This window comes from Dendropsophus ebraccatus, chromosome 1, assembly GCF_027789765.1.
Source record: "Dendropsophus ebraccatus isolate aDenEbr1 chromosome 1, aDenEbr1.pat, whole genome shotgun sequence".
NCBI lineage: Eukaryota > Metazoa > Chordata > Amphibia > Anura > Hylidae > Dendropsophus > Dendropsophus ebraccatus.
This window is the reverse complement of record NC_091454.1, coordinates 11,652,115-11,771,429: the sequence shown is the minus strand read 5'-3', so window position 1 is coordinate 11,771,429 and position 119,315 is coordinate 11,652,115. Positions and strand designations below refer to the sequence as shown.

The window sequence follows — 119,315 nt, the reverse complement described above, 5'->3', positions numbered from 1 at the left end:
AAATCTATCATTTGCAGCAGGTTCTGCCATCAGTATAAACTATATGGGGCTATCCCGACTCTCCCCAACAGATGATGTTGATGGACATAAGGACAAGGCGTGATATAAAATCACTGACTCCATTGTTCTTTGGAAGATAAGCTGCCACCAGAGCTGTGGCTTACCCCTCATCTCCCCATAGAGAACAGATGATCCTGTGTATCGGGAGGACAGTAGAGGGTGATTGACTGATTGGCGGGCAGTTATTGAAGGTGTATGGGCACCTAATCTACCAGTAGGGAACTGTGCCTTAGTACAATGTAAATAAATGAAAGCTGCCACTTCCCCGGGCCAAAGTGCGTGCAAATTAGGGGCCTGCCACCCCAGCAACAATGTCCAATGTAAACACACACACGAATGCAATTGCGTTTTTTCTTTCTTTATATGCAAATTTTCACATCTTACATGCAGTAAACATTTCACCCTTGGTGCAAAAATCGCTTGTAAACGGGGAAGAAATAAATAAAGTCCACGGCTCACATGGAGCTCTTACAGTCCTCTCGGAACAAGGTCTTGACGTCCGCGTTCACATGCTGCGACGTATCGAGTGTATTCTGACAATTCCTACATGGAAAGGTCCCCTGCTTCGCCGTCCGCAGGAACATCTGTCTAGATGCCCTGTGTTTTTTCATGTCAGCACGAACTAGATGATTGGCCAATATCTTACCCCTTCTGTACACAAACCTAGGAGGTTTTTCAAAGATCCGGACATATTTGGTATCTCGTTTCATCATTTTCCAATGGCGACGGATCACGTTCTCGACCATCCTGGAATGGGCATCATAAGTAGAGATAAACATAGGACAGTCATCGTTCTTCTTTTTCTTACTACCCTGGAATAACTCTTTTCTCTCTATTCTCCCCTTCACGAAGTGAAGTAAACTCTTTTTGTGCATGGTCACATATAGAAATGTGTTTGCTGAAATTGCAAGACTAACTGAGAATGTTGCCGAAACTTGGGTCCTCTCGGATAATGAGAAAAATCAGATTTTAGGTGAAGCAGAAGCAACTGGTTTAACTCTAGAGAACATATGGTCCACAACTCAGGTGGATTATGCAAAAAAGACTGTTTAAACTAAAGAAAAGAGAAACCAGCTTAACATTACATGCTTCGACACTTACAGAATATATTAAGGCACAACGCATCCCAAGAGGTCTTAGAAGTTCGACCTTACCTGTACTTCTGCCGGATGATCTTGAGTACAAGAAAAAATGGTTTGCGCTATGTAATAAACATTCTATTGATCTGATGGTGTTATCTGTTAAACATCTACAACTTGCGATTAAAGAAATACAAGGTGAAATCCAAAAAACGCAAGAGGAATATGAAGGAAACGCCACAGTGGAAATAGTGACTAAGACCAGTGAAGAGTTAAAGAGTAACGTGAAGAAACTACGTACACAGATCTTGCAGACCAAGCTTGTGAAATTTGAGAGAGATACACGTGCTTACCAGCTGGAGAGAGTTTACACGTGGGCCGAACAACGCAGAGACCAGCAAAGAAGACAACCTGAATCATATGGCGCACTATCGTCTGATAATTGCTCAGTAGAAGGTGATCAAGGCCGCCCAGCCCGTACTAACCAGAAAACCTATGCAAAAAAGAGATCTGGTAAAAAGGTTTTTTTAGGAACAACCAGCCAAAGGGCAACCAGCCAGGAGGACACAGACTCGTCAGGGACGGCACCACCGGCAGGAGCGAAGCCAAAAATAAAGAGACCTCCAAAGAAGGTGAGCCGTTGATTAACATTTCATCTAAATCATTGACTATTGAACAAACTACATTAATCAATAAAGGGTTAGGATTTGTTCCAACCCGGGACATTCAGAACTTTGATTTTTTGGTGGATATCTACAGATTCTGTCGTGGTGTCAGATTAAAAATGCAGTTTTATGATGTAAAACGTGGTAACAAAAGAGAGTCTGAATTACCCTTGGCATTACGCACCAGAAGTAAATATGATCCAGATGTACAGTGCCCACTATTTGAGAGCTTTCAGCAGGTTGTTACCGCTGAGGTTCTCGAAAGATGGGACGAGTGCAATAGCTTTAAAAATAAGGAATTTGACGGCTGGTGAGAACAGGGCCATAAAGGAACTAAAAGATGACGAAGGGTTAATTATAAAAAAAGCGGACAAGGGAGGAGGTATAGTGGTGATGGATAGAGAACAATACATAGAAGAGGCTATGCTTCAACTCAGTGATGGCAAGGTGTATGAGCGTTTAAAGAGCGATCCCACTCTAGTCTATAAGAAAGAACTTGATGCTATCATTGAGGAAGCATATATCGAAGGTATCATCGACGCTGAGATTAAAAGTGCTCTCATTAGTAACTATCCTAGAGTACCACTACTATACCTCCTCCCCAAAGTCCATAAGGATTTGAAAAAGGCCCCCGGTCGCAGGAGTGAATTCAATAGCTTGTACACTAACATTTCCTACCATGATGCTGCTGATGCTATATGTGATGTTCTTTCCATGAATGTCTCATTGGATAATCGTAAAATAGCCTTTCTAATGGAACTTTTAGAGTTCATTTTATTAAAGAACTATTTCCGCTTTGGTGACGATTATTTACAGCTGCAGGGGACTTCGATGGGGTCCCCTGCAGCACCAAGTGTCGCCAATATCTTTATGTCGCAGTTTGAGCAAAAGTACGTATGGACTCACGAACTCAGCTCCCATGTGAGGCTTTGGACAAGGTATGTGGATGATGTTTGCCTGCTTTGGTCAGGTGATAAGGACTCTCTTGTGTTCTTTGTCACATACCTTAACCAATGCCATCCACTTATAGAATTCTCCCTTGAGTGTGATCTTGAATGCATCCACTATTTGGATGTTGAAGTCAGAAAAGGGTCAAGAGGTGATGTAGTGACTACACTTTATTCCAAACCCACTGATATAAACAATGCGCTGATACGTAGTAGCGCACATGCCCCACAGACCTTCAATGGTATCCCCTGTGGGCAGTTTATTAGGGCCCGCCGCATATGTAGCAGTGATGAAGAATATTGTATTCATAAAAAAAAACTCATTGCTAGATATGCGGAAATAGGCTATGACTTTAGGGAACTGTGCCTTTGCATAAAAGGTCCTGAGTCAATGAAAACCCCCAAACAGGCCATATGTCGGAAGAGGAGACCAGAGCTGCTCATTGTCAGCTTACCTGATCCAAAGTCAGTAAGTACCCTTTCCAGTAAGCTACCTACCCTGTTCCCAGGGCCGATTCTGGGGTTTCTGCCGCCTGAGGCAAACCTCAGGCGGCCGCCTCGAGTGATGGCCGGCATCCCCCCCGCAACCCCTCCCCGCCCCCCCCCCCCCCCCCCGCAGCCAGCCGCTCACCTGTCCCACGCCGCAGCCGGCCCGCACTCTCAGCTGTCTCCACATCCCGTCAGGTCCCGCGATGTCACCCTGCAGCTGTCACGGACCTCCAGGCTGTGGTGAGTGAGTGGGGTGATCGGGTCACGCAGGGCAGCCCTGCGCGACCCGATCACCCCAGCGCGTCCCCCACCAACCCCGGGCACTCACCACAGCCTGGAGGTCCGTGACAGCTGCAGGGTGACATCGCGGGACCTGACGGGATGTGGAGAGCGCAGGCGACGGGACAGGTGAGCGGCCGCTGTCATTTTTGTTAAGTGATACTTAACAAAAATGACAGCAGGGGGGACATAATGCTGCCCCCTGCCGGACCGCAAAATCTGCCGCCTGAGGCGGAAGGCTCATTCCGCCTCATGGCAGAAGCGGGCCTGCCTGTTCCACACCCTCCTAGAAACCGAATGCAGCACTAAGGGTCCTACGAGATGTAGTGATTTTTTGTTTTCTTTGATTAACGATTGCTTTTGCGAATGACCTAAAATCATTTACCATAATACACGGAACTATAGTCTTTAGTTATGATCACTATTACGATCGTTCGTATACTCTAGTATATAACAAACAATGTGTACATACACCGAAAAATTATTTTATAGTCACTTTAAAAGATGCGAGCTACGACACAGGAACAAATTTTCTTTAGTGGTTTGATCGTTGCCTGCACACGGATGGAAAGATTATCGCTTAAATTTAAACAATATGACTAATTCCACACTATAATCTTTCTGAGTAATAGGGCCCTTAATGTACTGCGGTCTGGAACAGAGCGATGATGGGCCTCCAAAAGAAGCCAAGATGTAAGATTCACAAAAAGCACTATTGGACATCAGTTCTTCACTAGAGGTGAGCGAACCAGCCGGATTTCTGGTTCGTATGAATCAGAAATCTCGGCGGCTGACTCCCACTGTCTGCCCGCTACGTGCAGCGGGTGGATACATCGTAAGGAACGCCTGGAAAACTGGGATACAGCCACTGGCATTGGCTGTATCCTAGTTTTCTAGGCGTTCCTTACGATGTATTCACCCGCGGCAAGGAGCGAGCAGACAGCGGGAGTCAGCCGCCGATCGGCTGGTTCGCTCATCCCTATTCTTCACATGAGATACATTTTTACTTTCTGATAAGACAATCAGTGCTGACCAGCTCATTGACTTCAGCATAGTACCAGAAAAGAAAGAGGAAAACTAAAGCATCCATAAAAGTCCTATAAAACATATTGAGCCATCTTGTACGAGCACGGTCATTGACCAGCAACCTGGCTTCCTCTTCCTGGATCTTCACTTTCAAAACATCAAGAAATGGGTCTACTTCTGGTGTAAGAAAGCTTATACTCTATCGCAATCCTTCCTCCACAATAAGTGCAAGGTGAAGGACCTTTTGACCCTAGGAACACTCATTTGCCTGATGATCGCCCTATGTAAAATGGCTCTAAGGACCACACAAATATTCCACTGATAGGACATAAAACCATGCCTGCTGCATAAATGCTCCTTAAATAAGCACTGATCTACCATATGGTTTTCAGAGACAGGTTGGCCTATCTAAAAGAACTCTTAGACTGGGACCATAGATATGAATTAGGTGAAATTCTTGTAAATTTATAAGGACATCAAAAACAAGACACTTCCCTATTTGTAAACCAACCCGTGAGCATTCTACCACAACCACCATGCTATATGGCTTGGCTGCAATAGAAGAGCACATGCCTCCGCTCCCTCTTGTTTTTACATATGGCAGCAAATCTTTTAACCTGGTCTACTGCAAAGTTAAAATTTCAGTTTTAACATGACTAAGAAGGTCACAAATCTAGCCATGCAATGAATAGAAAGCATTCCATAGTGCAGAGGGATGTTAGAGCTAAAATAACACGATCTTACCCTCCATCAATATATGGCGTACCATCTTAGGTCGTGCAGGACAGGCACAACACTGCGGTGTACTAGCATCAAGAGAGGAATGTATCCAAATCTAGCCATATCTGACATAATGTTGGAGACGTTAATGAGTCAACTGTGAGGATGCTGCCATCATGTGACTGAGGTGGCTTTCTAATTCCCACCCTGCACATCAGAGAAGCTTATTACCCTCTTTAGGGATACTGAAGAGTCTATAAGGCCTATCAATTTTACTGTCTTTGTCTCCAGACTCTAGACCATACCTACCCCCTGAGGACTTGGCTCTCCCAAGAGAAGAGGACTCCGTACCTCCTGAAGGCCCCAACCCCCACCTTTAGAACCTTGCCCATAGTATCCCCTTTCTAAAAAGAGAAGATGTTATAAAGCACTTGTAACCAATTGGAAAGTAAGACCAAAGGGGAAGTAAGTTTTACTTTGTTTCGACACCTGTACCAGGATAGGAAAATTTCTCAATTGTCACCTTTTTCTTTTTTGTACGCACTGTCTTTGTTCCTCCAATCATCTTCTACCATCTTCATCCCTGCTATCCCAATAAGGGGACTAAGGGTGGTATTACAGGGGCCGATGGGGGCCCGATAATACCTGTAAACGAGCGCCGATCTGCTAGATCGTCGCTCGTTTACTGAGCCTATTACACAGCCCGATAATCGTTTAACAAGATCTGCAAGGACATTGTCACCGATGTCCTTGCAGCCCTTGCTAAACTGGCATACATTACCCATCCACGTTCCAGGGCTGCTCCTGCCATCCGCTTCTCCCCGGGTCCCGCACGCGCTCTAGCTTTACAGCGGCCTGTCAGCTGATAGGCCGCTCAGCCAATCAAAGGCCGGGACCGCCGCTGACAGCTGACAGGCCGCTGTGAAGCTAGAGCGCGCGCGGGACCCGGGGAGAAGCGGACGGCAGGAGCAGCCCTGGAACATGGATTGGTAATGTATATCGTTAGTCGCCGCCCGTGCACCACTATTACACGCAGCGGTGCGCGGTCAGCGCTCGAAAAAAATAGGTTCTAACCTATATCAACGATCAGCCGATGATCGTTGTCACCGGTTGATTGTTGCATTAATTACACGGAGCGATAATCGGCCGAATCGGGCCAATTCGGCCGATTATCGTTCCGTGTAATAGTACCCCAAGACGAGATACCTTTCTCATTCTGGACCCTCCTGACCTCCTCATCCAGTTTGTCATCCCTTAAGGCCCTATTCCACCAACAGATCTGACGACAGATTATCTGCCAAAAATTTGAAGCCAAACCCAGGAGAAATCCAGTCTTTCCTTTATGACCTGTTCTCTGTTTATAGTCTGTTCCTGGGTTTGGCTTCAAATCTTTGGCAGATAATCTGTCGTCAGATCTGTTGGTGGAATAGGGCCATAAAGGGCTCGCCTGCAAGTTTAGCCTTTGGGACAGGATCAGAGATTATCCCAGTAACCCAAGATTGTCTCAATCCCTCAGTCTTTTTGGTACTCATCAAGACCCCTCACTTGGACAATTGTCATTTTCTTGCCTTACCCTCAGAAGTGGAACAGTTCCTCACAATTGCTATTCTTCTCCCCAGTTACCAAACACGCAACAACTGTTCTGTACAAAACATGTAGTGAGATGGGCTTATATCTGCACAGAAGGCAAATTTCTGCACCTTGTAGTTTACACTTAAGTGTGTGAGGTTACCACATCTGCGCTAGAGCTTATTCACTCACCAGTAATCACAACCCAGTTTTTTGTTTATGACCACAATGTAGGCCATGGCTATGACAAGTGTTCATTAAAAGGTTAATAATTGTTCTTGTGCAGTTCAGCCCTACAATCCACCCACTGGCTTCTAAAATTCTTTTCTCTCTTCCTGTTTCAGCCATGGCGTTTGCTGCTGTGAGAGGTGACCTGGACTGTTCCATCTGTCTGATCACTTATACGGATCCTGTAATGCTGAGATGTGGCCACAACTTCTGCCGGCTCTGTATTGGTCGTGTGCTGGATACACAGGACGGGGCTGGAGTTTATTCCTGTCCTGAATGCAGAGAAGAGTATCAGGAGCGGCCTGCACTGATGAGGGACATCGCTCTGCGGAATCTAATGGAGAATATACTGCTGACTCCTCCAACACCGACAGAAACCGGGATCTGCTGCACTTACTGTGTGGACTCTGCTGTACCTGCTGTGAGATCCTGTCTGCACTGTGAGGCTTCTCTGTGTGATAAACACCTGAGAGCTCACAGCAAGTCACCAGAACACGTCTTATCTGAGCCCGGCACTTCCCTGGAGAAGAGGAAATGTTCTGTCCATAAGAAGATGCTGGAATATTACTGCCCTGAGGACGCTGCTTGTATCTGTGTTTATTGTGCTGCAGGAGAACACCGGGGACACCGGGTGGAAATGCTGCATGAGGCCTTTAGGAATAATAAGAAGAAACTGAGAAATGTTCTCCAGAAACTGATGACAAAGAGAGAGAAGACTGAGGAAAGAGTCCAGAGGGTAGAGGAGCGTTGGAGAAAAGCTCAAGAAAAAGCAGCTCGAGAAGCCGAGAGAGTCACTGCCCTGTTTACAGACATCAGGAGACAACTGGACGACCTGGAGAAGAGGGTCCTGAGCGAGATCTCCAGGCAGGAAGAGAGGGAGTCACTGTCACTGTCTGCTCTGATCCATCAGCTTGAATTAAAGAAGGACGAGCTGTCCAGGAAGATGAGACACATTGAGGAGCTGTGTAAGATGGCGGATCCACTGACTGTCTTACAGGAACCAGACACAGGTGACTTGTGTGATCCTGAGGAGGGGGGAGGTGATGAGGACACAGGGGGACATGATAGACAGCTCCATGATGTAGATGATCTGGATGTGGCTGTGATCTCAGACACATTCCGCACATTATGTGACATAATATCAGGTATAAGGAGCGGAATCTATGAGGAGGATCCTACAGCCATATTACTGGATGTAAACACAGCTGCTAATAATCTCCTTATATCAGATGACCTGAAAACTGCAACCTGGATAAACAAGAACCAGAATCGCCCAGAAACATCTGAAAGATTCCAATACTATCAGGTGATGAGCAGCAGGAGATTCTCCTCAGGGCGACATTACTGGGATGTGGAGATCAGTAGTACAAGATATTGGAGGGTGGGGATGTGTTATTCCAGTATAGACAGGAGGGGAGGTCAGTCATATATTGGATATAATAACAAGTCCTGGAGTTTGAGGAGATATAATAGTAAGTATTCAGTGATGCATGACAATAAGGAGGTCCTGTTACCTGACAGCATCTTCAGTGATAGAGTCCGAATATGTCTGGATTATAAGGCCGGGCAGCTGTCCTTTTATGAGCTGTGTGACCCCATCAGACACTTACACACCTTCACCGCCACCTTCACCGAGCCCCTTCATGCTGCAGTAAGTGTAAATGAAGGACACATAAGTATAAAGTGGGAGTGAAAAAACACATGGCCCTCAAGTTCAACCAAAGAAGGAGAGATGTTTAGGTAACATTAGTACAGGAATCCTATACTTTTAAGCGTTAATGTTATTTTGCCTTTTGCTATAAAGATATTGAGAGGGGCCAATTAGGAGAAACCATGGTAACCTAAGAAACTGGTGACGGAAACTTAAGATTTTGATTGGTGTATCATTCAACCAATGGGTGAATGAAAAGGTGGGGCTATGTGGGATGAAATGCAGCCATCTGTAGGACTAGATCACAAGGGTGGATGATCCGCTGTACAGGTACCTGGTGATCACTCTCTGGGTGTAGCTGTATACTACAGATGATATACACTGGGCATGCTGCCAATGTGTAATCTCTGGGGGAGATTTATCAAGCATGGTGTAAAGTGAAATTGGCTCAGTTGCCCCTAGCAACCAATCAGATTCCACCTTTCATTTTCTAAAGAGTCTGTGAGAAATGAAAGATGGAATCTGATTGGTTGCTAGGGGCAACTAAACCAGTTTCACTTTACACCATGTTTGATAAATCTCCCCCTATGTGTCTATTTATAGATAACTCACCAATGTGTCATGGCCATTATTCTCAGTAACATCACAGAACTTTTTTTCCCCTAAAATTAACCTTGTGTAATTAGTAATAGAATAGTGTCTATAGTCATGGACACGGAACACCTGCCTATTCATTATTATTATTATTATTATTATTATTAATAATATTAAACTGTAAATGTATAAAGTTCAAGGGGTATAAAAGCTTGACGTCTTACGATCTAAAGCTACTCTCAAATCTCGGTATTGGAAAACAGGCAATATCGGCTTTTGTCCAGATGGTGTAAGCCTGTTAACTTCTATCTTGTTCTATCCTTTGCATCTTGTTGCTTTATTATATCTTTTTGCTTGTGAGCCTATTTCTTCTTGCAATTTATGAATCTACAATGACATATGGGTGACTATTGGTAAACACTGTATGTGCTTTCTTGTTGCATAAGTACCTGGGGTGGTTAGATTTGTTTGTGACACTCACAAGATATCTTGTCTGGTATACGGCATCTCTGAATTTGACAAAAAAATACAAAAAATCTATTATTTTGGAAAAAAAATATATCTATTTTTTAGCAAAAGCCAATTGTAGATGCATCTAATGAACAAAACATAAGTCCTTTCTGAATATTTCCCATTCCTTTTGAATCCACCTATGGGGTTAATAAAAATGTAAAGGAAGGGCCCCGGCCTGTTCACCAAGCTTGGACCCCCCCCCCCCCAACCGACTGTAACTTTGGCGGCACTAACTTAAAAGAGAAGTCCGGGCAAAATTGTTAGTAAAGTATTGTATTGCCTCCCAAAAGTTATACAAATCACCAATATACACTGGATATGCTTATAAAGAGCTTTTTTTCCCTGCACTTACTATGGCATCAAGGCTTCACTTCCTGGATAACATGGTGATGTCACTTCCTGGATAACATGGAGATGTCACTTCCTGGATAAAATGATGATGTCACGACCCGACTCCCAGAGCTGTGCGGGCTGTGGCTGCTGGGGAGGATGATGGCAGGGGGATGCTCAGTGTCCCTCCAGTGCCCTGTGTCCCTCAGTGTCCCCCTGCCATCATCCTCTCCAGCAGCCACAGCCCGCACAGCTCCGGGAGTCGGGTCGTGACATCACCATGTTATCCAGGAAGTGACATCACCATTTATCCAGGAAGTGATCTCACCATTTTATCCAGTAAGTGACATCACCATGTTATCCAGGAAGTGACATCACCATTTATCCAGGAAGTGACCTCACCATATTATCCAGGAAGTGACATCACCATGTTATCCAGGAAGTGAAGCCTTGATGTAGTAGTAATTGCAGGGAAAAAAATCACTTTATAAGCATCTCCCTTAATAAGTAAATATTGGTGATTTGTATTACTTTGGGGGGGGCAATACAATACGTTAATAAAAATTTTCACCGAACTTCTCATTTAAGTCTTTTTCCTCGATAGTCAGCCTGGAAAGGACCTGTGGTGACATCATTGTCACATGATAAGGCCCTTAATATATTCTCTAATGTTACTGCATTGTCTCCTGGCTGCAGTGTTTCCCTGATTTGTGCAAAATTGCGGTAAAAAGCAACAATTTTTATGCAAATTATGGCTGAACAGTAGTCTGGAGATAATACACCACTGAAAGTATAAGTCTGTTTGGGGCCATGGGCCCCTCAGGAGCTCAGGGCCCCAGGCTACCACCCAAAACGGACCTATTATAATCCGCTACTGTGTAAAGGGTACCTAATATTTGGACAAACTCCTGACTGTCATACCACATCATAATGTTCTATCGATGGGGGTCTGGATATTAAGACCTGTGTCAATAACTAGCATGAAGGAGTGGAAGGAAAAGGATACACATGCTAAGCCCCTTTATTTCTGTTCTAAACAACAACTGCAAGCGGTCTATGGAATTATATGGAAATGTATGGGTCAGAAGTCGGAAGTTTGTCCTGGTGATAGGTACACTTTATAGTAGACGTGTCAGGGTTTTAGGTGATTAAACTAAGAGCATGGTTGCATAGGGCTTCTCAGCCTGATTTCATAATTTGCTTTTAGAGATTGAGCCTTCCAGTGCAGAGATAGTTTTTTTATCAGTAGGGAATTAAGCACCAAAAGCCCGAGTGGAGTTTCCCCTGGATGAAAAAGCCCAGCTATGTACAAAAGTGACAGCACTGGAATCCGGCTTCAGTACAGCATAAATCTGGGGACAAATTTCCTTTAGAAACCCAGCTATATGGATGAGTATATATACACACAGTCATCACACATGGATTAGTACATACACACGCAGGGCTGGCATCAGCACTCTGCAAACCCAGTTCCCCCTGTACCTGGGGCCAATATGAAGACCAGCTGCTGTGCCTGGCCCTTTAACTGTAAGCGCTTCTAACTGCAGTCACTAGACGCTGCTCTTCCCCAGAATTCCGACATCACTTGCAGAATGGGGGGCGAAAAGGAGACACCAATGACAGGAGACAGGTGAGTATGACTGTTGGTATACTCGATTTGCCAATGGCTAACCTGCAAGCTGGTCATCTCCAGTTCAAATATTCTGAAAGCAGGAAAAATGGATTGATAAAAAGGCGCTGCATATGGACCAAATCAGACCACAGACCAACATGTTTTGAGATCGGACTGATCTATTCCTCAGGTAAGTGCACTTACCTTGAATGCTCATCATAGGATATCCGCACAGACAACAGAGGGGTAGAGCACTGGTAGAAAATAAAGCAGGCACAGATGTAAAAAAAAAAAAAAAAAAATGCAACTCCTACCTAGCTATAGGAAAACGGTAAATGGTGCAATAACGCCACCAAGTGATCAAAAAGTATATTGCAATGCACAGTGTATATAACCAAATAAATAGTACATTGACTGCAAGAGCACGGGTGTAGTAACTCTGTGTTCAATCAAGTGTGAAGGGCATACAAAAGTTATAAATGTCACAGTATCACATGAGCAAATGTTACATTGAGGAATGAGATGTCAGATTTACCACATGGCAAACGACATAAACACAAAACCCACCTATATTTTTTTTCCCTCAATTTAACCTCTTAACGACGCATGACGGGTATACCCGTCATGCGGCCGTTAAGGGTAAACAGAGAGGGCTCCCGGCGTGAGCCCTCTCTGCAGCGCGTGGTCCCCGGTTGCTATGTGCAGCCAGGGACCGCGTGTATTAGTCGCCGTGGCCGATCGCCGCAGCGGGCTAATTAACTATTCAAATGCAGCTGTCAAAGCTGACAGCTGCATTTGTATAGTGTATGTGCCCCCTGTCCCTGGTGTCTAGTGGGGGATCTCCGTTGTACTGAGCCTGCCGGTGCTCAGCGTCGCTCCTACGCTGTTCCTGCCTCGGCAATCTATGTATGTGGTCTGCAGCAGACCATTATAATAGAGCACCGATCTGATGGATCATTGCTCTATTATATACACAGGATTGATCTAAATGGGAGATCAGTTCTGTGTATATAGAAGTCCCCCAGGGGGCTTCATATTACTGTGAGTGAAAGTAGAAAAAAGTGTTATTAATAAAAATCCCCTCCCCTAATAAAAGTCCGAATCACCCCCCTTTTCCCATTTTACAAATAAAAATAAATACATAAATAAACAAACAAACATGTTTGCTATCGCCGCGTGCGTAATCGCCCGAACTATTAATTAATCACATTCCTGATCTTGCACGGTAAACGACGTAAGCGCAAAAAAATCCCAAAGTGCAAAATTGCGCATTTTTGGTCGCATCAAATCCAGAAAAATTGTAATAAAAAGCGATCAAAAAGTCGTATATGCGCTATCAAGGTACCAATAGAAAGAACACATCATGGCGCAAAAAATGACACTTGACACAGCCCCATAGGCCAAAGGATAAAAGCGCTATAAGCCTGGGAATGGAGCGATTTTAAGGAACGTATATTTGTTAACAATGGTTTTAATTTTTTACAGGCCATCAGATACAATATAAGTTATACATGTTGTATATTGTTTTAATGGTACCGACTTTAGGAACATATATAACAAGTAAGATTTTCCATAGGACACACAGCGTAAAAATGAAGCCCCCCCAAAGAAAAATAATTGCGTTTTTTTTGCAATTTCACTGCGCATATAATTTTTTTCTGGTTTCACAGCATATTTTATGGAAAAATTCAGCCTGTCATTGCGAAGTACAATTAGTGACGCAAAAAATAAGGGCTCAGGTGGGTCTGTAGGTGTAAAAATGCAAGTGCTATGGCCTTTTAAGCACAAGGAGGAAAAAACGAAAACGCAAAAACGAAAGCCCGGTCCTTAACCCCTTGCCGCAAAATGACGTTCCTGGAACGTCATGTAAAGCAGGTAGTTAATGCAACATGACGTTCCAGGAACGTCATGGCTTCCCTGCCTCCCCCCTCTGTCCCTAATTGCGATCGGGCAGCAGGAGGAGGCTGTGTCACACAACCTCCTCCTGCTACCACTGCCCGGAGGGAAGCCGCGCTCCCCCCGGGCAGTTAACCCCATAGACGCCGCGGTCGATGTGACCGCAGCGTCTATGGGGAGATTTGTGGCTTAATATAAAGATCGGGCGGCAGGAGGAGGCTGCGGCATGCTGCCTCCTCCTGCCGACACTGCCTGATTCTCCCCCCCGGCCAGTTTCACCCCCCCGGATCACTCCCCCCCCCCCCGGATGTGCATTACCCAGCCCCCCTCCCCCGCGCTCCTTGTCCTCCCCTTCCCTGTGTTCCTCCGTCCCCTCCTCCGATCTGGACCCTGATCCTCTCCCCGGCCTGTTCCCCCCCACCCCCGATCCGTCCCCCCAGCACTGATCGCCCTCCTGTGGGCTTCAGACTCCTCCGCAACCCCCCCTCCCCCGGAGCCGCACGAGCAATCGCACGGCTTCGGAGGGGTTACCATAGTAACCCAGACGCTTCCCGGTGCGTCTGGGTTACTATGATATATAACGATCAGGCCCTTGCACTGTAGCAGGAGTCTGATCGTTTGAATGAGTAGTCAGTGTGTAACACTGACTGCTCATTCATTCATTCATTCATTCATTCAATATACAGTATAGTGAATTACAGCACTCATCACGTGCTGTAGTGCATTATACTGTATATATGTACCTGAAAAGTAAAAAACACAAAACACACACACAAACATAAATACATTAATAAATAAATTAATTAAACCAATAAATAAATAATTAACTACATGAATTAAATAAATAAATAATTAAAATAAACAAATAAATATACATATTCCCCATCCCCCTTTATAAATGATCCCCTATAAATAAAGTACACATATTTGGTATCGCCGCGGCCGTAATCACCCCGTCTATTAACCCGTTACGTTAATTATACCGCCAGATTATTGCCATTAACAAAATAAATAAAAAACTAACCAAAATGACATTTTTTTGTTAATCCCGCCCCCTAAAAAATATAGAAAAAAGCTATCAATAGCACACATTTACCCAAAAGGTTTACCACTAAAAGTGTCAGCTTGTGCCGCAAAAAAGAAGCCCTTACATAACTCCATTGGTGAAAAAAGTTTAATAATACAGGTCTTACAATATGCAAGACACAAACAGTATATATAGTATAAATGCCATAAACTATAACAAAAGCTATATACAATGGATATCAATGTAATCGTACCGACCTGACGGACAACTATAACATGTCATATGTGATGTATAGTAAACGTCATGCAAAAAAATGGAGAAAAACTGCTGCTAAATTGTGTTTTTTTATTCGTACCACCTCATAAAAAATTTAATAAAAAATGATGAGGGTGTCACATGTCCCCCAGAATGGTATCGATGGAAACATCAACCTGTCTTACACAAATATTTTGGCACCGCAAGGCCTCTGTGACATGATATAATGGCTATAAAAAACCTGAAATAAGAAAAGACCCCAAAAATACACAGGGCTTCTGTCATGTCTGCGGCCTGTGGTTGAGTCAGGTGACGCACAGCAGCCACATATGGGGGATTTATAGAAACATTGGAATAAGGGGAATAAATAGTGAGTGGTATTTCTCAGTTAGTATTTGCTGTGTTAGAGGGAAAAAATTGATTAAAATGGAATATCTGCCAAAAAAAATGAAAATTTTAAATTTCCCCACCAACTTGCTTAAATTTCTGTGAAACACCTAAAGGGTTAATACACTTATGAAATGTTACTTTGAATACTTTGAGGGGTGCAGTTTTTATAGTAGAGGGATTTATGGGGGTAACTAACATACAGGCCCCACAAATCCACTTCAGAACTGAACTGGTCCCTAATAAAATCTGAATTTGAAATTTTCCTGAAAATTTGAAAAATCGCTGCAAAATTTCGAAGCCCTCTAACATCCTAACAAGTAAAAGGACGTTCACCAAATGACGTCACCATAAAGTAGACATGTTGTAGATGTTGCATTAATTATTAGTTCATGTGGCATGGCTATTTTTCTCAGAAAAAGAGAATTTTGAATATAAAGGATAGTAAATTTTTCAAATTTTTGCGCAAATGTTGTGTTATTTACAAAAAACTACTGAGTGTATCAACCAAAGTATACCACAAACATGAAGAAGAATATGTCACGAAAAAACAATCTCAGAATAACCGCGATAGTTAAAAGCATCGCAGAGATATCACTACATAAAGAGAGACAGGTCAGATTTGAAAAATAGGCCCTGGGCATTAAGGCCAAAACAGGCTGAAGAGGCAAGGGGTTAAGGGGTTAATCTCCCAAATAATTTCTTTTTGGTTTCACAGCATATTTTATTTATTCCCCATTTATATTTGATTTTATTCATTCCCCATTCATAATCTAAACTTGTTTGTAAAAGGTTTCTATTTGATGAATTGGGCATTTGTCTGTATTACATCCTGACTTACCTTACTTCCTGGTCCACTCTGTCTCCACTCCTCTGTCCTGCCCCTCCCTTCTGAGACAAAGGACATGTGATCTCCATCTCTTCTGTGGGCCAGGCAAGCTGTAACATGTCTTCTGTAACATGACTTTACACCTATCAGTGTTAACTTAGCCAAAGCAAAATCAGAATGAGCATGTGATGGGCAGGTACCAGACAGCTGGCTCTGTGGGGCAATGCATGCTGGGAGATGTAGTTTGATGGCCGGGTGCCATGAGATATAACTGGGATCTATTTTAAAAGTTTGAATCTGGGGCTAGGAGCAGTGTAGACAACTAGAAAAAGTGTCAAATGATCGGTGGGGGATCGGCAAGTGCACCAATAAGGATTTTTATTTTTTCTTCTGGGATTGCTGGAATAACCCATTAATGAAAGGTAAGCCTTAAAGGGAAACTAGCTAAGAAGAATTCACTGCACAGAGCTTTCTAAGTTAGGGTGCATTCACACTACAGAATCCGCGCGGAGAAGTCCCTGTAGATTCCAACCCCCCCACCCCCACACACACCCCTGGTTGAAGATCTGCCCGTCCAATAGGCTCCATTCTATTCAGGCAGATACCGCTGTCTGCCCAAAAAGAATTGACATGTCTAAGCATAGAAGGAAGCCTATGGGTCAGCTGGATCTTCAAGCGGGAGTGGGCACAGAATCTGCAGGAAGTTCTCCACATAGATTCCGTAGTGTGAACGCACCCTAACATATTAATAAAACCCAGGATTACACAAAAAGGTAGTAGGGATGTTGGTAACAAAACTAACTTTTTCCTCACAGTCCCCTGCTCTATGGGAACATAACAGCAGGTTGGGTTCTTCTTACCTGCTGTTTCTGTTTAGGTTCCTTCTAGTCCCCTCCCGGCCGCAACAAATTTTAGGGCCACAATGCTGGAATCTATATCAGAATTCGGCTCTTTTGGGCCTATGTTAATGCTGGCATCTCCTACTTCAAGATGGAGGCCAAGAAATTGCAATGCCTGCTACCCCACAATACTTACTGGCAGGGCCGGCTCCAGGTTTTTCCGTCCCCTTGGGTGACAGAGCCTCAGCGGGCCCCTCATCCATCCTCTATGCACCCATCATCCATACACTATGCACAATCACTTGAGACACCACTAACATACACAAACACACATTATTTACACAGATACCGACTGCCTGATACTGACTGCCTGACACTCACCTCTTCATCATGGCAAAGATTAGCAAGTATACAAAGGTATATATACACTATGCAGGATGTGACGTCCCATGTGGGGAACCATGGGTAACACCTGACATTCGTGAAGCCACATGACCTGCTTACACAACCCATAACAAAACATCAAATAAATTGAAAGGAATAAACATCAGTAAATAGAAAGTAAATCACTTCTATAGTTTAATCCTTTAGAGCAGGGGTACTCAACAACTTTTAGTGAAGGCCACTTACCGGGGGCTATTGTCAGGTGAAGGTCCGAGCTGAACATCAGTAGGAAACGTGTTTTGTTACTTTGTCACAAACGTTCAACTATTTATATACAGAATTGCTGCTTATTAGCGGTAAAACTGGCATTTTTTTTCTCTCTCACCAGGCCTTTGATATTAAGTACAAAGGGGGTGACTGCCCTGGTAGTATATAGCCCCCCTGTTGCTCCCCCAGTAGTGTATAGCCCCCCTGTGCGCTCTCCCCCAGTAGTATATAGCCCCCTGTGCGCTGTCCCCCAGTAGTACATAGCCCCCTGTGAGCTCCCCCCGTAGTATATAGCCCTCTGTGCACTCTCCCCCAGTAGTATATAGCCCCCCTGTGTGCTCCCCCCAGTAGTATATAGCCCCCCTGTGCTCTCCCCCTGTAGTATATAGCCCCCTTGTGCGCTCTCCCCCTGTAGTATATAGCCCCCCTTTGAGCTCCCCCCTGTAGTATATAGCCCCCTGTGAGCTCCCCCCTGTAGTATATAGCCCCCCCGTGCGCTGTCCCCCTGTAGTATATAGCCCCCTGTGAGCTCCCCCCAGTAGTATATAGCACCCCTGTGCTCTCCCCCCAGTAGTATATAGCCCCCTGTGAGGTCCCCCCTGTAGTATATAGCCCCCTGTGCGCTCCCCCCCAGTAGTATATAGCCCCCTCATTAGTATATAGCCCCCTGTGAGGTCCCCCCTGTAGAATATAGCCCACCTGTGCGCTCTCCCCTTGTAGATGGCCCCCAGACAAAAAAAAAAAAAAATAACAAAAACAACTCACCTAGCACCTCGTTCCCCGCTGCGGCTGTCTTCTTCTCTTCCCGTCGGTCCGGCCCCCGGCTGATACACGCTCTCTGGGGATGTCCCGGGGATTCCCCAACAGAGCGCGCATCAGTGACCTCAGCGTATGCTGCCGGCCTGTACTTCCGGGAAGGACAGGCCGGCGGCGTACACTGAGGTCTGTGGTGCGCACTCTGCTGGGGAATCCCCGGGACATCCCCAGAGAGCGCGTATCAGCCGGGGGCCGGACCGACACTGCCCCCAGCCCCACAGGCGTACTGACATCTAAGGACGGTACGCCTATGGGGCGGGAGGCAGTGCGGTGGGGAGCGGGACCTCCTAATCGCCCCGGGACGGACCGGATCCGGGGCGGTTAGGAGGTCTGACCAGGGGTCCGGACAGCTGGCCTCCGCGGTCCGGGTTCGGACCGCGGTCCGCCAGTTGAGGACCCCTGCTTTAGGGTATCGTGTATCAAATTTGAGAATCCAAAATGCTTCTCGTTTTCTTAGCAGGCTCCCCCAATCCCCTCCTCTAGGGGGTCTGTTCACATGTTCCAAGGCGATATCCGCAAAGTAGCTACACTCCCATTGTGCTTGGAAAAACCCGAAACGGTTGGGTACTACTGCCTCCTAGGTTCCTAATGTCTCCCAGGTGTTCACCTCCCCGTATCTTTAGTTTTCTAATGCTTGACCCAATGTATTGTACATTGTATTCCATACATAAACCGTGTGGGTAGTTGCACAATTAATGAATGTTTTTATAGTATGGTTAAGCCCTGTACTCAGTATCGGACTGGGCTACTTGGGGCCCACCAGGGGAAATGATCCTGGGGGCCCACCAATGAAGAACATGCTGACCCAATTCTATGCTGGATTGATCCGTGTCCACAACTAGTCAAACTACAACTCTTAGGGCCCTATTCCACCGGACGATTATCGTTCAGATTATCGTTAAATCGTTCGCATCTAAACGATAATTGTTCGTTTGAAATGCAGTTAACGATTAACGACCGAACGAGAAATCGTTGATAGCTTTATAAGACCTGGACCTATTTTTATCGTTGCTCGTTCGCAAAACGTTCGCATTGAATAAGACATCGTTCGGTCGTTCGGAATAGATACGAACGCAATAGCGAATAAATAGTGAAGAAAAAACGATCGCAATTACGATCATAAGTAACGATTATCGTTCCATGGAAATGAGTGAACGTTTTCAGGTCTTTCGCAATAGCGGTCGTTTGAGATTGTTACTCGTTAACAATTATGCAAACGATAATCGTCTGGTGGAATAGGGCCCTTAGAATGCCCTACACTTATGAAGCTCTCAGTGTATACTGGGAGTTGTAGTTCCAGAGAGGAGTGATGGTTGTGTAGAGGCTTCTGGTGGCTGCAGTCTGATACAAATAAAAAAAAAATAATATAAATGCTTATGTATAGAACCTATCACCCCTCCCCCTTCCCTGTATCCATCCCCTCCTTGGTTGAACTTGATGGACATGTGTCTTTTTTCAATCGTATTAACTATGTAACCATCAGCCGTGAAGATCCATCAATAAATCTATTTACAGCATCCGCTATTATCAGGGGATTTTCCATTCAGATATTCTACAACTCCCAGCATATTCTGAGAACTGTGTGCTGTCAATAAATGCTGGGAGTTGTAGTGTTTGCAACTGAGTACTCAAAATAGTTCTGTGGGGGCTCAGTGTATGGAAGTGACCCCAGAACAGCACTAATAGGGGATGGTACATATATGCTTATATAGGCCAGGACTACATTGCTGTATATACCTATATATATAGGCCAGGACTACATTGCTGTATATACCTATATATATATATATATATATATATATAGGCCAGGACTACATTGCTGTATTGGTTACACACATATTGGAGTAGTACATTAGAATTCTGTTTCTCCTGTTCATACTGGGGTTGGTTGGTCTGAGGGGCCGGTTGTTACATCACGGCCTCCTGGTTTTTATCATATTTTTATCTTTTAGTGTTTTTGCATGTTGTATACTATTTACAATGAAGATGTTTTTAGCTACTACATTTATTGGTGGAGCGCTGGTGTCTCTATATGACAGGTCTTTCTCTTTTGATGGGACATATATACACGCTGCACCCACACACATTATACCTATATACACACTGCAGATTCAGTCACACATACACATATATACACTGCACCCCCACACATTATACCTATATACACACACTGCAGAGTCAGTCACACATACACATATATACACTGCACCCCCACACATTATACCTATATACACACTGCAGATTCAGTCACACATACACATATATACACTCTGCACCCCCACATTATACCTATATACACACTGCAGTCAGTCACACATATATACCCACTGCACCCCCACACCTTATACCTATATACACACTGCAGTCAGTCACACATACACATATATACCCACTGCACCCCCACACCTTATACCTATATACACACTGCAGTCAGTCACACATACACATATATACACTCTGCACCCCACACCTTATACCTATATACACACTGCAGATTCAGTCACACATACACATATATACCCTCTGCACCCCACACCTTATACCTATATACACACTGCAGATTCAGTCACACATACACATATATACCCTCTGCACCCCCACACATTATATCTATATACACACCCTGCAGACTCAGTCACACATACACATATATACACTCTGCACCCACACACATTATATCTATATACACACTGCAGAGTCAGTCACACATATATACACTGCACCCCCACACATTATACCTATATACACACACTGCAGAGTCAGTCACACATACACATATATACACTGCACCCCCACACATTATACCTATATACACACTGCAGATTCAGTCACACATACACATATATACACTCTGCACCCACACACATTATATCTATATACACACACTGCAGATTCAGTCACACATACACATATATACCCTCTGCACCCCCACATTATACCTATATACACACTGCAGTCAGTCACACATATATACCCACTGCACCCCCACACCTTATACCTATATACACACTGCAGTCAGTCACACATACACATATATACCCACTGCACCCCCACACATTATACCTATATACACACTGCAGTCAGTCACACATACACATATATACCCACTGCACCCCACACCTTATACCTATATACACACTGCAGTCAGTCACACATACACATATATACCCACTGCACCCCCACACATTATATCTATATACACACTGCAGATTCAGTCACACATATATACACTCTGCACCCCCACACATTATATCTATATACACACTGCAGATTCAGTCACACATACACATATATACCCTCTGCACCCCCACACATTATATCTATATACACACCCTGCAGACTCAGTCACACATACATACCCTCTGCACCCCCACACATTATACCTATATACACACACTGCAGATTCAGTCACACATACACATATATACACTCTGCACCCCCACACATTATACCTATATACACACACACTGCAGATTCAGTCACACATACACATATATACACTCTGCACCCCCACATTATACCTATATACACACACTGCAGATTCAGTCACACATACACATATATACACTCTGCACCCCCACATTAAACCTATATACACACTGCAGATTCAGTCACACATACACATATATACACTCTGCACCCACACACATTATATCTATATACACACACTGCAGATTCAGTCACACATACACATATATACACTCTGCACCCCCACACATTATACCTATATACACACACTGCAGATTCAGTCACACATACACATATATACACTCTGCACCCCCACACATTATACCTATATACACACACACTGCAGATTCAGTCACACATACACATATAGGGGGAGATTTATCAAACATGGTGTAAAGTGAAACTGGCTCAGTTGCCCCTAGCAACCAATCAGATTCCACCTTTCATTCCTCACAGACTCTTTGGAAAATGAAAGGTGGAATCTGATTGGTTGCTAGGGGCAACTGAGCCAGAGTCACTTTACACCATGTTTGACAAATCTCCCCCATAGTATACACCGTGCACCTACAGTCACATGTCTGGCCTCCCATTACCCACCATATCTGTCTGTATTCCCTGGAGCTTTCCCTCTTCAGACCCCAGGACAGCAGAGGAGGGTGGGGGGAGCTGACACTGTTCAGCCACAGCTCTACGTCTGACCTCCTGGGTGCTGATAACTTCTTTCCCTTCTGTCAGAGCAGCACACTGGTGAGGAGAAGAGCAGCCAGAGCTCCTGTCATACAGTGTCCTGCTGCTCCTGCACATCCAGACACCAGCATCTATGGCAGGGAGAGGAGGACCAGTGTGCTGGGGCCCAAGGAGAGCCGTCCATGTATTTGCCTGTATCAGGGGGCCCTGGAACTTGCTGTCATGAAGAGGTTAATAGTGACTGATCTTGTGCTGCTCAGCCCTGCCCTGTGTACACAAGTATAACCCGCCCTCTGGTTTCTGCAGTTTCCTCTTTCTCCAGCCCTCCTACTTCCTGAGCACTATTGAATTTGTAGTTTTGCCATGGCGTCTGCTGCTCTGAGAGGCGAGCTGGACTGTTCCATCTGTCTGATCACTTATACAGATCCTGTAATGCTGAGATGTGGCCACAACTTCTGCCGGCTCTGTATTGATCGTTTGCTGGATACACAGGACGGGGCTGGAGTTTATGCCTGTCCTGAATGCAGAGAAGAGTATCAGGAGCGGCCTGCACTGATGAGGGACATCGCTCTATGTAAACTAATGGAGAATATACTGCTGACTCCTCCAACACCGACAGAAACCGGGATCTGCTGCACTTACTGTGTGGACTCTGCTGTACCTGCTGTGAGATCCTGTCTGCACTGTGAGGCTTCTCTGTGTGATAAACACCTGAGAGCTCACAGCAAGTCACCAGAACACGTCTTATCTGAGCCCAGCACTTCCCTGGAGAAGAGGAAATGTTCTGTCCATAGGAAGATGCTGGAATATTACTGCACTGAGGATGCTGCTTGTATCTGTGTGTACTGTTATATGATTGGAGAACACAGTAAACATAAAGTGGAGTCACTAGATGAGGCCTCTAAAAACAACAAGCTGAAGCTGAAAGATGTTCTCCAGAAACTGATGATAAAAAAAAAGGAGACTGAGGAAAGAGTCCAGAGTGTGGAGGAGGGCAGGAGAAAAGCTCAGGAAAAAGCAGCTGGAGAAGCCGAGAGAGTCACTGCCCTGTTTACAGACATCAGGAGGCGGCTTGACGACCTGGAGAAGAGGGTCCTGAGGGAAATCTCCAGGCAGGAAAAGGAAGAGTCAATGTCACTGTCTGCTCTGATCCAGCAGCTAGAAATAAAGAAGGATGAGCTGTCCAGGAAGATGAGACACATTGAGGAGCTGTGTAACATGGCGGATCCACTAACTGTCTTACAGGAACCAGACACAGGTGACTTGTGTGATCCTGAGGAGGGGGGAGGTGATGAGGACACAGGCGGACATGATAGACAGCCCCATGATGTAGATGATCTGGATGTGGCTATGATCTCAGACACATTCCGCACATTATGTGACATGATATCAACTATAAAGGTCTATGTGGAGGATCCTTCAGACATATTACTGGATGTAAACACAGCTAATAATGATCTCCTTATATCAGACGACCTGAAAACTGCAACCTGGACAAAAGAGGACCAGAATCGTCCAGACAGATTCCAGAGTTATTGTCCTCAGGTGATAAGCAGCAGGATATTCTCCTCAGGGCGACATTACTGGGATGTGGAGGGGTGTAGATCAGGATATTGGAGTGTGGGGATGTGTTATCCCAGTATAGACAGGAGGGGGGGGGATCACTCATTCATTGGAAATAATAAGAGGTCCTGGTGTATGGGGAGATGGAATAATAAGTATGTAGTGGCACATCACAGGAAAGACATGCAGTTACCTCACCAGATCTCCAGTGATAGAGTCAGGATCTGTCTGGATTATGAGGCCGGGCAGCTGTCCTTTTATGAGCTGTGTGACCCCATCAGACACTTACACACCTTCACCGCCACCTTCACCGAGCCCCTACATGCTGTATTATGTGTATGGGAAGGTTCTATAAGAATATTGGGGAGAGGCAGCAACTGGGAGAAATGTGAAAGTGTGGCTACAGGTGATGATTCCCACATGGCAGCTGTTCCTATGATTTGATCACATTGGTGGATGATCCACTCTACAGGTACCTGGTGATTACTCTCTGGGTGCAGCTGTATACTGGACATGATATACTCTGGGAATGCTGCCAATGTGTATTCTCTGTGTCTCCTTGTGGATAATTCCCCAGTGTGTCATGTCCTTTATTCCCAGTATCAACCAAGTTTCTGATCCTTTCTGGAATTATCCTTGTGTTATTAGGTCACACATAACATTGTAAATACATAGAGGCATAACGTATATAAGGCATAACGTATAGAAACTTTTCATTTACATTGTGGATTTACCGTATTGAACACATGGATAGTATTGTGGAGCCTGATCCTTACTGAATTACATCCCATATGTCTGCAAGGCCTGAATATGTGACCAGCATCACAAAACCAATCCATGTAATATCCTACTGGTCCTAATATTAAAATTAACCGTTAGTTTTCTACAATGTTTTTCCATATAAAGCTGGTGTCACACACTATATAGAGACTTTTTTTTTTGTTATTACTGCTTGAGGGTTTTTTTGAAAAATTTTTTAACCTTGCTCTTTTGGAAGCTACAAAAGTGTCAAAAACTTATTATTACTCTGTTATTATTCTGATGTTTTTTATTTCTTACTGCAGTTTGTATTCATATAGGCATTTTTTGATCTGGCGTTTTAGTGCCTCCCATTTGTATCATTACAAGTCAAGTAATTTTTTAACAACATGACTCAAGAATTTCAATTTAACCATTTAAGGGGGGGGGGGGGGGGGGAGAGAAAAAAATCGCAACAGACATGACCTTTTTTTTTTTTTTTTTTTTGCTCCTTTTTTCCTATAGAGGTCTACAGGAGGAATAATGCAAGTATTTATTGGGGAAAAAATGCCAGAGATTGATCCTCCTGCAATTTAAAAATAATGCCATTAGGCCAAAAAAAATAAACTAAAAGACAACACACTAAAGTACATGAAAAACGACTAAAATCTAAAACGCTGAATTAAAAAAAAAAAAAAATTGGGTTATGAAAAATCGATTGCAACATCCAGTAATCCCTTAAGGCTATGTTCACACTACGTATATTTCAGGCAGTATTTGGTCCTCATGTCAGGTCCTCATAGCAACCAAAACCAGGAGTGGATTGAAAACACAGAAAGGCTCTGTTCACATAATGTTGTAATTGAGTGGATGGCCGTCATTTAATGGCAAATATTTGCTGTTATTTTAGAACAACGGCTGTTATTTTGAAATAATGGAAGTTATTTACCGTTATTTATGGCGGCCATCCACTCAATTACAACATTATGTGAACAGATCCTTTCTGTGTTTTCAATCCACTCCTGGTTTTGGTTGCTATGAGGACCTGACATGAGGACCAAATACTGCCTGAACCCAGCCCGAAACTGTTATTACAGACTAAAAAAGTGTAAGTGGATCCAGCAGGAATAAGAAGTATAAGGCCTTCCTGTATAGTTTCCATTCCTTTTGAATCCAGTTTTAGGGCCCTATTACATTATTATTGCCCAATCCGGCAGATATTGCCACATGTCATGAAGACAATAATCAGCCGATGAGGAGATAATCAGCTGATCATTTCCTCTTAGCAGGTTTAAAAAGCATCGCCCGCCGACCATGCATTGCTCCGTGTAATAGGAGGTGCATGGTCGGGCGCTGATGAAACTGTATATAGAAAATAATAAAGTAATACTTACCTGTCCGTGTTCCCTGGTGTCTTTTGGATCCTCCCAGCTATAGTATTTTTGCTCAATATTTTTCAACCAAAATCTGGAGTGGACTGAAAACACAGGAACTGCAAATGTTTCCATTGTAGTTTTTCCTCCATCAGCTCCACTCCTCATTTTTGGCTCCAAATACTGTCCAAAATCCTATCTGTGAACATAGCCTTATAAAGATTACAGCAACGTTACACATATATAGTAATGTTGTAAATATAAATATATCTCTTTTATATGTTTTGATCTTCAGCATTTGGAGAAAATAGGATGATTTTCATTTGTCTTTTCCTCCTCATAATTTTAGGGAGAACTGTGTATGTAACTGCTGGACCTTCTAGGGGTTAATAAAATATATGTATAGAAGTGGTGTCTGAGCCTTTATTTGTTGTTTCAGCTACAGTTTTTATTTTTTTCATAACTCTTGCGATCATACTGCATTCTCAGGGGTATATATATATAATATAGTGGTGCCTTGGATTACAAGCATAATTTGTTCAGGGACCATACTTGTAATCCAGATCACACAAACCAAAGCAAATCTCATAAGAAATCATTGAAATGCACCCCAAAAATAATTATTATGTCAGATTATAAGTTACTGTAAAGTATAGCAATCAGCATGTGGAGTATAATGTATAGTAACAGCATAAACCAGGAAAAGCAGCAGGAGTTTGTAGATACAAGATGGAACTGCAGATCCCCATAATGCAGTAGTGTAGTACAATAGGCTAGACTAGAGAAGCAGAGCTGCGGTCTGTGTGGTAACATGACAGCAATGGGGAAGGGGTGTGTGTTCAGCATGGACCAATCAGGAAGTGGGAATCACAGAGGAGGACAGTGACAGAAATTTCTCTATACAGCAGTGTAAATGGCTGAGTGTAAGTGCAGGCACATTATAGCAGCAGTGTGTATAGCTGAGTGTAAGTGCAGGCACATTATAGCAGCAGTGTGTATAGCTGGGTGTGAGTGCAAGCACATTATAGCAGGAATGGAGAGGATGGAAAACACAAGGGCTGGCAGAGACTGCAGGGAGCATGAAGGAATGAGCAGGGCAGGTGTGGGTACAGTATAGCAGCACTCTCTGTCTGGGGAGAGAGGGGTTACAACTATGAAGAGATTACCTCCACAGTCCTGTCCCCTGATGCAAGCCCCAGTCTGAATGAATCTGGAATGATTTAGGGTCAGTTCAGACGTACAGACTCGCAGCGTAAATGTGGCTGCGAGTCTGTCAGGTCCTGGCAGTTCGCTGTCAAAACATACTCGCAGCGGTCGGAACGACCGCTGCGTGTATGTGAGTCTGCCGGCCTGTTAACCCCTCCGGCCCCCGCTGCTGCTGCCGCTCGCTGTGTCTGTATACATTACCTGTCCGCGCTGCACGGAGTCCCGACATACTGCTCTCCCGCCCGGCCAATCAGTAGCTGCGGCAGGGCAACACACTGATTGGCCGGGCGGGAGAGCAGTACGTCGGGACTCCGTGCAGCGCGGACAGGTAATGTATACAGACACAGCGAGCGGCGGCGGTAGCAGCAGCGGGGGCCGGAGGGGTTAACGGGCCGGCAGACTCACATACACGCAGCGGTCGTTCCGACCGCTGCGAGTATGTTTTGACAGCGAACTGCCAGGATCTGACAGACTCGCAGCCACATTTACGCTGCGAGTCTGTACGTCTGAACTGACCCTTAGAAGGTGATGGAGACTTCCTGGGTCAGAGTACAGGGCTGTAGACCCCACTATGCAGACCCTGCCCCTCCCCCACTCACCCTCCCACCCAGTGCAGGGAGCTCTTAATCCAAGTTACTCTTAAACCAAGGTACCACTGTATATATATTTTAGCCTATGTTCACACAACGTATCAGACCGGGTGTTCCGTGACCCCGGCCAGGTCACGGAACGGCCGGTCTGTGCCCGGATCATAAGTACCGGCCGGATTATATGTCCGTCCGCAGAGCTCTAATGCGGGCGCAGCAGCGGGCGCCCGCATCAGAACTTCCCCCTGCACACTATGGAGTGCGCGGCTGGAGCCGCTCGCTTCATAGTGTGAACTGACAGGGTTTCCTACGGCCTCAATTCATTGAATTGCGGCCGCAGAAAACTGACATATCACTTATTTGCGGCCCCGTACAGGATCCCGGCCGGAGCGCATACAATGTGATTACCGGCTGGGATCCCATTGAAAGTAAGGCATTGTTCCACCGCGCCAAAAGTACGGCTGTACGGCAACAACGGCAGTACTTTTACGTAGTGTTAACATAGCCTTACACTGTGTGTATATATATATATATATATATATATATATATATATATATATATATATATATATAATGTGCCATCAAATGGTTTCCAGAGGTCGGCGTGGAGAGACGCAGCTCATACTGGGGGATTGGTTTCCAAGGCATCTATTCCATACCAGGCGAGTTTCATATAAGACTCTTACTCTAGTTTATATTATGCCTGGAACTCATTATCTGAGGGATGGATGACTAGACAACCTAATTCCCTGGCATGAGCTGACCCATAGAGACCATGTGGTAGGGCATAATGGCAATCTTGAGAGAATAAAAATCCCCATTAAAGGGGTACTCCGGTATAAGAAAATTGTATTACCACCCCAAGATATATAACTTTCTAATATAGTGTTACTGGCTTCTGCAAAGTTTTGTGGGATTCACCCAACAGGAAATAGAAAATAGAAGAACTACACAATGTGCATTGGCCAAAGCTCCTCCACTCCTCCCTTGTTCTGTAAATAACGCATCATCCTCTAATGTCACAGGAGGCTCGGCTAGATCTCGCCTTTAAGCTCTACCTCACCCCCCGTGTGATGTCATCATCTCTGAAGGTCCAATAGATATACATTATGCTTCTATCCAGGTCACATAAAACAGAACCGGGAAAGAACGCATTGAGCATTGAGTCTCCCAGATCGTTTGGTCTAAACACTCAGACCCCGACCAATCAAATCTTGTTACATATCTCTCTGACATCTGAATTTTTTTCTAATGACAGGTACACTTCCCTCTTTTTATTTCCCGTGGTGAGCACCAGGGTGCCGCGGTCACTTACACGCACCTGTCAGTTGTCCTGCCGCTGTGTTCTTTGCCCTGTAGGACGCCGTTTCAGGCTGGTGGAAAGGTCCATGTGATCCGCTCTCTGACTACCTGCATTTTCTGCTCCTTTAGAGAAAACAGAAGTTACTGATCAGTATGTTTCTCTGTGGTAAGCTTTAGGCTATGTTCACACTACGTAAGCTTCCGGCCGCAGTGCGCTCCGTGAATATGCGGCCAGAAACTTACGTAGTTAGCGTACAATGCAAAGTATACGATCCCGGCCGCACAGTTCACACTTCGTACGAATGTACACCGGGATCGTATACGGCGCCGTAAGAAATGAACCAGACCATTGTTTCCAGCCGGAAGGCTTGTAACTTACGCCGTAGCGTATCCCGCGAATCCGTACGAAGTGGTGATTTCTTCATTTTCCCACTCTTCTATGCCGATCCAAAAGGTTCTGTGGGGTGTCCGGGGCTAGGCGAAGATTTCCAAGTAAAAGACCGCTGTCAGATCGCTTCGTAGGGGGCTCGGGAAGCGTAAGTAGACTATGGGCGTACGTTCGCATTGCGTACACATTGCGTACGCATCCGCCGGCACATCGAATATTCGCACGCCCGTTGTTTCAGCCGCACATGTACGGCGCCGTACGAAATGCGCACGGATTCCTACGTAGTGTGAACATAGCCTTATCCTGCCTTCATGTGCAGTTCTCACATAACGGATGGTGCATCACTTAGCATATTATTGGTATGCACACATAAAAGCTACCACCAGGGGGCGGTGTAAACAGACCAACCAACTCTCCTGTTCAGCAGGCCATTCCATTCAGCAGTATGCGCCTTAGGGCCCGTTCACACTATGGATTTGGCGTGGAAATTCAGCCTTGAATATATATCCCGTGACATAAGTGCATGGATGATCATCATTATGCTATCCTAAATAGAGGTAACTACATTGGGTAAAAGTGTCCAGCAAGACTAGATGTTTGTCTGTGCTTTTCAGTTTATAAAGACAAGTGGGAGAGGTGACTGTATCTGATATTACAATAATAGATAAGAAAAGCAGCGGCAAGTATACTAGGCAATAGAGAGGAGTGCACACCTCACTAGACAGGACCCAACCATCCAGGTTCCATCCAACATTTCAGCTGTTCCTCATCCTGTCTTAAGCGTGAGAAAGTATAAGGAACAGCCGAAACGTCGCGGAGTAAGATGTGGATAAAGTATCACGATTTTCTTCACTTGAAGTGCTGTCTCTGGGAATATTTAGTTGTATCTCTTAAAAGTGTTTTGGGCTGGGACTGGATGCACTCTCATCCTCATCATAACCATCACCGCTGCACAGAAAGATGTTTTGGACATTCCCTCCCGGACCCCTATAGACAGGCACTGGATCGTCCTGGCAGCGCCCCCCAGTGAGACCTCCCACCCGACTACACATTACCGCATCTCATCTTACAAAGCCAGGTGATATGAAGAAGACTCCGGTGCCGTCCGACAAGAAGACGAAGGATAAACTGGCGCTGGACAATAACACTGGACTGAGGAAGAGCTCAGCTGGTGGGTATGGGGGCTCCAGCAAGGTCCTCCAGGACAGGAACCGGCCCGACTCCTCTGGCGTCCCCTCATAGTCACCGCACAGTGTCCTATCAGATCCCAGACCATGAGAGCAACCGGCCTGGGGGCCCGAAACTCATTAAGGCGACTCACAACTCTAGCAAAGCCGCCTGGATCACTAACCGCCATCCTGCAAGTCTGCTCCACCAGATCAGTATCTTCAGGAAAGAAGCTGATGGTAAAGAGCGGACGTGTTTGACAGCATGTCCAAAAGAGAGGGACGAGCGGGAGGCCTATTGTCAAAGTGACTTCGCTGTGAACGGGATCATACATGATGTAGATGGACAACCCCCTATGCCACACCCGCTGCCTGCACCTCACGCTGGGTGGTCGCTACATTATAATGGGGCAGATCTACCACAGGCAGATGGAGTGACCACCAGCCGTCCAGCGTGTGATCAGCGGCCAGTTACGTGCCGGGGACGGGCTGGTGACAAGCGGCAGGAGCTTCATCAGGAGGTTCAACTGCAAGAACGATCACAGGGTTCTGGCAGCCGTACTCTCCAAATGAATCATGTTAAAACACAGGACAAGGTAACGTGTGGGGTCCGATCCGCACCCTGCCGCAGCCGCGTTTTTTTTTTTTTCGTTTTAGAAACTTTTTTTTTCTTGTTTTCATAAGAAAAAATAATTAATTAGTCGACAAATAAGCAGGAATAAAAAAAATGTCTCTGAACAATAAATAAATATGTAAAAAAAAAAAAGTGTTTCGGCTGCGGGATCGGGCTACCAGCAGTGCAGAGCTTGCTCAGGAATGGCATCTGCACGCACTGTGAGACGGAGACTCTTGGAGCAAGGCGGTCCTGAAGAAGAAAGGTCAACACTGCTAATATTGACTTGCTGCATTAAAGGGAACCTGTCACCCCCCGTGCCGGGGTGACAGGCTCCCGACCCCCCGTTAGAACCCCCTATACTTACCTCATCCCGCCGGGTCCCGCTTCTGGATTCGGTCGGGTCCCGGAGATCTCAGCCGCTGCAGCCCGGCGCGCGCGCTGACAGATGAGTCCAACGCTCATAGAGAATGACGGAGCGCTGGACTCTCCTGTCATTCTCTATGGGTGTTGGACTCATCTCTCAGCGCGCGCGCCGGGCTGCAGCGGCTGAGATCTCCGGGACCCGACCGAATCCAGAAGCGGGACCCGGCGGGATGAGGTAAGTATAGGGGTCTCTAACGGGGGGTCGGGAGCCTGTCACCCCGGTACGGGGGGTGACAGGTTCCCTTTAACTCATTCTGTCAGTATAAGCTTTTGTTACTCATAATATGATTGCAATTATATTTCTGTATGTGATAAAAACATCTGACAAACACACATAAAAGCCAGAGGGCAGCAGATCATGTGAAAATATAATATTTGTGTCATTCTCAAAACTTTTGGGCATGACTGTAGATCAGCTCACTCCCCAGGATTTAAAAGGCTTCAGAAACACCAAACATCATCATATATAAAGTGCCGCCACATCAGGCATCACATACCGTCACCATGATGGTAAAATGCTGACTGGTGATTTTCATTCACATTTCGCCAACAAGATTTTTTTTTAAAAACCATTAACATATGAGAAATATAATAATAAGGATTATGTAAGGTGGTAATGCCGTTTTATTCTCAGTGTTTCTCTTTCTTATTACTAAACAATTCTGCCTGTTACATTAATAATATCACCCATAAGGAACAGCTTAGATCACAATGTAGACCATAAATATACAGAAAATAGAATGTATGACTCTAACAAGTGTTCATGAAGAGGTTAATAGTGACTGATCTTGTGCTGCTCAGCCCTGCCCTGTGTACACAAGTATAACCCGCCCTCTGGTTTCTGTAGTTTCGTTTCCCTCTTCCTCCTCCGTCAGCCATGGCGTCTGCTGCTCTGAGAGACGAGCTGGACTGTTCCATCTGTCTGATCACTTATACAGATCCTGTAATGCTGAGATGTGGCCACAACTTCTGCCGGGTCTGTATTGGTCGTGTGCTGGATACACAGGACGGGGCTGGAGTTTATTCCTGTCCTGAATGCAGAGAAGAGTATCAGGAGCGGCCTGCACTGATGAGGAACATCGCTCTGTGTAATCTAATGGAGAATATACTGCTGACTCCTCCAACACCGACAGAAAGCGGGATCTGCTGCACTTACTGTGTGGACTCTGCTGTACCTGCTGTGATATCCTGTCTGCACTGTGAGGCTTCTCTGTGTGATAAACACCTGAGAGCTCACAGCAAGTCACCAGAACACGCCTTATCTGAGCCCAGCACTTCCCTGGAGAAGAGGAAATGTTCTGTCCATAAGAAGATGCTGGAATATTACTGCACTGAGGACGCTGCTTGTATCTGTGTGTCCTGTTATCTGATTGGAGAACACAATAGACATAAAGTGGAGTCACTAGATGAGGCCTTTAAAAACAAGAAGGTGAAGCTGAGAAATGTTCTCCAGAAACTGATCATAAAAAAAAAGGAGACTGAGGAAAGAGTCCAGAGTGTGGAGGAGCGCAGGAGAAAAGCTCAAGAAAAAGCAGCTGGAGAAGCCGAGAGAGTCACTGCCCTGTTTACAGACATCAGGAGACGGCTGGACGACCTGGAGAAGAGGGTCCTGAGCGAGATCTCCAGGCAGGAAAAGGAAGAGTCACTGTCACTGTCTGCTCTGATCCAGCAGCTGGAAATAAAGAAGGACGAGCTGTCCAGGAAGATGAGACACATTGAGGAGCTGTGTAACATGGCGGATCCACTGACTGTCTTACAGGAACCAGACACAGGTGACTTGTGTGATCCTGAGGAGGAGGGAGGTGATGAGGACACTGGGGGACATGATAGACAGCTCCATGGTGTAGATGATCTGGATGTGGCTGTGATCTCAGACACATTCCGCACATTATGTGACATAATATCAAGTATAAGGATCTATGGGGAGGGTCCTGCAGACATATTACTGGATGTAAACACAGCTAATAATAAGCTCCTTATATCAGATGACCTGAAAACTGCAACCTGGACATGGAAGGAGCAGAATCGTCCAGAAACAGCAAAGAGATTCGAGTATTATCGTCAGGTGATGAGCAGCAGGAGATTCTCCTCAGGGCGACATTACTGGGATGTGGAGATCAGGTCAGGGAGCTGGAGGGTGGGGATGTGTTATCCCAGTACAGGCAGGAGGGGAGGTCATTCACGTATTGGAAATAATTACAAGTCCTGGTGTATGCAGAGGCATAATAATCAGTATTCAGTGAGACATGACAGTGAAGAGATCCAATTACCTGACAATATCTCCAGTAAAAGAATCAGGATCTGTCTGGATTATGAGGCCGGGCAGCTGTCCTTTTCTGAGCTGTGTGACCCCATCAGACACTTATACACCTTCACCGACACCTTCACCGAGCCCCTTCATGCTGCATTATTGGTATGGGATGGTTCTATAAGAATCATAACCTACAGTGAGAAACTGATGAGATTCTGATTGGTGTATTGTTCGACCTGTGGAATAAATGTGAAAGTGCGGCTACAGGTGATGATTCCCACATGGCAGCTGTTCCTATGATTTGATCACATTGGTGGATGATCCACTCTACAGGTACCTGGTGACTACTCTCTGGGTGCAGCTGTATACTGGAGATGATATACTCTGGGAATGCTGCCAATGTGTATTCTCTGTGTCTCCTTGTGGATAATTCCCCAGTGTGTCATGTCCTTTATTCCCAGTATCAACCAAGTTTCTGATCCTTTCTGGAATACATAGAGGATTGAAATACATAGAGGATTGTTTAACGTATAGAAACTTTTAATTTACATTGTGGATTTACCGTATTGAACACCAGGGCCGGGACAAGAAGTTTTGGTGCCCTAGGCAGAGAAGGCAAATGGCGCCTCCCCCCCCGATCCCAGTGTTATCAGAATTGGTGCGCCACAGACAGTATAATGCCCTGAAAGTGCCCCCACACTGTATTATGAGCCCCAATACATACAGTAGTATTTGCAGTGGGTATCCAGAACCTGTAACCTTGGTGTCTGAACACCTTAATACAACCTGACAGTTCTCCCCCCGATTTTCTGAAAGCAATGTTCCAGTACCGAACAAAACTTCAGAGGGAAATGCGTTTTGAATACCAAGGTGTTACTCTATATACAAGAGCATAGTCACCTATATTACTGTATATATACTGTATATACAATAGCATAGTCATCTATATTACTGTATATACAATAGCAGTCACCTATATTACTGTATATACAATAGCATAGTCACTTATTACTGTATATACAATAGTAGCACAGACACCTATATTAGGTGACTATGCTATTGTATATACAGTAATATAGGTGACTATGCTATTGTATATACAGTAATAAGTGACTATGCTATTGTATATACAGTAATATAGGTGACTGCTATTGTATATACAGTAATATAGGTAACTGTGCTACTATTGTATCTACAGTAATAAGTGACTATGCTATTGTATATACAGTAATATAGGTGACTGCTAGGGCTGGGCGATAATGGCCTAAATCAATATCGCGGTTTATCGTACATGAAGCCGCGGTAACGATAAATTGAACGATAATTATGACACGCCCCTTTTAAAAGCCACACCACTTTTTAAAACCCTATTTTCCGATGGTAATACAAACGTGGATTTATTCCATATAACAATGTGCAGCAAACTTCACAAGTAATACACAACGTTTTGGCATCTCCTACGCCATTTTCAAGTGGCACTTGAAAATGGTGTAGGAGACGACGAAACATTGTATATTACTTGTGAAGTTTGATGCATATTGTTATATGGAATAAATCCACGTTTGTATTACCATCAGAGTGCTGCAGAGTATTTTTTACTAGCTGACTTGGTATTCGACTGCTGGCCTCCACAGTTCGTTTAGTGTGCTGCCTATATTGTTTGCTTTATCTATCTATGTATCTATCTATATATACAGTGTGTGTATATATATATATATATATATATATATATATATATAGTGTGTGTGTGTATGTATAGACAGATAGGAGACAGATAGATAGTATAGGAAAATCCACAGCACTCCTAATGCAATTCAAGGTGCGATTTATTGAAAAAGCAAATGCAGCATACAGACGCAACGTTTCTGCAGCTATTAAACGTTGCGTCTGTATGCTGCACTTGCTTTTTCAATAAATCGCACCTTGAATTGCATTAGGAGTGCTGTGGATTTTCCTATACTATTTAAATACGGTCCCAGGTCTCGACTTCTACCTCTCTTGAAGTGCTGCTACTATTTTCCTGTGATTTAGATAGATAGATAGATAGATAGATAGGAGGGAGAGAGAGAGAGGGGTAGATAGGAGAGAGAGAGAGATAGAGAGATAGATAGATAGATAATAGATAGATTAATAGATAGATAGATAGATAGATAGATAGATAGATAGATAGATAGATAGGAGATAGATAGGAGATAGATAGGAGAGAGATAGAGAGATAGAGATCTTCTCAGTGGCTGCAGGGGGTCAGGTATAGGTCGGCACCTCCATGTTCCCCCGGGCACGGCTCTCTCTCTCCCGCACAGGAATCCTCGGCCCCTGTCACGCAGTGCTGTAGCACATATATCTGTGTCCCGGGCAGAGCCTCACACACAGCTGCTTCCAGCACTGACAAAACATAACGGGGCTCCGAGGATTCCTGTGCGGGACAGAGTGCGGTGGCCAGTGAAGCATGGAGGTGCCGACCCATACCTGACCCCAACTGTATATGCGGGAGAGGGGGGGGGCAGGGCTCACCGTGCAGCTTCCAGAGAAGCTAGGAGAAGTGAGCCGCCCGGCAGCAGCAGCGCTGAGCTCACACTGGAGAGGACGCTGCCGTCTGTGTGCAGCCTGTCACATCTTCAGCCTTCCTCTTCAGCCCACACAGCAGGATCTTCCATCCCCTGCCCTGCAGCAGTATATGTGCGTCCTGGCTCAGGAGGTGAACCGGAGCATCAGCTGTCCAGCCTCCACCTCTCCACCCGGGACCCCTCTCTCTCCCTGCACCAGAGCATGCGGCCGCCGGGTGGGGGAATACCGCAGATACCGTCCTGGCAGAGTTGAGGTCGGTTAACTGACGCCAGTGACGGTATCGGTATTTTTGCGGTATACCGCCCAGCCCTAGTGACTGCTATTGTATATACAGTAATATAGGTGACTGCTATTGTATATACAGTAATATAGGTGACTATGCTATTGTATATACAGTTACATAGGTGACTATGCTATTGTATATACAGTAATATAGGTAACTGTGCTACTATTGTATATACAGTAATAAGTGACTATGCTATTGTATATACAGTAATATAGGTGACTGTGCTACTATTGTATATACAGTAATAAGTGACTATGCTATTGTATATACAGTTACATAGGTGACTATGCTATTGTATATACAGTAATATAGGTGACTGTGCTACTATTGTATATACAGTAATAAGTGACTATGCTATTGTATATACAGTAATATAGGTGACTATGCTATTGTATATACAGTTACATAGGTGACTATGCTATTGTATATACAGTAATATAGGTGACTATGCTAGTGTATATACAGTAATATAGGTTACTATGCTATTGTATATACAGTAATATAGGTGACTATGCTAGTGTATATACAGTAATATAGGTGACTGCTATTGTATATACAGTAATATAGGTGACTGCTAGTGTATATGCAGTAATATAGGTGACTATGCTATTGTATATACAGTAATATAGGTGACTATGCTAGTGTATATACAGTAATATAGGTGACTATGCTATTGTATATACAGTAATATAGGTGACTATGCTACTGTATATAAGGTAACATAGGTGACTATGCTATTGTATATAAAGTGTATATACAATAGCATAGTCACCTATGCTACTGTATATACACTAGCATAGTCACCTATATTACTGTATATACACTAGCAGTCACCTATGTTACTCTATATACACTAGCATAGTCACCTATATTACTGTATCCTACTGGTCCCAACATTAAAATTAACCTTTGTTTTTTGTACAATGTTTTTTCTATATAAAGCTGGTATCACACACTATATAGAGACTTTCAATTTTTTTTTTTTACTGCTTGAGGGTTTCTTGAATTTTTTTTAACCTTGCTCTTTTTGAAGCTACAAAAAAGTATCAAAAACTTATTACTGCTGTTATTATTCTGGTGTCTTTTTTTTTTTTTTTTTTTTACTTTAGTGTGTATTTATATAGGCATTTTAGTGCCTCCCATTTGTATCTGTCACGGCCGCGGCGGCTTCCCGCGTTCCGGGTCGCCGCCGCGACCGCCTCCTGTCCCATGCAGCCGCCGGGATCCTTGTATAGGGACCCGGCGCTGCTGCTAGTTCGGCCCCTGGGGCGCCTCACCTCTCCTCCGTTCCTGTCTCGGTCTGTGCCGGCCGGCGCGCGCCGGCTGTCTCAGATTTAAAGGGCCAGTCCGCCCTTAATTGGTTAGTTGCACCAATCACTCCCCTATAAATCCCAGCATGCCCTGTCCCTTGGGTTGGAGCCTCTACATGCTTCCCATAGCGTTTGGCCCAGCTCCCTGTTGTTCCTGATTCCTGTCTGCTACCTGGTCCCTAGTCCTTGTTCCTGATTCCTGTCCACTACCTGGTCCCTAGTCCTTGTTCCTGGTTCCTGCTTCATTGTTACTCTATTGCTCCTGTCTTCAGCCTGTCTCCTGCGGTCACGACTACAGACCTCTGCCACTACCATCTCCTGCCTACTGCTCCTGCCACGCCTCGCCTGCCATCACCAGCAACCAAGCCAGGGGTAGCGACCTGGGGGTCGCCTGCCGCAGCAAGTCCATCCTGCCTTGCGGCGGGCTCTGGTGAAAACCAGCGGCCCCTTAGACTCCGCTCCCTGGTGAGGTTAGTGCCATCGCTGGTGACGGTCCAGTGGATCCACTACTCCAGGCGTTACAGTATCATTACAAGTCAACTAATTTATTTATTTTTTAACAACATGACTCAAGAATTTCAATTTAACCATTTAAGGGGGGGCGGGGAGAAAAGAATCGCAACAGACATGACCTTTTTTTTGTTTCTTTTTTCCTATAGAAGTCTACAGGAGGAATAATGCAAGTATTAATTGGGGAAAAAAAATGCCAGAGATTGATCATCCTGCATTTTAAAAATAATGCCATTAGCCCCCCCCCATGAAAAACGACTAAAAATTAAAATGCCATGTGGGTATGTCATTTCATATTTCCCTACTGACTCCCAGCTAACATCTGGCTGCTGCGTTTTTGTTTTTTTTTTGTCAAAAAGTCACATGGCAATTATAGCTTTTTTTTTTTAATGGTGTGATTCTATCCTTTATAATAATAATAATGCTTTTATTTGTATAGCGCATACAGCACTTCACATAGTTTTTTAGAGGGGTATTTCAGACTCTGTTGTCAGGGCAGAGGTTTAGAGCAATTATACTGACCCCCTTGCTCCTTGCACAACTAGATAAACAATATTTCTTCGGAATACCCCTTTAAACAAAAGCAGGTGTAAACATGTTTCTTTTCATTGCTTCTTGCTTTGTATCATTTTCTGCATGAAAAATTAAATAATAAAAGAATTACATAGTTGATAAGGTTGAAGCATCCATTAAGACATTAAAGAAATAAAATTCCAGCAGCACGCTGGAATTGCGTTATGTAAAATTGAGTGCAACATCCAAAAAAACAGTAATCCCTTAAAACTGATATTACAGAGTAAAAAAGTGTAAGTGGATCCAGCAGGAATAAAAAGTATAAGGCCTTCCTGTATAGTTTCCATTCCTTTTTAATCCAGTTTTAGGGCCCTATTACACGGGGTGATTATTTGTCCAATCAGGCAAAATCCGGCAGATATTCCCATGTGTAATAAAGACAATAATCAGCCGATGAGGAGATAATCAGCTGATCATTTCCTCTTAGCAGGTTTAAAAAGCATCGCCCGCCGACCATGCATCGCTCCGTGTAATAGGAGGTGCATGGTCGGGCACAGATGAAACTGTATATAGAAAATGATAAAGTAATACTTACCTGTCCGTGCTCCCCAGTGTCCTTTTGGATCCTCCCAGCTATAGTATTTTTGGTCAGTATTTTTCTACCAAAATCTGGAGTGGACTGAAAACACAGAAACTGCAAATGTTTCCATTGTAGTTTTTCCTCCATCAGCTCCACTCCTGATTTTTGGCTCCAAATACTGTCCAAAATACTATGTGTGAACATAGCCTTATAAAGATTACAGCAACGTTACACATATATAGTAATGTTGTAAATATAAATATATCTATCTTTTATATGTTTTGATCTTCAGCATTTGGAGAAAATAGGATGATTTTCATTTGTCTTTTCCTCCTCATAATTTTAGGGAGAACTGTGTATGTAACTGCTGGACCTTCTAGGGGTTAATAAAATATATGTATAGAAGTGGTGTCTGAGCCTTTATTTGTTGTTTCAGCTACAGTTTTTATCTATTTCATCATTTATGTTATCATACTGCATTCTCAGGGGGATATATATATATATATATATATATATTTATTATCTTTTATACATCCTAAAATTTGCTGTAGCCTCTAGCTGGTGTGTGTGCCCCATGCTAGGCCCATCAGCTATCGTAAATAATCTATAGTAAATACAGTCCTGCGTATAAGACTAATTTTTAACCCAGGAAAATATTCTCACAAGTCAGTGGTTGTCTTATACGGCGGTAGTTGTGTTATAGGGCAAAGAAATTTGGAAACGGACTGGAGAATCTGCAGTCACCACATTCAGTGGGGGAGCTAAAAAATGGTGGAATCCTTGCCGTATACGGCAACCGTATGAAGGGCAGAGCAAGAGCAAGATACGGTAGAGTGGCGCTGTGCCCAAAAAAAACATACCTCTTTCCCCCTTCTGGCCCGCCCGTATATCCTATCAGTATTACTATACCTGCTTCTTCGATCTCGCTGCTGTCTGATGTCTTTTATAAATTTTTATTTGGTGTGGGTTGGAAGAGGGGTGGTCTTATACGGCGAGTATATCCCAAACTCTATATTTCAGCTGGAAAAGTTGGGGGTCGTCTTATAAAGTGATTATTCCATTTAGTTATGTTGCAGTAGTCTGGCTTTTTGTATATAGGTTATTAAGTATAGTTGTCTTGAACTTTATTGTTATTACCCAGCATTTGTACTATACAGTTACTCTATTGGTACTGCGGGTATACATTTCGGGTGTTCAGCTATGGTGTAGTCCTCATGCTGCCCAATAGATATTAGACAGATAGATATGAGACAAAGAGATAGAAGAATGGATGGCTAGTTACAAAACAGAAACAGCGCCACAGCTTCCTCTATGATGTTTGTGGTATTACAACTTGGTTCCATTCTCTTTTAGTGGAACTGAGCTGCACTACCACATCCAAGCTTTGGAGGAGAGTGGCGCTGTTTCTGGAAAAAGGCAGCTATGTTTTTGTAATGCTGAATAACCCCTTTAATTTTAACATGGTTATATATGTGAAATATAGAAAGTCTATTCCACTATTTTCAGTCACTATGAATAATGTAGTAGAAAATACCCTTTATTATTCAGAAAGCATTGTCCTCTACTGAGGTTCCCTATGGGTAAAATAATCAGTTGGGGGCCCACTGAGACTCACTCGCCCCCCCCCCCCATGTTGAACCCCTTGCTAAGCCCCTGCAGGCCACGCTTTGCAATGGGTGGCCCGGGCCCCCCTGCGGCTGCTTGCCCTGCCTTTATGGTAGCTTCAATCCATAACCCTACCATGTTAATCCAGAGAAAGGCAAAAATCCTCAAGAGGCAGATGCCAATTTTCACAGGGAGAAAATGTTCTTTCCTGACTCCAAAATCAGAATAAATCCCCGGGTCAATGTCCTATCTCATGTGATGTTACAAATTCCTTCCTTGAACTTATTTAATGAGCCAGCCATGACAACATCATGTGGCAGAGAGTTCCATAGTCTCACTGCTCTTACAGTAAAGAATCCCCTTCTGTGATGATGGTGAAACCTTCTTTCCTCTATATGTAGAAGATGCCCCCTTGTCATGGTTACAGGCCTAGGTGTAAAAAGATCACTAGAGCGATATATTCATATATTTGTACATTGTGATCACCCCTAAGACATATTTTTAGTAAATAACCCAAAGCTTGATAATATTGGTCCTATAACCCACCCATTCCCCTAATGACCGCCCTCCTCTACACCTCTTCTTATATACACAGTATTCCATGTCTGGCTTGACTAGTGATTTCTAGAGGTCAAACTATGTTTTTTTTCCTTTAGCATCTATGTCTTTTTTGATCCCATGGGTTTCGTATGTTCCATCAAAAAACCACCCCCAGTTTCATATCACTCAGCCAGTTACTTACCCCAGTTACTTTCACATATATTTTCCCCTATTCCCAGCATCCTCATTTTATAGACCAACCCTTCATGTGGCATAGTATCAAATGTCTCTGAAAAGTTCAGCCAAACAATGTTCACAGCCATGTAGAAAATATATTTTCTACATATCATGTACAACAAAATCTCGACACGTACCCTGATGTTGCAAACTTACCGAAAGTTTGGGTTTGCACTAACCCGAACAGCATTTGAATCCCGTTGCCAGAAGAATGTGGATACAGCCCCAAGGACTGCCTGGAAATCATGGACAGAGCCATAGGCAATCTGTTTCTGCTGTGGAAAAGAGGTGATATAGAATAATATTTGACCATTATTGAGTGACATTGTCAGCTCGTGACTGTCAACCCAGCTGCCAGCGACAATGGCTGGTTCAGTTTTACATGTCATTGAAAAGGCTCTATTTAGGAAGTGAATAGCATCAAGGAGGTGGGGCCTACACAAACCTGGCGATTGGATCCTATGGAGATGCCTTATTTTGCTGTTGCTCATCTATACCACTCACTTCCATGGGCTGGGAACATTGACAAAAGTCCTTAGGTCACTACACTGCAAACAAAGACAATACAAAAATATTTTTTATGATTATGATACACACTGAATCAGTTTCCCATTGACTAACATAAAAAAAAGATATATTCTCTTTAGTTGTGGTTAACCACTTTTTTTGTATGTTAAAAGTAAATGTACTGAAAAGTGAAAAAGATGGAAAAACACAATGGGAACAGAGCCTTACTGTACTCGCTAATTCTTCATCTACATAGGAGTTTGTTGACCTGCTGCTTTTTTCGGCCTCCACCTGCAGCAAAAAAAAAAAAAACAACAAATATCAGTTGTCCTTTAATTATAGCAATACAAAAGGTTTTGGCTACAGTACTCACTATGCAATAAAAATGCTCACCTTTTTGCGAGGAGGAAAAATTTTTTTACATACACACAAAAAGGACCTTGTCTATAATAATTCATAATGTTACAATTCAAAAAGTAAATGCTCCTGCATAGCCATACATGTGCCCCTGATGCAGTCAGGGACCAGCCATGTGAACTAAGTAGCCAGACATATGCCTAAAATGCAGCCAGTATCCAGTTATTTGTCCCAGGTAGCCAGCCATCTGCATCCAATGCAGCTAGTAGCCAGCCATGTGCCTCCAGTAGCCAGCTATGTGACCCTTGTAGCCAGCCATGTGCCTCCAGTAGCAAGCTATGTGTCCCTTGTAGCCAGCCATGTGCCTCCGAGGCAGCCAGTAGATAGCCATGTGCCTCCAGTAGCCAGCTATGTGTCCCTTGTAGTCAGCCATGTGCCTCAGAGGCAGCCAGTAGATAGCCATGTGCCTCCAGTAGCCAGCTATGTGACCCTTGTAGCCAGCCATGTGCCTCCAGTAGCCAGCTATGTGTTCCTTGAAGCCAACCATGTACCTCCAGTAGCAAACTATGTGTCCCTTGTAGCCAGCCATGAGCCTCCGAGGCAGCCAGTAGATAGCCATGTGCCTCCAGTAGCCAGCTATGTGTCCCTTGTAGCCAGCCATGTGCCTCAGAGGCAGCCAGTAGATAGCCATGTGCCTCCAGTAGCCAGCTATGTGTCCCTTGTAGCGAGCCATGTGCCTCCGAGGCAGCCAGTAGCCAGCCATGTGCCACTGGAGCAGCCAATAGTCAACCACGAGTCAACACCTGCAGTAGCCAACAAAAAACATATGCAGAATATTGCCTCCTTGCAAAAACTTGTGCCAATTGGAATAGTCCGTGAAATACAGCCTGTCTTGCAAAATAAGAATAGGCGCATATGAAAATGCACCCATCTGCGCCTCCAGCTTCCCGATACCCCCCACCACTACTCCTATGAAACAAAAATGCTCACATGTGGACCTCTCCTTTTTTACTACACAATGAGGCCATCTGCTTGGCCTCCTAGAACTCCAACAATTCCATATGGTGTGCTTGTGGTGACATGTGCCTCCAATGCAGTCAGTAGCCAGCCATGTTCCCCCAGTAGCCATCAAAAATATATGCAGAATCTTGCCACCTCATAAAAAGATGTGCAAATCAAAATAGGCCAAGCAACACCCCATTACGACCTGACTTGCAGAATAAACAAAGGTACATATGAAAATTTACCCATCTATGTAACCAGATTCCCGATACCTTCTACCCCTATAAACCCAATATACTCACATGTGGACCTCTAGTTTTTCCCCATTCACTAAGAGGCACACGTTTCCAGCAGGTGTAGATTTGCGTCATGATTTAAGCCTGCAAGCGTAAATCATGATAAATGAGGCGCGGGAGGAGGTCACGCCTCCTCCCCGCCTTGTCACCCCCCCCCCAGCTTTGCCAGCCCGCCTTCTCCCTGGCGTACACCTCAGGCCTAACCTTCCTAAATCCCCCCTTGGTGTCCTGGAACTCACCCCCTTGTGTCTGGTGTGCTTGCAGTGTTATTTTATCATGTGTATTGAGTGTTGATGTGTTTCTGTAATGTATAAAAATTATTCAAAAAATCAATTATTAAAGAAAAAAAAACATACAGCAAAATTCATGCTATATGTTTTGGAAAATAACTAATTTTAGTCTATGGAAATTATATTGTATATGTGGCAGATATGTTTAATCTGGAGGATGGAATAGTGGGTTGCAGTAAACTTGAACATCCTCCATAAAAAATGGATTTAAACTATAGACTTTTTTCCATTTCACACATTACAGCCTATGGCTATGTTCACACTGTTGTCTTTTTTAGTAAAATAACGTCCGTTACTTGATACTCAAAATAACAGCTGTTATTTTCAGTCCTCAATGATTTCCATTTAAGTCTATGGAAACAACGGCCGTTAGTTCACACAATGAATAGAATAATGCTGTTTACAGCAGCCGTCAAATTAATGCTCAGGATGTTTTTTGTCAGCTGTTATTTAAAGCTGTTATTTTAGTTTGTTCACACAGATTTTTTTTTTTTGGCTGTCTTCTCAACGATTTTCAATGGGCCTTTAAAAATAGCCACACCCAAAAGGGTGTTCAATGCGGTCGTCATTTAACCCTAACTTAAATAATGTACCAACAGCCAGCTACCAAAGTATGTAAAACAACGTCCGTTATTTTGAGAATGAAGTAACAGCCTTGTTTTAAAAATTGTTGTGTGAACATGCCTATGGTTGCGCTACAGGATATGGTTTTCACCTTCCAAATATGCACATTAAATGGAATTTTAAAATGCACTGTGAAGCTGGCCTAATCTATGCTTGCACCATGATCTTCAGTCTTTCCTTTTATTGTGGGGGATGTTTTTGTTGCTGCCAATGTATTAATATTTGAAAGTGTCCATGAACAGGTTAAAAGTGACTGATCTTGTGTGGTTCAGCCCTGCCCTAGGAAAACAGGTATAAAACCCGCCCTCCGGTTTCTGCAGTTTGGTTTCCCTTTCCTCTGTCAGCCATGGTGTCTGCTTCTCTTAGAGATGAGCTGGACTGTTCCATCTGTCTGAGCACTTATACAGATCCTGTAATGCTGAAATGTGGACACAATTTCTGCCGGCTCTGTATTGGTCGTGTGCTGGATACACAGGACGGGGCTGGAGTTTATTCCTGTCCTGAATGCAGAGAAGAGTATCAGGAGCGGCCTGCACTGATGAAATGCTTAGCTCTATGTAAACTAATGGAGAATATACTGCTGACTCCTCCAACAATGACAGAAACTGGGATCTGCTGCACTTACTGTGTGGACTCTGCTGTACCTGCTGTGAGATCCTGTCTGCACTGTGAGGCTTCTCTGTGTGATAAACACCTGAGAGCTCACAGCAAGTCACCAGAACACGTCTTATCTGAGCCCAGCACTTCCCTGGAGAAGAGGAAATGTTCTGTCCATAAGAAGATGCTGGAATATTACTGCACTGAGGATGCTGCTTGTATCTGTGTGTCCTGCTATCTCATTGATAAACACAATGGACACAAGTTGGAGTCTCTAGATGAGGCTTCTGAGAAGAAGAAAAAGAAACTGAGAAATGTTCTCCAGAAACTGATGACAAATAAAGAGGAGACTGAGGAAAGAATCCAGAGTGTGGAGGACCGCAGGAGAAAAGCTCAAGAAAAAGCAGCTGGAGAAGCCGAGAGAGTCACTGCCCTGTTTACAGACATCAGGAGACGGCTGGACCACCTGGAGAAGAGGGTCCTGAGCGAAATCTCCAGGCAGGAAAAGAAAGAGTCACTGTCACTGTCTGCTCTGATCCAGCAGCTGGAAATAAAGAAGGACGAGCTGTCCAGGAAGATGAGACACATTGAGGAGCTGTGTAACATGGCGGATCCACTGACTGTTTTACAGGAACCAGACACAGGTGACTTGTGTGATCCTGAGGAAGGGGGAGGTGATGAGGACACAGGGGGACATGATAGACAGCCCCATGATGTAGATGATCTGGATGTGACTGTGATCTCAGACACATTCTGTACATTATGTGACATAATATCTGGTATAAAGATCTATAGGGAGGGTCCTGCATATATATTACTGGATGTAAACACAGCTGATATTAATCTCCTTATATCCGACGACCTGAAAACTGCAACCGGGACAGAAGAGGAGCAGAATCGTCCAGAAACAGCAGAGAGATTCCAGGATTATTCTCAAGTGATGAGCAGCAGGAGATTCTCCTCAGGGCGACATTACTGGGATGTGGAGATCAGTAGATCAGAAGAGTGGAGTGTGGGGATGTGTTATCCCAGTATAGAAAGGAGGGGAGATCAGTCATACATTGGAGATAACAACAAGTCCTGGTGTATGGGGAGGGGTAATAATCAGTATTCAGTGATACATGACAGCGAAGAGATCCAGTTACCTTACAGTTTCTATAGTAATAAAGTCAGGATCTGTCTGGATTATGAGGCCGGGCAGTTGTCCTTTTATGAGTTGTGTTACACCATCAGACACTTACACACCTTCACCACCACCTTCACCGAGCCCCTCCATGCTGTATTATATGTATGGGAAGGTTCTGTAAAGATATTGGGTGGAGGCAGCAACTGGAAGAAACCATCATAACTTTCCATGACTGCGCGAACGATACAATTGTTTATACAGCTGGGGCCATGCGACTTATCATGTAGCGTAAGAAACTGCTGAGGAGGGGAATGTTCACACATAGTATTTCCTTCAGTTGTTTTTTTTTTTTCAACTGAAACCAATATTTTTTCAAAGTCTGAAAATGTGAACAGTGCCACAAAACCAATCCATATACAATCCAAATTGTCTGAACGTGAAAAGTATCCTTTACTATTCTGTAAAGTTTTTCTATATAAGGGTATGTGCACACTATGGAATCCCGACAGAACACCCGTTACGGATTCTGCAACTCGGGGGCACGCGCATCTCCGCTGCTCCCATAGGCTTCATTCTGTGGTTTGCCAGAGTCCGCTGGAAGAATTAACCCGCATTCTTCGGGCGGACAGAGTAATCTTGCAAACCATAGAATATAGCCTATGGGAGCAGCGGAGGTGCGCGCGGCCTTAAGCTGCAGAATCCGTAACGGGTGTTCCATCGGGATTCCGTAGTGTGCACATACCCTAAGGCTGGTGTCACATATAGAGACTTTTACAAGGTTGTTTTTTTGGAACTGAAAACCACCATGGCTGGATGTTAGCCGGAAGTGATTAGGGAATACATGCATTTGTTTAGTCAGTGGTGGTTTTTCTAAATAAAAGTAGGTTGGTTTCTATTGAATCATTTAAGGATTTTTTTTTTTTTTTGCAGTTTCTGTTCCCAGCTATAGAAGTCTAGGGGTGATATAAAACTAGTATTTCTAGAATAAAATGCCATATCTTGATCATGCTGCCATTTTGCCAGAAAACATAGAAACACCACTACAGTGTGAAAAATTCTTAAGAATAAAAATGTGTGGCATTTCATATTTCCCTTTTATCTCCCAGCTAACATCTGGCTGCTGTTTTGTTTTTTTTGCCCCCCCCCCCCCCCCCCCCCCCCCAACAAAAAAAAAAAAAAATTTGAATCATCTGGGAATTACTGTATGGCCAAAAAAGAAGCTAAGTTTGATTCTAGCCTTAAGAGGGGTATTTTCCTATTTTTTTTTTTTAAACTGTGGTCAGGGCACATATAAATGGAAATAGACCCACTTGCTCATTGCAGAGGTAGAAAAAAAAACTCTGGAAAACCCCCTTCCTTACACAAGTCCCTCATTGACCCTCACTAGAGGAAATATTCCCTCCAGGTTCCAAATATAGTGGTCAGACTTGTAATTAGAGAACTGCATCAAATTTTTATGTTTAACTTATAAAGCAACCCCAAAGACTGATTTTACGCATTGCTTTTGTTTGGACAATTACCACTGCAGTTTTTTTTTTTTTTTGAGACAAAGCTAATGGGCTACATTCACACGTTCCGTGTTTCACATGGACGTGGAATGCCTGTAACCGACTCTCCCCCGCCAGGGCAGCATCTATAATTAGATGCTGAGAGTGGGGGAACTGTACAGATATGTAAGTACAGCGCGGTGCATATCTGTACAGTTCCCCCCCCCTCCCAGCATCTTATCACAGATGCTGCCCGGGCGGGAGGACAGTCTGTTACAGGCAGTCCATGTGGAAATGCAGCCTTAGTCTTTTCTGCAGGAAGGAAAAATCCTTCCTTTACATTCCTTCTTATCGAATCCACTCCTCACATTGGCTCAGCGAACCAAGGTCCAGATAACAAATGACATCTGTGATCTCTGCTTGTCTGCCGAGTGTTCACAAGCTTGTTCAATCACTGTATGTGGTGTTATTCACTTTAGCATGCTGCAGGTTGGCATTTTTCCAAGCAATTTGTGACCTTTGTATCTAATGGACATCTCTTGTTTTTTTTTTTTTTGTAAATATATGTTGCTTTTTTAATGTTTTAACACTACAAATAATGTGATTTAAAGCAGCAGAGTCATTAGTTTTTATCTTTTGGGGGCTTCTCCATCAGTAAGTTTTCTATGTTGGTCTAATAATTCAGAACATCTGATAATTCAACACTAATTACATTTAGGAATAAAGCAATTTATATATTTTTAAAAGATTGTAGCAATGTTAATATGTGTGTGTGTGTGTGTGTGTGTGTGTGTGTGTATAGACTGTTTAGATCCTCAGCACTTGGAAGGATTTTTATTTGTCTTTTGATCTGTATGTGTAACTCCTGGACCTTATGGAATTAATAAAATGTAGGTATAGAAGTGATGTCTACTGTTTATTGTTGTATTTTAGCTACGGTTTGTAACACATAAAAATATACCAAATGCTAAGGGGGGAAAAATGCACACTGAGGCCATGTTCACACATAGTATTTCCGTCAGTCACTTTTTAACCAAAAAGGAGTGGAAGTGAGAGGGCAAAATTATAATGGAGAGATTTGCTCATCTTTTGGGTTTTCAACCCACTTCTGGTTTTGGTTGACTGACAGAAATACTGTGTGTGAACATAGCCTCTGAGTATTTTGATTCTCTCAAGATTGTAGAGTCACTGCCACTATGCGCTACCATTTGTTCTTTATGGTTTAGAGCTGAACTTAAAGTGATTGTACCATCTGGCTCTGGGTGAAGCACAGGAGGCGGGCCGACCCTCCACCTGTGGGAGGAAACCCCCTCCCCTCTATGAAGCGGCTCCATTAGAATCAATGGATCCATATCATAGAGGGGTGGGGGTTTCCTCCCACGGGGGTAGGTCGGCCCGCCTCCTGTGCTTCAGCCAGAGCCTGAGGGTACAAACACACACCGTATACGCAGCAGATTTGATTGTGCAGATTTGATGCTGTGTTCAGTTATTTACATCTAATCTGCTGCGTATCGCAGCAGTAAATAAGCTGCGTATATGGTGTGTGTGTTTGTACCCTGATGGTACAGTCACTTTAATGCTTCGTTAGATCAGCACTCCGCTCATCATGCCGCCGGCCTTTCAGCACTGTTCTGCTCCCTGCTGCTCCTCCCAGGATGCTGAGAAAAGCTGAATCCAATCCTGGGAAACTTCTCCCAGTTTTCCAGGATTGGATCAAGCTTTTCCCCAGCACCCAGGAAGGAGCGCATGGAGCAGAGCAGCACTGAAAGGCCGATGGCATTATGAGCGAAGCGCTGATTAAACAAAGATTTGCTTTGTTTAGATGAGTGATTCGCTTATCTATAGTTTAGATCATGCCGGGAAATCGGGTTGCTGATTTTTTTTTTTACCGTCCAGAATTCAATTAACCCTCTCCCGCCGCTGCACAGTAAATTAACTTCGCTGCAGGTTATGTCTGATGCTGCAGTGACGTTAATTTACGATACCGGATGACACAGGTGCAGAAGCTGTGCCTGTCATCCGTGGCTGGTCCCCCGCCGCAACTCCCAGCACCGAAGCCGCACACTGGTACTGAGAGTTAACCCTATAGATACTGCGGTCAGCACGACCACCGCATCTATAAGGCTCCAGACAGAAAATTCTCCCTCTACAGAGGGAGAATTCTCTGTCTGGTAAACATCGGGGCTCTGCGGCTTCCTTGCTACGAAGCCCGTCGGGGAAGGGAAGGCTGGGTTCGTGGCCGTGAGCCTGCCCCCTCTCTCACCTGCCGCAGTCAGAAGATTCTAACACTGGCAGGGGACAGAGCTATGGACATCAGCTTATGGGATCATTATGATTCCATAAGCCGATGTCCAAAAACGACCTGGGTATCAATGACCTATGGTTGTGAAAGGGTTAACCTGAAGTCTATGGTTAATTGAATTGCAGGCACATCCAAAGGTGCCTGCAATTCAAATAACCATTTAGTAATGTTCCTGCGGCCGATATGGAAGTATAGGCTGCTGGAACATGTTAAAATGTGGCCGATGCTGCACAGATCACAGTTTCATTAGTTTGGAACACAAATTTCATCTGACAGAATTACGTTAAAGTGTACCTAACATTTTCTGACACAGAGAGCAGGGAACAGACGTGCTGCAGCACAATCCTCTCTCCGCTCATTCTGATGATCGGTACAGGTCAGAACACTCACACCTGGACTGATCAAAACTTTTGACTCTATTGTCAATTTTTTTTTTATGATGACAGGTACACTTTAAATTATGTACTTACCAGATTTTCTGTACCTTTTCATAATATTAGTAAATTCCATCCTGCATCAATAAGAGACACAAGCTAAGCTGTTGTTGCTTGGACTGTAGCCAAAGTTTTTTACAGCCTTGTTTGCCAACCAGCCCAGTTGCTTTATTTGTATTATGGCAGATATAAAATACAGCCAGCAGGGGGCAGCATCACCCAAAAAATTATCTTTGCTAGTAATGCTTCCTCCAGCTCAGACATGCTTCAATGCGCAGGACAATGAGTTATACTCAGGGACAGCCTTTGGGTATACAAGCTATACACATGGCACATCACTTCTGGTAAGTTAGGGGTCTCTCTGACATTTTACACTAGCTGAGTGAACAGCACGGTGGTCACTCAGCCACTGCTGATAATGAGCACTCACGGTTAAATGGATGCAGCGCCTCACTGCCCTGTGAGGGTACGTTTACACTTAGGAAAAAAGTTGGAAATTCCAAGTAGAATCTTTGCCATGGACTCCGCTCTGAATTCTGCCTGCCTCGGTGTCTTAATTTTATAGAGCTCTGCGGCTCTTCACTAAAAGAATTGGCATGTTAACCTCACACATGGATAGTATAGATACAGTCACCTCACACATGGACAGTATACATACAGCCACCTCACACATGGACAGTATACATACAGCCACCTCACACATGGACAGTATACATACAGCCATCTCACACATGGACAGTATACATACAGCCACCTCACACATGGACAGTGTACATACGGCCACCTCACACATGGACAGTGTACATACGGTCACCTCACACATGGAGAGTATACATACAGCCACCACACACATGCACAGTATACATATAGCCATCTCACACATGGACAGTATACATACAGCCACCACACACATGGACAGTATACATACAGCCATCTCACACATGGACAGTATACATACAGTCACCTTACACATGGACAGTATACATACAGCCACCTCACACATACAGTATACATACAGCCACCACACATGGACAGTATACATAGTCACCTCACACATACAGTATACATACAGTCACCTCACCCCACACATGGACAGCATACATACAGCCACTTCACACACTGACAGTATACATACAGTCACCTCACCCCACACATGGATAGTATACATACAGCCACCTCACACATACAATATACATACAGTCACCTCACACATACAGTATACATACAGTCACCTCACACATGGACAGTATACATACAGCCACCTCACACATGGACAGTATACATACAGCCACCTCACACATGGACAGTATACATACAGCCACCTCACACATGGACAGTATACATACAGCCACCTCACACACTGACAGTATACATAGTCATCTCACACATGGACAGTATACATATAGTCACCTCACACATGGACAGTATACATAGTCATCTCACACATGGACATTATACATACAGTCACCTCACACATGGACATTATACATACAGTCACCTCACACATACAGTATACATAGTCAACTCACACATGGACATTATACATTCAGTCACCTCACACACTGACAGTATACATACAGCCACCACACATGGACAGTATACATACAGCCACCTCACACATGCACAGTATACATACAGTCACCTCACCCCACACATGGACATTATACATACAGTCACCTCACACATGGACATTATACATTCAGTCACCTCACACACTAACAGTATACATACAGCCACCACACATGGACAGTATACATACAGCCACCTCACACATGCACAGTATACATACAGTCACCTCACCCCACACATGGACATTATACATACAGTCACCTCACACACTAACAGTATACATACAGCCACCACACATGGACATTATACATACAGTCACCTCACACATGGACATTATACATACAGTCACCTCACACATGGACAGTATACATACAGTCACCTCACACATGGACAGTACACATACAGCCACTTCACATGGCTGTAAAAGATATGATTTCACCTTGTAATTATATGGGCTGAGGGACGGTGTAGTGCTGTGCTGGCCAATCAGTATAAAGATACTAGTCCCGCCCCTCACCACTAGGTAGAGGCGTTATCGTATTAGAAAAGCTAGCAGTCAATCACAGCTTCCTCAGCCAATCAGAATCCGGCTGTCCTGCTCATGAGGGAAGGGGCGGCTCCTCCATCCTGTGAAACAGAAAGACAAGTCAGTGAAGCGAAACCTAAGTTGACTACTGGTGACCTGTGAGTATCCATCTCTCCATGGTCTCCTGTCTTTTCCTCTTCTCTAAAATGTCTCTGTCTCTAAGCACAAAGTGAGTCCTGGAGGTATCTAGCAGCTCTTCTGTGCTGGTCCTTGCTCTTTGCACCATGTATGCTGTTATGTTATAAGCTGGAGATGCATTTCTCTATGGCACTATAGCTTTATATTTATGTTTATGCAGTGTGTGAAAGTCCATTACAGGAGGACCCAAACGTCACACATATATATGGATTGTTCTACTTTATACTAAGAAACTCATTATCTGCAACTCCATGTTCTTCTATAGACAGGTGGGTGGATATATTGTTGTACTGCTGCACACATAGCCATGTGCTACAGATCCTTACTTGTTACTTGCACTTTAACCACTGATATGGCCTGCAGAACCTTCAGAGATTTTTTTAGTAACAATATGGTGGTATTATCATGGTGTGGTAGTAGGTTTTTGTCTCTTTCATGCTGATAATATTGGTTTTGTGTTCTAGGATTTCTTCAGTAAGGGCCAGTTCACACTGAGCAAATTCGGTGGAAATCCTACTTGCCTCAGTGTTAGACAGCTTGTCTGTGGGAGAGCTCGTGCGCCTCAGCTCTCCACAGCCCTCAGATAGACACGCGGAGGAGAGCGAGCCCTCCCATCGACACGCTGTCTGACACTGAGGCAGGCGGAATTCCGCTGAATTTGCTCAGTGTGAACTGGCCCTAACAGTATTATGGTAGTCTGTCACTATGTAGTGGTAATATAAGGTCATAGTGTGGCAGTATTGTTTATCTCTTGTACACTGGTATTATTGGTAATATTGATCTTTGTATATTGGATTTGGTTAGAAATAGTGTTGAGCTGGGTCTGCCAAGTGCTGATACATGTGATGTGCTGGGGCCCCCTGTTCTTCTTCTTCTTCTTCTTTTCTTTTCTTTTTTTTTTTGGGGGGGGGGGGGGGTTGCCAGGTGCTGTGCCTATCCCTTTAACTGTAAGCGCCTAAGTACAAGGCAAGAGGTAATAGGGTCCAGCATTACCCAGACTTAGGGCCCTATTCCGCCGGACGATTATCGTTTGCATAATCGTTAACGATTAACAATCTCAAATGACCGCTATTGCGAAAGACCTGAAAACGTTCACTCATTTCCATGGAACGATAATCGTTTCTTATGATCGTAATTGCGATCGTTTTCCTTCGCTATTTATTCGTTATTGCGTTCGTATCTATTGCGAACGACGAACAATGTCTTATTCAATGCGAACATTTTGCTAACGAGCAACGATAAAAATAGGTCCAGGTCTTATAAAGCGATCAACGATTTCTCGTTCGGCCGTTAGTCGTTAACTGCATTTCAACCGAACGATTATCGTTTAGATTTTAACGATTTAACGATAATCTGAACGATAATCGTTCGGTGGAATGGGGCCCTTAGCAATGAAGTCCAAATATTTATAGAGATTTATGTCAGCGGATGCAAGCTAAAATGCCAGCAATACCAAGTGCTGGCTATTAAACATCAGAGAAAAACTCTTAACAACATCCAAAATATTGCAATAATCTTCAAGTACTTATTGCACATCCTGGTGTATGATGTTTCAACCCTTATTTGTCTATGGGGACACTGAATGGAGATGAGTGACTATGAAAAAGTTAAGGACACTACCGCACACTGCTCCCCACTCTTTCGCCTGATCAGTGAGATCCTATGCTTTTTTTTTTACTGACAGGTTAGCAGGGAATCTAAGCTACTGTTACCTTCCCACAGAGCAGGGCACGCTGAAGAAGTTAGTTTTCTTAACTTCATTTTCAGCCTTATTTTTATGCAATCCATATTTATTAATATGTTAATTAGGGTAGTTGGTGCACTGGGGGCGGGGCTGTAATCCTCAGCACATCATTCCGCCTATACCTCTTAATAAATATTTAAGCGGTGCTCTGCAGTGATATTCCTCGGGCAAGCTCATCACCGCAGAGCGGCAAAATAATATTCATAAAGAGGGAGGATGGACAGGCAGGCAGATCGGTAAACAAGAGCTGTAGTCAAACGTTGCCTACGTTGCCTACTTTACATTTTAATAGAATGCAGGATTGCCCGAAAAATTGGGCTGAGGATGAAGGTAACAAAACTAACTTGTACAACAAAACAACATCTACATATTTGCATGGCATACATAAACACACAGCGTACTGAGGGTGTTTTTTTTTTTTTTTTTTTACAAACTTTTTCTCCCATAGATTTTAATAGGAAAAAAAAAAACAAAAAACATTTCTCTGTGTGTTTTTGGTCCAGCAACAAAAAAAAAAATCCAAAAAATCCACAGACTATCGCACTCCTCTTAGATGGACCAGCAGGTCCTTACTTCGCTGTAAATAAATGACACAATAGCGGGATGACATAGTTACCAGTCCCAGTGTCCTAAGTGAGACCATAAGAGTAGCAAAAAGTAGGCAACAGCATCCAACCGCCGGTATTATAATAATAATAATAATAATAATAAAAAAATTCTGTTTAATCAAGCAAGGCAACTTTACAGCGCTGTAAAGTTGCCATGATGCAATAAATAGAAGTTTTTTCATTATAATATGGTAGTAGAAATGAAATCCCGCACTCACCATTCCAGTGAAATCAGGCAGTCCTTTATTGTGTATCCATACACATAGCGGGGCGGGGAGGGGATGGGATAGGGTGCTCAACGTGCCTCTGGCGGCGAAGGCCGTTTCAGGCTATTCCAGCCTATCTTCTGTCCTAAGAGTATAATACTGCTTGTTAGATGCTGTTGCCTAATTTTATCAACTATGTCACGAGATGGTAGAAGATAAGGAATTTCAGCCACCTTGGTGCACACAAAAACGCCTAGTCCACAAAAAAGATTATCCAAACATAAAGTCAAAAACACCAGAAAAAATGCAAACACATGAACAAAAACGCCATGCCCCACATTTTGGAGGCCAGAGAAATACCACAGATAAAAACTTATGTTTGAGGGCACCCTAAAGAGGACATACTATCATTAGCTGTTTAACGTTTCAATAATTTTTTTATTAAGGATTTTCAAATAATTTTTTAACAACATAAAATTACAAAAATGTCACAGAAAATGATTATGAACATGTGCACTGGGCATATACAAGTCATTACAGTAATGAAAAGCAGTTATCAGGCAGTCAAAAGGCTCGGGCACAATGAAAGAGTTAACAAAATCCAAGGGAACAGTCATGTTGGTGTATGTTAGAGCAAGAAAGCACAGATAGCACAGACGCACGTAACGGACAAGACAGGACACCACACATTGGAGTAGTAGGCACGGGTAGAGTAAGCTTAGCAGTAGCTGAGTAGAGAAGAGAGTTAGTGCTAAGGCTGGAGATCATATGTAGCGTGAAGTAGTCAAAAATCCAAAAGTGATTAAGTAGGTAATGTGGCAACACATAGACTAGACAACACAGTATTTCACAAATAGACAAAGCGCAAACTGCGCAGACAGGAACTGCAAATAAGATAAGCAGTAGACAGAGTGGGGGTACAAAAGTCCAGCTGATGCCGTAGCCAGGTTCAAACTGAAAAGGTAGCGGAGAAGTCAGCTCATCACTGTAGAAGCACCCGGGTCTAGATAGTTTAAAGATTATCATCTCGCTGGAATGCAGTGTGAGTCAAGAAACGTCTAGTGCTCGAGGGCAAGGGTCAGTGGAGGTTTAAGTTCCAGGAGCGAAGTAGAGACAAGCCTTCATCTAAGGATTGAATTGTCCTTGTCGCGTTGTCTTTATAAATCGCCAGTCGCATAGAGGGTTTCCAATTGTGGGAGACATGTCGTTCTTTCAAGATAGCAATAATCGGGGATAACGATTTGCGTCACCGCATCGTGGTGGCAGAGAGGTCCAAATATACCGATAGCATGGTGTAGCGAGCAGGCGGGGGTACCTTCTCCCTAAGAGCTGCTAGCAACGTAGATTTAACATGCAGATGGTGAATGTGTACAATAGTGTCCCTAGGTTTGTCATTTGGTACGCTGCTGTTTCTAGGGAGCCTGCACACCCAGTCGATCAGCAAGTCTCTCCTGGTGTAGTCCGGCAGTACCGTTTTTAAGAATCCTTGCATATATCCTGGCATATCAGGAATAGAGATGTCTTCCGGGATACCTCTCACCTTAATGTTATGCATCCGAGATCGTTCTTCTAGGGCTGTCAAGTGGCTAAAATCCCTAAAGTCCCTAAAATCTTCTAAGATGAAGTCCCTAAAAACCATAAGCATCTGTTTCAAATTGTTAAAAGTGAAAGGGGCTTCCTCGGATTGCAGAATGTTTAGACAGTTCATGCTCCGTAGGGTAGCATCTTCGGTGGCCGCGCTCGTAGGATGGAGAACCATCCATGGAGGCAGATGGTGGTGGTCGCTGAGTGTCCCTCACCTCCTCTGATAGTTGGTGCAGGGGAGAGACAGACAAGGGAGCCGCGGGAGATGTCGTGCAGCTCGTCGGCGCAGGTCCCCGTGTCGACTGTGGAACCGGTTGGGTAATATTAGTGCTTTTGTCCGGTCATCTCATAAGGCTGTAAGAGGGTAACAGAGGCGGCACCTGAAGCCGTGGAGTAGAGGGGGTTAGAGTTCGCAATTTCGGGGTATTTGTAAGCAGAGAGGAGGCCTGACTAGTAGTGCCTGTAGTCACGATACAGGGGTTACTCACAGTCTTTACTGCTGTGTAGGTTCCGCCATTTTTGCTCAAGGCCGATGCGGAAACAACATGGTCAAACGCTGTAGTTGAGAGGTTTTCTTATGCATATTGTTGAAGGAGAAGGTCCAGGCTATGATTCCAGCTGAGTAAGTCCAAAACGGGAGAGATTCAGGTGCTGGAAGTGGCGGGAATCAGTCGCTGAGGCAGGAGCAGACAGAGAACATGTCCGAACACAACGGCTGCCAGCCACGCCCCCCCAATCATTAGCTGTTTAAATGGGGCGGTTAACACATGGCCACAGTCTGTCTGTACCCACCAACCGTATTGATCTTCTATGGTTTTATTCTAATCCTGATACCTGTCCATTTTATCACTGCAGCATCAAGCCGCTCTATGGCTTAGCCCAATGTTGATGGCGTAAGGCATAAGGCTCACCCAATGTGTCAAGCTCTACAACGCACTGATAATAAAGGCCTTTCTGGGATTTGTAGTTTCACTGAAGCTGGGGAGTTGTAAACTGTTTAATATTCCCTAAATCCCATGATTTTTTTCCATTTTAGGGCCCCTGCACAGAGAACAAAAGAGGCAGAAATTTCAAGCAGAGACTGCACCACGAACTCTGCTTGAAATTCTACTTGTCCCATTGATTCAATGGGATTTCTTGTGTGCCTCCACTCAAAGAACTGACGTGTCAATTCTTTGAGTGGAGAGAGAGGGTGCAAAAGAAATCTGCCTCTTTTGCTCGGTTTGCACGGGCCCTTACACTCTATCAGTCAGTTCCTTATATACTTACATTACATTCAGAAACCTTTCCCTGTAACCAGGGCTGTGGAGTCGGAGTCGGAGCTAGTTTTGGCTGGAGTCTGAGTCCGAGTTGGAGTCGGAAAAAAAATGTAACATTCTAACAGGACTCTGGCCCTATTACTAGGGGGGTCATGGAAAAGTTGTCAGTCACTATTTGGCAGTTTGTTTCTGAGCTGGAAGAGTCCATTGTGTGTGGGGAGATCTGTGCTGTTCTCTTCCTGGATGATGGATGACTGTATATGAGCAGCAGTGTAATATGAAGATATCCTGTGTAATATAGAGGAGGAGGAGAAGACATAAGTAGTGTAGCTGTAACCTCTGTCCTCAGTGTGGTGTTTTCTCTCTGGGAGAAGATTGTGTGTTTTTCTTCAGTGTTCTATGGCTGCAGCTGTGTGTGTGCTATGACTACAGCAGGCTGTGTGTGTGCGCGTGCTATGGCTGCAGCAGGCTGTGTGTGTGTGTGTGTGTGTGTGTGTGTGTGTATGTATGCTATGGCTGCAGCAGGTGGTGTGTGTGCGTACAATTGCGTGCCCCCACAGTGACCTTCTATATCACTGTGTGACCTCTATATCACTATGTGTGACCCCTCTCTATATTACTATGTGTGACACCCTGTATATCACTGACTGACATCTATATCACAGGGATCTGGCATTGTTAGCAGTGTTTCTTTAACTATGGTCAATATTTAGTTAGAAACATAGAAGACTGTCAGCAGGAAAAGACCAGGACATGGAGGCTTGAGACTGACTGCATCCACTGCACACAGGAGAAGCTGCTTTTATATCTTTCCTTATTCCCTCAGAAGTCGCCCCAGGATCATATAGGACATTAGGGAGAAGCTGCTGAGCCAGTGTGATAAATAACTCCCCTGGTATATGACCGGCCATTTATGAAGGAGCAGGAGTCTGAGTCAGTCCTGATAAAATTCAGGAGTCGGAGTTGGAGCTGCGGCTTACCGACTCCACAGCCCTGCCTGTAACACCCGTCATTGCCCTCTCCATTGTCTTGCATATAGTGTTACTTCACACAGGATTGCATCCGTTTATCTCCTATTTAAGTGTGTTGCTTTATAATTCACCCAAACAGTTCTATGGTCAGTGATCAGGCATCACAAACCCCTCACCGTGATCATGACATGCTGACTGGTGATTTTCAATTACATTTAGCGGCAAAATCATGTTAGCTCTTCAACGAACCTCCTAAACCTTTATATTTTCTTATAATCTTCAACCTTGATGCATTTATTCTCCAATCTCCACTAAAAATGTTTTAACAGATTTTTATAGATTTTTATACCCAAGAAATATAATAGTAATGATTTGTTTAAGGTGGTAATTAGAGATGAGCAAATAAACCATAATACCGAATCGCTTTGCGATCTCTAAAATTTGCTCATCAGCCTGCTTCCATTTAACGGACTGCTGCTCTGTGGCGATTCTCCCTGTGTGCTGGAAAAAGTTGGATCCAGCCTAGGAAACTTCTCCCAGTTTCCCAGGAGTGGATCCAACTTTTCCCAGCACCCTATGAAGACTGGCATGGAGCGGCATTCAAGTTAAAAGGCAGCAGGCAGATGAGCAGATCTCAGAGATAACTAAAGCCCCTATTCCCAACTTTCCCCACTTGCTGCCGCCGCACCTATTGGTATTCCACGCGTCGGCAGTGAGCAGGTGAGTCTGGGGGGGGGGGGCGCGGGGATCTGCGGGGGGGGGGGGGGGGCAGGGGCTGCCCGGGTGATGGCTAGATTGTCCGTGCAGCCCATAGCATACAGCAGCGGTCTGCTGCAGCTGCTCCTATTCCACGGAGCGACAGCAGCAGATTGTTGCTGTATCAGTCGTTTGTTTTTCAACTTGTTTGAAAGACAAACGAAGCAATGATCAGCTGACATGAACGATGTCGGCTGATCGTTGCCTTCTATTCCACGGGACGATTACTCCTTTAGCGATTCGATTTGGTATTACTGTAAATTCGCTCAACTCTAGAGGAATTTTTATTCTCAGTGTTACTTTACGAATATCATCCATAAGTAACAACCTGGATCTTTATATACCCTAAATATCAGAAAATAGAATATATGATTATAACAAGTGTTCATGAACAGGTTAATAGTGACTGATTTTGTGCTGCTCAGCCCTGCCCTGTGTACACAAGTATAACCCACCTCTGGATTCTGAGAATCATAGTTTAATGTCTTTCTCTCTCTCTCTCTCTCCACTCTCTACTACTTCCTAAGCATCATTGAATTGTAGTTTCTCTCTTCCTCAGTCAGCCATGGCGTCTGCTGCTCTGAGAGACGAGCTGGACTGTTCCATCTGTCTGATCACTTATACAGATCCTGTAATGCTGAGATGTGGCCACAACTTCTGCCGGCTCTGTATTGGTCGTGTGCTGGATACACAGGACGGGGCTGGAGTTTATTCCTGTCCTGAATGCAGAGAAGAGTATCAGGAGCGGCCTGCACTGATGAGATGCTTAGCTCTATGTAAACTAATAGAGAATATACTGCTGACTCCTCCAACACAGACAGAAACCGGGATCTGCTGCACTTACTGTGTGGACTCTGCTGTACCTGCTGTGAGATCCTGTCTGCACTGTGAGGCTTCTCTGTGTGATAAACACCTGAGAGCTCACAGCAAGTCACCAGAACACGTCTTATCTGAGCCCAGCACTTCCCTGGAGAAGAGGAAATGTTCTGTCCATAAGAAGATGCTGGAATATTACTGCACTGAGGACGCTGCTTGTATCTGTGTCTATTGCTCAGCAGGAGAACATCGGAGACACCGGGTGGTGACAATGGATAAGGCCTCTGAGAAGAAGAAGAATAAACTGAGAAATGTTCTCCAGAAACTGATGAAAAAGAGAGAGGAGACTGAGGAAAGAGTCCGGATTGTGGAGGAGCGCAGGAGAAAATCTCAAGAAAAAGCAGCTGGAGAAGCCGAGAGAGTCACTGCCCTGTTTACAGACATCAGGAGACGGCTGGACGACCTGGAGAAGAGGGTCCTGAACGAGATCTCCAGGCAGGAAAAGGAAGAGTCACTGTCACTGTCTGCTCTGATCCAGCAGCTGGAAATAAAGAAGGACGAGCTGTCCAGGAAGATGAGACACATTGAGGAGCTGTGTAACATGGCGGATCCACTGACTGTCTTACAGGAACCAGACACAGGTGACTTGTGTGATCCTGAGGAGGAGGGAGGTGATGAGGACACTGGGGGACATGATAGACAGCTCCATGATGTAGATGATCTGGATGTGGCTGTGATCTCAGACACATTCCGCACATTATGTGACATAATATCAAGTATAAGGATCTATGGGGAGGGTCCTGCAGACATATTACTGGATGTAAACACAGCTGATAATAATCTCCTTATATCAGACGACCTGAAAACTGCAACCAGGACAGAAGAGGAGCAGAATCGTCCAGAAACAGCAGAGAGATTCCAGGATTATTATCAAGTGATGAGCAGCAGGAATTTCTCCTCAGGGCGACATTACTGGGATGTGGAGATCAGTAGATCAGGGGAGTGGAGTGTTGGGATGTGTTATCCCAGTATAGACAGGAGGGGAGATGAGTCAGGCATTGGATATAATAACAAGTCCTGGTGTATGGATAGTAATAATAATCAGTATTCAGTGACACATGACAGTGAAGAGATACCGTTACCTGACAATATCTCCAGTGATAGATTCAGGATCTGTCTGGATTATGAGGCCGGGCAGCTGTCCTTTTATGAGCTGTGTGACCCCATCAGACACTTACACACCTTCACCGCCACCTTCACCGAGCCCCTTCATGCTGCATTATATGTAGAGGAAGGTTCTATAAAGATATTAGGGGGAGGCAGCAACTGGGAGAAACCATCATAAACTACAGTAAGAAACTGCGGAAGAAAACAGATTCTGATTGGTGCATTTTCCAGCTTATAAAATAGGGAACGTGGCGCTACGGGTGATGAAACCTACATGGCAGCCTTAATCACCAGATCACGAGTCGATGATACACTGTGCAGTTACCTGGTGATCACTTTCTGGGTGCAGAGAGATGATATACTCTGGGAATGCTTCTGTATAGAATTATTCTTGTGTTATTAGGGTTAAATAAAAATAATAATAGGTTTACAAAGACTACAACAATTTTATACATACATATAGTATAGTTTCTGTTTTTTAACTTTTGCATTTTGAGGGGGAAAAAAACAAGTTCCATTTGTTAATTGATGATGATTGATTACTATTATTATGATAATGACCCAATCACATAAACTCTATATGACATGTTTCCAGTTTATATCATTTTAAGGAGACCAGATCATGTATCATGTATGTTTCGCTGGACCTTATACACATTAATAAAATGTATGTATAGAAGTGGTATCTGTGCCTTATGTGTTATTTCTGTTTCAGTTACGGTTTGTATTTTTTTAATCACATATATGATTAGGCCATGTTCACACAACATATGTTTTGTATAAAAATCAGTGATTTATACAAAGCATATATTGTATGTGCATGAATGGAATCCCGGCCGGAGCGTATGCATATAGTATACGCTTTCGCTGGGATTCTAACCGGCCGCATGAAAAACTGACATGTCAGTTTTGTGTGGCCACTATTAATTGAATAACGGCCACACAGAACATGTCAGTTCACACAATGTAGTGTGCAGCGGTGAATTGGTATGCGGGCGCATCACTGTGTGTCAGGGACACTTGTCATTGGGTGGAAGCCTGGACAGGTCCGTTTTATTTTACCAAAACTTCCTTCCCTCATCCACCATACACACGTACAGTATATATGTAAAGTACCATGTATATTTTCCCATGTCTCTGAATACATCTAATGGTTTCAATATTAGTTGCCACCCAGCTTTCCTAGAAGCCGATGCAACTTAGACCAGTCTACCATCAATTTATATTTACAAGGAAGTGAGAATTATTTGTAGGAAAGATAAGCGACAACTACTAATATGTCTAATGTTACAGATACCCAGCTTTTCAACACTCCAGAACAGCCAATCTGGACTAGACAGACTGGCTGTTGTGGAGTCTGAGAAAACTGAAACCTCTATGGGGAAGACTTTTCCAGCAGTCTTAGGCTGTATTCACACGTTCTGTGTTCCTTAGGGAACACGGACGTGGAATGCCTGTAACGGACTCTCCCCTGCCCCGGCAGCATCAGTGATAAGATGCTGGGAGCGGGGGAACAGTACAGATGTGCGCCACGCTGTAATGAATCAGCCACGCGGCAGTGTCATTACAGCGCGGTACAGATCTGTACAGTTCCCCCGCTCCCAGCATCTTATCACTGATGCTGCCCAAGCGGGGGAGAGTCCGTTACAGGCATTTCACGTCCATGTTCCGCGCGGAACATGGAACGTGTGAATGTAGCCTTACAGTAGGAACACTCTTTGTTGCCCATAGAAACCAATCACAGCTCAGCTTTCATATTTTCATGAGCCCTAGTAAAGTGAAAGCTAAGCTGTGATTGGTTGCATCGCTCTGGTATAGTGAAAGCTGAGCTGTGATTGGTTGCATCGCTCTGGTATAGTGAAAGCTGAGCTGTGATTGGTTGCTATGGGCAACAGAGAACATTCCTACTGTAAGACTGCTGGATAAACCTCCTCCATAGAGGATGTCACTCTGGTGTCTTCACCATGTTCATCCTCTGTTGTTCTTGGCTCACGTTTCATATATTTACAGAGAGTTTGCGCCATTTTCACATATGAAAACAGGTCAGGCAGGATGTCGCCTGTATTCACTGGACTTATGTATCCTGCATGTGACTGTGCCTGACCAGCATTGTACGAATGTGTTCAGTCTGCACAAGGGTACAACCACACAGGGTGGATCCGCAGCGGATTTCTCGCTGCAAATTCGCAGTGAAATCCACTGCGGATCCACTGATTGGCTGACTAGGATGTCCAGATGCTGGGAGCCCAAGAAGGAAGCCGGAGCGTGGAGCAGGTACATTATGCTCCAGTCCTCCCTCATGCTGGTCCCCCTTCAGCACATCATCAGCTGCTCAGCCGCCTTTGGCTGAGCATAACAGAAGCCCCAGACATCTTTATGTTATGCTCGGCCAATGGCGGCTGAGCAGATGATGACGCGCTGGAGGAGGGCAGGCATGAGGGAGGTATGGAGCAGTCAGTCTGGCATCCTGAAGATGACGTGATCGTCTCAAGATGGCAGGGTCGACAGTGGTTCCGGAAGTATACTGTATCACACTTCCGGGTCCGCGTTCGGGGAGGGGACATGGGGAAGGGGGCCATTCACTTAAATAACACACATTACAATGTTGTATAACTTTGTAATGTGTGTTGTTTAGTGAAAAATGTTTTAGACTGCACTACCCCTTTAAGTTCATCGGTGGAGAGTGTCACCTAGGCGAGGCTTATCATCCATTAAGCCCCTGCTCCTTGCCTTTGTCCAGTGCTGTTAACCACACTCACCATGTGATGAGGTGGTTAAATAGATGCTAAGCCCCGCCTATTGACACTGTCCAATAATGATTAAAGCACACAGGAAAACTGAGGTGAAAGTATCACTTTTAAAAAGTATATAAAATTGTGGTTGGCCATGTTTTTCTGTATGATAAAATAAATGTACAGAAACTGTAAAACAGATAGAAAAATGCAGTGTGAACCCAGCCGTACTATACTTGGCCTCCACCTGCAACAAAAAAATAATTCAGTTGTTCTTTAACCCCTTGCCGCAAAATGACGTTTGGGAAACGTCATGTAAAGCAGGTAGTTCCCGCAACATGACGTTTCCCAAACGTCATGTGTTCCCTGCCTCCCCCCGCTGTCCCGAGGCGAGATCGGGCAGCGGGAGGAGGCTATGTCACATAGCCTCCTCCCGCTGCCTCTGCTGGGAGGGGAGCCGCGCTCCCCCCGGGCAGTTAACCCCATAGACGCCGCGGTCAATGCGACCGCAGCGTCTAAGGGGATATGTTTGCATTAGGAGGCGATCGGGCGGCGGGAGGGGGCTGTTGCATGTTGCCTCCTCCCGCCGCCACTACAGATCCTCCCCCGGCAGTTCCCTTTCCCCCTCTGGTACTGGCGGATCGCCGCTATTACCGTTATAGCGGCGATCCGCCAGTACCGGCGCCGCCGCTGCATTTCATCTCCCCCCACCGTGAATCCACGGTGGGGGGAGATGAAATAAGTATTAATCAGACCTCAGATCAGCCCCCTTGTGGCCGATCTCTACCCCCCCCCCCCCCTCCCCGGGCGGCCATCAAATCCAAGATGGCCGCCCCCATCGCTGCGAATAAACGATGTTTGTTCGCAGCGATGGAAATAAAAAATGAATGAAAACCCCATGCTCTCCGCCACCGGAGGTAGCGGAGAGCATGGACCAGTGATCGGGGACCCCCCCTGCGGGGTCCCGGAACAGGCGATCGGCGGTATATACTATATACCGCCGATCGCCTGTTCCCAGTGCTGCCCGGCACTTTTTATCCCCTGTCACCATAAATCATTGGTGACAGGGGATAAAAAGTGTCACCGTGCCCCCCCCCCCAAGTCGCCCCCCACCCCCCCAGTCACCCCCGTCCCCCAGTCACCCCCCCCTTCCCCACATACGTTACCTGATCCTGGAGCTCCGTCCTCCTCGACGTCCTGACTGCTTCTGATGTGCGCATGCGCGTCAGAAGCAGTTAGCTCTGAAAATTTAAAGTGACAGAGACCAATTTGGTCTCTGTCACTAAACTATGATTACTGTGATAGAAAATATCACAGTAATCATAGTAATACAGTGAAAATGAAAGTGAAAAAAGTACAAGTGAAAAAGTGTAAATGTGAAAAACATACAAACAAAATAAAACACACTTTTTATTATAGTAATAATTGCGTTTTACTCCCAGATTACCCGTAACCACCGCAGGTTGCCCATATCCGCCCCAGTTTGCCCGTAACCACCGCAGGTTGCCCGTATCCGCCCCAGTTTGCCCGTAACCGCCGCAGGTTGCCCGTAAACACGCCAGATTACATGTAACCACCGCACGTTGCCCATAACCACCACATCTTGACCGTAACCACCCCAAATTGCCAGTGACCCCCTCCAGATTGCCCGTAACTACCGCACGCTGCCGCTGACCACCGCACGTTGCCTCTTACCACGGCACGTTGCCCCTGACCACCGCACGCTGCCTCTGACCACCGCACGTTGCCATTGACCACCGCACGCTGCCTCTGACCACCACACGCTGCCTCTGACCACCACACGCTGCCTCTGACCACCGCACGTTGCCTCTGACCACCACACGCTGCCTCAGACCACCGCACGTTGCCTCTAACCACCGCACGTTGCCTCTAACCACCGTACGTTGCCTCTAACCACCGCACGTTGCCTCTAACCACCGCTCGTTGCCTCTAACCACCGCTCGTTGCCTCTAACCACGGCACGTTGCCTCTAACCACGGCACGTTGCCTCTAACCACGGCACGTTGCCTCTGACCACCGCACGTTGCCTCTGACCACCGCAGGTTGCCCCTGACCACCGCAGGTTGCCTCTAACCACCGCAGGTTGCCTCTAACCACCGCAGGTTGACTCTGACCACCGCAGGTTGCCTCTGACCACCGCACATTGTCTCTGACCACCGCACGTTGCCTCTGACCACCGCAGGTTGCCCCTGACCACCGCAGGTTGCCTCTAACCACCGCACGTTGCCTCTAACCACCGCACGTTGCCCCTGACCACCGCACGTTGCCCCTGACCACCGCAGGTTGCCTCTGACCACCGCAGGTTGCCTCTAACCACCGCACGTTGCCCCTGACCACCGCAGGTTGCCTCTAATCACCGCACGTTGCCTCTAATCACCGCACGTTGCCCCTGACCACCGCAGGTTGCCCCTGACCACCGCAGGTTGCCCCTGACCACCGCAGGTTGCCCCTGACCACCGCAGGTTGCCCCTGACCACCGCACGTTGCCTATAACCACCCCAAATTGCCAGTGACTCTCTCCAGATTGCCCGTAACCACGCCAGATTACAGGTATCCATCCCAGATTACCTATAAGCACTTCAGTTTATCCGTAACCACCCCACGTTGCCCGTAACCACCCCGCGTTGCCCGTAACCACCCCATGTTGCCTGTAACCACCCCAGATTCTCTGTAACCACCCCAGGTTGCCCATAACCACCCCAGGTTGCCCGTGACCACCCCAGGTTGCCCGTGACCACCCCAGGTTGCCTGTGACCACCCCAGGTTGCCCGTAACCACCCCACATTACCTGTAATCTCATTTTTTATTGTATTTTAGTAACTGCGCTGTTCTAATAACTATTACTAGCTGCGGTTTTGCTCCAGCAAATTGGCGCTCCCTTCCTTCTGAGCCCTGCTGTGTGCCCATACTGTGGTTTATGCCCACATATGGGGTACCGTTTTACTCAGAAGAAGCTGCGTTACAGATTTTGGGGTACGTTTTCTCTCCTGTTCCTCGTGAAATTAAGAAATTTTAAACTAAACGAACATATTATTGGAAAAATTCGAGTTTTCCATTTTTACTGTCTTATTTTGAATACTTTCCTCTAATACCTGTGGGGTCAAACCGCTCACTGCACCCCAAGATAAATTCTTTCAGGGGTGTACTTTCCTAAATGGGGTGACTTTTGCTGGGGTTCTATTCTTCTGACACTACAGGGGCTCTGCAAACGCACCTGGTGCTCAGAAACTTCTTCGGAAAAATCTGCACTGAAAATGCTAATTGGCGCTCCTTCCCTTCTGAGCCCGGCTGTGTGCCCATACAGTGGTTTATGCCCACATATGGGGTACCGTTCTACTCAGGGGAACCTGCGTTACAGATTTGGGCATGCAGCCTCTTCCCTGTTCCTAGTGAAATTGAGAAATTTCAAACTAAACGAACATATTATTGGAAAAATTCTAGTTTTTCAATTTTACTGTCTTATTTTGAATACTTTCCTCTAATACCTTTGGGGTCAAGATGGTCACCACACCCCAAGATGAATTCTTTGAGGGGTGTACTTTCCAAAATGGGGGGACTTTTGGGGGGGTTCTCTTCTGCGGACACTACAGGGGCGCTGCAAACGCACCTGGCGCTCAGAAATTTCTTCAGCAAAATCTGAACTGAAAATGCTAATTGGCGCTCCCTTCTTTCTGAGCCCTCCTGTGTGGCCATGCAGTGGTTTATGCCCACATATGGGGTACCGTTGTATTCAGGAGAACCTTCTTTACAAATTTGGGGGTACTTTTTTTCTCTTGTTCCTCGTAAAATTGAGAAATTTCAAACTAAACAAACATATTATAGGAAAAATTCAAGTTTTTCATTTTTACTATCTAATTTTAAATACTTTCCTCTAATACCTGTGGGGTCAAAATGGTCACCACACCCCAAGATGAATTCTTTGAGGGGTGTACTTTCCAAAATGGGGTGACTTTTGGGGGGTTTCTCTTCTGCGGACACTACAGGGGCGCTGCAAATGCACCTGGCGCTCAGAAACTTCTTCAGCAAAATCTGCATTGAAAAAGCTAATTGGCGCTCCTTTTCTTCTGAGCCCGGCTGTGTGCCCATAGAGTGGTTTACACCCACATATGGGGTACCGTTGTATTCAGGAGAACCTTCTTTACAAATTTTGGGGTACTTTTTTTCTCTTGTTCCTCGTGAAATTGAGAAATTTCAAACTAAACAAACATATTATTGGAAAAATTCGTGTTTTTCATTTTTACTGTCTAATTTTGAATACTTTCCTCTAATACCTGTGGGGTCAAAATGCTCATCCTACCCCAAGATGATTTCTTTGAGGGGTGTACTTTCGAAAATGGGGTGACTTTTGGGGGGGTTCTATTCTGCGGGCACTACAGGGGCTCTGCAAATGCACCTGGCGCTCAGAAACTTCTTCAGCAAAATCTGCATTAAAAAAGCTAATTGGCGCTCCTTTACTTCTGAGCCCGGCTGTGTGCCCATACAGTGGTTTACGCCCACATCTGGGGTACCGTTGTATTCAGGAGAACCTGCGTTACAAATTTTGGCATGCTTTTTTTCTCATGTTCCTTTTGAAAATGAGAAACTTTAATCTAAACGTATATATTATTTGAAAATTTAAATTTTCGATTTTTTTACGGCCTAATTGTAAATACTTTCCTCCAGCCCCTGTAGGGTTAAAATGCTCATTATACCCCTAGATTAATTCTTTAAGGTGTCTAGTTTCAAAAATGGGGTCACTTATGGGGGTTTTCAGTATACAAGCCTTCTAAATCCATTTAAAAAAAGAACTGGTCCCTAAAAAAAATCAGTTTTGGAAATTTTCACAAAATGTGATAATTTGCTCATAAATTTCTAAGCCCCGTAACACCCTAAAAAAGTAAAATATGTTTCCCAAATTATGCCAGAATAAAGAGGACATATTGGTAATGTGATTTAGTAACTAATTTTTGTGCTATGACTTCCTTTTTTAGAAGCAGAGAATTTCAGAAGTTCATAAAATGCTAAATTTTCAAATTTTTCTTGATATTTTCATGTTTTTCACAAAAAATACACAAAGTAGTGACCAAATTTTGCTACTAATATAAAGTGCCATATGTGACGAAAAAACTATCTCAGAATCGCTAGCATACGTTAAAGCATCACTGAGCTATAAGCGCATAAAGTGAGACAGGTCAGATTTTGAAAAATGAGCCTGGTCATTAAGGCCAAAACAGGCTTTAGAGGCAAGGGGTTAAAGGAGAAGTCCAGCGAAAATTTTTATTAAAGTATTGTATTGCCCCCAAAAGTTATACATATATACACTCATTACGGGAAGTGCACATAAAGTGCTTTTTTCCCCTGCACTTACTACTGCATCGAGACTTCACGTCCTTGATGCAGTAGTAATAGTGACGTCACGACCTGCTGAAACTCCCAAAGCTGTGTGGTGGCTGCTGGAGAGGATGATAGCAGGGAGATGCTCAGTGTCCCCCGGCGTTCTATGTGCCATCTGTGTCCACTCTGCTGCCGCTCTCCCAGGTGTACCTGCTCCCTACCCCGCCCAACGGGACCTGCTTGGATGTCCCCTTGGTGGCAGCAAATTCAAACAAGCCGGCACCCAGTGTGCATGCCGGAGGTGGTGTCCCCTACGTGGGGGCGAGCGGCAGTGGAGCCCCCTGCGGCAGGAAGAGGCAGCATCAGCGGTGGAGAGTACAGGAGGGGACAGAGCCGGCACACAGGGCATCAGGGGGACACTGAGCATTCCCCTGCCATCATCCTCTCCAGCAGCCACGGCACAACCAGCTCTAGGAGTTCCAGCGGGTCGTGACATCACCATTTTATCAAGGAAGTAAAGATTTGTTGCAGTAGTAAGTGCAGGGAAGTAAGTGTATATTGGTAATTTGTATAACTTTGGGGGCTCTGATGCAGCCAGTAGCCAGCCTTGTGAACTGTGTAGGCAAACATATGTCTACAATGCAGACAGTAGCCAGTTCTGTGCCCCCATTAGCCAGCCATGTGTGCGCAAGAGACATCAAAAACATATGCAGAGTGCAGAATACCCTTTTACTGCTTATCTTGCAAAATAAGCAAAGGTGCACATGAAATTGTACCCATCTGTGTCTCCAGATTCTCCAAATCCCCCCCACAACTACCCCTATGAACCCCAAATACTCACATCTGGAGCCCTAATTTTTTTACTACACAATGAGGTCAACTACTTGGTATCCTAGAAATCTACCACTTCCGTCTGATGTTCTTGCAGCGCTATAGTGCTGGTGGGAGGAAGAACAAACTGTGCTTCTCTTGCGAAAACAATGGGAGAAGGGGCAACGTATACTTCCTACGCGAAACGCTAGGGGGAGGAGTAGCCAACTATGTGCAAACAGAAGCCAGCCATGTGCCTCCAATACAGCCAGTAGCCAGCCGTGTACACCCAGTAGCCTTAAAAAAAAGTCACCACCACACAAAGAAATGTGCGAGTCGGAATAGGCCTTGCAATACCCCTTTACTGCCTGTCTTGAAAAATAAGCAAAGATGCATACTAAAATGCACCCATCTTTGTCTCCAGATTCCCAATACCTCCCCACCACTACCCCCGTGAACCTCAAAATGAGCTCAACCTCTTGGTGTCCTTTTCCACCTCTTCCGTCTGGTCTGCTTGCAATGCAATGCACTGGTGGAAGGAGTAGCCATTTGTGCTTCTCACATGAAAATTATGGGAGGAAGAGGTAAAGAGGGCTCAAAGAGTACAGGCGTATCCTTCAACCGTATGGCAAAATAAATGCTATAGGTATTTTTAAAAGAATACATTTTTGTCTTTGGAAATTATAACGCATACATGGCAGATACACTTTGTTCCGGAAAATAGAATAGTGTGCTTAAATGGGCACTGTCGTTTTTTTTTTTGTGCCCTTGTGCTCCCACATACGCTAATATACTCCTGGGTTGGTGGGAGGCTTCCATAGTGTTTTGTAATGAGAAAGAGATCTTCTGCAATAGGGTTCTTTCGTGGTCACGCTTTATAGATGATATTTTTATCTTGTGGGATGGGACGCGAGCAGAATTCTCCCAGTTTTTGGAGCTGCTCAACATAAATGACATTGGACTTACGTTTACCTATGAGATGGACGAGGTGACACTGACATTTCTCGACGTGAGGATAACGAAAAAGCCCCCAGGGCTATTTGGAGACAACCATCTTTAGAAAGCCCATGGCTACCAACAGCCTTTTAAGATGGGAGAGCTGTCACCCGTTACCTTTGAAGAGGGGTATACCCAAAGGACAGTACCTCCGGGTCAGGAGGAACTGTTCTAATGATGAGGACTTCATGAGACAGGCCAGAGACCTCAGGAATAGATTCAAGGATAGAGGCTACCCTGATTACACGTTGAGGGCAGCATACAAATCAGCTAAAGATAGGCAGAGGGAGGATCTACTAAACCCTAGACAGAGAGAAGAAACAGAGGGCCTCATGCGCATAATTGGGACCTATGATAATGGAGCTGGGCAAATCAGGGAGATCCTGAATAGACACTGGAGTATTCTTAAATTAGATCCGGATCTGAGGGAGGTGATAGGGGAGTATCCCCTGATCACCTACCGCAAAGGTCGTAGTCTGAGGGATAGGGTGACACAGAGTCATTTACCACCCACCCTGATACATAGAACCTGGCTCCATACACAACCGATGACGGGTTCATATTGTTGTGGACACTGTAGGGCATGTTCGAGTGTCAATAGGACCAAGACTTTCAGGAGCACACATACAGGTAGGACCTTTGACATTAGATCTTTCATTAACTGCAGTACGAAGGTTATCGTGTACCTAGCCACCTGTGAGTGTGGCAAACAATATGTTGGTAAGACCATTAGAGAATGGCGCATACTTGAACACCTAGGGGACATCAGAAATAAAAGAAATACTCCCTTAGCAACACATGTACATGAAAAGCATGGAGGGAACCCTAACACCATCAAGTTTACTGGTATAGAGGGCCTGAAACCATCCCCACGAGGTGGTGATCTGGATAGACTAAGCCTCCAAAAGGAAACTAGGTGGATTTATACTCTGCAGACCATCGCACCGGGAGGTTTAAATGAAACATTGAATTTCGCATGTTACATCTGAGGCCCCTTGTCCAACTTAGTCGCTGGCGTTACGGGTGGGACAGTGATCCGTTGGTGAGATCGTGGAGAATGGTACAGTGAGTACAGGACGGCAGCGCATACTATACCACACTGACATCATTTGCCGGCGTTAAAGTGCCAGATATATTCTGATGTTTTTGTTGTGGTGTTTTACACTATTCATATGCTGTATAATGGAGTGAAAATTTGCCATTTATCATATGTTTTTGTGTAGTAATGCTTAACATACATGGACACCTTCCTTCTGACCTAATGACCAGTTTGGCCCCTGATGATGCATACCGACACTGGTGCTGAAACGCGTTGGGCTATGGCCTAGGTGGTTTGTCTATTCTCTTTGACCGCCTTGAGCTGGATTAGCACGGCTTAGCGGGAGTAAGGAGTGTTTTGTACAATAACTGGCATATTATTGTCTGATTTATTGGCATATTTGCAGTGACTTGGAGGTGCTAGTGAGTCCCGACTACCGATCCTCACGGTGTGGACCTATGACAGCTAATTTTGACAGCTGACTTGACGTGTACTGAGGCCACCCATTTCTTGTGGGGTTAGTCTGGCAGCATATCCTCATACCTGTATACTGCTTTTTTCTGGAGATATTTTGTATATACATTATTTGTTTGAATTTGGCATTTTTTAGCTTTTGATATAATAAAATTTTGTATTTTAAACGCATCCTTTTCAGTTTTTCTATTTATCTGCGTAAGGATTAGTTGGCCTGGGTTGGTGCACCCATAACTAGACCATTTATTAGTTGTATTGTGATTCCCTGAAAATAAGACAGTGCCTTATATTAATTATGACTCAAAAACAGGTTATGGGGGAGATTTATCAAACTGGTGTAAAGTAGAGTGGCCCCTGGCAACCAATAAGATTCCACTTTCCATTCCTCACAGATTCTTTGAAAAATGAAAGGTGGAATCTGGTTGCTAGGGGCAACTAAGACAATTCTACTTTTCACCAATTTAATAAATCTCCCCCAATGTCTTATTTTCTGACTATGTCTTATTTCTCTCCCCCCAGCCAGGGGAAGAGAAATAAGACATCCTCCCTGGAATACATAGTGCAGTGTTGTGGGTCAGGACGTGCGGAGGATGTGGGGGCCATGGACCAAGCTGCCTGCGGCACTGGTGGTGAAGCTCCACGGGGGGATTAGGTGAGTCGCGGGTGGCCTTATTTTCGGCGGATGCCTTGCTTTAGGCTAGAGGGTATGGTAGTTGGGGTGTCTTATTTTTGGGAAAACATGGTTGTGTCTGCATATAGATTAGTTATACTAGTTCTTCTAGGTTAAGAGTCACTGCAACTAGGGATGAGCAAATTATTTCCCTCTAGTGTAGCCTCCTCCCTTACCTGATCTCACCCCATGTGACTTCCAGATATGGGGTTTCTTTTAGGACTAGGTTGACCATGAGATGCGGGCATCACTGTCGGATCTGAAGAACATCATTCAGCGGCATGTTGTAGTAGTTAAAGGAAATGTATTACCTAGTTGTTGTTGTTGTTGTTGTTGTTGTTGTGTGTGTTTTTTTATTTTTTATTTTACAGATTAGAGCAGGGATGGGGAACCTTCGGCCCTCCAGCTGCTTCAAAACTACAATTCCTTTCATTGCATGAAGGAAATTGTTGTTTTGCAACTGCTGGAGGGCCAAAGGTTCCCCATTCCTGGATTAGAGCCAGGTACTAAAATATTTATTTTTCTACGGTTTCTATTTTCTGAATGTAATTTTTTTTTTTAGGTCTGCTCCATGGCCCATAGGCTACAGTAGACAGGATCAGTCTTTTTATGATAAATCTGTTTGCTCATTGACCCTTAGAGAAGTCATTTTACAGAGAGGGGGGTGCTGAGTTGTGAGCAGCAGCTATTGTCTATACCTCTGTTATCTATATACTGCTGTCACCGGTCGCTGTAATCCTGGAGGGCACCTGTCTGGATATGGAGGGTGCACAATGACTGCACATGCATGCTCCTCTTTTTCCTCCTGATTGTTAGCAGCTGCCAGAAAAGGGTTAAAAGTTATTTGGACAATTTAACTCCTCCCCCACACCCCTCCACCCCTCCACCCCTTTGCAGGCACACCTCCTAGGTGTTTGCTATGAGCTATTTGACCAATAGGCTGGTTTCCCTCTTTGCTCTAACCCCTCCCTATCCCTTTAGTCACCTGAGCTGCTTCTTCCTGCTCTCAGTCTCCACTGGACTGATCTGCAGCCGATTTTGCCCACCCACCCTCCTATTTAGTCTTAATTTTCATGGTGTTTTGTTCCTTTGTGTGCTTTCAATTTTTTTTTAAATATACTACATAAGTCACAGTTGGTGTAAATTACCTGCTGACCAGGTGTGTGAGGTTAGTAAGACGATCTTGCGTGGCAGTAGTCTGTCGTCTGGTATATCGCTTGCACACCTCGGTCTAAGAGTTTGTCACTATGTGCCCAGTTATTTGTATGGTTAATAAAATGATTATTAAAAGCTGTGGACAATCATCACCTAGCATCACATTCCAATTAGACTAGACTTTACCAACGGGAATCTTTACAGATTGTTCCCACAGAACTCAGCCGATCTGTCACACCATACTCGTAGGGATGTATGCAGGAGCACGATCACTCACGTGGGTACGGTCTTCCACTGGCCTAACAGAAGATGGCAATACCAAGCAGCAGTGGATTATAACAGGTCCTTTTCGGGCGGTAGCCCGGGGCCCTGAACTCCCCCCAGCCCATGGCCACCCAAACAGACTTATACTTTCAGTAGTGTATTGTCTCCTGGCTACAGTTCTGCCATGATTTGCAAAAAAATGATGCTTTTTTACTGCAATTTTGTCCAAATCAGGGCATCATGGCATTATTTATCCTGTAATATGAACACCACACTGGTGCTGCCATAGTTACAGTGGGATGGGTGGGCCAAACTTGATGAACAGCGCAGGGCCTATGGTAAAGTTAATCCTCCCCTGAAACCAGGGGGTGCTTAAAGGGGAACTATCTTATCCTTTTTTTTTTTTTTTTTTTTTTTTTTATAGAAAAAACTCCTGCGGCCAGATGTTAGCTAGAAGTCAATGGAAGTTTATGATTTGCCTTGCACGCAGTGTTTTTTTGTTTTTTTTCCCGTTTTTTTTCCCCTCTCCTTTCTGGTGTTTCTGAGGCTCTGTGGCAGTTTTTCCAAAATGCAGCATGCTGAGGGTTTGGCGTTTCTTCAGCAAACGGTGGCTTTTTTTTTCCCCATAGACTTTAATAGGATTGATCTGGTTGTCTCAAAAACGCCAATGCTGTGCGTATAGTGTTTTCGTTTTTTTCCCCTGTCGTTTTTGTCACGTTTTGTGGTCCAGCAGCTTAGTCATGTGATGGCAGAGGGAAAAAAAAGTTAAACACACAAAAAGGCCTAAACCACAAAGAAGATCATTTGCACAAAGTCAAAAACACCAGAAAAAAATGCAACCACATAAAAAAGTCATGCCCTGCATTGGCGTTTTTTGGGCCACAAAACACCACAAAAAACGTATGTGTGAGGGTGCCTTAAGGCCATTTGGAGGACTGAGTGTGGGGCTACCTTCCCCAGAGCTCCGATCCGGCCTGCCCCTTCATATAATAATCAGTGAGCAGGCCGGAGCCGTGCTTTCAGGGGGCCTTACCAGACACAGGATTACACTACAAACTGTTCTAGATTAGTCTAACCTGATAGTTCCACTTAAAGCAATTTCCAACCTTAGACTAGTTGAAGGGGAAAAAACCTAGATTAATCCTCGCAGCGTGGACTGGTATTGACTTATAGAAGGAGGGAAGAATCTTCTCACTGGACTTGCCTCAGTAGACTTAGGAAAGCTTTGGAAAAAACTACAGCCACATAGCTGACTGGATGGTTTAACTCACGGGGAGAACATTCACACGATCCCCATGCATGATGTGCTCTCCTGTCATCTCATCTCCTACTCATCTACTCTCTGCGCTGACCGGCTACACACTCTCACCGGAAGTGGCCTGGACTATGCTGCCAGAAGAAGGCAACGTAGTCCAGGCCACTTCTGGTGAGCATGAAGACGGTCAGTGCGGGGAGTAGGTGAGTAGTAGATGAGATAACAGGAGAGCACGTCAGTCTCTCCTGTCATCGCTGCGGCGGCGTTATGATCTGTACCTCGATTCGCACTACGACATGTCCTATTTTTCCGCGGTGGCGGTTGCGGCTTATCAGACAGCTGCCTTTAAGATACATGCTGCTTTGATTGCCTGGCACCTAACCATACTGTACCATACAGATTAAACTCCGCTGCCATTATGTAAATCCCACTCTCCTCAACCCACTGCTGACCAGTGCATACATTACTCGTCTGCGCTCCGGTCTGCTTTTGTGGCTCCCTGGTATCCGCTCAGGAATCAGTGCACTGCCCTGTCACAGTCATGAATTGACTGAGCGAGACGTCAGGGAGCCGGTAGCCTGAGAATGTTTATCTCCAAACATAAATTTTCACCTGTGCCATTAATCTAAGGGCCCTATTCCACTGGACGATTATCGTTCAGATTATCGTTAAATCGTTCGAATCTAAACGATAATCGTTCGCTTGAAATGCAGTTAACGATTAACGACCGAACGAGAAACCGTTGATTGCTTTATAAGATCTGAACCTATTTTTATCGTTGCTCGTTCGCAAAACGTTCGCAAATCGTTCGCATTGAATAAGACATCGTTCGGTCGTTCGCAATAGATACGAACGCAATTGCGAAGAAATAGCAAAAACGAAAAGAAAAACGATCGCAATTACGATCATAAGTAACGACTATCGTTCCATGGAAATGAGTAAACGTTTTCAGGTCTTTCGCAAAAGCGGTCGTTTGAGATCGTTAATCGTTAACGATTATGCAAACGATAATCGTCCAGTGGAATAGGGCCCTTAGAGATAACTCAAGTGATTGCTTGACCCACGGTTATTGGCACCTTAAGAATCTTACTGTAAGTAACAACCAGGCTCTTTATATAGTATGTGACCACAATGTTGGCCAAAAATATATAGCAGATTGAACATATATATATATATTTATATTTCTTACAGACGTCCATTAAGAGGTTAATAGTGACTGATCTTGTGCTGCTCAGCCCTGCCCTGTGAACACAAGTATAACCCGCCCTCTGGTTTCTGTACTTTCATCTCTCTCTTCCTCCTCCGTCAGCCATGGCGTCTGCTGCTCTGAGAGACGAGCTGGACTGTTCCATCTGTCTGATCACTTATACAGATCCTGTAATGCTGAGATGTGGCCATAACTTCTGCCGGCTCTGTATTGGTCGTGTGCTGGATACACAGGACGGGGCTGGAGTTTATTCCTGTCCTGAATGCAGAGAAGAGTATCAGGAGCGGCCTGCACTGATGAGGGACATCGCTCTGCGTAATCTAATGGAGAATATACTGCTAACTCCTCCAACACCGACAGAAACCGGGATCTGCTGCACTTACTGTGTGGACTCTGCTGTACCTGCTGTGATATCCTGTCTGCACTGTGAGGCTTCTCTGTGTGATAAACACCTGAGAGCTCACAGCAAGTCACCAGAACACGTCTTATCTGAGCCCAGCACTTCCCTGGAGAAGAGGAAATGTTCTGTCCATAAGAAGATGCTGGAATATTACTGCACTGAGGACGCTGCTTGTATCTGTGTGTCCTGCAGATTGGATGGAGAACATCGGGGACATCAGGTGGAGATGCTAGATGAGGGCTCTGAAAAGAAGAAGAAGAAACTGAGAAATGTTCTCCAGAAACTGATGACAAAGAGAGAGGAGACTGAGGAAAGAGTCCGGAGTGTGGAGGAGCGCAGGAGAAAAGCTCAAGAAAAAGCAGCTGGAGAAGCCGAGAGAGTCACTGCCCTGTTTACAGACATCAGGAGACGGCTGGACGACCTGGAGAAGAGGGTCCTGAGCGAGATCTCCAGGCAGGAAAAGGAAGAGTCACTGTCACTGTCTACTCTGATCCAGCAGCTGGAAATAAAGAAGGACGAGCTGTCCAGGAAGATGAGACACATTGGGGAGCTGTGTAACATGGCGGATCCACTGACTGTCTTACAGGAACCAGACACAGGGGACTTGTGTGATCCTGAGGAGGGGGGAGGTGATGAGGACACAGGGGGACATGATAGTCAGCCCCATAGTGTAGATGATCTGGATGTGGCTGTGATCTCAGACACATTCCGCACATTATGTGACATAATATCCGGTACAATAAACGGGATCTATGATGATCCTGCAGACATATTACTGGATGTAACCACAGCTGATAATAATCTCCTTATATCAGACGACCTGAAAACTGCAACCTACAAAAGAGAGGAGCAAAATCGTCTAGAAACAGCAGAGAGATTCCAGATTTATCAGGTGATGAGCAGCAGGAGATTCTCCTCAGGGCGACATTACTGGGATGTGAAGATCAGTAGATCATGGAGTTTGAGGGTGGGGGTGTGTTATCCCAGTATAGACAGGAGGGGATATCGGTCATACATTGGAGACAACAACAAGTCCTGGTGTTTAAAGATGTATAATAATAGGTATTCAGTGAGGCATAACTGTATTGAGACCCAGATACCTGACAATATCTTTAATAATAAAGTCAGGATCTGTCTGGATTATGAGGCCGGGCAGCTGTCCTTTTATGAGCTATGTGACCCCATCAGACACTTACACACCTTCACCACCACCTTCACCGAGCCCCTTTATGCTGCACTATCTCTATGGGCAGGTTCTGTAGAGATACGAGGGAAAGGCAACAACTGGAAAAAACCATAGGAGGAAATCACCCAGTGCCTAGCTGCCGCACATGTTGGTGGTGGCTACATCTTTGTCCTTATTACGCACCAAAAAATTATAATTAGGGATGAGCGAACCGAACCGTAACAAACCAGATTTGTTACGAACTTTGCAGAAAGTTAGGTTCGGCACCGAACCGAACTTTGACAAAGTTCGTTATGAATCTGGTAAAAATAACAACGGCGAGGCAAAATTGTACTTTTTTCACAGAATAGACCAGGATACAAGGGATTATTACTCCTATAATCCCTTGTATCCTGTTTTTCTGTGAATATCAAGATGTGTGACGTCACCCCTGTAAGGGTGAGACCTTAAAGCGACTCTGTAGCCACTGTGGAACCCCCCCAAACTACTTATACCTTGCTGTAGATTAGGCTAAGTCCTTTCTGGTGGTATGTTTTATAAAGCAGGTCAGGCTTTAATGAGGCAGAAAATCCAACTTTAGTAGCGGGGCTGCCGTGTCTAAGAGGTGGGGCTGAAGCGTTCCTGCCCTAGTGCAGCGGCACCTTTGTGGTGTTGCTGGTCATCTCCCCCTGCCTCCCATGCCACCCCCTGCCCGCCTTCACAGGGTTCCATGTAAATGCGCATGCGGCTTTGGCCGTCTTCAACTCCCTGTTTAGTGATGCTCTTGGCCCAGCCCCGGCTCGCATGCCTGTCAGCGGCCACCCTGCCTTATCTCCTAACGCGCACACTGCCTACGTCATCCTGTAGAGTTCTTGGGATCGGATCCCGCGCAGGCGCACTGACACGATTGGCTAGACTAGATTGATAAAGCCGGTCGCGTCAGTGCGCCTACGCACGATTCGATCCCAAGAACTCTCCAAGATGATGTAGGCAGTGTACGCGTTATGCGATGGGGCGGGGTGGCCGCTGACAGGCATGCGAGCCGGGGCTGGGCCAAAAGCATCACTAAACAGGGCGTGGAAGATGGCCAAAGGAGGCGGTGCGGACCCGGCCATGTCACTACAGCGGTGCCGGAGCTCAAAGAAACTCCGCATGCGCATTTACATGAAACCCTGTGAAGGCGGGCAGGGGGAGATGACCAGCAACACCACAAAGGCGGCGCTGCACTAGGGCACAAATGCTTCGGTCCCGCCTCTTAGACACGGCAGCCCCGCTACTAAAGTTGGATTTTCTGCCTCATCAAAGCCTAACCTGCTTTATAAAACATACCACCAGAAAGGACTTCGCCTAAGCTACAACAAGGTATAAGAAGTTTGGGGGGGTTCCACAGTGGCTACAGAGTTGCTTTAAATTAGTCTCCTTAGATATACCTGGGTGCTGCCTAATCAAAAATGTAATGTCAGTCCCCAAAAATGTCCCATCACTGTCTAAGAAAAAACAAATTCCCATCAGCTGTCCCATCGGCACTCTCGTCACTGCACAGTTGTGTATAAAAATGTTGGCAACTCATTGGAATTCTTGGTGTCCAAGACTGAGCACCCCAGTGCTGATGTCTGGTCCTTTAATTATGGGCAAGGGCAGTACATGTCTGTTTTTGCCCATTGGGTCAACATTCCCACCGAAGACCACCAGAAAGTTAGCCCATTCTTGCCACTGTCACCTCCCCGGTGCTTTAGAGGGCCAGTTCTGCCTCCACCAGCTTGCAACCATCCACCGCTTTCAACCTGCCCCAGTGTTTTACCAACAATGTCAGGCCCGGCGCTCTCAAGCTGTCCTCCATTTGAGCCTGGGTGAACGGAGCCACAGTGGGCAGGAGCTCCTCCAGACCATCAGGGAGGAGATATATGAATGGCTGACCTAAGGTTAACTAACAGTGGGAAGTGTTGTAGCCCACAAAGGGAGGAACCTTTTCTCTGCAGTGCAGCAGGGAGGACTGGTCATACACCTTGTATGGCACATGTGATAAACCTCATAGTGCACAGGTTTCTTCGAACATGTCCTGCCAATTATTGATCCCTTTCGAGGATGCGATTCTGTGAGCAGGCATCAACGACATCATCCCACTCGTCCGTGTTCTGGAAAGTGTGCTGAACAACATAATTGGCGAGGATTCCCAGGCCACCACTCCAAGGCTGAACATCCTCCTCCTCCATGAATAGTCTGTTCTCAATCATAGTGGCCTGGGTGCAATCAAGTGCTACTGCCTCCTCCTCCTCCGTCAATTGTCTGTTCTCCACCACACTGGGTCCAATACAGTACTATTACTGCTGCTGGTTCCACTGTCAAATGTCTGTTTTCCACCCTATTGGGTCCAAGGAACTTTGTGTCCTATGTCCTGTGTAATCACTTACACCTTGGCTAATTTTTTTTTCACTATTTTTGCACTTTGATTTTTTCCACTTTTTTAATTGTAATAGCAACTGCAACTAAACAAAACTATACCTTATCCCACTCCCACTATTGTAGCTGCAATTATTCAGCCATCATAGCAAGGTTTGTTTTAGGTTCAGTTCGTATGAATCCGAACTTCACGAAAAGTTCGCCGGATCGAACCGAACCGAACTTTTCAAAAGTTTGCTCATCCCTGATTATAATATTTCAAATGTTTATAACCAATTGAACATGATTGTGGATGTAATGAAGTCAGAACACACGTACAATATCACAGAACCATCCCATACAGAGTCCTCTAGTCCTGTTTTTGTCTCTTCATGATTATTTTTATGATGATGATGGTGATGGATCAAATAAAGTGTGCCTTACTTTTTTTTCCTGTTTGTATCATCATTGGGGACACCAGATCTGTGTAACTGCTGGGTAATTTGTTGGTTAATAAAACTTTATATATCATCGATGGGCGCCTGCATTATTATTGTCATTTTTTGTTTTCAAGCTGGTATTTCCTCCTCCTCATCAGAGATGAGTGAACTGAACTTGTAGAACATGAATACGGTTTGCACTTTGCTCAGTTTGGTTCATTGCTAGCCTTTATTCTGCCGAGCCTCCTAAGATAAAGTCAGCGGCATAATAGAAAGAAGGTGAAAGGATCACATGACCTGAGAGTGCTTTGATACATAATAGGTAATGAAGAAATGAAAACTCTGCACTCACCGGCACTGGTGATAACTTCTATTTAATTCTTACGTGCAGACATCATGGAGCAGACGCCAGCTAGGTGCGGGTAACAGGCTTGTTTCGCGCGTAGCGCTTCAACGGACCCTCCCCCTTCGCTACGTCACCCCATCTAAATATGCTAAACACAGTGACGTATAAGAACATGTGACTACATATAAACAACATATAAAAAATCATTTAAAAACAAATGGACACACATTTCATAATAGGAAACTACGGTCTATTCTGTCATTGAGGCCACCCGGACCCTCGGCTTCGGTATATACAATCAGGGTGGATAAAAATCAATGATTTTTTTAAAAAAATCAAAAAAATCGGATTTTTTTGATTTAAATCGGATTTTTTTGATTTAAATCGGATTTTTTTCAATAAACTGCTTTTTGAGGAAAATATTTTACCATCCAAAGGTTCTTCCATCATGAGATAAAGCTGAGTTGTTTAACTCAGTAGAATAAAGGCTGTATATGTTCTCAAATGTTACAACATGAACAGAGTTGAGAAAAAGACCTTAATCCTATTGTTCTACAAACCTATGAATACAGAATCATCCCCTTCAGTACCAAGTCCAAGAAGTTAGACAATATGTTTCTAATTGTTTGGACTATTTTTTTTTTTTTTTGTTTAGCCAAATTAGTTAACATGGATGTTTGTTTAAGCAAATAACGTATGCTGTAATGTTGTTATTGTTTCAGTTGAATAAATCCATTTAAATTGTTATTAAGTTCAGGATTATTTTTCTCCTTCCTAAGTACAACAGAACAGTGGTGTCCAAATATGAATGATTAACCCATTAAACTGGGGAGAAAAAAGTAATATAAAAAGTGATTCTAAAAATCTTCATCTACTTGCATGTTAAAGTAGCAAGAACTAGTTTAGGTAGAAACTTTGATTTAAATCACTGATTTAAATCAAGCCTTCCGGACTAGTGATTTAAATCGTGATTTAAATCGTGATTTAAATCAGTTTGATTTAAAACAAATCCACCCTGTATACAATCCATTTTGTTTCGGCCTTCATTAAAAGACGATGGCCGTCTTCCCCTGCTCGGGGTTTAACTCTTTCAATCCCTGTAAATTTTATGGCTGCCGGATTGCCTCCATGTATCTCATTCATGTGACTAATAAATCTAGGGGCACCGGAGCCAGTTCTCAGTGAATAAAAATGTTCTCTGACGCGAGTATGGAGTGGTCTTTTAGTTTTGCCTATGTAAAATCTTCCGCAATCACAGAAGATTACATAGACAACTGACTTAGTCCTACAGCAAATGAAATCATTGACATGTATATTTCGACCATTAATATTCAGACTTGTACTTTTATGCATATGGGTACACCAGTTACAAGAGCCACATTTATAATTGCCTTTTAAGTCGTGTTGTAACCATGCTGTACCGTTTTCTTTAGTTGTTTTCATTTTACTGTGTACTAGTATATCCTTTATGCTTTTGCTCCGTCTGAAAGTCACAAAAGGTCTTTTTATGGCTTGCTCCTTTAATACTGTATCATTCTCTATCAAATACCAATATTTATTAATCGCTCTACGGATCTGAGAGGCCATAGGTGAGAGTTTGAAAGAAAATGCTAACCGCTCAGTATTGTCATTTTTAGACCTTCTTGATCTAGTCGCATTGTGGGGTAAGATGTTGCGATTTTTTTGAGCTGCCTTATGCAGCGATTCATCGATCAATTTTACGGGGTAGCCCCTATCGATGAAACGCTGCCTAAGCGCGGCTGCTTGTGTTCTGAAGGATTCTTCCGTGCTATTGATTCGACGCAACCGAAGAAATTGCCCATAGGGCACCGCTTTCTTCGTAGCGTCTGTGTGGTAGCTATTGAAGTGGAGCAAGGTGTTAGATGCTGTGGGTTTCCTATATCCTTTTGTTTCCACTTTGCCATCTTTCACAGACACCATGACATCCAGGAACTCCATCTCATGAGAGCTGATCTTACTGGTAAAAAACATATTCATTGTATTTTCTTGATTTAGGTAACCTACAAACTCCTCAAAGTCCACTTCTGACCCTGTCCAAATTAAAAAAATATCATCCACAAAGCGTGAATACCTGTGGATGAACCTTGAAAAGGGATTTTTTGTACTGAAAATGAAGTGCATTTCAAACACTGCCAAAAATAAATTAGCCACTATACATGCTACCGGGGTGCCCATGGCAACTCCGGATGTTTGGAGATACCATCTGCTTTCAAACATAAAGGTGTTATTAGACAAAATAAGATCTAATGCCTCACAAACAAAATCTATATACTCCTTGCTTCTGTCTGTTTTTTCCAAAAGTTCACGAATGCTCTCTATCCCCAACCGATGCGGAATACGCGTGTAAAGCGACTCCACATCGATTGTGGCAAGGAGCACATTATCCTCGCATGCACAATCCCCCTGGTCAAAGACACTAATGAATTCTTAAACAGCCTGGGGGATTGTGCATGCGAGGATAATGTGCTCCTTGCCACAATCGATGTGGAGTCGCTTTACACGCGTATTCCGCATCGGTTGGGGATAGAGAGCATTCGTGAACTTTTGGAAAAAACAGACAGAAGCAAGGAGTATATAGATTTTGTTTGTGAGGCATTAGATCTTATTTTGTCTAATAACACCTTTATGTTTGAAAGCAGATGGTATCTCCAAACATCCGGAGTTGCCATGGGCCCCCCGGTAGCATGTATAGTGGCTAATTTATTTTTGGCAGTGTTTGAAATGCACTTCATTTTCAGTACAAAAAATCCCTTTTCAAGGTTCATCCACAGGTATTCACGCTTTGTGGATGATATTTTTTTAATTTGGACAGGGTCAGAAGTGGACTTTGAGGAGTTTGTAGGTTACCTAAATCAAGAAAATACAATGAATATGTTTTTTACCAGTAAGATCAGCTCTCATGAGATGGAGTTCCTGGATGTCATGGTGTCTGTGAAAGATGGCAAAGTGGAAACAAAAGGATATAGGAAACCCACAGCATCTAACACCTTGCTCCACTTCAATAGCTACCACACAGACGCTACGAAGAAAGCGGTGCCCTATGGGCAATTTCTTCGGTTGCGTCGAATCAATAGCACGGAAGAATCCTTCAGAACACAAGCAGCCGCGCTTAGGCAGCGTTTCATCGATAGGGGCAACCCCGTAAAATTGATCGATGAATCGCTGCATAAGGCAGCTCAAAAAAATCGCAACATCTTACCCCACAATGCGACTAGATCAAGAAGGTCTAAAAATGACAATACTGAGCGGTTAGCATTTTCTTTCAAACTCTCACCTATGGCCTCTCAGATCCGTAGAGCGATTAATAAATATTGGTATTTGATAGAGAATGATACAGTATTAAAGGAGCAAGCCATAAAAAGACCTTTTGTGACTTTCAGACGGAGCAAAAGCATAAAGGATATACTAGTACACAGTAAAATGAAAACAACTAAAGAAAACGGTACAGCATGGTTACAACACGACTTAAAAGGCAATTATAAATGTGGCTCTTGTAACTGGTGTACCCATATGCATAAAAGTACAAGTCTGAATATTAATGGTCGAAATATACATGTCAATGATTTCATTTGCTGTAGGACTAAGTCAGTTGTCTATGTAATCTTCTGTGATTGCGGAAGATTTTACATAGGCAAAACTAAAAGACCACTCCATACTCCAGAGAACATTTTTATTCACTGAGAACTGGCTCCGGTGCCCCTAGATTTATTAGTCACATGAATGAGATACATGGAGGCAATCCGGCAGCCATAAAATTCACAGGGATTGAAAGAGTTAAACCCCGAGCAGGGGAAGACGGCCATCGTCTTTTAATGAAGGCCGAAACAAAATGGATTCTGTATACCGAAGCCGAGGGTCCGGGTGGCCTCAATGACAGAATAGACCGTAGTTTCCTATTATGAAATGTGTGTCCATTTGTTTTTAAATGATTTTTTATATGTTGTTTATATGTAGTCACATGTTCTTATACGTCACTGTGTTTAGCATATTTAGATGGGGTGACGTAGCGAAGGGGGAGGGTCCGTTGAAGCGATACGCGCGAAACAAGCCTGTTACCCGCACCTAGCTGGCGTCTGCTCCATGATGTCTGCACGTAAGAATTAAATAGAAGTTATCACCAGTGCCGGTGAGTGCAGTGTTTTCATTTCTTCATTACCTGTTGTGTGCCACAGAGACTGTGTTTATAACTAGCACCACCGAATACGTCCCCGATCACCATCTGGTTGCCGTTCAGAGGTTCAGCTCCAGGCTGTAGTGCCGCCCACCCTTTGCAGTGCTTTGATACATTCCTAGGTGACCAGTTTTGTACATGGATTTTAGAATCTGTAAAAAGTGTTCTTCAATAATACCTCGGTATTTGAACATAATTTCCCCCTGAAGTTTTGTTCAGTACTTGAATATTTTAGGTAAAAAGTGGAAGTCCACAGCTCCAAGTAAAATGTAAAGTCTTTATTTAGAAATCCTCTTAAAATCCAAACATAACAATAAAAAACACGCCGACGCGTTTCAGGACACTGGTCCCTTAATCATGGCAAATTTATACTGAATATTACAAGCTTTTATAAGAGGATATGACCAGTATGTTACAAGGGATACGCCCCCCAAAAGGGAGGAGAAAAACATCACATGATGCTAACAGGTGTGTGCTAATAGTTGAATTAAACATATTTATACAACTTATATACAATATAAATATATACAAGAGTAAATTACAAATGCCCAAAAAAAAAAAAAAAAAAAAAATTCAAAAAAAAAAAATTTCAAAAAAAAAAAAAAAAAAAAAGTGGTCTAATAAATGAAGGAGAGATCATTTCTGTAATTAAGACCCTGGGGAATGCGTGTACATAACCGCAAAATCCAAAACGCCTCTCGCTTTCTCAGTGTGTGAACAAGGTCACCACCTCTCAAGGGTGGACGGACTTGCTCGATAGCACACATGGACAGACTACTGCACACGCCCCCATGCACTTCAGCAAAATGCTTGGACAAACCAGACATAGACTTGCTGGATGTGCGAGTACGTACAGAAACCGCAAGAGAAAGATGTTCAGCAAATCTGGTTTTTAGCTTACGTTTTGTGGAACCCACATATTGCAAACGACATTGTCTACATTCCGCCAGATAGATCACAAAGGTAGAATTGCAATTGAGAAAGGATTTAATAGGGTAAGAAATGCCGGTTGCAATAGAACAAAAAACAGACTGATTAGTAATAAAACGACATAAGGGACAACGAGATAAAGCACACTTATGGCAGCCTAGAATATGTAACCATGTTTGGCTGACTGGCTTGTTCTCTGGAAGTACACTCGGCGAAAGTACATTGCCCAAAGTAACCCCTCTACGAGCTACACATTTAATCCCTGTAGATAGAATGGTTTCGCATGTAGCATCCTGATATAACAAAGGTATATATTTACGAACAATGTTACAAATTGTTTTATATTGTGGGCTAAATGGTGTAGAAAATACCAAAGAGGGCATGTTATGGGAAGGGCTAGAAAGATGTTTACTGCGTGTAGCTCTATCCTGTAAGTGAAACGATCTGGTGTTTTTCTCAGCTATGGCTTTAGCTCTATTAATAGTAAACATGGTGTAACCCCTGGACTTGAGGCGATACGTAAGATCCCTACAGGCTGAATCATATAAGGAACGATCGGAACAACTCCGAATGGTCCTTATAAATTCTCCAATGGGTAAATTTTCAACAACATGGGGTGGATGGTGGCTAGATGCATGCAGAAGGCCATTGCCCGCACTGGGTTTGCGATATAGGCTACTGTGTATCTTTCCTCCCTGAAAAAACAACAGAACATCCAAAAAAGACATTTTTTCTGAATCAAACTGAAAAGTGAACTTTAAATTCAAACTGTTGGTATTGAGGAATGTAACAAAATCATGAGCATCACCAGCCGTACCTGTCCACACTAGGAGGAGGTCGTCTATATACCTCCCGTACCAGGAGATATACTGTAGAAAGGGATTGTTGGTATTGTATATGACGACCTCCTCCCAGTAGGACATGTACAGATTGGCTAAAGAAGGGGAGAATTTAGCTCCCATAGGGCAGCCAACAATCTGAACATAAAACTGATCACCAAAACGAAAATAATTGTGAGAAAGCAAAAATTCCACCACATAAATAATATACTCTTGGAGGCCCTGACTGTAATTACTGTATTTTTGCATATGATAGCGTAAAGCTAGAAGGGCCTTATCGTGGGGAATACTTGGGTAAAGGGCAGCAACGTCACAGGAAAGAAAACTACATCCCTCAGGGCACGGAAGAGACTCCACTATCGCTAGTAGGCTTTTACTGTCTCTAATGTAACCATTTGTCCTTTTCACGAGGGGCTGGAGTAAGTCGTCAACCCAAGCACATAGATGTTCCAATACAGAGCCCACTCCTGAAACAATGGGTCGCAGGGGTGGTGGAAACGTCTGTTTGTGGGTCTTGGGTAGGGCATGGAAAATGGGGACCAAAGGATTTTTAACAAAAAGAAAATCTACCTGCTGCTGGGGAGGATGATGGCAGAGGGATGCTCAGTGTCCCTCTAGTGCCCTGTGTCCCCTGCCATCATCCTCTCCAGCAGCCACAGCCCGCACAGCTCTGGGAGTCGGTTCGTGACATCACCATGTTATCCAGGAAGTGACATCACCATGTTATCCAGGAAGTGACATCACCGTGTTATCCAGGAAGTGACATCACCATGTTATCCAGAAAGTGACATCACCATGTTATCCAGGAAGTGACATCACCATGTTATCCAGGAAGTGACATCACCATGTTATCCAGGAAGTGAAGCCTTGATGCAGTAGTAAGTGCAGGGAAAAAAGCACTTTATAAGCATTTCCCAAAATAAGTGTATATTGGTGATTTGTATAACTTTTGGGGGGCAATACATTACTTTAGTAAAAGTTTTCACCGGACTTCTCGTTTAATGCCAGTATTTCTTGAAAAAAAAACTGCCACATAGCCTAACAATCTCACTAATGTGTAAACCCCACCGCCACCCCACATACAAAAACACCATTTGGATATGTCCTTTCATATTTCACTACTGACTCCCAGCCAACATCTTGCAGCTGTTTTTTTTTTTTTTTTTGCCAAAAAAAGTCATGTTACAATTATGTCCAAAAATGTATTTTAAACATTTTTGCTAACCGTGGTCAGGCCATAAATAGAAATATACAACACAGACCACCCCTCTTCTTGCCCAGTTGAATAGAAAATTATTTATACGAAATACCCCTTCCTCCCCTACGGTTTTCCTCTATAGTTCCCATTCGTTTTGGATCCACTCTTAGTTTTGGCTCAAAAACAGAAGTGGCAGTCTTCCAAAAAACTTCAGTGTGTGATGGCAGCTTCAGGCTAAGCTCAACTTTTTATCATCCATCATTGCCGATAGCAGTTAAAAGACATCTGATATTTGCTGATGGCGGCCTCCCATCGTCTTTTTGATGGCTGAAAAATCCCATAGTGTAGACTTGGCCTATCTCAGATGCCAATGGCCCAATAATTGGTGAAAATTTCTTGCCTCCAAATATGGTGATCAGACATGATTTGTAATTCTCGGTGGGGGTGTAATTTTGGGACCCACAAACTGCATCAAAATTTTCTGTGTGACCCAACCCCAAAGCTAATTTCACACACTGCAGATTTTTGGAAAACTTGCAATGCAGTTTTTGAGCCAAGGCCTGCAGAGGTATAACGTTTTTATTTTACTTTATTATTATTTATTAGTTTTTATCATTATTTTTAATCCACATGGTTTGTTGAGCGATCACGAGATTCACCAGTTGTGCAGTCAGGTCACAGTAACAATCACCGGATGAGTGTGTGATGTTACTTAAGGTGTGTGTGTTGTTTTTTTTTTTTTTTTTTTTTTGCTTTTGTTTAGTAGTCCGTGATTGTCACATTTTTCTCAACTGGGCATCCTTTTTTCCTTTTTTTTTTTTTTTTTATAGGTTAGTGTTGTGTTTTATAGTTTTCTATGTTGGTCTAATAATTCAGAACACTTGGTAATCCGCCATCAAATTCATAATTTATTTTGGAATAAAGCAAGATTATAGCAATTTTATATAGAGTATATATTTTCATCACCCAATTACATGAACTGTATATAGCTTTTTCTAGTATGTATAATTTTTAGGGAGACTAGATGTGTGTATGTATCGCTGGACCTTTTATAGAGGTTAATAAAATGTATGTATAGAAGTGGTATCTGTGCCTTTTTGTGTTATTTCTGTTTGTAACTGTTCAAATTTTACTCATCACACATATGATTTATACCACATACTCATACTTACCACATTGCTCCTATTCTACTATGTATATTTATTTACCTGGTATTCAGTGGTGTGGTAATGCAATTGGCTTGGTGTCACGTGACTTCTCCGGCTGCCATAGTAACCTCAATAGCCGTCGAACTTTGGCTGGGGTTAGTTAGTCACTTCCTGTCTACCTCAAGGGATCTTCTCTCCACCTTCAGGGGAGAAGGACGTGTGCTTTGCTGCTCCTTAGGGAGAAGGCTGCAATCCTGGTCCAGTGGGGAGCCTCCTGATCCTTAAGATTCTCATATTCAGTTAAGATCTGGGTGCCGTTATTCAGTCACGATCTCTCCATCCTCATCAACAGCAAGTATTCAGTTCAGTCTATTCCGCCCAGTATCACTACTACTCCCATCATCCAGTTTCCTCTCGCTCAAAGTAACGCTATCACCACAGCCTATTGCAGCATCACCCATTCCTCTCAGTTATACTCAAGTTTGCCTCAATCCTGGTTGCATCCAGAGAGACTGTTGCTATTGTCTATCACCGTGTCAATAAACGCACAACTACCGTTGTTTCTGAACCCTGTCATTGGTCTAGTTATTGGTGCCTTGACTAAGGGCAACTAGTATTGCTCGGGCCCCGCATGGTCAGGATCCCGTGGGTTAGCTACCTCCCCTTTTGCCATAACCGTGACCTAACATCTGGCAAGTGGCTACCCGGGTCCTATCCACTACTACCAACTACTACTACCCTCAGCAGGTCGCCCCAGCGCAAGAGCATCATGAGTGTGCATTATTCATTTACACTTCATGGATAGTGCAACACTAATCCTGTTGTTTGCCAGCACATAGATGCCCCACCACTAGGGGGTGCTATGAGAAGATCTCCAGTTCAGTTAGGGTATGTTCACACTATGGAATCGGCAAGGAATTTTCAAGCGCAGTTTGTTGGTCCCACTGATTTCTCACATGCACGCCACCATCCACCCAAAGAATTGATATGCACATGATAAATCCAATTAAGTCAATGGGACAGGCAGGAATCCTTGCTAATTCCATAGTGTGAACATTCCCTAATCTGGTAACTTTGTATTGTGTTTCCCCAAAAATAAGACAGTGCCTTATATTATTTACTAGAAAATGTACCCGGTGCTGCCCGGGTATAAAGTTTCAGTGTGTTAATTAGATTTATTCTAAGGTGCCCAGGAGGCCAATCTATGTACCTGTAGTGTATAGTTGGGGGGCTGTATATCTGTAGTGTATAGTTGAGGGGGTCCCGTATACCTGTAGTGTATAATTGGGGGGGGGGGGGGTTGTATACCTGAAGTGTATAGTTGAGGGAGGTCCTGTCTACCAGTAGTGTATAATTGGGGGGGGGGGGCTGTGTACCTGTACTGTATAGTTTGGGAAGTACTGTATACCTGCAGTGTATAGCTGGTAGAGGTCCTGTATACCTGTACTGTATAGTTGGAGGTCCTGTATACCTGTAATATATAGTTGGTGAAGGTGCTGTATACCTGTAATGTATAGTTGGTGGAGGTCTTTTATACCTGTAGTTTATAGTTTGAGGGTCCTGAATACCTGTAGTGTATAGTTGGTGGAGGTCTTGTATACCTGTAGTATATAGTTGGTGGAGTTCCTGTACACCTGTAGTGTATAGTTTTGGGGTCCTGTATATACCTGTAGTGTATAGTTTGGGATCCTGTATACCTGTAGTATAGAGTTGGTGGGGGTGCTGTATACCTGTAGTGTATAGTTTGGGGTCCTGTATACCTGTAGTATATAGTTGATAGAGGTCCTGTATACCTGTAGTGTACACTTTTGGGGTCCTGTATACCTGTAGTGTATAGTTGGTGGAGGTCCTGTATACCTCTAGTGTATAGTTTTGGGGTCCTGTATACCTGTAGTGTTCTGTAGTATATAGTTCGGGGGTCCTGTATACCTGTACTGTATAGTTTGAGGGTCCTGTATACCTGTAGTATAGAGTTGGTGGAGGTGATGTATACCTGTAGTGTATAGTTTGGGGTCCTGTATACCTGTCGTATATAGTTGAAGTTCCTGTATACCTGTAGTGTATAGTTTTGGGTCCTGTATAACTGTAGTATAGAGTTGGTGGGGGTGCTGTATACCTGTAGTATATAGTTTGTGGAGGTTCTGTATACCTGAAGTGTATAGTTTGGGGTCCTGTATACCTGTAGTATAAAGTCGGTGGAGGTCCTGTATACCTGTAGTGTATAGTTTGGCGTCCTGTATACCTGTCGTGTATAGTTGGTGGCGGTCCCGTGCACCTGTAGTGTCCTGTATACCTGCAAGGTCGTATTTACCATTAGGCACTCGTGGTCTGCCTAGGGCAGCACATTGCATGGGCGCAGCACCAGAGAGCAGAGGGAAGGAAACAACTTAAATTTTTTTTTTTTTTTCTAGTCTTCCACCTCCTGTTCAGACTTGTCAGAAAATCTAGTCTTTTCGAAGGGAGGTATGGTAGTATTGGTCAGGTCTGGTGTGGCAGTGTTATCCAGTCATGGTATGGGGGTATTGGTCAGGTGTGGTATGGCGGTATTGGTCAGGTCTGGTATAGCAGTGTTATCCAGTCACAGTATGGTGGTATTGGTCAGGTGTAGTATGGCAGTGTTATCCAGTCACAGTATGGCAGTATTGGTCAAGACTGGTATGGCGGGGTTATCCAGTCACAGTGTGGCAGTATTGGTCAGGTCTGGTATGGCAGTGTTATCCAGTCACAGTATGGCGGTATTGGTCAGGTCTGGTATGGCGGTGTTATCCAGTCACAGTATGGCAGTATTGGTCAGGTCTGGTATGGCAGTGTTATCCAGTCACAGTATGGTGGTATTGGTCAGGTCTGGTATGGCAGTGTTATCCAGTCACAGTATGGCGGTATTGTTCAGGTCTGGTATGGCAGTGTTATCCAGTCACAGTATGGTGGTATTGGTCAGGTCTGGTATGGTAGTGTTTTCCAGTCACAGTATGGTGGTATTGGTAAGGTCTGAAATGTTGGTGTTAAATGTGACCTCCGGAGCTATTACCTACCAATCTATCATGATGCTAATTGGTTAGTGAGGATGGGGCGTCCTCAGGTTTAGTGCTTAGGGCAGCAGCAGCTGGTAATACTGCCCGTAGGGGGCCCTGTATACATGTACTGTATAGATGGAGTAGGGGGCCCTATATACATGTACTGTATAGATGGAGTAAGGGGTCCTGTATACATGTACTGTATAAAAGGAGTAGGGGGTCTACCAGTTATTACTGTGGATGTTGTGAGGCAGCTGCCCTAGCAACCATTGCTCCCTGTGAAAATGAAAGCAGTAATCCTATTGGTTGCTAAGGCTCCCAACTGCCATTTACTGCTGGGCAAAGCTGCAGCTAATTATGTCACCTGTGTGTGCAGTGTGGAGATTTTCCCATTCATCTCTATGGGGCGCTCTTCTGCATCCCCCTCCTCTCCTGTACATCTGGCGGGGACGGGACCTTCACTATAACCTTCCCGGGCACCCAATGTATCTGCCTGCCAAATTTGGGGTCAAACAGTTCTGGCATTTGGAAGTCTATATGGGACAGACAGACAGACAGACTTTCATTTTTATGATATAGATTACTCAAAAACAGGCTATGGGGGAGATTTATCGAACTGGTGTAAAGTAGAGTGGCCCCTAGGAACCAATAAGATTCCACTTTCCATTCCTCACAGATTCTTTGAAAAATGAAAGGTGGAATCTGATTGGTTGCTAGAGGTAACTAAGACAATTCTAGTTTACACCAGTTTGATAAATCTCCCCCCAATGTCTTATTTTCTGACTATATCTTATTTCTCTCCCCCCAGCCAGGGGAAGAGAAATAAGACATTCCCCCTTGTGGGACGTGCAGTGTTGTGAGTCATGACGTGCAGAGGACGTGGGAGCCATGGACCAAGCTGCCTGCGGCAGTACCAGGAATTGCAGCGGATTTTGCTGTGTAACTCACTGCTATCCCTGTACGTGTGAAACTTCCCATATATATGTTTATCTCCAAACGTAATCTTCACCTGTGCCAAACATCCAAGTGTATTGGGAAGCTGGGAAAGATAACTCAAATGATTGCTTGACCCACGGTTATTGGCACCTTAAGAATCTTACTGTAAGTAACAACCAGGCTCTTTATATAGTATGTGACCACAATGTTGGCCAAAAATATATAGCAGATTGAACATACATATATTTTTATATTTCTTACAGACGTTCATTAAGAGGTTAATAGTGACTGATGTTGTGCTGCTCAGCCCTGCCCTGTGTACACAAGTATAACCCGCCCTCTGGTTTCTGTAGTTTCGTTTCCCTCTTCCTCCTCCGTCAGCCATGGCGTCTGCTGCTCTGAGAGACGAGCTGGACTGTTCCATCTGTCTGATCACTTATACAGATCCTGTAATGCTGAGATGTGGCCACAACTTCTGCCGGCTCTGTATTGGTCGTGTGCTGGATACACAGGACGGGGCTGGAGTTTATTCCTGTCCTGAATGTAGAGAAGAGTATCAGGAGCGGCCTGCACTGATGAGGGACATCGCTCTGCGTAATCTAATGGAGAATATACTGCTGACTCCTCCAACACAGACAGAAAGCGGGATCTGCTGCACTTACTGTGTGGACTCTGCTGTACCTGCTGTGATATCCTGTCTGCACTGTGAGGCTTCTCTGTGTGATAAACACCTGAGAGCTCACAGCAAGTCACCAGAACACGTCTTATCTGAGCCCAGCACTTCCCTGGAGAAGAGGAAATGTTCTGTCCATAAGAAGGTCCTGGAATATTACTGTACTGAGGACTCTGCTTGTCTTTGTGTTTATTGTTCAGCAGGAGAACACCGGGGACACCAGGTGGAGTCACTAGATGAGGGCTCTGAAAAGAAGAAGAAGAAACTGAGAAATGTTCTTCAGAAACTTATGACAATGAGAGAGGAAACTGAAGAAAGAGTTCAGAATGTGGAAGAGTGCAGGAGAAAAGCTCAAGAAAAAGCAGCTGGAGAAGCCGAGAGAGTCACTACCCTGTTTACAGACATCAGGAGACGGCTGGACGACCTGGAGAATAAGGTCCTGAGCGAGATCTCCAGGCAGGAAAAGGAAGAGTCACTGTCACTGTCTGCTCTGATCCAGCAGCTGGAAATAAAGAAGGACGAGCTGTCCAGGAAGATGAGACACATTGAGGAGCTGTGTAACATGGCGGATCCACTGACTGTCTTACAGGAACCAGACTCAGGTGACTTGTGTGATCCTGAGGAGGGGGGAGGTGATGAGGACACAGGGGGACATGATAGACAGCCCCATGGTGTAGATGATCTGGATGTGGCTGTGATCTCAGACACATTCTGCACATTATGTAACATAATATCAGGTATAATGAGCGGTATCTTTGAGGATCCTGCAGATATATTACTGGATGTAAACACTGCTAATAATAATCTTCTTATATCAGATGACCTAAAAACTGCAACCTACAAAAGAGAGGAGCAAAATCGTCCAGAAACAGCAGAGAGATTCCAGATTTATCAGGTGATGAGCAGCAGGAGATTCTCCTCAGGGCGACATTACTGGGATGTGGAGATCAGTAGATCTGGGAGTTTGAGGGTGGGTATGTGTTATCCCAGTATAGGCAGGAGGGGATATCGGTCATACATTGGAGACAACAAGAAGTCCTGGTGTTTAAAGATGTATAATAATAGGTATTCAGTGAGGCATAACTGTGTTGAGACCCAGATACCTGACAATATCTCCAGTAATAGATTCAGGATCTGTCTGGATTATGAGGCCGGGCAGCTGTCCTTTTATGAGCTGTGTGACCCCATCAGACACTTACACACCTTCACCACCACCTTCACCGAGCCCCTTCATGTTGCACTATCTCTATGGGCAGGTTCTTTAAAGATAAGAGGGAAAGGCAACAACTGGAAAAAACCATAGGAGAAAATCCACGCAGTGTCTAGCTGCCACGCTTATGTTGGTGGTGGCTACATATTTGTCCTTATTACGCACAAAGAATTATAATATTTCAAATGTTTACAACCACCTGAACATGACTGTGGATGTATAGAAGTCAGAACACAAGTACAATATTATAGAACCATCGCATCCCATACCGTCCTTCCGGTTCTGACATAACATGAAACATATCCGTGGCTATTATCTAGTCCTGTTTTTATTTGTCTCTTCATGATTATTTTTATGATGATAATGGATCACAGAAAGTGTGCCTTATTTTTTTCTGCTTGTATCATCATTGGGGACACCAGATCTGTGTAACTGCTGGGTAATTTGGGGGTTAATAAAACTCTGTGTATATCATTAATGGGCATGTGCATTATTATTGTCATTTTTTGTTTTCAAGCTATATCGTAGTAAATACTTGTGATCAAAGTATTTTAGGAGTGAAACCTTTATTGGCCCACAAAAAGTTGTTAGAGCTTTCAGGATTCAAAAAAAATCTTCGTCAGACAAGTTCACAAATTAATAACTTACAGAAACAGCACAACATTTTAGGGATGTTATAGGAAAAGTGAGACATCTGTGAATGGGGGGGGGGGGGTATATACATCACATAGATAAGATAGGGCAATAGAAAGGACTTGTTGTAAATTAAAGCTTATTTAGAAGTCCAAGATTCTTGGTCAGTTCAGTCTAATCTGTGGAGTGCGTCCATGTAGTGGGTCATAAATCCAGGTGCCAGGTTTAGTCCATGTAGTGGGTCATAAATCCAGGTGCCAGGTTTAGTCCATGTAGTGGGTCATAAATCCAGGTGCCAGGTTTAATCCATGTGTTAATGACTGGAATGTTTTTATCAATTTGGTTTTCATAAGATTTTATTACATTTTTCCAATGTTTTTAAAAGATACAGACAATATGCCCAACATAGGCAATAACATTAAGGCCCAACATAGGCTAGCCATAACAAAGGTAGAAAAGTGGAAATATTCTTCCTACAGACCCCGATGCATATGTAATAAGATACCCAATCACTGTTATCCAACAGTACTTCATACCAGGGTGTCCCAATATACATTACCAGTTCCCACCCGTCATTCAAGCAGAACAAAATGAAAAAAAAAAATAAAATAAAAAACCTTATCTCATAACATCACACATAACAGACATAGACAGGACAATCACAAAAGACAAAGGGAACCCACTTACATCCCGCGCTCCTCCCAACAGGCATTCCACCTAAACTCTCCCGGAACTTGGGTCAAGATATGTTATCCAGGGTTGACACACCTTCAAGAACCATTCCTCTCTATCGTTCAAAATCGAGGAGAGGCGATCATTAACAATGATCTAATTAGGTTTGGACTTGGGCTCAGTTGGGCTCAGCCAACAGTATAAGGTGTTTGGAGGTCTCACAATTCTCCACTGAGATGGTGTTGGTAAAGAGAAGGGTCATTGCATCGTGATGGCTTTTCAACACCTGACCCTTTTGTTCTGGAGTCATAAGCTGAGGCTAGAACTGTCTGGCTATACTTACTCATCCCCATAAGGAACACATGCATTTTAAGCAGTGCCAAACATTCAGATGTATTGGGAAGCTGGAAGAAATTAATGTTGAATGATTATTTGGCCCATGGTTATTTAAAATATATAGACCCCTCAAGAATCTTTACGGTAAGTAACAACCAGGTTCTTAATATTTAATTGCAATGTAGCCCATAAATATGCAGCGGATTGAATATATATATATATATATATATATATATAAAATTCTTACAGATGTCCATTAAGAGGTTAATAGTTACTGATCTTGTGTTGTTTAGCCCTGCCCTGTTTACACAAGTATAACCCGCCCTCTGGATTCCCCAAATCGGAGACTTGAACTGGTATTGTTTCCTGTCTCTGTCAGCCATGGCGTCTGCTGCTCTGAGAGACGAGCTGGACTGTTCCATCTGTCTGATCACTTATACAGATCCTGTAATGCTGAGATGTGGCCACAACTTCTGCCGGGTCTGTATTGGTCGTGTGCTGGATACACAGGACGGGGCTGGAGTTTATTCCTGTCCTGAATGCAGAGAAGAGTATCAGCAGAGTGTCCATAAGAAGATCCTGGAATATTACTGCACTGAGGATTCTGCTTGTATTTGTGTGTCCTGCTATCTGATTGGAGAACACAATGGACATAGATATCCCAGTATAGACAGGAGGGGGGATCACTCATACCTTGGATATAATAACAAGTCCTGGTGTATGAGGAGGAGTAATAATGAGTATTCAGTAATACATAACAGGAAAGGGATCTGGTTACCTGATAATATCTCCAGTAATAGATTCAGGATCTGCCTGGATTATGAGGCCGGGCAGCTGTCCTTTTATGAGCTGTGTGACCCCATCAGACACTTACACACCTTCACCGAGCCCCTTCATGCTGTACTAGGTGTTTGGGAAGGTTCTTTAAATATATTAAGGGTAGGCAGCAACTGGGAGAAACCATCATAACCTTACAAACTGGTAAGGAAAATCGGGATTGCAATTGGTGGATTTTTAATGTCAAAAACATAATTATAACAGGGCTACGGGGGATGATTCCTATGACTAGATCACATGGGTGTATGATCTGCTGTGTATATACCTGTCTGGGTGCTACTGGATATGATGTACTCCTGGAATGCCGATATTTCTGTATAAGTCTATGGCCATTTTTTCCAGTGACATTAAACATTATGATTATAATTGACCCTTTTAGGATAGTTATAAAATTTGTGTACTTGACCCATTTTTACAGTGGGATTGTTGGCTAAAAAAGTAATAACATGGCTTCTTAGTTATTGGGTAAGGGGTTAAAGGCTTTTCCAGAAGAGGGGTCCGTGCCTTAAAGGTAATTTTAAAAATTTAACGTCTAGGAGTGTTGGTGGGAAACATAATACATAACCACTACTTACCTCTCCCCGTGCCCGCAAAGCGCCCTGTCAAAGGCTCCAGGACCCCCGCCAGTAGGGATTTTAGTTCTGATGTTGTCACAACTCGGGGGGGGGAAATACCTGACCTGGTTCCTGGATTCTTCATAAGCCAATTAATGACTAAGAAAGGCATCCATCAACCGGATTGTGATGTTGAAGTGCTGGAGAATCCAACAGGTACGCGCATGTGTACAGGCATTAAGGTGGGCACCAAACCACATTAGCACACTCATTGTAGGCCTCATTCCTTATTTCTTTGTTTATCTATTGGGGCATACTCTTAGATAGAGGAGCAGGAAAAAAATGTGTGGATCCAGCACTTCCAAAAAGTGATGTTAAAATATATAAACTTTATTACAGATTCAAAAAAGTATATAAAAGGACCTGTAAGGGTTACACATTGCTCATATGGCGCGTTTTGCGCATGTACGCCTAATCATGAGTAAGCCAGAATGCGCGAAACGCATCATCTAAGCTGAGTGTAATCCTTACGGGTTTCTTTTATATTCTTTTTTGGATGCTCTTAGATACTTGCCCAGGTTTACTACAGTACCGGGCAATAAAACTCACCAGACTGGATTAGAGCTTTAACACATGTGTGCAGTATAAGATTTATCTTTATGGTCTATTCAAGAAGACCCAGGGAATGTGTAAAGTGGAGAGACACCATCATACTTTGGGAACATTGTGATGGACTGTCACGTTAAGTGGGGTACAATGAGCCCAAACTATAACCCAGTGCTCTGTCCTAACCTACTCTGCCTGCTGTCATAAATGGCAAACCCCAACTGGGTGACAGTCCCTACTCTGCATGCTGTCATAAATGGCAGACCCCAACTGGGTGACAGTCCCTACTCTGCTAAGTGCTGGGGCTCTTAGAATGGTCAGGCAGTCATGTCAGGCCAAAAAACAGTACACGAGAAAACCAGGAACATGCCAGGTGTCAATTCCGAGAGAACTGTGCAATACAAAATGAGATACTAGAAGGAATACCGTAAGCCGCGCTGGAGTCAGAAGCACAGTCAGAAATGGAGTACCAAATTGCAAGACAAAAAGCCAAGGTCAGAGAACAAGCTGGAGGTAAGGGGTCACAGAAATACACTTACAGCACAACATAGGAAGCTAGTGTAGAAGGGCAGAACCCAAGACTATCACAGGTGTCTCTTAGGAGTTAGATGCCTATTTAAATCTCCCACCCAATTTGCTGCAAAATCGCCCAGTGATTGGCCCGGCATCTTTGCTGGACACTCATCCTCCTTATTCCGAGAGGCTGCCAACTCAGGACCACCCATCTGGCTGCTGATTCGCTGAGGTGTGGCAGTGTAATCAGAGTGGATGGGCTTCTCATCATTTCCCTTGTTCCTTACATCGCGAGGGAGCCGCAGACATCACAGGTACGCAAACAGGTAAGTCTCTCATCATGACAGTTGACCACTGGACCCTTACTTGGCCAAGGTTTTCCTGGATGGGAATTGTGACAATTAACCAACCAACTCCCCAAGAGAGACCACCCCTCTCGGAGAGCCCAAAATGTGCCAGACACCAAAACTTTCCACATCATTTAAGGCTGAGGGGAACTGTATGGGACCCCTCATTTTCTAAATATTTTACACTAACTCCAAGGACCTCCACCCACCTGGCCGCCACGACATTAACAAGCAACTCCAACGCACCTTCCTTTATAATCTGCTTCCTCTCTTTCAAGCGGACTCCGTACACATCTAGAAACTGACCTAGTACTATCAAACTAAAACCTCAGCCCCAGGGGCAGACATATCACTTGTGCAGCATGTTCAGTTGCACAGGGGCCCAGGCCAATAGAGGGGCCCCCCAGGCGACATCAGCACCCAGGAAGTGTGGGCCTTGCTACTTAGTGGGCCCACTAAGTCACTGGATGCTGTGCCCGGCTGGGGCTGGCTCTTCTTTTCTCTCTCCTCCTACTCGCTGCTGCTGCTGACAGCCCCTCCCGCTCCTGTACTCCACTGTCCGGCATACCTTGTGTGAGGAGGAGAGGAGAGAGCATGTGATGACAGGGGCTGGAGGGATCCTGCAGGGTTATGGCTGCCAGGGACGGGATGTGGTGACAGGGGCTGGAGGGAACCTGCCTGCAGGGTTATGGCTGCCAGGGACGGGATGTGGTGACAGGGGCTGGAGGAAACCTGTCTGCAGGGTTATGGCTGCAAGGGACGGGACTGTGAAGAGGAGCAACAGCAGCAGCTCTGAAAGTGAGTGATTATTGTCAGTGTGTCTGTCTGGCTGCTGGAAGTTTAAGAGAAAGTGCAGAGCCCCCCCAGATGCTGTAAGTTTTATTGTAAGTTTATGCCCTTTTGCCAATAAATGTGTCCCCCTCTCCCTGCAACATAGATGTATTTCTCTTTCAATCCCCCCCTCGCTTAAGCAGCCAAGTACAGTACATGTATCCCACCTGTGCAGCCACATACAGTACATGTATCCCACCTGTGCAGCCACATACAGTACATGTATCCCACCTGTGCAGCCACATACAGTACATGTATCCCACCTGTGCAGCCACATACAGTACATGTATCCCCCCTGTGCTCCAGTAGTAAATAAGGGCCCCTTTGTTTTATCCCCTATTAGTGCTGTTCTGGGGTCACTTCCACACACTAACCTATATATTCTAATCTCCCACACAGCATCCAGTGTACAATGCACCCAGGACCCTCCAAGTACAATAAATGTGTCCCCCTCTCCCTGCAACATAGATGTATTTCTCTTTCAATCCCCCCCTCCCTTAAGCAGCTACGTACAGTACATGTATCCCACCTGTGCAGCCACATACAGTACATGTATCCCACCTGTGCAGCCACATACAGTGCATGTATCCCACCTGTGCAGCCACATACAGTACATGTATCCCACCTGTGCAGCCACATACAGTACATGTATCCCCCCTGTGCCCCAGTAGTAAATAAGGGCCCCTTTGTTTTATCCCCTATTAGTGCTGTTCTGGGGTCACTTCCACACACTAACCTATATATTCTAATCTCCCACACAGCATCCAGTGTACAATGCACCCAGGACCCTCCAAGTACAACAGCTGCAATTACTACAACTCCCAGCATTTACTGCAGTCCTCAGGATGTGCTGGAATTTGAAGTACAAATGAGTAGACAACTCAAGGGGTTGCCCCTCAGAAAACTACAACTCCCAGCATTCTTTGAGAGCTTCATAAGTGCTCTCAGGTGTTATCACAGGTGATATAATTATACCTAGTGCATCAGGTATTATCACAGGTGATATAATTATACCTAGTGCATCAGGTATTATCAAGGGTGATAAAATTGTACTCAGTGCATCAGGTATGGTCACAGGTGATAGAATTATACTTGTCAGGTACTATCACAGGTGATATAATTATACTTGTTGCATCAAGTATTATCACAGGTGTCCTTTTGTATGGGAAATCCCCAAATCATGACCTATTGGTGGGACATAAGAACTGGAATTGAGAAGCACTGGTCTAGGTACTGTAAGGGTTAAGTCTCAGTACATAAGACACCTGGAAAACATAAGACATCGCGTTCCCCTGCTGACGTCAGGCATTCTTTCCATCTTGGATGACTGACAGGTGGCTCAGCGAGAAATGTCAGTATTTCACAATATTGTCCATTGTTCACAGACCAGGATGTAAAATCTCTATATATAGCACTATATACACCCCATGCTCTGTGTAGTTACATATATGCTTCTCCCTATACTTAGATCTCATGATGCAAAGGGGGTTGTCACTTCTTCTGATCTATCTGATTTATCATGTATACTTGTAATTTCCTTAAAATAAAAATGTAATGTTATCTTAGAATTTGTCAAGGTGCTGTCCCTTAGGGCCGTATTACACAGAAAGATTATTGTACGAAAAATCGTTGTATCATTCCAATTTAAGCCATAATCTTTCCATGTGTGTGTGTTCAGGCAATGAGCAATCGACTAACAAAAATTTGTTCATATGTCGTTGACCATCAAACCATTGTGAGAGTATGTGCACACTACGGATCCCGGGCGGAACACCCACTGAGGATTCCGCAGCTGGCCCCCCGCTCGCGGGCATCTCCGTCTGTGTCATAGACTTCATTCTATGAAGAGGCAGATTCCACCGTCTGCCCAAAGAATAAACCTTTTGTGATATCCGCCTGGGATCCGTAGTGTGCATATACTCTCACGATGGTTTAATGGTCAATGACACATGAACAAATTTTTGTTAGTTGTTTGCTCATTGCCTGCACACACACAGAAAAATTATTGCTTAAATTGGAACGATATAACAATTTTTTGTACGATAATTTTTCTGTAAGTCCCAAGGCCTATAAAATACACACATTTGGTATTGTCACAACCATTACAACATGTACAATAAACTTATAACATTATCATTTATGATATTCTGTGTATGAAATAAAAAAAGAAATATTGCAAAACTGTTTGTTTCTTTCTTCATTTTTTGTCAAAAAGCATCTTATATATATCATGTGTCAGGATATGGAACAGGACGACAAAGGACAGGTGTAGCCCCTGACACCCCTGTCCCTGCCTATTTGCCTCAACGGCCCTAAGCAGCAGTGGACAACTTGTCGGCGGTCCCTAATCCTTTATAAGTGTGAACACAGAACAAAGACAAAACAGACACAAAACAATAAATCCGGGTCAGGGGTCCGAGTCAGTAACAAGCGAGCGGCGCAGTACAAGAACATGCTCCTTAAGAGAAGTCAAAAGTCCAAAAGCCAAAAAGTCAGAATACCGATACATAATGCAGGGAAACGTTAGGTCAAGACACCCTAGTAAAATAGGCTCTATTGCAGGCAAGGAGGGAGTGGAATAGGCAGGCTTATATGGGAGGTGAAGTCCCAGGCCCCAATTATTCCTGGGGCTTGGACTTCACCTCCCATATAAGCCTGCCCATTCCCCTCCCTCCTTGCCTGTAATAGAGCCTAGTTTACTATTGTGTCTTAAAATCTCCAGCAGAAAACCAAAGTTGACTGGCAGCTGCACCTGCCAGTCAGTATCACAGTAAGCAGTAAAGGGAGCAGCGCGCGGCTGAGCCCTGACATCATGTGCCCGTCCCTTTGAATGCAAAGTGCTCATAATTCTATTTGTATTTTTGTATTGTATTTTGTATTTTTAGAATGTTAAATCCTTTAAGACTGACTCATCTAGAGCTGCTCAGCCCTGCCCTGAGTACACAAGTATAACCCGCCCTCTGGTTAAGTGCATTGGAGAACTGTAGTTTGTTTCTCTCTTCCTCCGTCAGCCATGGCGTCTGCTGCTCTGAGAGACGAGCTGGACTGTTCCGTCTGTCTGATCACTTATACAGATCCTGTAATGCTGAGATGTGGCCACAACTTCTGCCGGCTCTGTATTGGTCGTGTGCTGGATACACAGGACGGGGCTGGAGTTTATTCCTGTCCTGAATGCAGAGAAGAGTATCAGGAGCGGCCTGCACTGATGAGGAACATCGCTCTGCGTAATCTAATGGAGAATATACTGCTGACTCCTCCAACACCGACAGAAAGCGGGATCTGCTGCACTTACTGTGTGGACTCTGCTGTACCTGCTGTGATATCCTGTCTGCTGTGTGAGGCTTCTCTGTGTGATAAACACCTGAGAGCTCACAGCAAGTCACCAGAACACGTCTTATCTGAGCCCAGCACTTCCCTGGAGAAGAGGAAATGTTCTGTCCATAAGAAGATGCTGGAATATTACTGCACCGAGGACGCCATCTGTATCTGTGTGTCCTGCAGATTGGATGGAGAACATCGGGGACACAGGGTGGAGATGCTGGATGAGGCCTCTGGGAAGAAGAAGAAGAAACTGAGAAATGTTCTACAGAAACTGATGGCAAAGAGGAAGGAGACTGAGGAAAGAGTCCGGAGTGTGGAGGAGCGCAGGAGAAAAGCTCAAGAAAAAGCAGCTGGAGAAGCCGAGAGAGTCACTGCCCTGTTTACAGACATCAGGAGACGGCTGGACGACCTGGAGAAGAGGGTCCTGAGTGAGATCTCCAGGCAGCAAAAGAAAGAGTCACTGTCACTGTCTGCTCTGATCCAGCAGCTGGAAATAAAGAAGGACGAGCTGTCCAGGAAGATGAGACACATTGAGGAGCTGTGTAACATGGCGGATCCACTGACTGTCTTACAGGATCCAGAAACAGGTGACTTGTGTGATCCTGAGGAGGGAGGAGGTGATGAGGACACAGGGGGACATGATAGACAGCTCCATGATGTAGATGATCTGGATGTGGCTGTGATCTCAGACACATTCAGCACATTATGTGACATAATATCAGGTATAAGGAGCGGGATCTATGTGAAGAGTTTTTCAGACATATTACTGGATGTAAACACCGCTAATAAGTATCTCCATATATCGTGGGACCTGAAAACTGCAACCTGGACACTAGAGAAGCAGAATCGTCCAGAAACAGCAGAGAGATTCCAGTATGATTCTCAGGTGATGAGCAGCAGGAGATTCTCCTCAGGGCAACATTACTGGGATGTACAGAGCTCTGGGTCAGGGCAGTGGATGGTGGGGATGTGTTATCCCAGTATAGACAGGGAGGTAGGTCTGTCATATATTGGAGATGATATCAAGTCCTGGAGTTTGCGTGGAGAATGCAGGAATAAGAAATATTCAGTAATACATAACTGTAAAGTTGTGGAGTTACCTCACCAGATCTCCAGTAATAGAGTCAGGATCTGTCTGGATTATGAGGCCGGGCAGCTGTCCTTTTATGAGCTGTGTTACCCCATCAAACACTTACACACCTTCACCACCACTTTCACCGAGCCCCTTCATGCTGCAGTTTGGGTATTGGAAGGTTCTATAAAAATAGGGAGGATGAGCAAATGGGAGCAGCTGGTGAGGGTAACCAGGGGTTTGATCAGTGAATTATTAATCCAAGATGAATGAGAAGATGGGTCTACAGGTCACTCCTATATAGCAGCTGTCCCTATAACTAGATCACATGGATATATGATTGGCCTTGCAGGGATCACATTCAGGTCTTATGTTCGGGGGACATCTGCAAGAACACATGTGTGATGCAGTGTTTGGTTTGTCCAACTGCCCCTATGGTCGGTAACCTCCGGGGGTGTTTAAGGTCACTTAGGCACTTGTCACAGTAGCCTGGAGTGGTAACAGACCCACCCCAGGTTGTTGATATCGGCACTCACAGAAAGGGCAAATAACCCAAGTGTACGATGGTGTGTAGGTGTAGGTGCTAACAGAGTAGACCAGAGTCCCGTGTGTTTTGTAAAAAATATAATACTTTACTGTATAATAGCTCAGGGTAAACGTGATGAATACAGTGCAATTCTTAACACAGAACGTTGGTGCTGACAGTTAGGTAGAACCAGTGCTTGAAGTAGTAGGCGCTTTGTAGAGAAAGAGAAGAGGAGTTGCCAGAGGAGCCCTGCCCAAAGTAGTAAATGTTCTCTGCCAGAACAAGTGTAGATACAGATGAGATAAGAAGATACTCGTACTCACAGATGCCAATAGTGACTCTGAACCAATAGTTGCGAGATACCTGTCCTAAGTGGGTAATACGAGCCCCAGTCGTCAGTTATCTGGGTGTAGCAGACTTCCGAGGTTTCATAGTTGTCCTGCGCTGCACAGTAGGATACTTAATGCTTGCACGGTAGCTTTGTCCTACTGGGGTTAGTTTCTCTTGCTTCAGGTAACTGCCCTGCACTTTTTAGAGAGGTATCTGGATTGGGCAAGGGTTTTCCTAGGTGGCTTCTCTCCTCTAAGTAGAGTTTAGCACTGCATACTTGCTTTAGTTACTTGCATAAAGAATAAAGTCTTTAGTTGCTATCTTTGGTCTGTGTAAGGGGTCCTGGTCAAAGCCAGGCCCTGGCTTAACTTTTGCAGAGACTGGTTTGTGTTTGCTTTCTACACTAAATACTGGATCTAGACAGAACACTTCCTTCCACCAAGACTAACTCCTCCTACATGCATGGATACAAAATTTTATCTTTTACCTCGCCCATATGATCCATTTTTTTCCTTGTGGATAATTCCCATGTCATGTCATGGCTGTTATTCTCAGTGATCCCTTAGTTTCCCTTGTTCTCTTAAGGCCGGTTCACACTATGGAATTGGTGCCGAAATTCCTTGCGTAATCTAGCCTTCTGTCTGTTTGAATGGGAGGGCTTGCATGCCTCCACTCTTCGCATCTCTCCGCTCAAAGAATTGACATGTCAATTCTTTGAGCAGAGAGTGGTGGGAGTGGAGGCGTGCAAGTCATCCTATAGAGATACTGTGGGACACTGAAGCCAGCAGGATTCTCCACTGCGGAATTCCAGCGATTTTCCTCAGTGGGAACTGGCCCTTAGGCTCCTTTCACACGTTGAGTTTTTCCTGGTCCGTGAACCTTTGGAGGTTAATAAAAAACCTATATATACACAATGGGCATCAGGTCTTTATTTTGTTAAGATTTCTATTCATTCCACCACTAGGAGGCGTTGTCAAGTGTAGTACCCACGGGGAGAGAGGATTGGTGGCATAATCAGGGCAGCTGGGGGTACTAGTCTCTTGGGCAAAGTCAGTTGGAATGTCATGTGTAGCTTTGTGAATGACTAACCTTGTATGTTCCCCCCGGACAGGACTTTTTTTTTCTCCCCTTAGTATGAAGTGCAGGAATGAGACCTCTGGGCACTAGGATTACCTTGAACAACTTGCAGTCTCTGACCTACTGACTTCTCATACAGCACGGGGTTGGGGTTGTGAAGTTACAGTATTTGAAGTGGATGATAGGAATTTGGTCACAGATACCCTTAGCAGTTACACTCTGAGGCTATGTTTCCCGCTACAGGAGTCCGTCTCGTAATATAGATGGCTGCAAAAAAATGAACATGGTAATTATTTGTGGCTGTCTATATAACAAGATGGCTGCCTTTCCCTACTATGTTCCCGTTGTGGGAACATAGCCATAGGGTAGCTTCACACACAACGTATCCAGAGCAGATTTCTCGCTGCGAATTCGCTGCGAAAACTGCTGCAGATACTTGCCCATTCACTTCAATGGGCTGACATACTGGCAGTGGGATTGTTAGACCTTTGTGAGTATGTCAAACACAGCGCCATTAACCCCTGCGTGCTGGGAAGATACTGTACCGGGTCCCTGCTCCTGCTTGCTTCGGGGTCTCCCGGCGGTCAGCCAATCAGTGCGCTGCCCCGCCGCAGCTTCAGGCTATGTTCACACACAGTAAGAGACCGGCTGTTCCGTGAACCGGCCAGATCACGGAACGGCCGGTCTCTGAAAAGATCATCCTGGCCTGTACTGCAGTACCCGTCCGTACAGCATCCGTGCGTACCCGCATCAGAACTCCCCACTGCACACTATGGAGCGTGGGGCCAGAGCTGCTCGCTCCATAGTGTGCACTGACATGTTTTTTTGCGGCCGCTATTCAATGAATAGCAGGTGCAGAAAACTGACATGTCAGTTGTTTGCGGCGCCGCTAGGGATCCCAGCCGGAGCGTATACTATGTGTATACACTCCGACCGGGATCCCATAGACGGCAAGGTAACGTATTTTTTCGTAATAATCACAGCTGTTGTACAACGGCCGTGGTTTTACGAAAATATACGTTGTGTGAACATAGCCTCAGGGGTATTCCCATCTGGAGTAGCTATGCCCTATGCCACATATCAACAATTGGATAGGTTACATGCTTAGGTACCTAATCCATGAGGTACAAGTATACCCCTGGTTTACAGACATTTCAGACTCTTTAAGTTTGTCCCTCCTGGTTTCCTGTACTCTTCTATGATGTTGTAGCTCCTCCCCTCTTCTTGTAAGTTTCAGCCATTTCCTTTAGTGTTCATGTGCTTACAGTAACCTGTTCTCCACCCTGACTAACCATCATCCATTTTGCCCACTGCTGGATGTGGATTCTACAAGACGTCTACCTGAATAAAGCCTGGAATCTTCCGAAATACCTCAGCAGTCGGGTTGAATGCTGTCTGACAGGCCAGATTCATGTCTCTTAGTGAATCCAGCCAGGGGAAAGGGGGGTGGAAACAAATTTAAGACTGGCGTACGAGTACGCTGGTCTTCATAAATGAATGTCCATGTGTGTATTACACAGCAGATATATGCTGGGGTGGGTATGCAATGTTTCTAGGTGCTCACTGTGAAGAGGGAGGGGTGACTGACTGGTATTAGGGGGTCTTTGCAGAGGAAGATGTATGGGTATTGCTATTAGGAGGTCACTATCACTAATTATTATGCTCTTTGAGGGGTAGATTACTGTATTGGTGGTCTCGACCATTACAGGGGGCACTATGGAGGGTTGGTTACTGCATTTGATCAAGGGAGGTGAACTATAAAGCATGATGAGGGATAGGGTGATTATGCAGGTCCCATGCTTTATAAATTATCATCAGCTCACTTTCTCATCCTTTCTAAGTGATTACATAGCCATGAGACATGAGATGATAAACTAAGGCACAGAGGCAGGGGGAATGCCCGTCAATGGTCAAACAGCTGGTACATGCAAAAGAACACTGCAGATACACCATCACACCTCGACGTTAGTGAACTAGCCAGACTTTCCTCCGGGAAGGAACAACCAAGCCAAGGAACGTCTCTAATCAAGGAAACCACCCAAGCAAGGTATCCATCCACAGACAGCTGTTTTGGGGTATTTGCCCCTCATCAGTGTGGAGTAGGTTTCTGGCTAGTGGGAGCAATGACTAGTAAGTGCATGCAAAAGGACGCTGGTTGACCTCAGGGAGATCAACCAAAACACCACAGAGACACCATCACGTGTCTTGACGTCAGTGTATTCTAGAACATTGCCCCCTTGGAAATCAAATATGCAAAAGAACACTGCAGAGACACCATCACATGTCTCGACGTCAGTTAACTAGCCAGACCTTCCTCCGGGAAGAAACAACCAAGACAAGGAATGTCTGCAATCAAGGAAACCACCCAAGCAAGGTATCCATCCACAGACAGCTGTTTCAGGGTATTTGCCCCTCATCAGTGTGGAGTAGGATTCTGGCTAGTGGGAGCAATGCCTAGTAAGTCTGTCTGTAGATGGATACCTTCCTTGGGTGGTTTCTGTGATTGGAGATATTTCTTGGCTTGGTTGTTCCTTCCTGAAGGAAGGTCTGACTGGTTCACAGTGGTCTTTTGCATATTTGATTTCCCACGGGGCAATGTTCTAGAATACACTGACGTTGAAACACGTGAAGGTGTCATGTCTGGTACATGTCTGTATGTGGTATATACACTGCTGGTACATGTATGTATGCGATAAATACACTGCTGGTACATGTATGTATGTATATATACATATATATATATATAAATATATATATATATATATATATATATATATATATATCTATATGTGTGGTATAATTACTGCTAGTATATGTATTAATGGGGGGGGGGGGGGCATTTAAATTTTTGCCTCAGGCCACAGAAAAGCTAGAAGCGGCCCTGCAGAGACCTAATTCTGCAGACCAGTGAGAGAGCCAGACGAGAGAGATTTTAAAACTGTGACAAAGTTTGTAAACATATGTTTTCAGCATTTTTCACACAATGTGTCACCACTAGAGGGAGCTCTGCAACAGCTTTGTGTAATATATGACAATAATAAAATGATAGGCCAAGAGTATGAAAAACTTGTTAAAAAAAATCTTGATACAGAGGATTCCACAGCTTTCAATATCCGAATTGAGACAGCTTAGTATGTGAAATTAAGTGTAGGACAGAGGCAAGAATTGCCAGGTGCTCATAAGACCACACATACTTGGCATCTTTTTCTCCTCTCTTGCGTTTTTGGTTTCTGTGGCATTTTTTCCAAAACGCATCATGCTGAAGGTGTGGCGTTTTTTTTTTCAGGAAACTGGTGTTTCTCTCCCATACACATCAATGAAATTGCTTGTTCATCTGAAAAATGCCAGCACTTATGTGTATGGCATTTTTTATAAAAATTTTTTGCCTCCCTGAGGGCAAGAAAGCAGCCACAAAAAACCTGTGTGTGAAGCCACCCTCAAGGGTCTTTGTCATAATGTGCGCTCTACAGTTCAAGGAGACACGAATAATGCGGGGATGGGGGGCATGTAAATCCCCTAGTACTGCATCTTTCTTCTTCAGCCACCAGGATTTGGGTTTGCGCGGATCTGAACATAGTGTAAGTCCGCTCATCTCTAATCACAGCCAGTGTCGGACTGGCCCACCAGATGACCAGAGGATCCTCCGGTGGGCTCCCAGCTTTAGAACCTGCACTAACACTGACTGACATGTCATTTCTTACTGTTTCCTCATTGGTGGGCCCCCAGGATCATTTCCTCTGGTGGGCCCCAGATACCCCAGTCTGAAATTGATTACAACCATTAGGCTGGCTTCACACTGCCTTAAAACGCCAACAAAAATTCCATCAGCCAGGTGTTAGCTGGAGGTCAATGAAAGTTTATGATCTTCCTTACACACATAGGTGGAGATTTATCAAACACGGTGTAAAGTGAGACTGGCTCAGTTGCCCCTAGCAACCAATCAGATTCCACCTTTCATTCCTCACAGACACTTTGGAAAATGAAAGGTGGAATCTGATGACATCAGGTGATGGCAGGGGAAAAAAGTTCAGCACACAAAAATGCCTAAACCACAAAAAAAAAAGATCAAACGTAAAGTCAAAAACACTTGAAAAAAGGCCTGAAATAATACAAATGCTTGAAAGAAAATGTCATGTGCCACATTGGTATTTTTTTTCTTTTCATAAGGGAAAGACTGAGATTTCTTCTCAAATTCATTCCTGGCTTTGTTTTCAATAATTGCAAATAAAACCTGAATGTGTGAACATACCATTACAGATGTCCATGAACAGGTTAATAGTGACTGATCTTGTGCTGTTCGGCCCTGCCCTGTGTACTCAAGTATAACCCGCCCTCTGGTTTCTGAGCACTAGAGAGCTGTTGTTTCATTCCTCTCTTCCTCTGTCAGCCATGGCGTCTGCTGCTCTGAGAGGCGAGCTGGACTGCTCCATCTGTCTGATCACTTATACAGATCCTGTAATGCTGAGATGTGGCCACAACTTCTGCCGGCTCTGTATTGGTCGTGTGCTGGATACACAGGACGGGGCTGGAGTTTATTCCTGTCCTGAATGCAGAGAAGAGTATCAGGAGCGGCCTGCACTGATGAGGTGTGTAGCTCTATGTAAACTATTGGAGAATTTACTGCTGACTCCTCCAACACCGACAGAAACCGGGATCTGCTGCACTTACTGTATACATTCTCCGGTACCTGCTGTGAAATCCTGTCTGCACTGTGAGGCTTCTCTTTGTGATGAACACCTGAGAGCTCACAGCAAGTCACCAGAACACGTCTTATCTGAGCCCAGCACTTCCCTGGAGAAGAGGAAATGTTCTGTCCATAAGGAACCTTTAAAATATTATTGTATGAAGGACGCCATCTGTATCTGTGTGTCCTGCAGTTTGGCCGGAGAACATCGGGGTCATCAGGTGGAGATGCTATATGAGGCCTCTGAGAAGAAAAAGAAGAAACTGAGAAATGTTCTCCAGAAACTGATGACAAGGAGAAAGGACACTGAGGAAAGAGTCCGGAGTGTGGAGGAGCGCAGGAGAAAAGCTCAAGAAAAAGCAGCTGGAGAAGCCGTGAAAGTCACTGCCCTGTTCACTGACATCAGGAGACGGCTGGACGACCTGGAGAAGAGGGTCCTGAGCGAGATCTCCAGGCAGGAAAAGGAAGAGTCACTGTCACTGTCTGCTCTGATCCAGCAGCTAGAAATAAAGAAGGACGAGCTGTCCAGGAAGATGAGACACATTGAGGAGCTGTGTAACATGGCGGATCCACTGACTGTCTTACAGGAACCAGACACAGGTGACTTGTGTGATCCTGAGGAGGGGGAAGGTGATGAGGACACAGGGGGACATGATAGACAGCCCCATGGTGTAGATGATCTGGATGTGGCTGTGATCTCGGACACATTCCGCACATTATGTGACATAATATCAGGTATAAGGGTCTATGGGGAGGGTCCTGCAGACATATTACTGGATGTAAACACCGCTCATAATAATCTCCTTATATCAGACGACCTGAAAACTGCAACCAAGACAGTAGAGAAGCAGAATCGTCCAGAAACAGCAGAGAGATTCCAGAATTATTATCAGGTGATGAGCAGCAGGAGATTCTCCTCAGGGCGACATTACTGGGATGTGGAGATCAGCAGATCAGGAAGTTGGAGGGTGGGGATGTGTTATCCCAGTATAGACAGAAGCGGAGGTCATGCACGTATTGGAGATAATAAAAAGTCCTGGGGTATGTGGAAGTGTAATAATAAGAGTTCTGTGACGCATGACAGAAAAGAGATTCGGTTACCTCATCAGATCTCCAGTAATAGAGTCAGGATCTGTCTGGATTATGAGGCCGGGCAGCTGTCCTTTTATGAGCTGTGTGACCCCATCAGACACTTACACACCTTCACCGCCACCTTCACCGGGCCCCTTCATGCTGCATTCGGTGTATGGGATGGTTGTATAAAGATCTCAGGGGAAAGGGCACCAAGTATCATAACCTGAGACCAGTGGTAATCCAGAGAAATCAAAGTTCTGTCTGGTAGAATATTTAGACTGGTGGAGAATTTACTGTGCAGGTACCCGGTGATCACTCTCTGGGTCTAGATTTCCAATATGAGGGTACGTGCACACTACGGAATCCCAACGGAACACCCACTGCGGATTCCGCAGCTGCCAGTCGCACGCATCTTTGCTGCTCCTAGATTCTGCTGTCCACCCAAAGAATAAGAAGGTTCATTTTTCGAGCGGACAGCAGAATTTGTCAAACCATAGAATAAAGTCTATAGGAGCAACAGAGACACGCGCAGCCACAAGCTGCGGAATCTGCAGCGGGTGTTCCGTCGGGATTCCATAGTGTGCACATACCCTGACATAGGGCTACATGCTGACTGTAACACAGGTAGTGCGAGCAGAGATGGCAGTGACATTTAACCTTCATTGCGGCATTTCTACCCAAGCACATTCACTATCATTATCTGAGCAACACCGCCATCTTCGCTCGTACTCTGTGTAACCACAGTCATACTTTAGGGCTGGTGCCAATGTGTGTTGTCTTTGCCTCCTTATGTTTAATTCTCTTATGTATCATAGCTATTATTCCCAGGGACGTCCCAGCTATTACATTTCATGATTGAATTTGGCCTTTATTACGTTGGAATAAAATATATATATAACAGTTCACATAGAGTTTTGAGGTCTTGGCTAATCCTTGGGGTAACTCCATGGTTAAAACCCTTAGTTCTGTCATTGCAGAAAACTATACGATTGTTGGTACGGACCTCATTGATTTCTATGATTTGCGCAGTTGGGTGTTTAGAGGATTATTTATGCCTTACGAAATGATACTGTCTGAGACTAAGGCCGCATTCACACATCCGTAGATTGCAGACCCTGCCCGGAAAGAATCCATTGCATGCATTCACCGTTCGTAAGGTCTGCAAATCTACAGATGTGTGAATGCGGCGTAAGGGTGAGTTCACACATAGTTAATCCACTGTAGAAAATATCAATATAAATAAACAGCTGAAATGCACAAGGTGGGGGAGAAACTTCCTGTGTAACAATATAAAAGGGATTGTCCGGGGAGGGGGCGTCATGCCAATACCTGGCTCCCCCACCAATTAGTAGTTTGGCTTCCGCTAAACAGCGAGAACAGAGCTAGAGGCTTTCGGCTCTCATTTCTATGTAGCAACGGCATCGCGGCGCGGTACTGTAACTTTAGTTTCTATTTGCTTCAGTAGGCGTCGCCATTACTCAGGGAACAGACCCAATTTCTTCTGGCTCTGTTCTCACTGTAGTCTGAAGAAGAACAGCTTATTGCTCGGGAAGCTGGATGTCAGCACGCTGCAGATCAACTTTTTTTTTTTGGGGGGGGGCGTTATTCTGTTAACAGCCCTGGTTTAGGCTGTGTTCACACCTCTGTTGAGATTAAACTTTGGTAACCACACTTGGAGTAGGTTATACTGTAGGTTCTTCCAGCCAAGGTTATTTTTGCTATGGTCCCATTGTTGGGCTGATTGTAAAATGTTGTTTATATTACTATACTGTTTGTATTGCTATGTATAATAAAGCTTTTTCGGGATACTACATGCTGTGTCAATGCTGTTATGATATACACTTTCCTCTTGTATTGCCTGTATTAGCATTGATGGTATGATGGCATTGTGCACCCTTTTTACAGGGTTGTGCATATCCAGTTCTTAAAGTGACTGTGTACCTATAATCTGACCCCCCCTTCCCCAAACCACTTGTACCTTCGGATAGCTGCTTTTAATCCAAGATCTGTGCAGGTGATGCAGTTATTGTCCTAAAAAACAACTCTTAAACTTGCAGCCCCGTGCCCAACGGCCGGGGCTTAGATTGTGTATGCATTAGGCTGGCACAACCTCTCTGTCCCTCCTCCTCGCCCTCCTCATCATTAGGAATGCTCCAGGCAGATTGTCTCCTATCCATCAGCTGTGTGAATACTGAACATGGGCTGGATCGTTAAGGCACCTGTGCAATGTTCAGACAGGAGAAAATGTTCTAGGGACATTCCTAATGATGAAGAAGCGGGGGGGGGGGGGGGGGGTGGAGGGACATAGGGGTGGTGCAACATTAGGGCACAGATACTCTAAGCCCCGGCCGTTGGGCACAGGGCTGCAAGTTTAACAGTTGTTTTTTAGGACAATAACTGCATCACCTGCCAAACGGACCCCAGGACAGATCTTGGATAAAAAGCATCTATCCGAAGGTACAAGTGGTTTGGGGGGTCAGATTGTGGGTACAGAGTCGCTTTAAATTTAAGTTTAACATATCGCAGATCTGGTTGGCAGATTACTGGGAAGAGCTGGTTAAGACCAAGCAGTGATGGTGCACATTGGCACCAATGACAAAATTAGAGGTAGAGGTGCAGGTCCTTACAAAATTCTTTCAGAGACTAAGGGCCCTATTACACAGGGCCCTATCTATCCGTGTAATAGAGAGAACTATCAGCCGATGAAATGATCATCAGCTGATCGTTTTTTTAGGTCCTGACCTAAAATCATTGGGCATCGAGCAGGCATCACTGCGTGTGATATCGATGTGCGGCCGACGACTGATAATTGTAGTATAAAGTAATAACTCACCTTACCATGTTCCCTGGTGTCCTCAGGCCTTCTCTGGTGTAATCGGAGGCCTTCCACGGTGTCTCCTGCCAGTTCCCTGTCCAAGGCTGTTGCAGAAGGCAACATATTGTAATCGCTAGTAAGAGATGGTCACATCACTAAGGGCCACCATAAGAAATTTCTGGGCTGAAACCGCCAACTCACTACTAGGGGAGGCAGGTATGGGGAGGGGTGGCAGAAGCTATAGGGGTAAGAATAGAACTCATCTGCCTGAATGGAAAACTGTCTGGTTTTGTCCCTAGCAACCAATCACAGCTCAGCTTTTATATTTTAACAAGCTCCGATCAAATGAAAGCTGAGCTGTGATTGGTTGCTATAGGCAAAACCAGACAATTTTGGATTCAGATAGATTTGTAATCTGGGCCCAACCTATTAATGTTGGTCCATGAGGGAGGTTATATAGTACAATTCTCTTTCTTGCCCATAACAACCAATCACAGCTCAGCTTTCATTTCTCACATTGCTCTGGTAAAATGAAAGTTGTGCTGTGATTGGTTGCTATGGGCAACAAATGACAAACCATATAATTGGGATACATCTCCCAGTTGTTTTTTAAAGGGGTTGGCCACTTGCAGATGGAGGAGCATGTGACCATGCCCTGTCCACTGTGTCCTCCATAGACATATACAGGCTCAGTGGTGGACACGGGGGGGGGGGGGGGGGGGGGGGGGGGGGGGGGGGGGGGGGGGGGGGGGGGGGGGGGGGGCCTGGTCACATGCTCCTCCATGTAAGCAATCTTATGGACCAAAACACCACCAGAGCAGGGCAGCCAAGCCTGGAGGAAGGGAGTCTGATATTAGCTCTATGAGGTACACAGGGAGCTGCTGTCAGTATACACAGTGAGTACAGTTACTTATACTGTACACTGAGCAATTTTACAATAAAGTGGCCAACCCCTTTAAGCTGAGAAGACAATGTGAACAAAGCCTAAGAGGCAAAATGTAAAATTATATGTATTATAAAGTAAGATTATAGTTAGTGGAAGCAGGTAATATAGAGAATATAGCAATGTACCCTTATAGATGGGGTGCTGGGGCAGTATGGTGACGCTCACAACCAGCTGCAGGTTGTGGACTGTCAGGGTATGTCCAGAATACGTAATTCCGGTGGATCACCCACCACAGATTCCACAGCTCACGGCCATGCACATCTCCACTAGTTTCATAGGCTTCATTCTATGGTTTGGCAGATTCCGCCATCCGCCCGAAGAATGAGTGAGCTGTGGAATCCGCGTCGGGTGACTTGCCGGGATTCCGTAGTGTGGACATACCCTAAAAATGGGGTAGTTGCAGCAAAGTACAGAACACAGACCCTCCCCCGTGCTGTTTTCAGTGATGAAGAGGAGCGGTAGCCTGCGCGGTATATATTAGGCCCTCAGTCACCTTCACACAGAGCACACTTCTCACTTTCGTGTTGTTG

General features: G+C 44.6%; 9 protein-coding genes across 10 annotated transcripts; all 9 read left to right on the top strand.

Moving 5' to 3' along the window:
* The first annotated feature begins 1,704 nt into the window (after positions 1–1,704).
* On the top strand, positions 1,705–9,093 carry LOC138788858 (E3 ubiquitin/ISG15 ligase TRIM25-like). Its single transcript, XM_069967214.1, has 2 exons — positions 1,705–1,771; positions 7,179–9,093. The coding sequence occupies exon 2, from the start codon at positions 7,181–7,183 to the stop codon at positions 8,753–8,755; it is 1,575 nt and encodes a 524-aa protein (XP_069823315.1). The 5' UTR covers positions 1,705–1,771; positions 7,179–7,180; the 3' UTR covers positions 8,756–9,093.
* A 13,856-nt stretch (positions 9,094–22,949) lies between these two features.
* On the top strand, positions 22,950–25,325 carry LOC138772071 (E3 ubiquitin/ISG15 ligase TRIM25-like). Its single transcript, XM_069952176.1, has one exon. It carries the CDS (start codon positions 22,981–22,983, stop codon positions 24,622–24,624), a length of 1,644 nt encoding a protein of 547 aa, XP_069808277.1. The 5' UTR covers positions 22,950–22,980; the 3' UTR covers positions 24,625–25,325.
* A 7,436-nt stretch (positions 25,326–32,761) lies between these two features.
* On the top strand, positions 32,762–34,716 carry LOC138772062 (E3 ubiquitin/ISG15 ligase TRIM25-like). The gene has a single exon (XM_069952164.1). It carries the CDS (start codon positions 32,857–32,859, stop codon positions 34,447–34,449), a length of 1,593 nt encoding a protein of 530 aa, XP_069808265.1. The 5' UTR covers positions 32,762–32,856; the 3' UTR covers positions 34,450–34,716.
* An 11,082-nt stretch (positions 34,717–45,798) lies between these two features.
* Positions 45,799–47,612, top strand: LOC138772054 (E3 ubiquitin/ISG15 ligase TRIM25-like). Its single transcript, XM_069952152.1, has one exon. It carries the CDS (start codon positions 45,802–45,804, stop codon positions 47,398–47,400), a length of 1,599 nt encoding a protein of 532 aa, XP_069808253.1. The 5' UTR covers positions 45,799–45,801; the 3' UTR covers positions 47,401–47,612.
* Positions 47,613–53,599: 5,987 nt separating this feature from the next.
* On the top strand, positions 53,600–63,443 carry LOC138772043 (E3 ubiquitin/ISG15 ligase TRIM25-like). 2 transcript variants are annotated; one of them, XM_069952141.1, is made up of 2 exons: positions 53,600–53,654; positions 61,382–63,443. In XM_069952141.1, exon 2 carries the CDS (start codon positions 61,388–61,390, stop codon positions 62,981–62,983), a length of 1,596 nt encoding a protein of 531 aa, XP_069808242.1. In that variant the 5' UTR covers positions 53,600–53,654; positions 61,382–61,387; the 3' UTR covers positions 62,984–63,443. The 2 variants fall into 2 exon arrangements, with proteins under 2 accessions (XP_069808242.1, XP_069808234.1); XM_069952133.1 differs by lacking the exon at positions 53,600–53,654 and adding an exon at positions 53,873–53,963.
* Positions 63,444–78,830: 15,387 nt separating this feature from the next.
* On the top strand, positions 78,831–80,845 carry LOC138772035 (E3 ubiquitin/ISG15 ligase TRIM25-like). The gene has a single exon (XM_069952121.1). It carries the CDS (start codon positions 78,846–78,848, stop codon positions 80,439–80,441), a length of 1,596 nt encoding a protein of 531 aa, XP_069808222.1. The 5' UTR covers positions 78,831–78,845; the 3' UTR covers positions 80,442–80,845.
* A 15,241-nt stretch (positions 80,846–96,086) lies between these two features.
* On the top strand, positions 96,087–98,089 carry LOC138772028 (E3 ubiquitin/ISG15 ligase TRIM25-like). The gene has a single exon (XM_069952109.1). The coding sequence runs from the start codon at positions 96,112–96,114 to the stop codon at positions 97,702–97,704; it is 1,593 nt and encodes a 530-aa protein (XP_069808210.1). The 5' UTR covers positions 96,087–96,111; the 3' UTR covers positions 97,705–98,089.
* A 7,833-nt stretch (positions 98,090–105,922) lies between these two features.
* Positions 105,923–109,380, top strand: LOC138788824 (E3 ubiquitin/ISG15 ligase TRIM25-like). Its single transcript, XM_069967147.1, has one exon. The coding sequence runs from the start codon at positions 105,954–105,956 to the stop codon at positions 107,604–107,606; it is 1,653 nt and encodes a 550-aa protein (XP_069823248.1). The 5' UTR covers positions 105,923–105,953; the 3' UTR covers positions 107,607–109,380.
* Positions 109,381–113,643: 4,263 nt separating this feature from the next.
* Positions 113,644–116,619, top strand: LOC138788832 (E3 ubiquitin-protein ligase TRIM11-like). Its single transcript, XM_069967160.1, has one exon. The coding sequence runs from the start codon at positions 113,656–113,658 to the stop codon at positions 115,249–115,251; it is 1,596 nt and encodes a 531-aa protein (XP_069823261.1). The 5' UTR covers positions 113,644–113,655; the 3' UTR covers positions 115,252–116,619.
* The last annotated feature ends 2,696 nt before the right edge of the window (positions 116,620–119,315 follow it).

Excerpts from the sequence above, each read along its gene's own strand:
- LOC138788858 (XM_069967214.1), top strand. The coding sequence starts at position 7,181 with ATGGCGTTTGCTGCTGTGAGAGGTGACCTGGACTGTTCCATCTGTCTG.
- LOC138772071 (XM_069952176.1), top strand. The coding sequence starts at position 22,981 with ATGGCGTCTGCTGCTCTGAGAGGCGAGCTGGACTGTTCCATCTGTCTG.
- LOC138772062 (XM_069952164.1), top strand. The coding sequence starts at position 32,857 with ATGGCGTCTGCTGCTCTGAGAGACGAGCTGGACTGTTCCATCTGTCTG.
- LOC138772054 (XM_069952152.1), top strand. The coding sequence starts at position 45,802 with ATGGTGTCTGCTTCTCTTAGAGATGAGCTGGACTGTTCCATCTGTCTG.
- LOC138772035 (XM_069952121.1), top strand. The coding sequence starts at position 78,846 with ATGGCGTCTGCTGCTCTGAGAGACGAGCTGGACTGTTCCATCTGTCTG.
- LOC138772028 (XM_069952109.1), top strand. The coding sequence starts at position 96,112 with ATGGCGTCTGCTGCTCTGAGAGACGAGCTGGACTGTTCCATCTGTCTG.
- LOC138788824 (XM_069967147.1), top strand. The coding sequence starts at position 105,954 with ATGGCGTCTGCTGCTCTGAGAGACGAGCTGGACTGTTCCGTCTGTCTG.
- LOC138788832 (XM_069967160.1), top strand. The coding sequence starts at position 113,656 with ATGGCGTCTGCTGCTCTGAGAGGCGAGCTGGACTGCTCCATCTGTCTG.